Source organism: Lithobates pipiens, unplaced genomic scaffold (genome assembly GCF_037356315.1).
Source record: "Lithobates pipiens isolate NorthernLeopardFrog02 unplaced genomic scaffold, aLitPip1_a1.2 Scaffold_10, whole genome shotgun sequence".
NCBI lineage: Eukaryota > Metazoa > Chordata > Amphibia > Anura > Ranidae > Lithobates > Lithobates pipiens.
In genome coordinates, this window is record NW_027507686.1 from 107,573,742 (window position 1) to 107,700,104 (window position 126,363).

General features: G+C 47.8%; 1 non-coding gene and 24 pseudogenes across 1 annotated transcript; 11 read left to right on the forward strand and 14 right to left on the reverse strand.

Annotated features, from left to right (window-relative positions):
- Positions 1 to 4,986: 4,986 nt before the first annotated feature.
- Positions 4,987 to 5,105, reverse strand: LOC143944105 (5S ribosomal RNA; annotated as a pseudogene).
- A 686-nt stretch (positions 5,106 to 5,791) lies between these two features.
- Positions 5,792 to 5,910, reverse strand: LOC143948542 (5S ribosomal RNA; annotated as a pseudogene).
- Positions 5,911 to 20,277: 14,367 nt separating this feature from the next.
- Positions 20,278 to 20,396, forward strand: LOC143942793 (5S ribosomal RNA; annotated as a pseudogene).
- Positions 20,397 to 35,283: 14,887 nt separating this feature from the next.
- LOC143953141 (5S ribosomal RNA) lies at positions 35,284 to 35,402 on the reverse strand (annotated as a pseudogene).
- A 1,917-nt stretch (positions 35,403 to 37,319) lies between these two features.
- LOC143950786 (5S ribosomal RNA) lies at positions 37,320 to 37,438 on the reverse strand (annotated as a pseudogene).
- A 101-nt stretch (positions 37,439 to 37,539) lies between these two features.
- LOC143947204 (5S ribosomal RNA) lies at positions 37,540 to 37,658 on the reverse strand (annotated as a pseudogene).
- A 7,091-nt stretch (positions 37,659 to 44,749) lies between these two features.
- Positions 44,750 to 44,868, reverse strand: LOC143944369 (5S ribosomal RNA; annotated as a pseudogene).
- Positions 44,869 to 45,189: 321 nt separating this feature from the next.
- Positions 45,190 to 45,308, reverse strand: LOC143944897 (5S ribosomal RNA; annotated as a pseudogene).
- Positions 45,309 to 48,887: 3,579 nt separating this feature from the next.
- On the reverse strand, positions 48,888 to 49,006 carry LOC143944116 (5S ribosomal RNA; annotated as a pseudogene).
- Positions 49,007 to 49,697: 691 nt separating this feature from the next.
- Positions 49,698 to 49,816, reverse strand: LOC143948553 (5S ribosomal RNA; annotated as a pseudogene).
- Positions 49,817 to 60,205: 10,389 nt separating this feature from the next.
- LOC143943463 (5S ribosomal RNA) lies at positions 60,206 to 60,324 on the forward strand (annotated as a pseudogene).
- Positions 60,325 to 60,646: 322 nt separating this feature from the next.
- LOC143957577 (5S ribosomal RNA) lies at positions 60,647 to 60,765 on the forward strand (annotated as a pseudogene).
- An 8,707-nt stretch (positions 60,766 to 69,472) lies between these two features.
- Positions 69,473 to 69,591, forward strand: LOC143955561 (5S ribosomal RNA; annotated as a pseudogene).
- A 100-nt stretch (positions 69,592 to 69,691) lies between these two features.
- On the forward strand, positions 69,692 to 69,810 carry LOC143949448 (5S ribosomal RNA; annotated as a pseudogene).
- Positions 69,811 to 81,812: 12,002 nt separating this feature from the next.
- Positions 81,813 to 81,931, reverse strand: LOC143942784 (5S ribosomal RNA). Its single transcript, XR_013264837.1, has one exon. It is a non-coding gene; the product is annotated as a 5S ribosomal RNA (ribosomal RNA).
- Positions 81,932 to 82,485: 554 nt separating this feature from the next.
- Positions 82,486 to 82,604, reverse strand: LOC143952500 (5S ribosomal RNA; annotated as a pseudogene).
- Positions 82,605 to 94,024: 11,420 nt separating this feature from the next.
- Positions 94,025 to 94,143, forward strand: LOC143948564 (5S ribosomal RNA; annotated as a pseudogene).
- An 8,256-nt stretch (positions 94,144 to 102,399) lies between these two features.
- On the forward strand, positions 102,400 to 102,518 carry LOC143952953 (5S ribosomal RNA; annotated as a pseudogene).
- Positions 102,519 to 102,618: 100 nt separating this feature from the next.
- LOC143953957 (5S ribosomal RNA) lies at positions 102,619 to 102,737 on the forward strand (annotated as a pseudogene).
- A 322-nt stretch (positions 102,738 to 103,059) lies between these two features.
- Positions 103,060 to 103,178, forward strand: LOC143942624 (5S ribosomal RNA; annotated as a pseudogene).
- Positions 103,179 to 103,279: 101 nt separating this feature from the next.
- Positions 103,280 to 103,398, forward strand: LOC143957588 (5S ribosomal RNA; annotated as a pseudogene).
- A 2,512-nt stretch (positions 103,399 to 105,910) lies between these two features.
- Positions 105,911 to 106,029, forward strand: LOC143956990 (5S ribosomal RNA; annotated as a pseudogene).
- A 9,776-nt stretch (positions 106,030 to 115,805) lies between these two features.
- LOC143949846 (5S ribosomal RNA) lies at positions 115,806 to 115,924 on the reverse strand (annotated as a pseudogene).
- Positions 115,925 to 116,237: 313 nt separating this feature from the next.
- LOC143949702 (5S ribosomal RNA) lies at positions 116,238 to 116,356 on the reverse strand (annotated as a pseudogene).
- A 101-nt stretch (positions 116,357 to 116,457) lies between these two features.
- Positions 116,458 to 116,576, reverse strand: LOC143950852 (5S ribosomal RNA; annotated as a pseudogene).
- Positions 116,577 to 126,363: the final 9,787 nt, after the last annotated feature.

The window sequence follows — 126,363 nt, forward strand, 5'->3', positions numbered from 1 at the left end:
TGTCCCGGTGGGCGGCACTTGTTGTTTGGGGGGGTGGGGGGGCGGGGGGACTCGGGGGGGGTGATGGTTGTACGTGCCCAGGGGGGCCTCTGGTTGCCCTGCCCGGATACGTTATGACCTGTTACCCATCTTATCAGGGTTGTTGCTCATTAATATGGCTCTCTACATGATTTGTCTGATTTACTTAAACTGTTAACTTGTGGTTTGGTTATTTATTTTCTATATTTATGTGGAATGGTTTTGAGGGGTTGCACATGGTGCATCTATGACCTATAAGAGGCGGGGGGCGGGCCTGTGGAGCTGGTTATCTGGTTTCCTGTCAGTCTCGTCCCCACCAATAGGCCGGCATATTGCCCTGGGGGTCACGGTTAGTTCCCCCTGGGACATTATATGCTTTCACTTGATTTATAGGGAGACGAGGGCAATAGGCCCACTCCCGTGCTACAGTTTTCTGTGTTTTTCTTTTCCCCCTTCTCCGCTCTATTTCTTCCCTCTTCTATTCGCTCTTTCTCCTCAATAACTTCTGTCTCCGGATTTTCTTGTCTTTTCTCTCTTGTCTCTCTCTCTGCACCCCGCTTTCTAGATTCTCTCCCCCTCCCTCCCTTTCTCGTCCCGTCCCCCCCCCTTCTCCCCGCTCTGACCCTTTCTGCACCCTCCCTTCCTCCCCTCTTACCGACCCCATCTACCCTCCCCGGTGTACCCTCCCCCTCTCTCTCTTCCCCATCCCCCCCTTCTCTCCGGTTCGGAGGTTCTCCCGATTGTTCTATGGCGGTGCCACGTGTGAACGTCTTGTCACTTAACGCGAAGGGCCTTAATACGCCTGAAAAGCGCCGCATGCTTCTAGCTGATTTGAAAAGATTACATGCTGATATTGCCTTTATACAAGAGACCCATTTTAAGCCGACTGCACTGCCATACCTACGCAATCGACACTTCCAATGGACGTATCACTCCACTAACCCGCTAGCTAAATCCAAAGGGGTCTCCATACTCCTCTCTAGTAGACTTCCGTGGTGTTGCCAGGGATCCCTGTTAGATCCTTCAGGCAGATATGTGTTCCTTAAGGGGCTTATTGGTCAAGTGCAGGTGACTTTGGCGGCCGTGTACGCTCCTAACGAACTCCAAGCCACTTTTCTAGAGAGGACCATGGAAAAACTGCAGGAATTTAAGGTTGGGCAATTACTGCTCGGAGGGGATTTTAATGCCCCGCTGATCCCCTCTGTAGACACGTCGTCCGGCCGGACATCCATGCCGATTGCTCAGCTTAAACGCATTGCGAGGACATTGCATGACTCACAACTTATAGATGTCTGGAGGTTACAACATTCGGGAGAAAAAGATTACACGTTTTACTCCCCCATGCACAAACTTTATACACGAATCGACTACTTTCTAATTCCCCACTCCCAATTGCACGCGGTTGAATGCTCTTCCATAGGCGACAGGACTTGGTCAGATCATGCGCCGATCTCCCTTACATACAGGCTGACTGACGCTTCCTCCCTGACGAATAGATTTTGGCGACTAAACAAAAGTCTCCTACAGACCCCGGAAGTCCTAGATGATGTCACCAACATGTTGCGATGTTATTTACAGGAAAATGACCTCCCAGACTGTCCCCCAGGTGTTCTATGGGAGGCCCACAAAACGGTAGTGCGGGGGGTCCTGATACGACACGGTGCACAGATAAAACGGGAACGCGCCGAGCGGCTGAACCAGCTTCTGGAACGGCTGCGCGTCGTGGAGGCCAGACACAAACATGCTCCCTCACAACCCTCTGAAAATGACCTACTGATGATTAGAAAGCAGATTACGGACCTGCTACATTATAGAGCTAAAGCTGCAATTCAATCTTGCCGCAGGATGACTTACGAGTCAGGTGACAAATGCGGGAAGCTTCTGGCAAGACTGGTCAGGGAACGTAGGCTTCTGACGTATGTTCCACATGTAGTGGCGCCAGGAGGACGGAAGGTCCACTTACCCATGCACATAACCCGTGAGTTTAGAAACTTTTATTCGGACCTGTACAACCTACAGACGGGCCCCACGTCCCCAACCGCCCTGACTGACTACTTGGAAAAATCTCAAATGCCCTCTTTATCCCCAACAGGGAGGGAGGAACTGGAATCCCCCATCACTTTGACGGAAATTCATAAAGCTATAGGGACAATGAAGCCAGGGAAGGCCCCGGGACCGGACGGATATACGCTGCAATACTACAAACGCCTGTTAGATCTGCTAGGGCAGCCCATGCTTGCTCTATTCAACGCAATAGGGGAAGGCGGGGAGTTCACTAGAGATTCCTTAGCCACTCACATCTCGGTGATTCATAAAGAGGGGAAGGACCCGGCATGCTGCGGTAGTTTCCGGCCGATCTCTCTCCTAAATTTGGATCTCAAAATTTACACCAAGATCTTGGCTACTAGGCTAGCAGGCCATCTCCAGCGACTGATTCATTTGGATCAGGTTGGATTTATTCCTTCCCGTGAGGCCAGAGATGGTACCACGAAGGTGCTGAATCTGATTCATGTGGTGAGAAAAGCGGGATTACCATGCGTACTGTTAAACACGGATGCTGAAAAGGCTTTTGACCGTGTAAATTGGCCATTTATGTTTGCGGTACTTCGGCATGTGGGGCTGGGAGACACAATGATTGCACGTATATCTGGGGTGTACTCCAAGCCGACTGCCCAAGTTAAGGTTAATGGGGCGTTGTCAACTCCTTTACCAATAACTAATAGGACACGTCAGGGTTGTCCACTGTCTCCTCTCCTGTTCGCATTGACTCTAGAGCCTTTTTTGGCCACGGTAAGGCTGAACCCGGATATACAGGGAGTAGCCGTGGGGGGTGTGCAACACAAATTATCGGCATACGCCGACGATATGCTTTTCACATTAACTAACCCAGGCATTTCCTTACCCAACCTGCTCAAAGAGTTCGAGGTATACGGGAAGTTGTCTAACCTGAAGATCAACTTTACCAAATCGGAAGCCATGGGGATATTGCTCCCGCCACGGTTGCTCACTGCTCTGCAGTCCAGCTTTCAATTCAAGTGGACAATGACCGCCCTGACCTACCTAGGCACTGCTATTCCTCCAGACCTTGCAGACCTATATACATGCAATTTCCCCCCTTTATTGACGCGGCTGCTCTTGGACTCATGGCACAAAGGGACACATTCCTGGTTCGGTAGATGTAATCTACTAAAAATGTGCATCTTGCCAAAATTTCTGTATTTATTTCAGACTCTGCCGATCAAAATCCCCCCTGTTTATTTTAAACAGGTACAGGCATTGTTTACCCGCTTTGTCTGGGCACAGAAGCAGCCTCGGATACCATGTTCCCAACTGTCCCTTCCAAAACGATACGGAGGTGTGGCGTTACCAGACGTCAAGCAGTATTATAGTGCCTCCCACCTGAGTAGGGTGATTGATTGGGTTCGCAACCTTCCCACCAAATTGTGGGCCCAGATAGAACAACACCAGTGCCCAGTCCCGTTGAAGTCTGCCCTATGGTGCAGGGCCGCGTTGCCGAAGGAAGTGAAAGCCCACCCGCTTATAGGCAACACCCGATACCAGAGTGAGAAGGCGGCATTCCAACACTCCCTGACGACCGTGTCGTCCCCGCAGACACCGATTCTCGGTAACCCTAGATTCCCGCCGGGTCTACCGACTACGCAGTTTTGACGATTACGTGACTCCGACCTTACTAGGGCATCTCAGCCGAGCCCCTCGGCTCATTCTAGACCGCTGACTGTGTTTGAGGAGCACTTCTCTGACACGGAACCTATCTCCCGACTTCTCTCTAAAATGTATGTTTTACTGAATACACCGCCGCCGACGCACCGGATCTCTAGTCTTGCGAAATGGTCAATATGCACCAAAACACAGGAGTTGAATTATAAAATCCTCACAAGATGGTACATGACTCCTAGCCGCCTCCACCTTATCTTCCCGGACACGTCTGCACATTGCTGGCGTTGCGGGGAAGATGGAGGTACGCTCATACATGTTTTTTGGTCCTGCCCCAAGCTTATGGACTTTTGGACTGCAGTCCGAAATATTGCCCAAAAATTTACGGAGTGGCAAATCCCGAATGACCCGGCCTTCTTCCTCTTCCTCTTACATATATCGGACCTGCCCCCTAGGAGATATGCACGGTCAATCTTGCGCCATCTCACCAACGCGGCCAAATCTTGTAACCCTCTGCTCTGGAAGCAACAAACTCCCCCTTCCGTGGCCATGTGGCTACGGAGGGTGGAAGAAATTAACAAAATGGAAGATCTGATAATGACTGCCCAGGATAGGCAGGAAATTTATCGAAAGACCTGGTCCCTCTGGAATGTGTTTGTGTACTCGACAGAAGGCAGAGCCCTTCTCGGGCACTAGGGGGAGTTAGGTGGGCTGACAGGCGTTCGTGCGGGGTACTCTGAATCTCCTCCGCTCCCCTTCCCTAATCTCTTCCTTACCCCTCCTTCCTTTATCCTCCTTTTCCCTCAATCCTCCCCCTCTCTTTTCACTATTTCTCTCTTCTATCCCATCCCCCCTTTCTGCATTTTTCATACTCCAAACGAGATTGGGCGCTTTCAGGGCGTTGTGCCCATAGGCAATATCTTTGTGCACTCTCAACCCTCATGACAAATGCCAAGATGGTCACCTTGGGAAACAAGGGAAAAAAAACAGGTCAAAGCCAACAACATAAAAAGAATCCTACGGCATCCGGTATTCCCAGGCGATCTCCCAATCAAGACACTAACCAGGCCAGATCCTTCTATGTCACCTGGTCTTCCCAGGCAGTCTCCCATCCAGGTACTAACCAGGCCTGACGCTGCTAAGCCTCTGAAATCAGACGAGATCGGGTGCTTTCAGGGTGATGTGGCCGTAAGCGTTCTCTTCAAGACACGCCCAACCCTCTTGACAAACGCCAAGATGGTCGCCTGGAGAAACAAGCGAAAAAAACAGTTCAAAGCCAACAACATAAAAAGAAGCCTATGGCACCTGGTATTTCCAGGCGGTCTCCCATCCAGGTACTAACCAGGCCCGACACTGTTTAGCCTCTGAGATCAGATGAGATTGGGCGCTTTCAGGGTGATGGGGCCGTAGGTGATCTCTTTGGGCACTCTCAACCCTCTTGTTAAACGCCAAGATGGTCACCTTGGGAAACAAGCGAAAATAAACAGGTAAACGCCAACAACATAAAAAGAAGCCTACGGCATCTGGTATTCACAGATGGTCTCCCATACAGGTATTAACCAGGCCGTACACTGCTAGGCCTCCGAGATCAGATGAGATTGTGCGCTTTCAGGGTGATGTGTCCATAGGTGTTCTATTTAGACACTCTCAACCCTCTTGACAAATACCAAGATGATTATCTTGGGAAACAAGTGAAAACAAAACAGGTCGACGCCAACAACATAGACCCTGGCGGTCTCCCATCTGACCCAGAACCTGCTTAGCCTCTGAGATCGGGGGCTTTCAGGGTGATGTGACCTCAGGCGAACGCTTTGGGACATACTCAAAACTCTTGACTGATGCTAAAATGGTCACCTTGGGAAACAAGCGAAAGAAAAACAGGTCAAAGCCAACAATATAAAAAGATTCCTACGGCACCTTTAATTAGGTACTATCCAGGCCGGACCCTGCTTAGCCTCTGAGATCAGATGAGATTGGGCGCTTTCAGGGGGATGTGGCCGTAGGAGATTTCTTTGGGCTCTCTCAGCCCTCTTGACAAATGCCAAGATGATCACAAGTGGAAAAAAAAAACCATGTCAACGCCAACAACATAAAAAGAATCCTACGGCACCTGGTATTCCCAGTTGGTCTCCCATCCAGTTACTAATCAGGCCCGACAATGCTTAGCCTCCGAGATCAGACAAGATCAGGCACTTTCAAGGTGATGGGGCCATAGGCGATCTCTTCGGGCACTCTCAACCATCTTGACAAACGCCAACATGGGCATCTTGGGAAACAAGCGAAAAAAACCAAGTCATTGCCAACATTGGAGGCTAAGCAGGGTTGGGCAATCAGTTTCCTTGCCTGAAATAGGCATCTCAGAACTGCCATCTGGCTACTTCCCGGGTTTCCAACTCCTTCAACTAATCCCAGGAGACAATACTTCGCCTCCATCCTGGTGGAGGTTCCAAACACCCGATCAATGGTTCCTGTCACCTCTGTCCAGTAGCGGATCAACTTCGGGCATCTCCAAAACATGTGCATCATGTCTCCCCCCATGTTCCCGCACCGGGGGCAACTTGCGTCCGGCCGTTCGGCCAAACTGAAAAAGTTTACGAGGAGCATAATAGGTTCTATATAATAAGAACAGATGTGACATCCTCTGTGAGGAGAGCCACAATTCACCACAGGCAGGATTCCTGTGGCCAATTATAGCTCAGGGGGGTTTAGTACACACCCCACACTATATAAGGACGCCAGCGCGGCGGCCTTGTATAGGGTGTTGCGGTGGTCAGGGAAAGAGGACGATAGGCAGGGACAGTGTCTTTACTGCTTGGGAACCTGGCACTGTTACAGTGGGTGATATGTGCCTCCTGCACAGTACACACCTGAAGCTACCCTTTATTACTGGTGTTTAATTTCTGCAATACATGCATCTGCAGTGCAGAAGTTAGAGTGGGTGTTGTGTGCCTCCTGCACAGTATACACCTTATTGCTGGTGTTCTGTTTCTGTAATACAGGAACCTAGCACTGTTACAGTGCTAGGGTGTACAGAGAAGCTGGTATATATAGAAGACTACAGCATACAGAAGAAAGGCTAGTGAATACAGAATACAGACTCGTGTATGTAGATAGGCTTGAGTATACAGAGATGCTAGAGTAAACAGTGAGGCTGGGGTACACAGAGAGGCTAGTTTAAAGAGAGGCTAGTATATACAAAGATGTTAGTGTATATAGAGAGGTTAGTGTATAGAGAGAGTCGAGTGTATACAGAAAGGACAGTGCATATAGAGAGACTAGTGTCTACAGAAGACAGGCTTGGGTATACATCCAAGCTGACAGTGTATACAGAAGACTGGGTAGTGTATACAGAGATTCTAGTGGGTACAGAAGACGGCTGGTGTATTCTAGCTAGTTTTTACAGTCTAGCATATACAGAAGACAGGCTGTGGTATACAGAGGGTTTAGTGTATTACAGAGATGCAAGGGTGTACAGAGAAGCTAGTATATATAGAAGACTACAGCATACAGAAGAAAGGCTAGTGAATACAGAATAAAGGCTGGCTTCTACGGAGAGGCTAGTGTATGCAGAACACTATCTAGGGTATATAGAGAGGCTAGATTATACAGAGAGGCTAGTGCATAGAGTGAAGCTATTGTATATAGAAGCCTGGTTAGTGTATACAGAGAAGCTAGTGTGTACAGAAGAAAGTCTAGACAGGTTATAAAGAGAGACAAGTTTTTACAGAAGACAGTTTGGGGTATACAGAGATGCTAGTTTATACAGAGAGACTAATGTATACAGAAGACAGGCTAGGGCATACAGAAGACAGAAGACGGGCTAGTGTATTCAGAACATAGGCTAGTGTATATCGAAGACAGGCTGTTGTATGCAGAAGATCGGTGTATCGGTGTATATAGAGAGGCTAGTGAATTTAGAGGGTAGGCTAAGTGATAACAGAAGACAATCTGGGCTATACAGAGACATTTCATCATTTCATCTAGCTCACATCTCTAATGGAGTTTGTCTCATTGCCATGAGACAATTGCCTTTTCATTCTTATGCTAAATATAGATCACTACACGATTTTAATCATCCACATCAAGCATGCAATAAAACTATCATACATATAAATAAACCATGTACTCTTGCTCTATTTTGCATATTTGTAATTCTCCACATCAACTGTCACATTGAGTATGTGACAGTCCTGACACACCATCCTGACTTATTTTTCTTTATTTCTTATTAGAAACAGAGAGTACTATCTCAAAATCCGGTTACATCTATTCACTTCGATGAGTTCTACCGCTAATTGTACGGTAATGCAAAATGTTCACAAAACCATCCATTTGCTACGAGACATGCTGCACATACTAAGAGTAATGTAACTATCGCTCGCTAGCGATATAAACAGTTTTATTGCTTTTTTGACATTATCCGAGTATCTCTGACATTAACTGAGTATCTCTCTGCACTATGATCTTAATAATAAAACATTTCTTTTTACCGCAGCAAAATGTGAGGAAAGCAGTGTAAGCCGTCTTTCTGCCATATGCTTCAGAAAATTAATGTACCGCTTTTAAATCCATATCAATTCCACATAACCGTGAACCGTCTTACAATTTTAATATTTACTGTTTGTAATTACTGATATTAAATTATGACTATACCAGTGAAAAAGGACCGCGTAATGGAACTGTGAAATTAATCATAATCTCAGCGTTAATTTAGCTGATAAATTTACGATTTACTCAACGATTTACTCAACGATTTAAACTTAGATTTTTTTCATTCTAAGTCTATTTAATCTTAAATAATTTATACTATATTCTACTGTCCTCTTAAATTATGTACTGTTGTTTTGTATTTTAGCCGTTCTCATATTTCGTTTTATGTTGCAACCATCGAATCTCATTGCTATTCCGATATTCTGCCTTAATGAGGATATTACTTTGCAACTATCCCTTGATCCCTTTTGTGTATTCACTTTATCTCGACCTATATATACTGCCTCAATATTTTCCTAATTTGTTTTGCTATACTTATTATTATTATATTATAGAGATTACTAACTCTAAATCATTGTAAACCTAACCATAGTTATAATGTCTACAGCAAATTTTACGTTAAAGCAAAATTCACAAAAAAACATCTTTTTAAAACCTTAATAGTAACATTAAGAGTAATGCAGCCATCTCTCGCTACCTCTATGCAATAGGATTCTCTTTCCAGTGGAAACGGAAAACAGTCAGTGTAAGCCGTCTTCGTGCGCTACAAAATTAATGGAACGATTTACACTCTGGAATTTGCAAGCTACGTCAATTTACTCTTAAATAATGTACCTTTGACTTTGCAACTATCCCTTGATCCCTTTTGTGTAGTCACTATATCTCGACCTATACATACTGCCTCAAAATGTTCCTATTTTGTTTTGCTATACGTATTATTATTATTTTATAGAGATTACTATCTCTAAATAATTGTAACAAGTTATAATGTCTACAGCTAATTTTACGTTAAAGCAAAAGTAACACAAAACCATCTTTTTAAAACCTTTTACACACTGCACATTAAGAGTAATGCAACCATCTCTCGCTACCTCTATGCAATAGGATTCTCTTTCTGACTCTATTTTGTGTATTACTTCTTCTCCACATTAACTGTCACACTTATAACCATTTGTAACACATAACACTTGCAACACATTTTTTAACAGCAGCAAAATGTGAGAAAAGCAGTGGGACGGTTTACTTGATTGAGAAGTGGTTGCAGTAGCAAAGCTTAGCAATACAGTTTTATTACATTAATAACACATAATGCAACTACATTCACATCATGCATACATCCTAATGTAAGCTGTCTATCACTATTAATGTTCATGGTTACTGATACATTATGCCGATAACAAGTGGAAACGGAAAACAGTCAGTGTAAGCCGTCTTCGTGCGTAACAAAACTAATGGAACGATTTACACGTTGGAATTTTCAAGCTACGTCAATTTACTCTTAAATACCCTTTAGCTGCTTAGCTCACACTTTGCTGTATGTAGCCGCGTTTACATGTAAGTAACCAATGGGGATTGACATTTCATGTCCATCTCACATCTCTAATGCATTTCCGATCTCTTTTAAACTGCAATACTTAATCTGTGCAATATTAAGTAATATTTAGCTGCTTAGCTCACACTTTGCTGTATGTAGCCGCGTTAACTGTATTAATGGTTGCATGTCTATCTCACATCTCTAATGCAATTTGTCTCTTTGCCATGTCATACTTTGCCAGTTATTATACTTTCTCATCCGATAGAAACCTAGTCGTTGCTGATATTTCATGATTACAGCAATCATCTCGTCTAATTGATATTCCGACATTCTGCTTTGGTATTACTTTGCAACGCTCTATTGAACAATGTAAAGGTAAGCTAGATATTTTGTGTATTTCCACTTAAACTCGACTTTTATATACTGTCTCAATATTATCCTTTCTAATTTTGCTAAATTAGATTGTAGAGTTTGCTATGTCTAAATCCAGGTTACCTACTGACCTTTATTACGTATACTGCTAATTTTAGGGTAATACAAAACCATCTTATTGCTTCTTGGCACGCTGCACATATTAAGAGTAATGCAATGCTACCGTGAACAGTTTAATTGCTCGTCTCATATTTAGCTGGTATCTCTCTGCTATAGGAAACTGAATTTGTACTACAACGATCACTCATCTAATATCTCAGTCCACTCAGTGCTACCGGAATAACTTTTACATTTAGAGTAATGAAATGATTTCTCAGTCATTTTGGAGCTACTGCAACTAACGCTTCCGATCTCATTTCGACTGCAATACTTAATCTCTGCTATTGCAGAATATTTAGCTGCTAACGTACAGCTAATCACACTTTGCTGTACGTAGCCGTGGGGATTGGAATTTCATCTCTAATTCACATTTCTAATGCAGTTTGTCTTTTTGCCATGTCATCCTCTGTTAGTTATTATGCTTTCTCATCCTTGTGCTATATTTGGGGTATATTCACTAATGAACCTGATTGATAAAAACCTACACACGTCGTTGCTGTTATTTCGTGTATTTCCACTTAAACCCGACCTGTATATACTGTCTCAATATTAATTTTAGAGTTATTTTGCTATATTTATTATTAGTATAAACAGATTACTATCTCTAAATCCCGGTAAACCAGCTCACACTAAACCATCTAATTTCTACCTTTAGCCGGTATCTCTCTGCAATAGTAAACGAAATGTGTAGATCACTCATCTAATATCGTCTTTTCAGTGCTACCGGAACAACTTTTAAATTCAGAGTAATGCAACGATTTCTCAGTTTACGCTTTGGATCTCTTTCCTGATAAATTACGCGCTGCAATATTAAGCCATGTAAATTGTCCTATTGGTCTGCTAACAATGCGATGTATAATAATACAAATCTTTCAAAAGCAATATCGTTTCACTGCAATACTTACACTCTGCATAATATATATGAATAATGCGAATAATGATAATAATGCTAATAATAAAGTCGTCTAAAACTCGGCTATAAGTAGAGAATAAAACTATCTTACATCAAAATAAACCATGTACCGCCAAACCAATAACGGCCAATTACTTAACGTCTATCAGTCAATGACTTAACAAAATAAACTTAGCACTCTTTTGCTCTATTTTGTATAGTTGTAGTTCTCCACATTAACTGTCACATTGATATCACCACTGACAACACACCACTTTTTAACAGCACCAAAATATGAAAAAAGCACTTTACATGTTTCAGAAGTATTAGCAAAAAATAAAGTCCTGTCTTCTTTACACGCTAGCTTTTCTGTATACATTAATCTCTCTGTGTACAGTGTAAGCCTATCTGTAAAAAAAAAAAATAGCCTGTCTTCTGCATACTCTAGCCTCTCTGTGTAACACAGTCTCTCTCTGGATTCCCTAGCCTCCATCTCTGCCTACCCAGGACCTTCCTCTGTATAATCTAGCCTATCTGTATACACTAGCCTGTCTTTTGTACAAATTAGCTTCTCTGTAGCCGGTCTTCTGTATACACGAGCCTCACTTTCTACTCTTGGTTGTCTTTTGTATACACTAGCATCTCTTTATACATTAGCTCTCTGTATACCCAAGCCTCTCTGTATACACTAGTCCACCGGTATACACTAGCAAGTCTGCATACACTAGCCTCTCTTTGTAACCCAATTTCTCTCTCTGTATACCTTAGCCTCCATCTCTGCATACCCAGGACTTTCTTCTCTATAATCTAGTCTATGTGTATACACTAGCCGGTCTTCTGTAGACATTAGCCTCCCTGTATAAACTAGCTTGTCTACTGTATACACTAGTCCGTCTGTATACACTAGCCTCTCTGTGTAACCCAGCCTCCATCTCTGCATACCCAGGATGTTCTTCTCTATAATCTAGCCTATTTGTATACACTAGCCTGTCTTTTGTAGACATTAGCCTCTCTGTATAAACTAGCCGGTCCTCTGTACACACTAGTCCATCTGCATACACTAGCAAGTATGCGTACTCTAGCCTCCCTCTCTGTATACCTTAGCCTCCATCTCTGCATACCCAGGACGTTCTTCTGTATAATCTAGCCTATCTGTATAATCTAGCCTATCTGTATACACTAGCCTGTCTTTTGTACACATTTGCCTCTCTGTATAAACTAACCGGTCTTCTGTATACACTAGTCCGCCTGTATACACTAGCAAGTATGCATACCCTAGCCTCCATCTCTGCATACCCAGGACGTTCTTCTGTATAATCTATCCTATCTGTATACACTAGTGACCATCTTGGCATGTGTCAAGAGGGTTGAGAGTGCACAAAGAAATTGCCTACGAGCACAACACCCTGAAAGCACCCAATCTCGTTTGGTCTCAGAGGCTAAGCAGGGTTGGGCCTGGTTTATACCTGGATGGAAGACCGCCTGGGTTTTCCAGATGCCGCAGGCTTATTTTTATGTTGTTGGTGTTGACCTGTTTTTTTCGCTTGTTTCCCAAGGTGATCATCTTGGCATTTGTCAAGAGGGTTGAGAGTGCCTAAAGAGATTGCTTACAGCCGCATCACCCTGAAAGCACCCTATCTCTTCTGATCTCAGAGGCTAAGAAGGGTTGGGCCTAGTTAGTACTTGAATGGGAGACGGCCTTGGAATACCAGGTGCCATATTCTTCTTTTTATGTTGTAGGCGTTGACCTGTTTTTTTTCGCTTGTTTCCCAGGGTGACTATCTTGGCATTTTTCAAGAGGGATGAGAGTGCCCAAAGAGATTGCCTATGGGCACATCACCCTGAAAGCGCCCAATCTCCGCTGATCTCAGAGGCTAGAAAGGGTCGCGCCTTGTTAATACCTGGATGGGAGACCGCCTGGAAATACTAGGTGTGGTAGGCTTCTTTTTATGTTGTTGGCGTCGACTTGTTTTTTTTGTTTGTTTCCCAAGGTGACCATCTTGGCGTTTGTCAAGAGGGTTGAGCGTGCCTGAAAAAATCTACTATGGCTGCATCACCCTGAAAGAGCCAAATCTCATTTGATCTCAAAGGCTAAGCAGGGTTGGGACCTGGTTAGTACCTGGATGGGAGACCGCCTGGGATTTCTCGATGCCATAGGCTTTTTTTTTAAGTTGTTGGCATTGACTTATTTTTTTTTTTGTTTTATTCTTTTATTAAGTATAAGTAGAACAACATAAATATAACAGTCAACCATATAGCATGACCCAGGGTCACAATTACATGGTAACAAAAAATAGGCAGCCAAATAACTCTGGGTTCTCAGAGGGGAGTCCTAGAGTTTCATGCAGAAAAGAGAGAAACCCCACCTCGGACATGTAGTACAGTATAACTAATGCAGCTCCGTTTGGACTTTAGCCAAAATTTTTATATCTGCTTGAAGCAGCGAGATGGGGCGATAGGAATCCGGGGAGTGGGGATCCTTTCCTGGCTTGGGTATCACTATAATAACTGCCTGCCGTAGAGTATCAGGTAGGGACCCGGAGTCAAATATGTGTGTATATAATCTCAACAATTCTGGCACTAGTGTCTCAGAGTAGTGGGCATAGAAATCCAGGGGAATACCATCCAGTCCAGGGGCCTTAGCCGTTGCAAGGGATGCCACCGCTAGCCTAATCTCATCTGCCGATATCGGGGCCTCAAGAGACTCAACCTGAGCCTCAGACAGGTAGGGAAGAGAGATATCTCGGAGGTACGCCCCCGTCTCAGTTCTCGGCCTATGCACCTGCGACTCATAAAGAGCAGCATAGTAAGCACGAAACATGGTGGCCACTGTTGGCGGATCAGTCACCTCCTCACCCCCATTGTCAGTCAACGAAACCTCCACCGGGGGCTTGGAGTCCCGATGCGCCAATTAGGCCAGCAACTTTCCCGCCCTCTCTCCTTGTTCAAACACCCGTTGCTTAACAAAAAACAACTTTTGCTTAGCCTGTTCAATGTGGAGGTGATCTACTAGCCTTGTGTGGTGACGTAATACCTGGGCCTTAGCAGGTGTGGGGTCAGTAGTGAAGTCAGTGGTCACCGAGTCCAGCTCCCGTAGGGCATTAGATAGCAACGTCTTGGAGGTACGCTTCAACCGGTTAATCCGGTGTGTTAAATTGGAGCGTACGTGCAGTTTAAATGCCTCCCAGGTACAGTCAACCGGAGCCGTCCCCTGATTAGTAGTAAAGAAAAACCCCCATTCGTCCCCTAAGTCTTCGCTGGCCGGGTACAACATGGCGTACGGGTAAGGCGCCTCTTGACTTCCACGAATCGGGAACGACGTTTTTGAACTTCTGCGGAGAAGTCAGGAAACACTGAGATATGTCCGTTCTGAAACAGGATGTTGTCTTTTTCACGAGTAAGGCGAAGGATGGCATCCCTATCCCGGTAATTTAACAGCTTAGCAATGCACGTGCGAGGAGGTGCCCCCTCCGGCGGCGGGCGGGCAGGCATTCTGTGGGCCCTTTCAATATTAAATGAGGTAGAGAACGCTTCCCTACCGTAGGCCTTAATCAGGAGAGATTCCAAAAATGTCGCCGGGTCAGCCCCCCCTCGGAGCCCTCCGGCAGGCTGATAAAGCGGAGGTTCGATCTGCGGGTCCTATTCTCAAGGTCGTCCTGTTTCTGGGCCAGCTGCTGGAGCTGCCTTTGCACATCCTCTTGGGCATGCTGCAGAGGGAACAGGACATCTTCGGCCTGACTGATCCGGGTTTCAGTTTCCTTCACTCTGTCACGCAGTTTAGCCATGTCCTGTCCGATAAGTGAGACATCCACCCTAACCTCCTCAAGTTTAGTTGTCAGTGTGGTCTGGCAGGTAGAAATTGCCTCAAGCACCTTCGCCGTGTCTGAGGTAGCAGGTTCTGCAGCCGGAGTGGACTGTCCACCATGTTGGCCCTCATAGTCCCGCCGGAACTTTTCTAGAGATGCCGCCGCTGCAGACTGCTTCTTCGTCTGAGACATCGTCCCTATGTATACACAAGAAGGTAGCGGGCACCCAGGATCACTACAGGAGATCGCGGTAGGAGCGGAGCTCAGGTCACAAGCGTCCTACTCCATTGCTGTCCAGGCCACGCCCCGTGCCATAGGCTTCTTTTTATGTTGTTGGCTTTGAACTGTTTTTTTCGCTTGTTTCTCAAGGCGACCATCTTGGCGTTTGTCAAGAGGGTTTGGCGTGTCTTGAAGAGAACGCTTACGGCCACATCACCCTGAAAGCACCTGATCTCATCTGATTTCAGTGGCTTAGCAGCGTCAGGCCTGGTTAGTACCTGGATGGGAGACTGCCTGGGAAGACCAGGTGACATAGAAGGATCTGGCCTGGTTAGTGTCTTGATTGGGAGATCGCCTTGGAATACCGGATGCCGTAGGATTCTTTTTATGTGGTTGGCTTTGACCTGTTTTTTTTCCCTTGTTTCCCAAGGTGATCATCTTGGCATTTGTCAAGAGGGTTGAGAGTGCACAAAGAAATTGCCTACGGGCACAACACCCTGAAAGTGCCCAATCTCGTTTGGTCTCAGAGGCTAAGCAGGGTTGGGCCTGGTTTGTACCTGGATGGGAGACCGCCTGGGTTTTCCAGATGCCGCAGGCTTATTTTTATGTTGTTGGTGTTGACCTGTTTTTTTCGCTTGTTTCCCAAAGTGATCATCTTGGCATTTGTCAAGAGGGTTGAGAGTGCCTAAAGAGATCGCTTACAGCCGCATCACCCTGAAAGCACCCTTTCTCTTCTGATCTCAGAGGCTAAGAAGGGTTGGGCCTAGTTAGTACTTGAATGGGAGACGGCCTTGGAATACCAGGTGCCGTATTCTTCTTTTTATGTTGTTGGCGTTGACCTGTTTTTTTTCGCTTGTTTCCCAGGGTGACTATCTTGGCATTTTTCAAGAGGGATGAGAGTGCCCAAAGAGATTGCCTATGGGCACATCACCCTGAAAGCGCCCAATCTCCGCTGATCTCAGAGGCTAGAAAGGGTCGCGCCTTGTTAATACCTGGATGGGAGACCGCCTGGAAATACTAGGTGCAGTAGGCTTCTTTTTATGTTGTTGGCGTTGACTTGTTTTTTTTGTTTGTTTCCCAAGGTGACCATCTTGGCGTTTGTCAAGAGGGTTGAGCGTTCCTGAAAAAATCTACTATGGCTGCATCACCCTAAAAGAGCCAAATCTCATTTGATCTCAGAGGCTAAGCAGGGTTGGGAGCTGGTTAGGACCTGGATGGGAGACCGCCTGGGATTTCTCGATGCCATAGGCTTTTTTTTTAAGTTGTTGGCATTGACTTATTTTTTTTTTTTGTTTTATTCTTTTATTCAGTATAAGTAGAACAACATAAATATAACAGTCAACCATACAGCATGACCCAGGGTCACAATTACATGGTAACAAAAAATAGGCAGCCAAATAACTCTGGGTTCTCAGAGGGGAGTCCTACAGTTTCATGCAGAAAAGAGAGAAACCCCACCTCGGACATGTAGTACAGTATAACTAATGCAGCTCAGTTCGGACAAATGTAATCATGGAGAACAACTGGGACCACAGCGAGCCAGCTTATCATGACCTATGTGAACCAGAGTAAAATATGAGCCGGTCGTGTCCAGAACCATGGGGTTCTTCTGGGTCCCAAAGGCTAGTAAGGAGACAAGGCATAGTCAAAAGGGAGGGGGGAAGAAGAGAGTGCAAAGACGGATTGAGAGGAGGGGGGGGGTGGCGGCGGGGAAAAATAGAAAAATAAAGACAAAAAGGGAGGGGGGGGGGGAATGCCACCCAGGGCAGACATGGCCTACGTAGGTAAACGTTAGATGTTCAGTCTTTTTCTGGGACAGGGGCGCTGCTCATCTCCCGAATGTAGTCTCAAGTATCTGTAAAATACCTCCAGGGCCTCCATGTTACACTAAATGCCTCTTCAGTGTTGTGAAGGGTGGCGGTCAATTCTTCCATCCGGAGAATATGATTGACTTTGGAATACCACAGCACCTTGGATGGGGGCTGAGGCTCCCTCCACAGTGTGGGAATGCAGGCCCGGACGGTGTTCAGGAGTTGCATCGTGAGGGTGTTTTTGTATTTTCGAACAGGCTGTTCGGTCAAGTGTAGAAGGCACGCTGCTGGGTTGTCTGCGATATCTACATTTCTGAGAGTTTTTATCGTCCCGGTCACCTCCACCCAAAAGTTCCTCAAGGCCGGGCATGCCCAGAAAATGTGTCCCATGGTCCCCGTATCTGAATTGCACCTCCAACAAACATCCGGGATCGATCTATTCATTTTATTCAGAAGGTATGGAACTCTATACCAGCGTGAGACTATCTTGTATCCTGATTCTTGATATTGGTTTGCGATGGAAGCTTTATGTACTAATGTCAGGATCTTCCCTATCTGTTGTGGGGTAAATGTGATGCCAAAGTCCCTCTCCCATTTGTGGATAAATGGTGGGGTCGACTCCTCCTCCTGACTACTTAATAGGTTGTACAGGAGGGAGAGGGTGTGTCGCACAGGTTCCTTTTTGTGACAGATGGATTCATAGGGCGTCAGGTCTCTAGGAGTGTAGGGGGCCCTTTGTATGGCCAGAAGAAAGTGACGAAGTTGATAAGCACTAAACAAGTCAAGCGGAGGGTCAGAAAGCTCGGCGACAGTTTGCGTGGTCGGGAGCCCTCCCGAGGGCCACACCTCTCCCAGACGCTGTTTCCCCACCACTGTCAACTGTCGCAGTTTCTTGTTGGTAAATCCCAGTGGGAAGTCTGGATTACCTATAACCGGAGTCATTAGTGACGGCAGGGGAGCAATGTTTGTGCAGCGGAACAACCTCCGCACAACAGCCAACGTAGCTCCCACTACGGGGTGATCTCTGATGTCTTTTGGTAGGGAGGACAGGAGCCACGGGGAGGTCAATAGGGGAATGGATCCATCCTCAATCTCCATCTCCACCCACTGCTTGTGTGGGCCATTACAATGCCAATCAACGACTCTTGCTAGCAGAGTCGCTCTGTAGTATTGTCTCAGTTCTGGGAGACCCAGACCCCCCTTGTCCTTTGGTCTGGCAAGCAATTGCAAACGGGCTCTGGGCGGTTTGCGTGCCCAAATAAAGTCCCGGAGCAGCACCTGCAGTTGTCTGAAAAAAATTGGGGGTAACCGGATCGGTAATGTCTGGAACAAGTATAAGATCCGCGGGAGGGCCGTCATTTTGAATGCATTACAGCGCCCGAACCAGGTCAGTGTTAAAGCATGCCAGTTTCCCAAATCAGATTTCAGTCTATTCAGGAGAGGGACAAAATTAAGCGGGTACAATTGCGCCAAATCCGCTGCGATGTCAACCCCCAGGTAACGTATAGATTTTTCAGCTCAGTAGAATGGAAAAGCGGAGCGTAGCCTCTTGGCCTCACCATCCGGGACCGATATATTCAATACAGCCGATGGTGCAATTGATTTTATAGTTTGATAGGCTGCCGTATCGCCGGAGAGCCGCGAGTATATTGGGAAGCGAAATGTGTGGATTGGAGACGAAAAAAATTAGATCGTCAGTGTACGCCGCAATTTTGTGGTGTGCCGAGGGTTTGGATATGCCAGTAATATTCGGGTCATTCCGAACGTGACACATAAGTGGTTCCAGTGTCAGAATAAAAATTAGGGGAGACAGAGGGCACCCCTGCTCGTCCCATTAGTGATGGGGAAAGAGTCCGAGCACTCTGAAAGCACCCAATCTCGTCTGATCTTGGAGGCTAAGAAGAGTCAGGCCTGGTTAGTACCTGGATGGGAGACCACCTGGGAATATCAGTTATTGTAGGCTTCTTTTTATGTTGTTGGCGTTGATTCGTTTTTTGTTTTTTTTTCGCTTGTTTCCCAAAGGTGACCATCTTGGCATTTGTCAAGAGGGTTGAGAGTGCCACTTTGGGGGGTCTGAGTGATACCTAGTGCGCTGTACTGGAAGGCCTTGACATTCCCGCATATGTGTCCCCTCCCCCTGGTTGCGCCCCTCGTCCCCCCCTCTGGCTCCCACCTACTCTTTGCCGACATTGCCTTCTGCAGCTTTCGGGGACCCTGGATGACTTATTTATTGAGCCTATTGGTACGAGACACTGCTTCCCTCCAAGGTGACTCTGGACCCCCCTGGAGGATTTACCCCTTACTGTTTGGGTGGGCCCAGCCTACTTCTGGATGCTCTACACAGCCCCCGATGGCGATGCAGGAGAGACACTAATTGGCGGGCCCCAGGACTGCTGCTCGGGTGAAGTCTCCCGTTGGATGGAGGGATGGTGGCCCCAGCCCCTTGCCTGCCGGATTTTCCATGCACCGACCAAGGCTGCTCCTCTTTCATCTTGATGTGGTGACCATGGAGGGGAGGAGTTGAAATTTATGGGGTTCGGGTGTTTGCTGGTGGGAGTGCGCTAAAGGCGCGGACACTATATCATGGCCGGACAGTATATGGCAGAACACCGGCACCAGTCAACCACCGGTGTCATGTGCGTCGCTGTATAATATAGAGCAGGGTCCGGGAAGCCAATACCTCCCCACAATTTCGGTCGCAATAGCATTGCCCTACCAATACGCATATGTTTTCTGCGCCAGAGGAACTTGATAAAGATTGAGCGAACCGCATGAAAGAAATTCTGGGGTATTTTGATAGGTAAGGCTTGTAGTAGATACAGAAGTCGTGGCATCGCGTTCATCTTCAACACATTACAGCGTCCGAACCATGACAGAGCTAGTGGGTCCCATCTTTTAGGGTCCGCTGTAAGCCCATAGGCTTCTTTTTATGTTGTTGGCTTTGACCTGTTTTTTTTGCTTGTTTCTCAAGGCGACCATCTTGGCGTTTGTCAAGAGGGTTGGGCGTGTCTTGAAGAGAACGCTTACGGCCACATCAACCTGAAAGCACCCGATCTCGTCTGATTTCAAAGGCTAAGCAGCGTCAGGCCTGGTTAGTACCTGGATGGGAGACTGCCTGGGAAGACCAGGTGCCATAGAAGGATCTGGTCTGGTTAGTGTCTTGATTGGGAGATCGCCTGGGAATACTGGATGCCGTAGGCTTCTTTTTATGTTGTTGGCTTTGACCTGTTTTTTTTAGCTTGTTTCCCAAGGTGACCATTTTGGCCTTTGTCAAGAGGCTTCAGAGTGCCCAAAGAGAGTGCCTACGGCCAAATCACCCTGAAAGAGCCCAATCTCATCTGATCTCGGAGGCTACGCAGCGATGGGCCTGGTTAGTACCTGGATGGGAGACAGCTTGGGAATACCAGGTGCCGTAGGCTTCTCATTATGTTGTCGGCGTTGACCTGTTTTATTTTCCCTTGTTTCCCAAGGTGACCATCTTGGCATGTGTCAAGAGGGTTGAGAGTGCACAAAGAAATTGCCTATGAGCACAACACCCTGAAAGCGCCCAATCTCGTTTGGTCTCAGAGGCTAAGCAGGGTTGGGCCTGGTTTGTACCTGGATGGGAGACCGCCTGGGTTTTCCAGATGTCGCAGGCTTATTTTTATGTTGTTGGTGTTGACCTGTTTTTTTCGCTTGTTTCCCAAAGTGATCATCTTGGCATTTGATCGCTTATAGCCGCATCACCCTGAAAGCACCCTATCTCTTCTGATCTCAGAGGCTAAGAAGGGTTGGGCCTAGTTAGTACTTGAATGGGAGACGGCCTTGGAATACCAGGTGCCGTATTCTTCTTTTTATGTTGTTGGCGTTGACCTGTTTTTTTTCGCTTGTTTGGGCACATCACCCTGAAAGCGCCCAATCTCCGCTGATCTCAGAGGCTAGAAAGGGTCACGCCTTGTTAATACCTGGATGGGAGACCGCCTGGAAATACTAGGTGCGTTAGGCTTCTTTTTAGGTTGTTGGCGTTGACTTGTTTTTTTTGTTTGTTTCCCAAGGTGACCATCTTGGCGTTTGTCAAGAGGGTTGAGCGTGCCTGAAAAAATCTACTATGGCTGCATCACCCTGAAAGAGCCAGATCTCATTTGATCTCAGAGGCTAAGCAGGGTTGGGACCTGGTTAGGACCTGGATGGGAGACCGCCTGGGATTTCTCGATGCCATAGGCTTTTTTTTTAAGTTGTTGGCATTGACTTATTTTTTTTTTTTTGTTTTATTCTTTTATTAAGTATAAGTAGAACAACATAAATATAACAGTCAACCATACAGCATGACCCAGGGTCACAATTACATGGTAACAAAAAATAGGCAGCCAAATAACTCTGGGTTCTCAGAGGGGAGTCCTACAGTTTCATGCAGAAAAGAGAGAAACCCCACCTCGGACATGTAGTACAGTATAACTAATGCAGCTCCGTTCGGACAAATGTAATCATGGAGAACAACTGGGACCACCGCGAGCCAGCTTATCGTGACCTATGTGAACCAGAGTAAAATATGAGCCGGTCGTGTCCAGAACCCTGGGGTTCTTCTGGGTCCCAAAGGCTAGTAAGGAGACAAGGCATAGTCAAAAGGGAGGACGGGGGAAGAAGAGAGTGCAAAGACGGATTGAGAGGAGGGGGGGGGGGTGGCGGCGGGGAAAAATAGAAAAATAAAGACAAAAAGGGAGGGGGGGGGGAATGCCACCCAGGGCAGACATGGCCTACGTAGGTAAACGTTAGATGTTCAGTCTCTTTCTGGGACAGGGGCGCTGCTCATCTCCCGAATGTAGTCTCAAGTATCAGTAAAATACCTCCAGGGCCTCCATGTTACACTAAATGCCTCTTCATTGTTGTGAAGGGTGGCGGTCAATTCTTCCATCCGGAGAATATGATTGACTTTGGAATACCACAGCACCTTGGATGGGGGCTGAGGCTGCCTCCACGGTGTGGGAATGCAGGCCCGGGCGGTGTTCAGGAGTTGCATCGTGAGGGTTTTTTAGTATTTTCGAACAGGCTGTTCGGTCAAGTGTAGAAGGCACGCTGCTGGGTTGTCTGCGATATCTAAATTTTTGAGAGTTTTTATCGTCCCGGTCACCTCCACCCAAAAGTTCCTCAAGGCCGGGCATGCCCAGAAAATGTGTCCCATGGTCCCCGTATCTGAATTGCACCTCCAACAAACATCCGGGATCGATCTATTCATTTTATTCAGAAGGTATGGAACTCTATACCAGCGTGAGACTATCTTGTATCCTGATTCTTGATATTGGTTTGCGATGGAAGCTTTATGTACTAATGTCAGGATCTTCCCTATCTGTTGTGGGGTAAATGTGATGCCAAAGTCCCTCTCCCATTTGTGGATAAATGGTGGGGTCGACTCCTCCTCCTGACTACTTAATAGGTTGTACAGGAGGGAGAGGGTGTGTCGCACAGGTTCCTTTTTGTGACAGATGGATTCATAGGGCGTCAGGTCTCTAGGAGTGTAGGGGGCCCTTTGTATGGCCAGAAGAAAGTGACGAAGTTGATAAGCACTAAACAAGTCAAGCGGAGGGTCAGAAAGCTCGGCGACAGTTTGCGTGGTCGGGAGCCCTCCCGAGGGCCACACCTCTCCCAGACGCTGTTTCCCCACCACTGTCAACTGTCGCAGTTTCTTGTTGGTAAATCCCAGTGGGAAGTCTGGATTACCTATAACCGGAGTCATTGGTGACGGCAGGGGAGCAATGTGTGTGCAGCGGAATAACCTCCGCACAACAGCCAACATAGCTCCCACTACGGGGTGATCTCTGAGGTCTTTTGGTAGGGAGGACAGGAGCCACGGGGAGGTCAATAGGGGAATGGATCCATCCTCAATCTCCATCTCCACCCACTGCTTGTGTGGGCCATTACAATGCCAATCAACGACTCTCGCTAGCAGAGTCGCTCTGTAGTATTGTCTCAGATCTGGGAGACCCAGACCCCCCTTGTCCTTTGGTCTGGCAAGCAATTGCAAACGGGCTCTGGGCGGTTTGCGCACCCAAATAAAGTCCCGGAGCAGCACCTGCAGTTGTCTGAAAAAAATTGGGGGTAACCGGATCGGTAATGTCTGGAACAAGTATAAGATCCGCGGGAGGGCCGTCATTTTGAATGCATTACAGCGCCCGAACCAGGTCAGTGTTAAAGCATGCCAGTTTCCCAAATCAGATTTCAGTCTATTCAGGAGAGGGACAAAATTAAGCGGGTACAATTGCGCCAAATCCGCTGCGATGTCAACGCCCAGGTAACGTATAGATTTTTCAGCTCAGTAGAATGGAAAAGCGGAGCGTAGCCTCTTGGCCTCACCATCCGGGACCGATATATTCAATACAGCCGACGGTGCAATTGATTTTATAGTTTGATAGGCTGCCGTATCGCCGGAGAGCCACGAGTATATTGGGAAGCGAAATGTGTGGATTGGAGACGTAAAAAATTAGATCGTCAGTGTACGCCGCAATTTTGTGGTGTGCCGAGGGTTTGGATATGCCAGTAATATTCGGGTCATTCCGAACGTGACACATAAGTGGTTCCAGTGTCAGAATAAAAATTAGGGGAGACAGAGGGCACCCCTGCCTCGTCCCATTAGTGATGGGGAAAGAGTCCGAGCACTCTGAAAGCACCCAATCTCGTCTGATCTTGGAGGCTAAGAAGAGTCAGGCCTGGTTAGTACCTGGATGGGAGACCACCTGGGAATACAAGTTATTGTAGGCTTCTTTTTATATTGTTGGCGTTGATTCGTTTTTTTTTTTGCCGCTTGTTTCCCAAGGTGACCATCTTGGCATTTGTCAAGAGGGTTGAGAGTGCCACTTTGGGGGGTCTGAGTGATACCTAGTGCGCTGTACTGGAAGGGCTTGACATTCCCGCATATGTGTCCCCTCCCCCTGGTTGCGCCCCTCGTCCCCCCCTCTGGCTCCCACCTACTCTTTGCCGACATTGCCTTCTGCAGCTTTCGGGGACCCTGGATGACTTATTTATTGAGCCTATTGGTACGAGACACTGCTTCCCTCCAGGGTGACTCTGGACCCCCCTGGAGGATTTACCCCTTACTGTTTGGGCGGTCCCAGCCTCCCTCTGGATGCTCTACACAGCCCCCGATGGTGATGCAGGAGAGACACTAATTGGCGGGCCCAAGGACTGCTGCTCGGGTGAAGTCTCCCGTTGGATGGAGGGATGGTGGCCCCAGCCCCTTGCCTGCCGGATTTTCCATGCACCGACCAGGGCTTCTCCTCTTTCATCTTTTTTTTTTTTCGACTTTAAGTTTTTTATTGAGTATTATATAGAGTTACAGGTACAATTAACACAGTACGTCGAACATCGACGTCAATACATAACATATACAATGGTTTCAATGTTTAGCACTGTTACACGTATACTTCAGTAAGTAATGTACCGGTAATTCAAAAATGTATATAAAGAAATAAAAAGGAAGAAAGGGAAAAAAAAGAAAAACAAGGTAAGTAGTATGTCCCAAGAGAGCGTAACCAGAATTCCCACCGGTGTAGCACCCCGTAGGGGATCATTAGTGTCACACCGATGGGAGACCCACCCTAGAGGTCATTAGATTTAAGTGTCATTTCATTGGAGAGATATTAGAAAGGGGGGTAATCCAAGGATCAAGTAAAGGATAGTATCTAGTATTGCTCGGTCAAGAATTCAGGACTAGGTCTAAAAGTTTACATCATGGAGTACTAGTCACAGCTGAGTTCCACTTTACCCAAGGTTGCCAATTTAGCAGATCGACCACTGCCCATTGTCAACCCGGACTCGTAGCTATAATGTAGAGTCACTATATCTGACACTTGCGCTAAAGTGAGAGGAGTGTCCATTCTCCAGTGTCTGGTGATATTGAGCCTGGCAGCAAGAAGGATATGTGTGGTGACACATCTCATGTTGTGAGGAAGATGATCAATGGTCAAATTGAGTATAGCCAATGCAGGGGACAGGGGTACAGTGCAATTAGTAATTGAGTAAATGAGCTTGAAAACATCCTCCCAATATTGTTTTAGATGAGGGCAAGCCCATAGGATGTGGAATAAGTTTCCGGTTTCTGATTTGCACCGCCAGCAGATATTGGTGGATTGGGGATCGAAAGATGCTAATCTAGTTGGGGTAAGGTAATACCTTAATGACATTTTTTGCATGAGTTCCCACAATGCTGCACACTTTGTATACTTATAGGTAGCATTTATTGCCAGTTGCCACTGGTCATCCGTATACGAGTGTGCTAATTCTGTCTCCCATTTATGATGGGGAGCCAATTTAAGGAAGGTGAGTTTGTGTTGTAGTAGATTGTAAAAGTGAGTTATGCCTTTAATATTTGAAGTCGTATTATTGAGAAACTTCCAAGTCTTAGGGGGAATTGTATACAGTGGGGAAGGTGTATTAGATAAACAATGACCGATGCGGAAGTAAGTAAAGTATTCTGAGCTGGGAAGATTATATTCAGATTGTAGTCGGGAGAAGGGTTTGAGATGGTGGTTGTGATATAAGTGTTGGAGGGTATGAATACCTTTGACTGACCAGAGTGAGGTCGGTAAGTCAGGTGTTAAATGATTAAGTGTTTCTAAAGGAATACTAAAGTTGGGGGAAGGAGTTTCGGGAAGTCTGTTAACAAGTCTACGCCATGCCAGGGCCGACGCTTTCATAGTCGGGGATAAGTAGGTCGGAATGTTAGTACCTAGAGGTATACTAAGCAGCCAGTGTTTTAAATCAGTGTTAGTGATCATTTGTCGTTCTATCTGGGCCCAAGGAGTGAGTGGTTGTGGGCAAAGCCAATGAGGAAGTTGGGCTAATATGGCTGCTGAGTGGTAGTCTTTAACCAGTTGCCGACCGCCGCACGCCGATGTACGTCGGCAGAATGGCACGGGCAGGCATAAGGGCTTACATGTACGTCCCTTGCCTCCCGCGGGTCGGGGGCCCGATCGGGCCCCCGCCCGGTGCCTGCGGCGGTCGGTTTTCGTCCGGGAGCGATCCGGGACGAGGGGGCGGCCATTCATTCATGGCCACCCCCTCGCGATCGCTCCCGACGAATAGAAATCCCCCGTGACATCACTTCCTCTCCTGTAATGTAAACACAGGAGAGGAAGTGATGTATTCTCTCCTCCGTGTCGGTATTTTTCGTTCCGACACGGAGGAGAGCGGATCGGTGAGTTGCACCAACACTCTACACACACAGTAGAAAATGCCAGGCACACTCACACCCCCCCTTTACCCCCCGATCACCCCCCCAATTACCCCTGCCCCCCAGTCACAGTGACACCAATGTCATTTTTTTTTTTTTTTTTTGCATTGGTGTCATTTGTGACTGTAATAACTGTTAGGGCAGTTAGAGTTAGCCCCCTTTAGTTCTAATGTACCCCCCTAACCCCCCCAATAAAGGTTTAACCCCGTGATCACCCCCCGTCGCCAGTGTCACTAAGGCTGGGTTCACATTGCAGCGGTTTATGAGAACGAATGTGATTCGCACCGCACTGCAGTGCAAATCACATCCGATCTCTGTGCGATTAGAGTTCAGCCATTCGCCGCACCCGCCACACCCGCTGCACCCGCCGCACCCGCCGCAAATTCGCACGGGACCCTTTTTTTGGCCCGCAGCAGAATCGGATCGCATGGGTGTTCACACCATGCGATCCGAGTTTGCAGATCGCACTGCGATATGCGAACTGATCTGGGGGTGTCAGTAACATTTCACTGACACTCCCAGCAGTTCGCATAGGGCAGTGTGAACTGCCGCCGGGAGGCATGCGATGCGGGAACCCGCCGCGGATTCGCGGCGTTTCCGCATCGCTCCAGTGTGAACCCAGCCTAATAAGCGATCATTTTTCTGATCGCCGTATTAGTGTCACAGGTGACGCTAGTTAGGCAGGTAGGTATTTAGGTTCGCCGCAGCTTTTTATAGCCCCAGGGACCCCCATATACTACCGCATAAAGCCCCCTGATTGCCCCCTAGTTAACCCTTTCACCTGTGATCACCATATAACTGTTACAGGTGACGCTGGTTGGTTAGTTATTTTTTTATAGTTTCAGGGCACCCGCCATTTATTACCTAATAAAGGTTTAACCCCCTGATCACCCGGCGGGTGTCATTTGTGACTAATAACTGTTAGGGCAGTTAGGGTTAGCCCCCTTTAGTTCTAAGGTACCCCCCTAACCCCCCCAATAAAGGTTTAACCCCGTGATCACCCCCCGTCACCAGTGTCACTAAGGCTGGGTTCACATTGCAGCGGTTTATGAGAACGGATGTGATTCGCACCGCACTGCAGTGCAAATCACATCCGATCTCTGTGCGATTCGAGTTCAGCCATTCGCCGCACCCGCCGCACCCGCCACACCCGCCGCACCCGCCGCAAATTCGCACGGGACCCTTTTTTTGGCCCGCAGCAGAATCGGATCGCATGGGTGTTCACACCATGCGATCCGAGTTTGCAGATCGCACTGCGATATGCGAACTGATCTGGGGGTGTCAGTAACATTTCACTGACACTCCCAGCAGTTCGCATAGGGCAGTGTGAACTGCCGCCGGGAGGCATGCGATGCGGGAACCCGCCGCGCATTCGTGGCGTTCCCGCATCGCTCCAGTGTGAACCCAGCCTAATAAGCGATCGTTTTTCTGATCGCTGTATTAGTGTCACAGGTGACGCTAGTTAGGCAGGTAGGTATTTAGCTTTTTATAGCGCCAGGGACCCCCATATACTACCGCATAAAGCCCCCTGATTGCCCCCTAGTTAACCCTTTCACCAGTGATCACCATATAACTGTTACAGGTGACGCTGGTTGGTTAGTTATTTTTTTATAGTTTCAGGGCACCCGCCATTTATTACCTAGTCTCACTAGTGTACCCCTAAATTTAGGGGTGTCTACTTTCCAAAATGGGGTCATTTGGGGGGGGTTTGTGCCATCTTGGCATTTTATGGCCTTCAAAACTGTAACGCCCTTAGAAAGCCTGAAGGCGGTGCTTGGTTTTCGGGGCCCCGTACGCGGCTAGGCTCCCAAAAAGTCCCACATATGTGGTATCCCCGTACTCAGGAGAAGCAGCAGAATTTATTTTGGGGTATCATTTCACATATGCCCATGGCATGCATGAGCAATATATCATTTAGTGACAACTTTGTGAAAAATAAAAAAATAAAAAAAAAGTTTGTAATTTTCCCGCAACTTGTGGCAAAATATAAAATATTCCATGAACTCAACATGCCTCTCAGCAAATAGCTTGGGTGTCTACTTTCTAAAATGGGGTCATTTGTGGGGGTTTTGTGCCATCTTGGCATTTTATGGCCTTCAAAACTGTAATAGGTAGTGAGAAGTGAACTCAAAAATTTACGCCCTTAGAAAGCCTGAAGGCGGTGCTTGGTTTTCGGGGCCCCGTACGCGGCTAGGCTCCCAAAAAGTCCCACATATGTGGTATCCCCGTACTCAGGAGAAGCAGCAGAATTTATTTTGGGGTGTCATTTCACATACGCCCATAGCATGTGTGAGCAATATATCATTTAGTGACAACTTTGTGTAAAAAAAAAAAAAATTTTTTTTTTTGTCATTATTCAATCGCTTGAGGCAAAAAAATAAAATATTCAATGGGCTCAACATGCCTCTTATCAATTTCCTTAGGGGGTCTACTTTCCAAAATGGGGTCATTTGGGGGGGTTTTGTACTGCCCTGCCATTTTAGCACCTCAAGAAATGAGATAGGCAGTCGTAAACTAAAAGCTGCGTAAATTCCAGAAAACGTACCTTAGTTTGTAGATGTGACAACTTTTGCGCAAACCAATAAATATACAATTATTGACTTTTTTTTTACCAAAGACATGTGGCTGAATACATTTTGGCCTAAATGTATGACTAAAATTGAGTTTATTGGATTTTTCTAATAACAAAAAGTAGAAAATATCATTTTTTTTCAAAATTTGCGGTCTTTTTACGTTTATATCGCAAAAAATAAAAATCGCAGAGGCAATCAAATACCATCAAAAGAAAGCTCTATTTGTGGGAAGAAAAGGACGCAAATTTTGTTTGGGTACAACATTGCATGACCGCGCAATTACCAGTTAAAGCAGCGCAGTGCCAAAGTGTAAAAAGACCTCTGGTCATTTACCAGCAAAATGGTCCGGTCTGAAAGTGGTTAAAGTCTATGGAGCCTATTCCGCCCACTGTTTTGTGTTTGATGAGATGAGAGTGCGCACACCGGGGTTTCTTCCCCTTCCAGAGATATTTATTGTATATTGTTTGTAAGGAACGGAAGAAAGTAGCAGGGAGAGGGATGGGAAGTGTGCGGAAGAAATAGAGGACTTGGGGGTGGCAGATCATTTTGAAGGCGGCGAGTTTACCAGTCCATGAAAGTTCATGAGTTGCTAATTTCTGTGATGTTTGTTGTATGTTGTGTAAGAGTGTAGGGAAATTGACCGAGTAAAGATGTTTTAGGGATCTTGGTAATTGGATGCCAAGATATGGGATGTGAGTAGATGCCCATTGAAATGGATATTGTATTTGCAGGAGATTTTTCGTGGTGGCGTCAATATTAATATCAAGTATGAGGGATTTGGATTTGTTTACTTTGTAAAGTGAGACCGAACTGAACCATTTAAGTATTCTATGAACCTCAGCCAGGGAGGAAGTTGGGTTTGTAAGACTCAGGATGACATCATCCGCGAACAAGCAAATTTTATGGGAGATTGGGCCAATTGTTATTCCAGTGATAGTAGAGAGAGACCTTATATGTTCAGCCAGGGGTTCCATAACTAAGTTGAAAATAAGGGGTGATAGGGGGCAGCCCTGGCGGGTACCATTGGTGATGGAAAATGGGCGGGATAGCATTCCTTCCGTGAAGACTTGTGCTTCCGGATTAGTATATAGTACCATGATGGCGTTTAATATATGACCTGTAAAACCAAATTTTTTCAAGATTGAGGTGAGGTAGGGCCAGTGAACTCTATCGAACACCTTCTCTGCATCCAAAGAGAGAAGCAGAGAAGGCGTTCCTGTTGATTGTGCTTGGTGGATTAAGTTGAGCATTCTTTTGGTGGCATCGGGGGCTTGCCTCCCTTTGGTGAAACCTGCCTGATCCTGGTGAATGAGGTGGGGCATGATGTTAATTAGTCTACGGGCAATAGTTTTGGCGTATATTTTCAGATCCTGATTTAGTAGTGAAATTGGGCGGAAGTTTTGGGGGACATTCGGTTCTTTCCCCGGCTTAGGTATAGTTATCACAAATGCTTTTAAGTATTCTTTATTAAAAGTAGAAGAGGAGGCAACGTTGTTAAAAAGCTCAGTCAAATGGGGGGCTAGAATTGGAGCAAATTGTTTAAAGTATTCTCCAGTGAGTCCGTCTCCTCTTTCATCTTGATGTGGTGACCATGGAGGGGAGGAGTTGAAATTTATGGGGTCCGGGTGTTTGCTGGTGGGAGTGCGCTAAAGGACTTGACATTTCCGCACTTTTGTCCCCTCTCCCCTGTTTCCCCCCTCCCTTCCCCCCCTTCCCACTCTTCCCTTCCCTCCTTTTCCTCCCCCTTTCCCCCCTTCCACTCCCCCTTTCCCCCCTTCCCTGCCCCTTTTCCCCCCGGGCGTGGATGGGAGAGAGGGGGTAAGGAGAGGACAATCTGCCAAAGGGAGAAATGCATTTGTTCGGGGACTGCATGTACTTTAGGGGTATGGGACGGGGGGTGGTGGACCTCATTCTGTGATGCCTTTTCTGTTGTGACGGGCTCCCTCGTGCATGCCTATGTTTAGGGCGAGCCGAGGAGACCCCTCAGTGCTGACAGTTATATGCTCTACCTCTGTTTTGGTTATACTATTGTTTTTTGGTTCTATGATGTTACTGATTGTCTTTTATTTGCATACCGGTATCAGACGTGACATTTACCACTGCCGGGACTGGGGGGACTAGGATTCGGGGGCTCCCTCTCCGACCTGTCTACCCACCAACCCAAGTAGGACAGCGCTTTAAACCCAGTGTACATCTGGTAAGCGCTATAGCATAATTGTGCTGTTTTAGTATACCCTTCCTGTACTGTTGAGTGCGGACAACCCTTAATTTCCCTCTCCCCCTGGGGTTGAGGTGCCCGGCCTCTTTTTCCCTTTACCTTTCCTTCCATTTGCCCTTCCTTTCTCCCCCTTAGTTCCCGCCATGCATTACCTACCCAAAACCTACCTTGGTTCAACTTTCTTTGCTTTTCTCTGACGTCCCCCTCCCCGAGGAGCGATGGCAGACTCAGTCAAGCTCACCTCTCTAAACGTTAAGGGACTGAACTCCCCTGAAAAACGGTGGATCCTCCTGTGAGAACTGAAGACTTCCTGTACTGATGTGGCCTTTATACAAGAAACACATTTTAAAAATACTAGCCTCCCCTTTCTATGGTCGAGATCCTTCCCTAAGGTCTACCACTCTACTAACCCCTCTGCTAAGACCAAGGGAGTCTCCATTCTGATCTCTAGCAGGCTCCCCTGGGTTCTCCAAGATTCTCTTGTGGACCCTGGGGGCCGATATCTTTTTCTTAGGGGCCACATTGGAGAGCGCCTTTTTACATTTGCCACTGTGTACGCTCCCAATGATCACCAAGACACGTTCCTTTAGAACTACCCTGCACAGATTATGTGACTTTCGGGAGGGCCAGTTGATATTAGGTGGGGACTTTAATGTTCCCTTTCGCCATCGGTTGACACTTCTGCCTCTTGCTCCTCGCTCCTCATTTCCTCTAGAAAGCGGATTACTAAGTGTTTACTGAATGACCAGTTAGTTGATGTCTGGCGTCTGCAACACTCTAGGGAAAGGGACTACTCTTTTTGCTCTTCCCCTCACAAATCATACTTGAGGATAGACTTCTTCTTGATTCCACATGACCAACTGCACTTGGTGAGCTCTTCCTCCATCGGCCATATTACTTGGTCCGACCACGCTCCTGTAGCCCTTACCTACACCCTCTCTAGGAACCCCTCACCTAGGTCTCTATTCTGGCACCTTAATGAGAGCCTCCTCCAGATACCGGAAGTTTTAGCAGATGTGACCAGGGAATTGGACCTTTATTTCCAAGAAAACTAAACGCAGGACTGTGACCCGGGGATAATTTTGGAGGCTCACAAGTCAGTACTCCGCAGGGTACTTATCAGGCACGGGGCGCGCATCAAACGAACACGGAAGGAACAGCATGCTAATCTGTTTTGTGAACTTGCCTCTGTGGAAGCGAAACATAAATATACCCCCTCACGGACCTTAGAGATTGAATTGGGGACACTCCTTACCCATATTGCTGACCTACTCCATTATAAAGCGAAAGCGGCACTCCAGTTTTGTCGTAACCTGACGTAGGAGTCAGGGGACAAATGCGGAAAAATCTTAGCCAGGTCGGTAAAGGAGTTGAAATCTGGCTCTTACATACCACAGTTGATAGATGAGAATGGCCAGAGGGCCTCTACCCCAACCCAAATAGCCGAAGTCTTTGAAAAATTTTACTCTAATCTCTACAACCTGCCTGATTCAGGGTCTGGACAGGACAATATAGACAGATATGTAACCGGTTCTGGTCTACCAACCCTCTCATCAGAATCACGGGAGTACTTGGAGGACCCGATCACACTGGAAGAAGTCCAGACGGCCGTGGGACCTCCGAAGGTGGGTAAGGCTCCGGGCCCTGACGGATATACCGCACAATACTTTAAGACCTTCCTCCCTATTCTCGGCCCGCGCTTGGTGAATTTATTTAATACTCTGAGCTCGAATGGGGATTTTACTGAGGATACCCTTAGAGCCTATATCTCGTTGATACCTAAGGAGGGCAAAGACCTGGGCCTATGTGGGAGCTACAGACCCATTTCCCTCCTAAATTCGGTCCTAAAACTATTCTCTAAAATCCTCGCCACGTGATTGGCACATCACTTGCAGTCCCTTATACATATTGACCAGTTAGGTTTTATTCCCACCAGGGAAGATAGGGACAACACCATTAAGGTGCTTACCCTGATCCATAAAGCAAAGTCATCTGGGCCCCCTTGTCTTTTCATGAGTACTGATGCCGAGAAGGCTTTTGATCGGGTCAAATGGACATTAATGTTCTCGGTCCTTCGCCATATAGGTCTGAGTGAACGGATGCTGGCATGGATAAGTAAGATATACTCACGCCCTTCAACTCAAGTCAAAGCGAATGGGGTTCTCTCATCTCCCCTTGACATTGGGAATGGGACCAGACAGGGTTGCCCCCTGTCGCCCCTATTATTCGCACTGTCATTGGAACCCTTTCTCTCCACAATTCGACAAAACTCAGACATAACGGGACTCCAAATGGGTACTATTGAGTGCAAGATATCTGCCTACGCGGATGACATGCTGTTCTCGCTTCGGGAATTCCAGATATACGGGATACTTCTTGAGATCAAAGGCCATGGGGGTTGCAGTCCCCCCGCAAACGTTAATAGACTTGCAGTCCAATTTTCGATTTAAATGGACCCATACAGCCCTTAAGTACTTAGGTACTTACATTCCACCGGACATCGTGCGTACGTTTATGTTGAACTTCCCCCCACCCCTTGTCACTAAGATCCGCAGTTTGCTTCACGGGTGGCATTCTGGCCTCCATTCCTGATTCAGGAGATGCAATCTCATTAAATGAACATACTCCCTAAATTTACTTATCTTTTCCAAGCTCTCCCGATCCAGATTCCAGTCCTGTTTTTTAAGCAAGCTCAATCCTTGCTCACTCAATTTAACTGGGCCCACAAAAATCCCAGACTTAAGCGGTAACAGCTGACATTGTCTAAACAACAGGGAGGGTTGGTTCTCCCTGACTTGCGACGCTACTACCTGGCCTCCCATCTGGGGCGTGTATTGGACTGGAATCGAAACAAACTTTCTAAGCTCACTCCCGAATTCCGCTAAGAAGCGCCATGTGGTGCTATAAGTATTTACCCACAGAATTTATGTCACATCCCACTATAGGGGCTTAGCTGAAAGTCAGTCACCTGATCGCTACCCAAAACACACTCACGTCTTTGACTTCCCTATACGTGGCCATCCAACCTTTGAACTGGGGACCCACTTAGAAATTCCAACCTAGACAATGCGTCTAAATTTGTCATTGATGGAAAATGGCCTTCTTTCTCAACCCTAACAGATCCGACAGGGCTTTTCCAACTGCCTTTTTGGAGAGCATCGCAACGACATAATTTTCTCCATTCCATCCCCAATCCTCAAACGTTCGCCCGCCCTCAGACGGAGTTTGAGACTCTATGCAGGAGCGAAGGCCCTTTGGCCCACATTCCCTCTCAAACAGATTACCCACACTTAACCTGTCTGTCCAACTGGGAAAAGGACCTTAATTGCTCATTTTCTCCAGCACAGAGACAACGCATTATCACTTTGGCTCTCAAAATGTCGCTGTGCACGAAGATACAGGAGACAAATTTTAAACTTCTCACCAGGTGGTATTTGACACCATCAAAGCTGCAGAAATGTTTCCCCTCTTCCTCGAACATATGCTGGAGGTGTGGAGAAGAAGAGGGCACGTTGATGCACATTTTTTGGTCCTGCCCCAGCTTGGTGGACTTCTGGACAGAGATCCGATGCATAACACAAAAATTCACAGACTTCTCCATCCAGGAAGAGGCTGCATTCTTTCTCTTGCACCATTCACAGATTCCCATTAAGAAGTACAAAAAAAATCAATTTTACAGCATGTGATAAATGCGGCGAAATCCTGCATCCCTCTCTATTGGAAAAAATGTTCCCCCCCTTTCATTACTCACTGGCTTAGGAAAATAGAGGATATTAAAAAAAATGGAGGAATTGATCCTCACATCACAAGGTAAACAAGAATTTTTTAAACAAACCTGAGACATCTGGAATACCTTTATATTCTCGCTGGAAGGATGTCGCCTGCTATCGCCTTAGTGCTCTGAGCTTTCCTTGACTGGCCCCTTGGACAGTGGCTGCCATCGTGTCTCGTCCCCTCTTCTCCTTTTCTGATCTTTCAACCCTTCTCTTTTCTGCCTTCCTCCCCTATCTCTCACCCCCTCCACCCCCTCTCTCTTTTGGAAAGAGTGGAAAATTGGGAATGACGGCCCCACACCCCCCTCTGGATGCATTATGCCGGAGGGACCTGGGGTTTGTGTGACCCTGGATCTTGGTACAGTACTTTATCCGTGCCTTGAATCATTGTGATTGATGGAAGGCAGACTCACAGTTGCGAATATACCTGTATCAAGTATTGTTCAGCTGCTTTTTGCTCTGTATTTCTCTGTTGCATTATGTACTCGGGGGACCGTCTTCCCCTATTTGGAGAAAAAATTATATTTGAAAAAAAAAAGAAGCCTACGACACCTGGTATTCCCAGGCAGTCTCCCATCCAGGCATTAACCAGGCCCAACCCTGCTTAGCCTCCAAGATCAGATGAGATGGAACAGATTCAGGGTGATGTAGCCGTAGCCAATATCTTCAGGCACTCTTAACTCTCTTGACAAACACCAAGATGGTCACCTTGGAAACAAGCGGAAAAAAATAGGTAGAGCAGACGAAGCTTCGGAAAATCTCCGAAGCTGAACGGCGCCTGCGCGGTGAGTGGAGGTGGTAGCCCCACCATCCAAGCGGACATAGGGTTGTGAATATTAGAGGGCCCCTCGCAGGCGAGCTTTGCTCACCACGCTTCGGGCTCGGCCTTGCTGCGCTCGGCTCTTTTATATTCTTACTCTATGTCCACTTGGATAGTGGGGATAGAACCTGGACTCAGTGCGCAGGCGCCGTTCATGCTCGGCAATTTTCGGAATCTGTGTTGCTGTGTACTGCGCATGCGCAGTACACAGCGGACACTATCCGATGGGGGACCATATGTGATAAGACACCGGCATGGGGAACTGAAGCTATGGGTCAAGCTATCGCAGGAGATGGCGTGGGTTCCACTGGCTGGTCTGCCTTGGGTGGGGAGGCCATTGGAGCCCTGTGTGACTACTCACCCGTTAATTGGCCCCTCGCTCGCCGAGATGGATAGTTTTTTTCACCTTTCCCACCTGACTAACTTCCCTTCTCCTATGACCCCAAATATTGGACATCCTAGATTCCCTCCGGGCCTGTCTGACAAGACCTTTACCAGGCAAGCCCCGAAAGGGCTTCTGAGAGCAGCCCTATTTCTTGGACCCACAGGCTTGATTCCCATACTGCTAGAGCAAGTACCTGTTGCATTGGATAGCTGGAGAGCTAGACAGCTAATCCATTTCCTCGGATCACTACCTAACCATTCTCCAAACCACAGAAGGACAGAATACTCTTTTTTGCCCATAAGTCGTCACTCTGCAGTAAATATCAGGAGATCTCATATAAGCTGATCACACGCTGGTATCGTACACCGGTGGTGTTGGCCAAAATATTCCTCGGTCAATCTTACCGCTGCTGTCGCTGTGGGCAACAGGCTGGCACCATTCTCCACATTTTCTGGGAATGCCCTAAATTACAAACATTCTGGCAGCCTGTCCTGAGGCTCATCCACACGTTCACAGACATTTCCTTAGCCAATGATCCCGCAGCAGTTCTTCTCAATCTAACTCCTATGTCGAGAAAGTGTTATCATAAGTCCTTACTTAAACATCTCCTCAATGCAGCTAGGGCCTGCATCCCAAGTCAGTGGAAAGAGCAATCTGCTCCAATGGTGACCCAGTGGTTCGCAAGGGTAAATGATATTGAACGAATGGAAGACCTGACTGCCACAATGAGGGATAAAATGGAGGAGCATGGGAACAGATGGTTCTACTGGACCCAGTTTCGCTTTTCGGAAGAATACCTCCACGAGACATAGTAAGCTCATGGTGATCGTTGGAGATCGCTGTTCCAAACGGTGGACAGCTGATGAGCTGGTGAGCCGACGACGTCTCTTGCTCCCTGGGAGGGGACCGACCCCACCCTATCCACTCTACCCACGACACCCCCTTACCCCTTCTTTTCCTTTTCTGCCATTTCCTTCCCCAATCTTCTCTTTCCCCTTCTCCCTCCTTTCAGTTCTACTATTTCCCTTCTTAACTCAAAAAAGGGAAAAGAAAATGGTATGTTCCGACCCCATTTGACTACTACACAATACTCTTCCCCTATCTATGGATATCTAAACTCTTCGAGGGTAGCAGAGCTAGTATCAATAATATTTTAAGTGGTAGAGGATCCCAACGAGATGGAGCTTTAATCTCATCTTGATATGACCGCAAAGCTGTACACGTGCTATTCTCCTCGGACTTCTTACCATTGGCTCTGATATCCATGCAATATGATCGTTTGTTTGTAACTATTTGTATAACACATTCTGTGAAGTTGCCGTTGCATTGTATGTCGCATACTACTAAATAAAAAAAGAAATAAAAAAAAGAAGCCTATGGCACCTGGTATTCCCAGGCGGTCTCCCATCCAGGTACTAACCAGGCCCGACACTGTTTAGCATCCGAGGTCAGATGAGATTGGGTGCTTTCAGGGTGATGGGGCCGTAGGTGATCTCTTCGGGCACTCTCAACCCTCTTGACAAACGCCAAGATGGTCACCTTGGGAAACAAGTGAAAAAAAAAACAGGTCAAGGCCAACAACATAAAAAGAAGCCTACAGCATCTAGTATTCCCAGGTGGTCTCCAATCCAGGTACTAGCAAGGCCCAACCCTGTTTAGCTTCTGAGATCAGAGGAGATCGGGTGCTTTCAGGGTTATGTGCCCATAGGCAATCTCTTTGGGCATTCTCAACCCTCTTAGCAAATGCCAAGATAGTCACCTTGAGATACAAGCGAAAAAAAACAGGTCAATGTCAACAACATAAAAAGAAGAATACGGGATGCGCGAGGCGCCGAGATCGGACATGAACTGATCGGGCTCCGCTAGCCTCCGGCCAAAAACAAGCTAGAAGAAGCAGAGGGAGCCGATCGGAGCGACACCTGACCAGCAGGCAGTGTACCGGGAGCGGAGGATGCCGTGGAGGGCGGCGGGGAGCGGATCGAACCACAAGCAGCATCTCCAGCAGTCCCGTAAGTTCCGCTCCATGCAGGCCTCACAGCGAGCCAAGATGGCGCCCGGGAGGGGAGACACGCAGCGTGGCAGCCCAGGACCTATCCAGCTACACACAGCCCCTCTAGACGAGCGACAACAGGGGGTAGAGGACACAGACCTTGGCGGTTTACTTGCCCAGAGATCCCACTCCCCACCTCAGCATACAGAGACTGGTGATCGTTCGCAGGAGTACAATTCCCCACAAGTTGTTCAGGGGAAGGAGAGGGGAGACATGGTAAGCAGAGGGGAACTGTACCAGCAGAAATCATTATCTTACTCTAGCATTGTCACCCAAGCTGAGGTACATAGAGACCCCTTTTCATCCCAGTCTCAAGATGAGCTCTTTTCTCCACAAAGACAACTATCCCCTGGGTCGGGCTCCCCTGAGTGTGTTATGTTTGCTGACTCTCCAGCCTCCTCCACAGATAGGCAGATGGCTGAGCTGGCTGAAGTGGCGTTGAGTCAAAATAGCAGCGGACCTGGCCAGAACCCCATCCCAGCGGCTACTTATTCAGGGGACACGGTCCTCCTGGCTAGATTTTCTGCTCTACTACAACAAGAACTGTCCAAAGCATGTACTATAATCACCACGGGAATGAGGAACGACTTTCAAAATATAGGAGAGAGGTTGGACACCATTGAGTCAAAAATGGACGGTACTGTGAAAAGAGTGAACCAAAACTCTAGAATGATCACATCTCTCCAGGACCAGCTGGATCAGGCAAACGCAAAGATAGAAGACCTGGAGAATAGGTCTCGCAGGTACAATTTTAGGGTACGCGGACTCCCTGAAACCGAGGTGAACTTGGAGGATTCTATACACGCTCTGATGAAACAATTGTTACCAGACATCTCCCCCCATCAACTTGAATTGGATAGGGTTCACCGGGCCTTGACGGCCCCCAGACCAGATGGACTTCCGCGAGACGTGATAGTCAAACCCCACTATTACCGGATTAAAGAGAAAATTATGATGGAGGCGAGACAAAGGGGTGACATATCTCTAGCGGGGCACCCGATCCAGATTTTTGCGGACCTAGCCCAGTCGACAATCCAAAAGAGGAGATCGCTGAAACCGCTTCTGAATCATCTGATTGATCACCGTATAAAGTATCGATGGTCATTCCCATTCCGATTGACATTTGCCTACAAGAACAAATCCCACTTCTTCTCAGATTTCCACTCTGGTGAGCTGTTACTCCAGAATCTGGGTCTGCTTCCTTTGGAGCCCGTGGCTGCCAACGCCTCCATGGAAGCGAGTCGACCGGTATCCCCCTTGTGGTCCCAACAGGGCAGATCCAGAGCTAGGAAGACTCCATCGGTTACTTGACTGGACTGAACTTGATAAACCCCATACTCTTCTTTAGTCCCAAGAGGGATTTCTTTGCAAGAAAGAACTTGGTTTGCTTTGAGGCCTTGGAGGTCCGGGTCCCTCCCCCCCCCTTTTTTTTTTTTTTTTTCTTTGTGGTTAATTAGCCTACTACTGGAGCCCGGGGGGAGGGCTTGCCCGTAAGGGCTAGTTTGAGTTTATACCTCTTAGAGGTTTTGCCATTTAATTGCTGCCTACTATTATTTTCAGATGCCTTGACCCTGGTGTTGTCCTGGTTGGACCCTTTCCATAGTTAATGTAGATACAGGGCCGGAGGAGGGCGCACGCCACTTGTGGTGAACTTGTCTTTACACTGTTGGTGGAGACAACTTCACAACGAACAAGGGGGACTTAGCGCCCCAGTCGGTGTACTGCTCGGCAGTGCACGGGTTATCTTAGGTTACCATTTTGATACCTTGTCGTCCTAGAGGCGACAATGAATATGCAGTTCTATTTTGGTTGTTATACCTTTAACTTACACTGTTCCTTTTTTTCTCTCTCCTTTCATACTTCTCTTACATTGGATGCGCTCCGGCTCCGGCTGGGAATATGTATGAATACTTTCGACGGAGGTCGAGATGAATTCTTTCAGTTGATGCACAGTGAGTACAACCTGCCAAATTACCATGACAAATGATACCCAATTGACCTACTCGGTGGGGACACATAATGTACAAGGCTTGAATTCCCCAACTAAAAGAGCAAAGGCGTTCCATCAATATCATAAATTGGGGGTGGATATCTTAATGTTGCAGGAGACGCACTTTTCACGGACCTCAGCCCCCAGGTATCTGAATGCCAGATACCCCACAGTTTACCTATCTAGTGGACCTGACAAGAAAAGGGGAGTGGCCATATGTTTTGAAAAACGAGTCCCTTTTACCCCCACTAATGTTGTGAAAGATAGGGAAGGTAGATACATCATGGTGGTTGGGAAGATTGATGACAGAGCTGTCACCTTCCTCTCTTATTATGCCCCTAATGTGGGTCAACTTCCCTTCTTTCGCGAAATGTTGAGGACGGTAATGACCCATGTGGAGGGACATGTGGTGTTTGGGGGCGATAGTAATACCTCACTAGATCGGATATTGGATAGATCTAATCTGGAGAAACCCATCCTGAAACACGCCCCAAAACAAAGTTGCGAATTAGCACGCTTATTGCATAGCTACGACCTTATTGACCTATGGAGGAACATCCACCCCTCTATTAGGGAATATACCTTTTATTCTTCGGTGCACAAAACTTACTCCCGTATCGACCACTTGTTTACTCTGTCCCCTCTATTACCGCAGGTATTGGGGTCAAAAATTATCCCTGTAGCATGGTCTGACCATTCTATGGTTCAAGCAACTTTTACAGGTTTATGGGCCAAGCCACGTTCATCGTCATGGAGATTAAATGAGTCCCTTTTGAATGATCCACTCCTTGTCGTTGAAATAGAAAACACATTGCGTCAATACTTTCAAGACAATCCCTATTCGGATACCTCCCCATCCATGGTGTGGGCGGCCCACAAGGCCATGATTAGGGGGACTTTGATACAGTTGTCGGCTAGAAGCAAAAGGGAACGGGATAAGGTGATACAGCAGCAGGAGAGGGAGTTACTAGACTTGACCCGGGCACAAAAACTAAAACCACAAACCGACCTTAGAACACAGATAGACACGGCGCGATTGGCTCTGAATATGAGCCTCACGACTAAAGCGGAAAAGTACGTCCGCTGGAATAGGCACCGGTTTTACTCCCTTGGGGATAAACCTAACACTCTACTAGCTAGGAAACTTAATCCTAGACCTTTTAACCCAGCACCTCCTAAACTGAGATTGCGGAATGGCCAAACTTCCCAAAACCCGCAGCTTATAATGGAAGAATTTCATGCATTCTATTCTAAGCTGTACGAATCTCCCAAGGACTTTGAGGCGCAGGAAGCGGGAACATTCTTGCGGGATTTACAACTCCCCACATTGTCTAAAGAACATGCAGAACTGTTGGAGGCAGAGTTTACTGAGGGAGAAATTGTGGCGGCCATCAAATCCATGAACCCGTCAAAATCTCCAGGCCCTGATGGCCTTTCGGGCCACTATTACCGCAAGTTTAGAGAGATTCTGACCCCACATCTCTGTTCTTTTTACAATGACCTGCGAAGGGGATCCCCTCTACCTCCACATGAGAACCGGGCTTATATACATGTTATACCGAAACCGAACAAAGACCATGGTGACTGCGCGAACTATCGTCCCATATCTTTGTTCAATGTAGATCTCAAATTGCTGACGAAGATAATGGCCACACGGCTGAATGGATTTTTGGCGGAGTACATTCATCCGGACCAGTCGGGGTTTGTCCCCACTAGACAGGCCCCAGACCAGACTAGACGTATCATTGATATTATCACCGCTTTGAACTCGGGATGGGACGGGGGGGGACGGAGGGGTGCATTACTGGTCTCCCTCGACCTGCATAAGGCGTTCGATTCTTTGTCATGGGATTACTTATTCTTTATTTTGAGCAAATACGGTTTTGGACCCAGCTTCTTGACGACACTTAAAATGATTTATGAAGGCCCCACGGCATCACTAGTAATTAAAGGCCATCACTCACCAAACATTTGTATTCACAGAGGGACCCGCCAGGGGTGTCCTCTGTCTCCCCTTTTATTTATCCTGGCCCTAGAGCCACTGGCCATCAAGATCCGTGAACATCCGGACATATTGGGAGTCACGAGTGGGGGTCGGGAACACAAATGCGCAATGTTTGCGGATGATATACTATTGCTCCTCTCCTCTCCAGTTACTTCCCTGCCCAATCTCCATTGGGTATTACAGCAGTTCACATCATTTACAGGTTTACGGGTGAATCACTCTAAATCCCAAGCTCTTGACGTGTCCTTACAACCCCATATAGCCCGAGCAGTACGGAGCTCCTTCCCCTTTCAATGGCAAGATAAGTCCTTGCCCTATTTGGGTATTGTGCTGACCCCATCTCTGACCACGCTCTACAAACATAATTTCCCTCCACTGTTCAACAAAATAACTGCAGATCTTAAACGTTGGTCGAATAGCCCCCCGTCATGGTTTGGCAGGTTGTACTCCGTTAAGATGACAGTTCTTCCAAAGGTGCTTTACCTATTCAGGACTCTCCCGATTTCTATTGATAGGCGGGAGCTCCAGAAGTTTCAAGCTAAATTATTAGATTATGTATGGGGACATGGTAGACCTAGGGTGAACAGACAAACAATGTACACACCCAAAGCGAGGGGCGGCCTGGGCATGCCGGATCTGTTTAAATACCATCAGGCAGCAGTGTTATCACAATTAATTCGGTTCCATACACGCCATGACAAACCACTCTGGATGATGTTGGAATCCTCCCAATTCCCTAGAAGAGAGATTAGTCATTTAATCTGGATGAAAGCAAAAGATAGACCCAAGGTGATGAGTCCGACCCTGTCCTACTCTCTAAATTTGTGGGATAGATTGTCGACCACCCACACCTTCAGATCTAGGCATGCTCCGTTAGCCCCTCTGCTTAATAATCCTCTGTTCGCCCCGGGTTTACGGCCTCAAGATTTTTTATGGTGGACTAATAAAGGTTTGCTGCGTATAGCTGATCTATGCGACCATAAAGGGGCCTTGTCACAAGTATCCTTACAGGATAGATATCAGCTCCCGAGGTCGGAGTTCTTTCGCTTTACTCAGATAGCGCACTTTCTGGCAACATTAAGTCGCACTTCTGATCTCACTACATATACCCCAATGGAAACCGTTTGCAGGACGTACGACAACCACAAGAGTCATATTTCCATGATATATAATATCTTATTCCCGACCTCTCAGAAGTTGCCTTATATGGAGAGATGGGAAAGAGATATGCAGTGCACCTTGCGAATGGAGGAATGGAATAAGGTAGTACAAAATGCATCTAGAGCTCTTATTAATACTTCTTTGATTGAAGCAAACTATAAGGTGTTATTGAGGTGGTATATGGTTCCAGCTCGAGTGGCTGCTTTTGCTCCGGGGGCGTCCCCGCGGTGCTTTAGAGGTTGCACTGCGGAGGGGACCATGTATCACATATGGTGGTCATGCCCCAAGGTGCGAAGGTTCTGGATACGCACGTACAATTTTATTTATTCTTTGACCCGAGTGAACCTTCGGAAGTCACCGTTGCATGCGCTGCTGGGGCGCCCCGTGGAAGGGGCATCGAGGCCAATGAGCACGCTTATAGCTTTCATATTTGTGGCGGCAAGGGTTTCTATAGCTAAATCGTGGAGGTCACCAGCAATACCCTTTTATTTGCTCAAATCAAAACTGTCTTGGATTATGGTGAATGAACGCCTATCGGCAATACTAACTGATAGACTGGCTTGGTTCAACAGAATGTGGGGTCCGTGGATCAGGGATTTGGTTACAGTCTAATGGGTTTACCTAGCCCGCTAGGGTTGGGGGCCCTCCTGGAGCTGGGGTGCATCCTCTCTTCTATCTCTTCTATCTTTTCTATCCTTCTTCTTCTCTTTCCTCTCTTTACTCTTTTTCACTTATCTCAGTCTATGATAGCGATCTTATTTCATCTTTCCCTCTCTACTGAGGGAGCTCTTTATTTTGGGCCGCATATGTGCCATTGAGTACGGTACGGTTATTAGGATATACTGATTAGAGTACCGGAATGGGAATTGAGGGCTGGGGGGGCGGGGCTCTAGTACTTGCCATGCCGCTCTCATATAGAGCAAGATAAATACATGATGTTGGTATGTGTTGATTTAATTATTCTTTGGGCTACCTTTTAAGCCATGCATATGCGGACCGACTCCCTTTTTTTTGTCATCTTATGGGTACTGTTATGCAATTGGAGTTATATTGTTATTAGACTTCTGTTTCTCTGTGTCTTAATGATGTCAATTACTGAGATTGTAACTTCTAAGTTGAAAACTTGAATAAAAATATTGAAAGATAAAAAGAAGAATACGGCACCTGGTATTCCAACGCCATCTCCCATCCAGGTACTAACTAGGCCCAAGCCTTCTTAGCCTCAGAGAAGAGAAGAGATAGGGCTCTTTCAGGGTGATGCTGCTGTAAGCGATCTCTTTGGGCACTCTCAACCCTCTTGACAAATGCCAAGATGGTCACCTTGGGAAACAAGCAAAAAAAAAAAAAAACTAATCAACGCCAACAACATAAAAAGAAGTCTACGACACCTGGTATTCCCAGGCGGTCTCCCATCCAGGTACTAACAAGGCCCGACTCTTCTTAGCCTCCAACATCAAACGAGCTCGGGTGCTTTCAGGGTGATGTGCCCGTAGGCAATCTCTTCAGGCACTTTCAACCCTCTTGACAAACGCCAAGATGGTCACCTTGGGAAACAAGTGAAAAAAAAACAGGTCAAGGCCAACAACATAAAAGGAAGCCTACAGCACCTAGTATTCCCAGGTGGTCTCCAATCCAGGTACTAGCAAGGCCCAACCCTGTTTAGCTTCTGAGATCAGAGGAGATCGGGCGCATTCAGGGTTATGTGCCCATAGGCAATCTCTTTGGGCATTCTCAACCCTCTTGACAAATGCCAAGATAGTCACCTTGAGATACAAGCGGAAAAAAAAAGGTCAATGTCAACAACATAAAAAGAAGAATACGGCACCTGGAATTCCAACGCCATCTCCCATCCAGGTACCCACTAGGCCCAACCCTTCTTAGCCTCAGAGAAGAGAAGAGATAGGGCTCTTTCAGGGTGATGCTGCTGTAAGCGATCTCTTTGGGCACTCTCAACCCTCTTGACAAATGCCAAGATGGTCACCTTGGGAAACAAGCAAAAAAAAAAAAACGAATCAACGCCAACAACATAAAAAGAAGCCTACAATAACTGGTATTCCCAGGTGGTCTCCCATCCAGGTACTAACCAGGCCCGACTCTTCTTAGCCTCCAAGATCAGACGAGATTGGGTGCTTTCAGAGTGATGTGGCCATAGGCAATCTCTTCAGGCACTCTCAAACCCTCTTGACAAACACCAAGATGGTCACTTTGGGAAACAAGCGAACAAAAAAAACAGGTCAACGCCAACAACATAAAAAGAAGTCTATGACACCTGGTATTCCCAGGCAGTCTCCCATCCAGGTACTAACAAGGCCCGACTCTTCTTAGCCTCCAACATCAAACGAGATCGGGTGCTTTCAGGGTGATGTGCCCGTAGGCAATCTCTTCAGGCACTTTCAACCCTCTTCACAAACGCCAAGATTGTCACCCTGGGAAACAAGCAAAAAAAATAAAAATAAGTCGGAAGCTAGAGACAATACGGCCCGAGTCCTCAATTTAATCCATGCGGCGCATGTACAGGGAAGGCCCTTGCTTATGTTGTCAATGGACGCAGAAAAGGCCTTTGACAGGGTGGCCTGGCACTTTATGCAGGCCACCCTGGAACATATAGGTCTTGGCCCCAACATGATGAGCTGGGTAATGTCGCTTTACTCCGCGCTGTCGGCAGCGGTACGGGTGACCGAGTGGTGCTCGGACTCTTTCCCCATTACTATTGGGACGAGGCAGGGGTGCCCTCTGTCTCCCCTAATTTTTATTCTGACACTGGAACCACTTATGTGTCACGTTTGGAATGACCCGAATATTACTGGCATATCCAAACCCTCGGCACACCACAAAATTGCGGCGTACGCTGACAATCTAATTTTTTCCGTCTCCAATCCACACATTTTGCTTCCCAATATACTTGCGTCTCTACAGCGATACGGCAGCCTATCAAACTATAAAATCAATTGCGCCAAGTCAGCTGTATTGAATATATCTGTCCCGGATGGTAAGGCCAAGAGGCTCCGCTCCGCTTTTCCATTCTACTGGGCTGAAAAATCTATACGTTACCTGGGCGTTGACATCGCAGCGGATTTAGCGCAATTGTACCCGCTTAATTTTGTCCCTCTCCTGGATAGACTGAAATCTGATTTGGGAAACTGGCATGCTTTAACACTGACCTGGTTCGGGCACTGTAATGCATTCAAAATGACGGCCCTCCCGCGGATCTTATACATGTTCCAGACATTACCGATCCGGTTACCCCCAATTTTTTTCAGACAACTGCAGGTGCTTCTCCGGGACTTTATTTGGGGGCGCAAACCGCCCAGAGCCCGTTTGCAATTGGCTGCCAGACCAAAGGACAAGGGGGGTCTGGGTCTCCCAGATCTCAGACAATACTACAGAGTGACTCTGCTAGCGAGAGTCGTTGATTGGCATTGTAATGGCCCACACAAGCAGTGGGTGGAGATGGAGATTGAGGATGGATCCATTCCCCTATTGACCTCCCCGTGGCTCCTGTCCTCCCTACCAAAAGACCTCAGAGGTCACCCCGTAGTGGGAGCTACGTTGGCTGTTGTGCGGAGGTTGTTCCGCTGCACACACATTGATCCCCTGCCATCACCAATGACTCCGGTTATAGCTAATCCAGACTTCCCACCGGGATTTACCAACAAGAAACTGCGACAGTTGACAGTGGTGGGGAAACAGCGTCTGGGAGAGGTGTGGCCCTCGGGAGGGCTCCCGACCACGCAAACTGTCGCCGAGCTTTCTGACCCTCCGCTTGACTTGTTTAGTGCTTATCAACTTCATCACTTTCTTCTGGCCATACAAAGGGCCCCCTACACTCCTAGAGACCTGACACCCTATGAATCCATCTGTCACAAAAGGGAACCTGTGCGACACACCCTGTCCCTCCTGTACAACCTATTGAGTAGTCAGGAGGAGGAGTCAACCCCCACCATTTATCCACAAATGGGAGAGGGACTTAGGCATCACATTTACCCCACAACAGATAGGGAAGATCCTGACCTTAGTACATAAAGCTTCCATCGCAAACCAATATCAAGAATCAGGATACAAGATAGTATCACGCTGGTATAGAGTCCCATACCTTCTGAATAAAATGGATAGATCGATCCCGGATGTTTGTTGGAGGTGAAATTCAGATACGGGGACCATGGGACACCTTTTCTCGGCATGCCCGGCCTTGAGGAACTTTTGGGTTCCCAGCAGCGTGCCTTCTACACTTGACCGAACAGCCTGTTCGAAAATACAAAAAAACCCTCACGATGCAACTCCTGAATGCCGCCCGGGCCTCCATTCCCGCACTGTGGAGGCAGCCTCAGCCCCCATCCAAGGTGCTGTGGTATTCCAAAGTCAATCATATTCTCCGGATGGAAGAATCGACCGCCACCCTTCACAACACTGAAGAGGCATTTAGTGTAACATGGAGGCCCTGGAGGTATTTTACTGGTACTCGAGACTACATTCGGGAGGTGAGCAGTGTCTCTGTCCCAGAAAACGACTAAACATCTAACGTTTACCTACATAGGCCATCTCTGCCCTGGGCGGCATTCCCCTCCTCCCTTTTTGTCTTTATTTTTCTTTTTTTCCCCGCCGCCATCCCCCCACCTCCTCTCTCTCCGTCTTTGCACTCTCTTCTTCCCCCGTCCTCCCTTTTGACTATGCCTTGTCTCCTTACTAGCCTTCGGGACCCAGAAGAACCCCAGGGTTTTGGGCATGACCGGCTCATATTTTACTCTGGTTCACGTAGGTCATGATAAGCTGGCTCGCTGTGGTCCCAGTTGTTCTCCATGATTACATTTGTCTGAACGGAGCTGCACTACTCCGTTACTCAGTACTACTGTACTACATGTCGGAGGTGGGGTTTCTCTCTTTTCTGCATGAAACTGTAGGACTCCCCTCTGAGAACCCAGAGTTATTTGGCTGCCTATTTTTTGTTACCATGTAATTGTGACCCTGGGTCATGCTGTATGGTTGACTGTTATATTTATGTTGTTCTACTTAATAAAAGAATAATAAAAATAAAAAAAATAAGTCAATGCCAACAACTTAAAACTAAAGCCTATGGCATCAAGAAATCCCAGGCGGTCTCCCATCCAGGTACTAACCAGGTCCCAACCCTGCTTAGCCTCTGAGATCAAATGCACGCTCAACCCTCTTGACAAACGCCAAGATGGTCACCTTGGGAAATAAACAAAAAAAACAAGTCAACGCCAACAACATAAAAAGAAGCCTGCGCCATTTGGAAAACCCAGGCGGTCTCCCATCCAGGTACAAACCAGGCCCAACCCTGCTTAGCCTCTGAGACCAAACGAGATTGGGCGCTTTCAGGGTGTAGTGCCCATAGGCAATTTCTTTGTGCACTCTCAACCCTCTTGACAAATGCCAAGATGGTCACCTTGGGAAACAAGGGAAAAAAAACAGGTCAAAGCCAACAACATAAAAAGAATCCTACGGCATCCGGTATTCCCAGGCGATCTCCCAATCAAGACACTAACCAGGCCAAATCCTTCTATGTCACCTGGTCTTCCCAGGCAGTCTCCCATCCAGGTACTAACCAGGCCTGACGCTGCTAAGCCTCTGAAATCAGACGAGATCGGGTGCTTTCAGGGTGATGTGGCCGTAAGCGTTCTCTTCAAGACCCGCCCAACCCTCTTGACAAACGCCAAGATGGTCGCCTTCAGAAACAAGCGAAAAAAACAGTTCAAAGCCAACAACATAAAAAGAAGCCTATGGCACCTGGTATTTCCAGGCGGTCTCCCATCCAGGTACTAACCAGGCCCGACACTGTTTAGCCTCTGAGATCAGATGAGATTGGGCGCTTTCAGGGTGATGGGGCCGTAGGTGACCTCTTTGGGCACTCTCAACCCTCTTGTTAAAGATGGTCACCTTGGGAAACAAGCGAAAATAAACAGGTAAACGCCAACAACATAAAAAGAAGCCTACGGCACCTGATATTCACAGATGGTCTCCCATACAGGTATTAAACAGGCCGTACACTGCTAGGCCTCCGAGATCAGATGAGATTGTGCGCTTTCAGGGTGATGTGGCCATAGGTGTGGCCATAGGTGTTCTATTTAGACACTCTCAACCCTCTTGACAAATACCAAGATGGGAAACAAGTGAAAAAAAACAGGTCAACGCCAACAACATAGACCCTGGCGGTCTCCCATCTGACCCAGAACCTGCTTAGCCTCTGAGATCGGGCGCTTTCAGGGTGATGTGACCTCAGGCGAACACTTTGGGACATACTCAAAACTCTTGACTGATGCTAAAATGGTCACCTTGGGAAACAAGCGAAAGAAAAACAGGTCAAAGCCAGCAATATAAAAAGATTCCTACGGCACCTTTAATTAGGTACTATCCAGGCCGGACCCTGCTTAGCCTCTGAGATCAGATGAGATCGGGCGCTTTCAGGGGGATGTGGCCGTAGGAGATTTCTTAGGGCTCTCTCAGCCCTCTTGACAAATGCCAAAATGACCACCTTGGGAAACAAGCGGAAAAAAAAACCATGTCAACGCCAACAACATAAAAAGAATCCTACGGCACCTGGTATTCCCAGTTGGTCTCCCATCCAGTTACTAATCAGGCCCGACAATGCTTAGCCTCCGAGATCAGACAAGATCAGGCACTTTCAAGGTGATGGGGCCATAGGCGATCTCTTCAGGCACTCTCAACCATCTTGACAAACGCCAACATGGTTATCTTGGGAAACAAGCAAAAAAAAAAAAGTCATTGCCAACATTGGAGGCTAAGCAGGGTTGGGCAATCAGTTTCCTTGCCTGAAATAGGCATCTCAGAACTGCCATCTGGCTACTTCCCGGGTTTCCAACTCCTTCAACTAATCCCAGGAGACAATACTTCGCCTCCATCCTGGTGGAGGTTCCAAACACCCGATCAATGGTTCCTGTCACCTCTGTCCAGTAGCGGATCAACTTCGGGCATCTCCAAAACATGTGCATCATGTCTCCCCCCATGTTCCCGCACCGGGGGCAATATTTTGCATATTTGTAATTCTCCACATCAACTGTCACATTGAGTATGTGACAGTCCTGACACACCATCCTGACTTATTTTTCTTTATTTCTTATTAGAAATAGAGAGTACTATCTCAGAATCCGGTTACATCTATTCACTTCGATGAGTTCTACCGCTAATTGTACGGTAATGCAAAATGTTCACAAAACCATCCATTTGCTACCAGATATGCTGCACATACTAAGAGTAATGTAACTATCGCTCGCTAACGATATAAACAGTTTTATTGCTTTTCTGACATTAACCGAGTATCTCTGACATTAACTGAGTGTCTCTCTGCACTATGATCTTAATAATAATAATAGGATTGTGTAATGCAAAGATCAACTAGTCTAATATAAGCTTTTCTCATTGGTACCGGCATATCGTTTAAATTTAGACTAACGTAACTATTTCTCGGCCATTTTCAAGCTAAGCTTTCAATCTCTTACCTTTGAACAGCCATACTTCCTCCCTACAATATTAAGCCATTTAAATGTCCTATTTGTCGCCTATATTATACAACTCTATGCAATAGGATTCTCTTTCTGACTCTATTTTGTGTATTACTTCTTCTCCACATTAACTGTCACACTGATAACACATAACACTTGCAACCCATTTTTTAACAGCAGCAAAATGTGAGAAAAGCAGTGGGACGGTTTACTTGATTGAGAAGTGGTTGCAGTAGCAAAGCATAGCAATACAGTTTGATTATATTAATAACACATAATGCAACTATTTTACATTCACATCATGCATACATCCTAATGTAAGCTGTCTATCACTATTAATGTTCATGGTTACTGATACATTATGCCGATAACCAGTGGAAACGGAAAACAGTCAGTGTAAGCCGTCTTCGTGCGTAACAAAATTAATGGAACGATTTACACGTTGGAATTTTCAAGCTACGTCAATTTACTCTTAAATACCCTTTAGCTGCTTAGCTCACACTTTGCTGTATGTAGCCGCGTTTACATGTAAGTAACCAATGGGGATGGACATTTCATGTCTATCTCACATCTCTAATGCAATTTGTCTCTTTGCCATTGTCATACTTTGCCAGTTATTATACTTTCTCATCCGATAGAAACCTAGTCGTTGCTGATATTTCATGATTACAGCAATCATCTCATCTAATTGATATTCCGACATTCTGCTTTGGTATTACTTTGCAACGCTCTATTGAACAATGTAAAGGTAAGCTAGATATTTTGTGTATTTCCACTTAAACTCGACTTTTATATACTGTCTCAATATTATCCGTTCTAATTTTGCTAAATTAGATTGTAGAGTTTGCTATGTCTAAATCCAGGTTACCTACTGACCTTTATTACGTATACTGCTAATTTTAGGGTAATACAAAACCATCTTATTGCTTCTTGGCACGCTGCACATATTAAGAGTAATGCAATGCTACCGTGAACAGTTTAATTGCTCGTCTCATATTTAGCTGGTATCTCTCTGCTATAGGAAACTGAATTTGTACTACAACTTATCTAATATCAGTCCACTCAGTGCTACCGGGATAACTTTTACATTTAGAGTAATGAAATTATTTCTCAGTCACTTTGGAGCTACTGCAACTAACGCTTCCGATCTCATTTCGACTGCAATACTTAATCTCTGCTATTGCAGAATATTTACCTGCTAACGTACAGCTAATCACACTTTGCTGTACGTAGCCGTGGGGATTGGCATTTCATCTCTAATTCATATTCACATTTCTAATGCAGTTTGTCTTTTTGCCATGTCATCCTCTGTTAGTTATTATGCTTTCTCATCCTTGTGCTATATTTGGGGTATATTCACTACATGATTAAAGACACGTAATGAACCTGATTGATAAAAACCTACACACGTCGTTGCTGTTATTTCGTGTATTTCCACTTAAACCCGACCTGTATATACTGTCTCAATATTAATTTTAGAGTTATTTTGCTATATTTATTATTAGTATAAACAGATTACTATCTCTAAATCCTGGTAAACCAGCTCACACTAAACCATCTAATTTCTACCTTACACGCAGAACATATTAACATTTAGCCGGTATCTCTCTGCAATAGTAAACGAAATGTGTAGATCACTCATCTAATATTGCCTTTTCAGTGCTACCGGAACAACTTTTAAATTTAGAGTAATGCAACGATTTCTCAGTTTTATGAAGCTACTGCAACTAACGCTTTGGATCTCTTTCCTGATAGATTACGCTCTGCAATATTAAACCATGTAAATTGTCCAATTGGTCTGCTAACAATGCTATGTATAATAATACAAATCTTTCAAAAGCAATATCGTCTCACTGCAATACTTACACTCTGCATAATATATATGAATAATGCGAATAATGATAATAATGCTAATAATAAAGTCGTCTAAAACTCGGCTATAAGTAGAGAATAAAACTATCTTACATCAAAATAAACCATGTACTGCCAAACCAATAACGGCCAATTACTTAACGTCTATCAGTCAATGACTTAACAAAATAAACTTAGCACTCTTTTGCTCTATTTTGTATAGTTGTAGTTCTCCACATTAACTGTCACATTGATATCACCACTGACAACACACCACTTTTTAACAGCACCAAAATATGAAAAAAGCACTTTACATGTTTCAGAAGTAGTTGCATTAGCAAAAAATAAAGTCCTGTCTTCTTTACACGCTAGCTTTTCTGTATACATTAATCTCTCTGTGTACAGTGTAAGCCTATCTGTAAAAAAAAATAGCCTGTCTTCTGCATACTCTAGCCTCTCTGTATAACACAGTCTCTCTCTGGATTCCCTAGCCTCCATCTCTGCATACCCAGGACCTTCCTCTGTATAATCTAGCCTATCTGTATACACTAGCCTGTCTTTTGTACAAATTAGCTTCTCTGTAGCCGGTCTTCTGTATACACGAGCCTCACTGTCTACTCTTGGTTGTCTTTTGTATACACTAGCATCTCTTTATACATTAGCTCTCTGTATACCCAAGCCTCTCTGTATACACTAGTCCACCGGTATACACTAGCAAGTCTGCATACACTAGCCTCTCTTTGTAACCCAACTTCTCTCTCTGTATACCTTAGCCTCCATCTCTGCATACCCAGGACGTTCTTCTCTATAATCTAGCCTATGTGTATACACTAGCCGGTCTTCTGTAGACATTAGCCTCCCTGTATAAACTAGCTGGTCTACTGTATACACTAGTCCGTCTGTATACACTAGCAAGCCTGCATACACTAGCCTCTCTGTGTAACCCAGCCTCCATCTCTGCATACCCAGGACGTTCTTCTCTATAATCTAGCCTATTTGTATACACTAGCCTGTCTTTTGTACACATAAGCCTCTCTGTATAAACTAGCCGGTCCTCTGTATACACTAGTCCATCTGTATACACTAGCAAGTATGCGTACTCTAGCCCCTCTCTCTGTATACCTTAGCCTCCATCTCTGCATACCCAGGACGTTCTTCTGTATAATCTAGCCTATCTGTATAATCTAGCCTATCTGTATACACTAGCCTGTCTTTTGTACACATTTTTGCCTTTCTGTATAAACTAACCGGTCTTCTGTATACACTAGTCCGCCTGTATACACTAGCAAGTATGCATACTCTAGCCTCTCTCTCTGTATACCCTAGCCTCCATCTCTGCATACCCAGGACGTTATTCTGTATAATCTAGCCTATCTGTATACACTAGTGACCATCTTGGCATGTGTCAAGAGGGTTGAGAGTGCACAAAGAAATTGCCTACGAGCACAACACCCTGAAAGCGCCCAATCTCGTTTGGTCTCAGAGGCTTAGCAGGGTTGGGCCTGGTTTGTACCTGGATGGGAGACCGCCTGGGTTTTCCAGATGCCGCAGGCTTATTTTTATGTTGTTGGTGTTGACCTGTTTTTTTCGCTTGTTTCCCAAAGTGATCATCTTGGCATTTGTCAAGAGGGTTGAGAGTGCCTAAAGGGATCGCTTACAGCCGCATCACCCTGAAAGCACCCTTTCTCTTCTGATCTCAGAGGCTAAGAAGGGTTGGGCCTAGTTAGTACTTGAATGGGAGACGGCCTTGGAATACCAGGTGCCGTATTCTTCTTTTTATGTTGTTGGCGTTGACCTGTTTTTTTTCGCTTGTTTCCCAGGGTGACTATCTTGGCATTTTTCAAGAGGGATGAGAGTGCCCAAAGAGATTGCCTATGGGCACTTCACCCTGAAAGCGCCCAATCTCCGCTGATCTCAGAGGCTAGAAAGGGTCGCGCCTTGTTAATACCTGGATGGGAGACCGCCTGGAAATACTAGGTGCGGTAGGCTTCTTTTTATGTTGTTGGTGTTGACTTGTTTTTTTTGTTTGTTTCCAGAGGTGACCATCTTGGCGTTTGTCAAGAGGGTTGAGCGTGCCTGAAAAAATCTACTATGGCTGCATCACTCTGAAAGAGCCAAATCTCATTTGATCTCAGAGGCTAAGAAGGGTTGGGACCTGGTTAGTACCTGGATGGGAGACCGCCTGGGATGTCTCGATGCCATAGGCTTTTTTTTTAAGTTGTTGGCATTGACTTATTTTTTTTTTTTGTTTTATTCTTTTATTAAGTAGAACAACATAAATATAACAGTCAACCATACAGCATGACCCAGGGTCACAATTACATGGTAACAAAAAATAGGCAGCCAAATAACTCTGGGTTCTCAGAGGGGAGTCCTACAGTTTCATGCAGAAAAGAGAGAAACCCCACCTCCGACATGTAGTACAGTATAACTAATGCAGCTCCGTTCGGACTTTAGCCAGAATTTTTATATCTGCTTGGAGCAGCGAGATGGGGCGATAGGAATCCGGGGAGTGGGTATCCTTTCCTGGCTTGGGTATCACTATAATAATTGCTTGCCGTAGAGTATCAGGTAGGGACCCGGAGTCAAATATGTGTGTATATAATCTCAACAATTCTGGCACTAGTGTCTCAGAGTAGTGGGCATAGAAATCCAGGGGAATACTATCCAGTCCAGGGGCCTTAGCCGTTGCAAGGGATGCCACTGCTAGCCTAATCTCATCTGCCGATATCGGGGCCTCAAGAGACTCAACCTGAGCCTCAGACAGGTAGGGAATAGAGATATCTCGGAGGTACGCCCCGTCTCAGTTCTCGGCCTATGCACCTGCGACTCATAAAAGGCAGCATAGTAAGCAAGAAACATGGTGGCCACTGTTGGCGGATCAGTCACCTCCTCACCCCCATTGTCAGTCAATGAAACCACCACCGGGGGCTTGGAGTCCAATGCGCCAAGTAGGCCAGCAACTTTCCCGCCCTCTCTCCTTGTTCAAACACCCGTTGCTTAACAAAAAACAACTTTTGCTTAGCCTGTTCAATGTGGAGGTGATCTACTAGCCTTGTGTGGTGACGTAATACCTGGGCCTTAGCAGGTGTGGGGTCAGTAGTGAAGTCAGTGGTCACCGAGTCCAGCTCCCGTAGGGCATTAGATAGCAAAGTCTTGGAGGTACGCTTCAACCGGTTAATCCGGTGTGTTAAATTGGAGCGTACGTGCAGTTTAAAAGTCTCCCAGGTACAGTCAACCGGAGCCGTCCCCTGATTAGTAGTAAAGAAAAACCTGAAAGTACTTGAGGTGAGGTGCCCTAAGGCGCCTCTTGACTTCCACGAATCGGGAACAACGTTTTTGAACTTCTGCGGAGAAGTCAGGAAACACTGAGATATGTCCGTTCTGAAACGGGATGTTCCCTATTTCACGAGTAAGGCGAAGGATGGCATCCCTATCCCGGTAATTTAACAGCTTAGCAATGCACGTGCGAGGAGGTGCCCCCTCCGGCAGCGGGCGGGCAGGCATTCTGTGGGCCCTTTCAATAATAAATGAGGTAGAGAACGCTTCCCTACCGTAGGCCTTAATCAGGAGAGATTCCAAAAATGTCACTGGGTCAGCCCCCTCGGAGCCCTCCGGCAGGCCGATAAAGCAGAGGTTAGATCTGCGGGCCCTATTCTCAAGGTCGTCCTGTTTCTGGGCCAGCTGCTGGAGCTGCCTTTGCACATCCTCTTGGGCATGCTGCAGAGGGAACAGGACATTTTCGGCCTGACTGATCCGGTTTTCATTTTCCTTCACTCTGTCACGCAGTTTAGCCATGTCCTGTCGGATAAGTGAGACATCCACCCTAACCTCCTCAAGTTTAGTTGTCAGTGTGGTCTGGCAGGTAGAAATTGCCTCAAGCACCTTCGCCGTGTCTGAGGTAGCAGGTTCTGCAGCCGGAGTGGACTGTCCACCATGTTGGCCCTCATAGTCCCGCCGGAACATTTCTAGAGATGCCGCCGCTGCAGACTGCTTCTTCGTCAGAGACATCGTCCCAATGTATACACAAGAAGGTAGCGGGTATTACACCGGTAAAATCGTAGGTAAAACAGTTAGTGGGCACCCAGGATCACTACAGGAGATCGCGGTAGGAGCGGAGCTCAGGTCACAAGCGTCCTACTCCATTGCTGTCCAGGCCACGCCCCGTGCCATAGGCTTCTTTTTATGTTGTTGGCTTTGAACTGTTTTTTTCGCTTGTTTCTCAAGGCGACCATCTTGGCGTTTGTCAAGAGGGTTGGGCGTGTCTTGAAGAGAACGCTTACGGCCACATCACCCTGAAAGCACCCGATCTCGTCTGATTTCAGAGGCTTAGCAGCGTCAGGCCTGGTTAGTACCTGGATGGGAGACTGCCTGGGAAGACCAGGTGACATAGAAGGATCTGGCCTGGTTAGTGTCTTGATTGGGAGATCGCCTGGGAATACCGGATGCCGTAGGATTCTTTTTATGTTGTTGGCTTTGACCTGTTTTTTTTCCCTTGTTTCCCAAGGTGACCATCTTGGCATTTGTCAAGAGGGTTGAGAGTGCACAAAGAAATTGCCTATGGGCACAACGCCCTGAAAGCGCCCAAACTCGTTTGGTCTCAGAGGCTAAGCAGGGTTGGGCCTGGTTTGTACGTGGATGGGAGACCGCCTGGGTTTTCCAAATGCCGCAGGCTTCTTTTTATGTTGTTGGCGTTGACTTGTTTTTTTTGGTTTGTTTCCCAAGGTGACCATCTTGGCGTTTGTCAAGAGGGTTGAGCGTGCATTTTATCTCAGAGGCTAAGCAGGGTTGGGACCTGGTTAGTACCTGGATGGGAGACCGCCTGGGATTTCTCGATGCCATAGGCTTTAGTTTTAAGTTGTTGGCATTGACTTATTTTTTTTAATTTTTATTATTCTTTTATTAAGTAGAACATAAATATAACAGTCAACCATACAGCATGACCCAGGGTCACAATTACATGGTAACAAAAAATAGGCAGCCAAATAACTCTGGGTTCTAAGAGGGGAGTCCTACAGTTTCATGCAGAAAAGAGAGAAACCCCACCTCCGACATGTAGTACAGTATAACTAGTGCAGCTCCGTTCGGACAAATGTAATCATGGAGAACAACTGGGACCACAGCGAGCCAGCTTATCATGACCTACGTGAACCAGAGTAAAATATGAGCCGGTCGTGTCCAGAACCCTGGGGTTCTTCTGGGTCCCGAAGGCTAGTAAGGAGACAAGGCATAGTCAAAAGGGAGGACGGGGGAAGAAGAGAGTGCAAAGACAGAGAGAGAGGAGGTGGGGGGATGGCGGCGGGGAAAAAAAGAAAAATAAAGACAAAAAGGGAGGGGGGGAATGCCACCCAGGGCAGACATGGCCTACGTAGGTAAACGTTAGATGTTCAGTAGTTTTCTGGGACAGAGGCACTGCTCACCTCCCGAATGTAGTCTCGAGTACCAGTAAAATACTTCCAGGGCCTCCATGTAACACTAAATGCCTCTTCAGTGTTGTGAAGGGTGGCGGTCAATTCTTCCCTCCGGAGAATATGATTGACTTTGGAATACCACAGCACCTTGGATGGGGGCTGAGGCTGCCTCCACAGTGCGGGAATGCAGGCCCGGGCGGCATTCAGGAGTTGCATCATGAGGGTTTTTTTGTATTTTCGAACAGGCTGTTCGGTCAAGTATAGAAGGCATGCTGCTGGGAACCCAAAAGTTCCTCAAGGCCGGGCATGCCCAGAAAAGGTGTCCCATGGTCCCCGTATCCGAATTTCACCTCCAACAAACATCCGGGATCGATCTATCCATTTTATTCAGAAGGTATGGGACTCTATACCAGCGTGAGACTATCTTGTATCCTGATTCTTGATATTGGTCTGCTTTATGTACTAAGGTCAGGATCTTCCCTATCTGTTGTGGGGTAAATGTGATGCCTAAGTCCCTCTCCTATTTGTGGATAAATGGTGGGGGTCGACTCCTCTTCCTGACTACTCAATAGGTTGTACAGGAGGGAGAGGGTGTGTCGCCCAGGTTCCCTTTTGTGACAGATGGATTCATAGGGTGTCAGGTCTCTAGGAGTGTAGGGGGCCCTTTGTATGGCCAGAAGAAAGTGACGAAGTTGATAAGCACTAAACAAGTCAAGCGGAGGGTCAGAAAGCTCGGCGACAGTTTGCGTGGTCGGGAGCCCTCCTGAGGGCCACACCTCTCCCAGACGCTGTTTCCCCACCACTGTCAACTGTCGCAGTTTCTTGTTGGTAAATCCCGGTGGGAAGTCTGGATTACCTATAACCGGAGTCATTGGTGATGGCAGGGGAGCAATGTGTGTGCAGCTGAACAACCTCCGCACAACAGCCAATGTAGCTCTCACTACGGGGTGACCTCTGAGGTCTTTTGGTAGGGAGGACAGGAGCCACGGGGAGGTCAATAGGGGAATGGATCCATCCTCAATCTCCATCTCCACCCACTGCTTGTGTGGGCCATTACAATGCCAATCAACGACTCTCGCTAGCAGAGTCACTCTGTAGTATTGTATGAGATCTGGGAGACCCAGACCCCCCTTGTCCTTTGGTCTGGCAAGCAATTGCAAACGGGCTCTGGGCGGTTTGCACGCCCAAATAAAGTCCCGGAGCAGCACCTGCAGTTGTCTGAAAAAAATTGGGGGTAACCGGATCGGTAATGTCTGGAACATGTATAAGATCCGAGGGAGGGCCGTCATTTTGAATGCATTACAGCGCCCGAACCAGGTCAGTGTTAAAGCATGCCAGTTTCCCAAATCAGATTTCAGTCTATCCAGGAGAGAGACAAAATTAAGCGGGTACAATTGCGCTAAATCCGCTGCGATGTCAACGCCCAGGTAACGTATAGATTTTTCAGCCCAGTAGAATGGAAAAGCGGAGCGGAGCCTCTTGGCCTCACCATCCGGGACCGATATATTCAATACAGCCGACTTGGCGCAATTGTTTTTATAGTTTGATAGGCTGCCGTGTCGCTGTAGAGATGCAAGTATTTTGGGAAGCAAAATGTGTGGATTGGAGACGGAAAAAATTAGATCGTCAGCGCACGCCGCAATTTTGTGGTGTGCCGAGGGTTTGGATATGCCAGTAATATTCGGGTCATTCCGAACGTGACACATAAGTGGTTCCAGTGTCAGAATTAAAATTAGGGGAGACAGAGGGCACCCCTGCCTCGTCCCATTAGTGACGGGGAAAGAGTCCGAGCACCACTCGGTCACCCGTACCGCTGCCGACGGCGTGGAGTAAAGCGACATTACCCAGCTCATCATGTTGGGGCCAAGACCCATATGTTCCAGGGTGGCCTGCATAAAGTGCCAGGCCACCCTGTCAAAGGCCTTCTCCGCGTCCGTTGACAACATAAGCAAGGGCCTTCCCTGTACATGGATTAAATTGAGGACTCGGGCCGTATTGTCTCTAGCTTCCGACTTATTTTTATTTTTTTGCTTGTTTGCCAAGGTGACAATCTTGGCGTTTGTCAAGAGGGTTGAAAGTGCCTGAAGAGATTGCCTACGGGCACATCACCCTGAAAGCACCCGATCTCGTTTGATGTTGAAGGCTAAGAAGAGTCGGGCCTTGTTAGTACCTGGATGGGAGACTGCCTGGGAATACCAGGTGTCGTAGACTTCTTTTTATGTTGTTGGCGTTGACCTGTTTTTTTTTCGCTTATTTCCCAAAGTGACCATCTTGGTGTTTGTCAAGAGGGTTGAGAGTGCCTGAAGAGATTGCCTATGGCCACATCACTCTGAAAGCACCCAATCTCGTCTGATCTTGGAGGCTAAGAAGAGTCGGGCCTGGTTAGTACCTGGATGCTAGACCACCTGGGAATACCAGTTATTGTAGGCTTCTTTTTATGTTGTTGGCGTTGATTCGTTTTTTTTTTTTTTGCTTGTTTCCCAAAGTGACCATCTTGGCATTTGTCAAGAGGGTTGAGAGTGCCCAAAGAGATCGCTTACAGCAGCATCACCCTGAAAGAGCCCTATCTCTTCTCTTCTCTGAGGCTAAGAAGGGTTGGGCCTAGTTAGTACCTGGATGGGAGATGGCGTTGGAATACCAGGTGCCGTATTCTTCTTTTTACGTTGTTGACATTGACCTGTTTTTTTTCGCTTGTATCTCAAGGTGACCATCTTGGCATTTGTCAAGAGGGTTGAGAGTGCCCGAAGAGATCACCTACGGCCCCATCACCCTGAAAGCGCCCAATCTCGTCTGATCTCGGATGCTAAACAGTGTCAGGCCTGGTTAGTACCTGGATGGGAGACCGCCTGGGAATACCAGGTGCCATAGGCTTCTTTCTTTTTTTTTTTTTTTTTTATTTAGTAGTATGCGACATACAATGCAAAGGCAACTTCACAGAATGTGTGATACAAATAGTTACAAACAAACGATCATATTGCATGGATATCAGAGCCAATGGTAAGAAGTCAGAGGAGAATAGCACGTGTACAGCTTTGCGGTCATATCAAGATGAGATTAAAGCTCCATCTCGTTGGGATCCTCTACCACTTAAAATATTATTGATACTAGCCCTGCTACCCTCGAAGAGTTTAGATATCCATAGATAGGGGAAGAGTATTGTGTAGTAGTCAAATGGGGTCGGAACATACCATTTTCTTTTCCCTTTTTTGAGTTAAGAAGGGAAATAGTAGAACTGAAAGGAGGGAGAAGGGGAAAGAGAAGATTGGGGAAGGAAATGGCAGAAAAGGAAAAGAAGGGGTAAGGGGGTGTCGTGGGTAGAGTGGATAGGGTGGGGTCCCCTCCCAGGGAGCAAGAGACGCCCTCGGCTCACCAGCTCATCAGCTGTCCAACGTTTGGAGCAGCGATCTCCAACGATCACCATGAGCTTACTATGTCTCGCGGAGGTATTCTTCCGAAAAGCGAAACTGGGTCCAGTAGAACCATCTGTTCCCATGCTCCTCCGTTTTATCCCTCATTGTGGCAGTCAGGTCTTCCATTCGTTCAATATCATTTACCCTTGCGAACCACTGGGTCACCATTGGAGCAGATTGCTCTTTCCACTGACTTGGGATGCAGGCCCTAGCTGCATTGAGGAGATGTTTAAGTAAGGACTTATGATAACGCTTTCTCGACATAGGAGTTAGATTGAGAAGAACTGCTGCAGGATCATTGGCTAAGGAAATGTCTGTGAACTTGTGGATGAGTCTCAGGACAGGCTTCCAGAATGTTTGTAATTTAGGGCATTCCCAGAAAATGTGGAGAATGGTGCCAGCCTGTTGCCCACAGCGACAGCAGCGGTCAGATTGACCGGGGAATATTTTGGACAACACCACCGGTGTATGATACCAGCGTGTGATCAGCTTATATGAGATCTCCTGATATTTACTGCAGAGTGACGACTTATGGGCGAAAAAGAGTATTCTGTCCTTCTGTGGTTTGGAGAATGTAGGTTGTAAGTCCCTTTTCCATTTTTTTTTCAATCAAAACGGATTTTATTGGTACAAAGATACACACACAAGTCATCACAGTATCAGCGTAATATACACATACAAGCGTCGTACACATAAAGGCACATTGCACATATCAAAGCCATACACCACAAGCGTTATAATACATCTCCTTATTCTAACCGCACACCACACAGACAGAGCAAGATTGACCAGTTGGGCCACAGCCCCAATGCCCGCTCGCCCCCCCTCTAAGCCTCCCTTACCCATCCTAAATAAACAACCGCCCCATAACCAGCTCCAAGGGTGACAGCCCGGGGGTATCAAGCCAGGGTCCCCACAGTCGTTCAAATCGTCCCGCCCGGCCCCTGTGTTGGTAAATATACTTTTCCAGGCTTAACATGCTCCCCATTTGAGTTATCCATTCCTTCAACCTCGGGGGGTCACTCGCTCTCCAGTGTTGAAGGACAAGTTTGCGTGCTTGAAAGAGAGCCCTCCCCAAGGCCTCCTTAACTGGCGCTTCCCACGGGAGATCATCCATCACACCCAAAAGGCACACCTTTGGATCCTGTGGAATCCGTACCCAGAAGGCCCCATTGAGAGTATCAATGACCCCTGACCAATATAAATGCAATTTGGGGCAGCGCCAGAGTAAGTGTATAAGGTCGCCCCTATCCCTGGCACACCTGGTACATAGGTCCCCCTCCCCAATCCCCATCTTATACAGTCTAGCCGGCGTGAGGTGCACCCTCATGACAATATAGAGTTGTGATTAGCGCTGTGCCGTATTCAATGAGCAACCCTGTATGGCCTGTAAGGCCTCCGCCCATTGGTCCTCCTCAAATACTCCCACATCCCTTTCCGATGAGGCAATTACCCTTGCGGGAGAACCCGGCATAGATGCATTTAGTAACATACTATAGGAACTGGATATAAAACCTTTGAGACTAGTAACTTCGGTCACAAACCGAAAGATTGGGGTGGGAGACTGCCTCCAGGGATTATTTCCAGCCTGAGCCATAACAGCGTGACTCAGCTGCAAATAATAGAAATACATACCCTGAGGGACGCCATATCTTTCCCTCAGTTCTGTAAAAGAAAGCAGCGCTCCCCCGGAAAAAATTTGAGACATGAGAGTCACTCCGCATCGCCTCCACCGTTCAGCACAAGTCAAACCAAACATTTCCCCGTAATACCTGTTATGCCATATCGGGCTATACTCCGTAAAGCCCTCCACATTCTGCAATTGGCGCGTTTTATTCCATATTTTTTGAAGTAGGGCATACGTTGGAAAGAGCCTGTTAGACTTGGCGAACGACAGGGCTTCCAGTCCAGCCACCACCCCGTCCGAGCCCGCACCATGTGTCAGGAGAGCCGTGGCGGGATTACCCACCCCTCCCCCAATGTCCCAGCCGTTTGCTATGGCTCGGGCAATATGTTGTAACTGTGCCGCTATATAATATAGCCACGGGTTGGGAAGGGCCAGCCCCCCCATCTCCTTGGGTTTCTGAAGCTGTTCCAGTCGTATCCTAGGAGGTTTATTAAGCCAAATAAATGCTCTAAACAAGGAGTTAATGATTCTAAACATTTTAAGCGGAATCACCATGGGCGTGTTATGTAAAATATACAGTAATTGTGGCATACAGATCATTTTAATAAGGTTCACTCTGCCTATCAGTGTCATTTTCAATTTAGCCCAAACTTTCGTTTTATCTCTGATCCTACTTAATAACGGGGAGAGATTCAGTGATAAGTAGTCACATGGGCGCGGGGTAACCCAGATCCCCAGGTATTTAAATTTGTCAGTAACCGGGATATCCTGTAGCGCAGGATCCCGAGGGGAGGAAGAATCTAGCAACATAAGATGTGATTTGGTCCAATTAATCACCAGACCCGAGAACGACCCAAAGTGCCGAACCACTTTCATGGCCTCAACCAGAGACCCGGATGTATCCCCCAGCAACAGCATAGCATCGTCCGCGTATAACATTAATTTTTCATGCAGCTGCCCATATTTAAAACCCGTTATCAAAGGGTTGCATCTCACCAGGGCTGCCAAAGGCTCAATGGCAAGAGCAAAAAGTAAAGGGGACAGAGGGCATCCCTGCCTAGTCCCTCTAAACAAGGGAAAAGGAGCTGACACCCTTCCCGCCTCCCTTATTACCGCAGAAGGCGAATTATACAATAGTTGTACCCATGATAGAAAGCCGGGCCCAAACCCAAATCTCTCGAGAGTCGCCCACAAGTAGCCCCATTCAATGCTATCAAAAGCCTTATGGGCGTCGAGCGACAACAGCGCTCTGTCATCCACATTATCTGCGCGGGACTGCATATTGAGAAACAAGCGGCGGATATTAATTGCTGTGGACCGCTCAGGTATAAAACCCGATTGATCCGGATGGACAAGGGAGGCGACCACCGAATTCAATCTCCGGGCTAGCACTTTAGCAAGGATCTTGATATCAGTCTGTAGCAACGAAATCGGCCTATACGAACCGGGGTCCAACGGATCCTTCCCTGGCTTAAGAAGCAGCACAATGCTGGCTCTTCTCATCGACTCTGGAAGGCAGTGCGATTCCCTGGCCAAATTTAGGGTGCGGAGCAATTGAGGCAGTAATACATCACCAAACTGTTTATACACCTCCATCGGGATGCCATCATCCCCCGGGGCTTTAGAGTTGGGGAACGAGTTGGTAGCCAGCAACATCTCCTCCATCGTAATGGGCGCCTCCAGAGACTCCACCTGGGATGCCGCCAAACACGGTAGCTCTATCCCCTGTAGAAACTCCCGAACCTCATCCATAGTACGTGTCAACTTGGACTCATAGAGTGCAGAGTAGAAGTCCACCAACTCGCGCATCACCAAATCAGGGGTATTAACCAGTCTGCCCGACCCGGCGCGCAAAGCCCCAATAGATGGGGAAGACCGCTGAGAATGCACCAACGTCGCCAACAGCTTACCCGTCTGCTCACCCTCCTCATAAAAAGCCAGCTTATTAAAAAATCTCTTTTGATTTGCTTTGGAGGCATCCATTCTATTAATGGCATCCTGAGCAGCTATCCAAGCTTCCCGAGTGGTCCCACCCGAACCGGCAATATATTCCGCCTCCAGCCGTCTGACCAGCTGGTCAGCTTGATCCCTCTGGTCAGACGTATTATGCTTAATGGCATTGACCTCAGTTATGAACAGCCCCCGGAGAAAGGCTTTAAAAGCGTCCCAGGCGGCATTTGAATCAGGGTATTCAGCATGTCTCTGCCAGTAGGCCACCACGTCCACTTCAATCGTGTTAGTGGGAGGGAGAAGGTGCAACCAAAAAGCATTAAGTTTCCATGGGGCCCTCTGTAAAGTGGAAGCCGGGTTAACCGTTACATGAACTAACAAGGGAGAATGATCAGATATACTTCTAGTTAAATACTGCACCCCTTTCACATGTTGAAGCGCTGCAGTCGAGCACAGGCACATGTCAATCCTAGACAATGAAAAGTGCGTCTTAGAGAAGCATGAAAATTGTCGTTCGGTCGGGTTCCTGTGTCTCCACGGGTCTGTCCAGCCCACCTCTCCCAGAAACCTTGCCAAGGCCGTAGTATGTGTACCCCCACCCCCTAGAGGAGGAGGGTGTCTATCCAGGCTAGGGTCTATAACACCATTTAAATCACCCACCAACACCAAAGGGGTCCCCGGGTTAGCTAATTGAAATGTCAACAGGGCACGTAAAACCGGAGGACTAAATGGAGGGGGTATATACACCGCTGCAAGAATAAATTGCAATCGCGAAACTCTACACATCAAAAATACATATCTCCCCTCCTGATCAACCTCCAAATCAAGCATCTGAAAGTCAAGGGTACGATGCACCATCACACTCACCCCCCTTGAATAGGAAGTGTGAGTGGAGTGGTACGCCCACCCTGCCCATGCAAACCCCAGGCACGACACCGCCCCCGGGGTCAGATGGGTCTCCTGCAGCACACAAATGCCCGGCAGATGTTTTCTAATGGCCGTGGAGACCATAGTACGTTTGAGGGGGTCCCCAAGGCCCCTCACATTCCATGACAGTATAGGAATACACGTCATCCTGGCATATCAACTAGATGAGCTATACAGAATATTTCCTCCATAAACATATCACACTGTAGTCCACATCCCCGGTTCTTACACATCCCCAACCCTCCCCCAACCCCGGTGTGGGGATACCATAATATACAGTCCCGGAGAAGTTCAAAAATCAAATAGTATCCCCATTGATAGATAATAGCTGACCCCAAACTCTCCCACCCAAATACCATACGACAGTCTCTCTGCTGGGCTTGACCCGGTGTACTCAGCTGTGTGATTCTTCCATAGTGCTGCTGTGATGACCCCCCACGCCCCGTAGGGGTGAGGATAATGTTATAAAAGAAAAAAACAAACTTCAAAAACTGAACACAAATAAACCTGAGGGTATAAACAAAACCCCTCACCAGTCCATGTTGCAACAAGCATACCATGGCCAGTGGCTCAGCACATAAGATGTGCTCCATCTGTAAGGGCACCTTCATCAAAAACATGGATAGTGCTTCCATTTTGCCAATCCTGTATAAACGGCTCCCGACCGAACTTGTTGCCAACCGCAGAACAGTTAATAGTTCCAAAAGCCCTCAAGCAGGAGCGTCACTGAATTGTAATCCACAAGGTTCCATCATGGGCCACAAACAAACATGTAACAGGATCAATCCGCCCCCTCCTCGTTGCCTCCATCCTGGCGGAGGAGATGCTCATTCGCCTCCAGCCACGCAGAAGCCTCTGCAGCAGATTCGAAAAATTGTGCCCGTCCCCCCGCTATCACGCGGAGCTTAGCGAGGTACAGCATAGCGTATTTAGCTCCCAAACGTTGCAGCCTTCTTTTCACATCCCCAAATTTCGCTCTGCGCCTCTGAACTTCCGCAGAGAAGTCGGGGTAAAAGGAGACTCTCGCCCCATTATATTGAACGCCCCTCTTTTCCCTGGCCAGACGCAGTATAATCTCCTTGTCCTTATAATTAAGCAACTTAGCCAGCATGGTGCGGGGCGGATTGCCCGGTGGTAAGGGCCTAGGGGGGACCCGATGAGCCCGCTCAATTGAGTAGAAAGGGGAAAATGCCTCACGGCCGAAAACTTCCACCAGCCAGTTCTCTACAAAGTCAGTAGGATCTCTACCTTCCGTTTTTTCTGGCAATCCAACAATGCGAATGTTGCTCCTTCTCAAGCGATTCTCAATGTCCTCATATTTGAGCTCATTAGCGTTTGCGATTCTGGCCGTGATCTGCAATTCCCTGACCATGGGCACCATTCTATCCTCCACTTCACTGATCCGACCCTCCACCGCCGTCGTACGCTCTCTGACTTTCTGCATATCATGCCTGATCAGTCCAACCTCCTCCTTCAAGCTTCCAAATTGCTCCTGCAGAGTCTGCACCGAGGCGGTGCATTTCTGCACCGCTCGCAGTATGTCAGCCAAAGTGGGTTGCTCCACAGTGTCCCCCTCCTCCAGCTCATCCATCTCAGGGACATGGTGCTCCTCCACAGCCTGCTGCGCCCGGCCAGAGGGTTCCCCCGTCCGCTGTGTGTGAAAAATAGCGGGGGTAGCGTCCAGCGCTGCGTCCTCCCGGGGTCCCTCCACCCCTTTCAACTTCTGCGCATAATACAGTATGTCTTTCCCCTGGGCTTTAGGTGTCTTAGGGAGCACCTTACCCTTCTCTCTGCTGTCCCCTCGTGCGTGCTGAGATGACGCGGCGCCATCTTGGGAGTCAAGCACCGGGCCTTCATCTCCCCGTGGTGGTTTGCGGGCCGGCATGGCGACTCCGCAACAGACGAACAGTCCGGATGATGCCCGTAGGGTTCCCGGAGGCGGCGGAACGGTTCAGCGCCCGGCACAAGCCCCGGTTCGGTCGGGAAAAGGATCGATTCCAGGATGGTCACAGGGAGCTCTGTGAGACATGTCCGCTCACATGCCGCTCTTGGCCACGCCCCTCGTCCCTTTTCCATTTAGCTAGAAAGGGTGGATCCGTGGAGGATTGTGCGTCTGTCAGGATTTGGTAGGACCTAGAGAGGGAACCACTAATTGGGCCATCATCCAGGCAAAGTTCCTCGAAGGGGTAGAATTGTCTAGAGAAGAACGAATGGTTAGGTAGTGATCCGAGGAAATGGATTAGCTGTCTAGCTCTCCAGCTATCCAATGCAACAGGTACTTGCTCTAGCAGTATGGTCCCCATGGGAATCAAGCCCGTGGGTCCAAGAAATAGGGCTGCTCTCAGAAGCCCTTTTGGGGCTTGCCTGGTAAAGGCCTGGTCAGACAGGCCCGGAGGGAATCTAGGAAGTCCAATAATTGGGGTCATAGGAGAAGGGAAGTTAGTCAGGTGGGAAAGGTGAAAAAAACTATCCATCTCAGTGAGCGAGGGGCCAATTAACGGGTGAGTAGTCACACAGGGCTCCAATGGCCTCCCCGCCCAAGGCAGACCAGCCAGTGGAACCCGCGCCATCTCCTGCTCTAGCTTGACCCATAGCTTCAGTTCCCCATGCCGGTGTCTTATCACATATGGTCCCCCATCGGATAGTGTCCGCTGTGTACTGCGCATGCGCAGTACACAGCAACACAGATTCTGAAAATTGCCGAGCATGAACGGCGCCTGCGCACTGAGTCCAGGTTCTATCCCCACTATCCAAGTGGACATACAGTAAGAATATAAAAGAGCCGAGCTCAGCGAGGGGCCCTCTAATATTCACAACCCTATGTCCACTTGGATGGTGGGGCTACCACCTCCACTTACCGCGCAGGCGCCGTTCAGCTTCGGAGATTTTCCGAAGCTTCGTCTGCTCCATACTGCGCATGCGCAGTACGGCGCGGACACTATATCATGGCCGGACAGTATATGGTAGAACACCGGCACCAGTCAACCACCGGTGTCATGTGCGTCGCTGTGTAATATAGAGCAGGGTCCGGGAAGCCAATACCTCCCCGCAATTTCGGTCGCAATAACATTGCCCTACCAATACGCATATGTTTTCCGCGCCAGAGGAACTTGATAAAGATTGAGCGAACCGCATGAAAGAAAGTCTGGGGTATTTTGATAGGTAAGGCTTGTAGTAGATACAGAAGTCGTGGCATCGCGTTCATCTTCAACACATTACAGCGTCCGAACCATGACAGAGCTAGTGGGTCCCATCTTTTAAGGTCCGCTGTAAGCCCATAGGCTTCTTTTTATGTTGTTGGCTTTGACCTGTTTTTTTTTGCTTGTTTCTCAAGGCGACCATCTTGGCGTTTGTCAAGAGGGTTGGGCGTGTCTTGAGGAGAACGCTTACGGGCCACATCAACCTGAAAGCACCCGATCTCATCTGATTTCAGAGGCTAAGCAGCATCAGGCCTGGTTAGTACCTGGATGGGAGACTGCCTGGGAAGACCAGGTGCTATAGAAGGATCTGGTCTGGTTAGTGTCTTGATTGGGAGATCGCCTGGGAATACTGGATGCCGTAGGCTTCTTTTTATGTTGTTGGCTTTGACCTGTTTTTTTTAGCTTGTTTCCCAAGGTGACCATCTTGGCCTTTGTCAAGAGGCTTCAGAGTGCCCAAAGAGAGTGTCTACGGCCAAATCACCCTGAAAGAGCCCAATCTCATCTGATCTCGGAGGCTAAGCAGCGATGGGCCTGGTTAGTACCTGGATGGGAGACAGCTTGGGAATACCAGGTGCCGTAGGCTTCTCATTATGTTGTCGGCGTTGACCTGTTTTATTTTCCCTTGTTTCCCAAGGTGACCATCTTGGCGTTTAACAAGAGGGTTGAGAGTGCCCAAAGAGATCACCTACGGCCCCATCACCCTGAAAGCACCCAATCTCATATGATCTCAGAGGCTAAACAGTGTCGGGCCTGGTTATTACCTGGATGGGAGACTGCCTGGGAATACCAGGTGCCATAGGCTTCTTTTTATGTTGTTGGCTTTGAACTGTTTATTTCGCTTGTTTCTCAAGGCGACCATCTTGGCGTTTGTCAAGAGGGTTGGGCGGGTCTTGAAGAGAACGCTTACGGCCACATCACCCTGAAAGCACCCAATCTCGTCTGATTTCAGAGGCTTAGCAGCGTCAGGCCTGGTTAGTACCTGGATGGGAGACTTCCTGGGAAGACCAGGTGACATAGAAGGATCTGGCCTGGTTAGTGTCTTGATTGGGAGATCGCCTGGGAATACCAGATGCCGTAGGATTCTTTTTATGTTGTTGGCTTTGACCTGTTTTTTTTCCCTTGTTCCCCAAGGTGACCATCTTGGCATTTGTCAAGAGGGTTGAGAGTGCACAAAGAAATTGCCTATGGGCACAACACCCTGAAAGCGCCCAATCTCGTTTGGTCTCAGAGGCTAAGCAGGGTTGGGCCTGGTTTGTACCTGGATGGGAGACCGCCTGGGTTTTCCAAATGCCGCAGGCTTCTTTTTATGTTGTTGGCGTTGACTTGTTTTTTTGTTTGTTTCCCAAGGTGACCATCTTGGCGTTTGTCAAGAGGGTTGAGCGTGCATTTGATCTCAGAGGCTAAGCAGGGTTGGGACCTGGTTAGTACCTGGATGGGAGACCGCCTGGGATTTCTCGATGCCATAGGCTATAGTTTTAAGTTGTTGGCATTGACTTATTTTTTTTATTTTTATTTTTCTTTTATTAAGTAGAACAACATAAATATAACAGTCAACCATACAGCATGACCCAGGGTCACAATTACATGGTAACAAAAAATAGGCAGCCAAATAACTCTGGGTTCTCAGAGGGGAGTCCTACAGTTTCATGCAGAAAAGAGAGAAACCCCACCTCCGACATGTAGTACAGTATAACTAGTGCAGCTCCGTTCCGACAAATGTAATCATGGAGAACAACTGGGACCACAGCGAGCCAGCTTATCATGACCTACGTGAACCAGAGTAAAATATGAGCCGGTCATGTCCAGAACCCTGGGGTTCTTCTGGGTCCCGAAGGCTAGTAAGGAGACAAGGCATAGTCAAAAGGGAGGACGGGGGAAGAAGAGGAGAGGTGGGGGGATGGCGGCGGGGAAAAAAAGAAAAATAAAGACAAAAAGGGAGGGGGGGAATGCCACCCAGGGCAGACATGGCCTACGTAGGTAAACGTTAGATGTTCAGTCGTTTTCTGGGACAGAGGCACTGCTCACCTCCCGAATGTAGTCTCGAGTACCAGTAAAATACCTCCAGGGCCTCCATGTAACACTAAATGCCTCTTCAGTGTTGTGAAGGGTGGCGGTCAATTCTTCCATCCAGAGAATATGATTGACTTTGGAATACCACAGAACCTTGGATGGGGGCTGAGGCTGCCTCCACAGTGCGGGAATGCATGCCCGGGCGGCATTCAGGAGTTGCATCGTGAGGTTTTTTTTGTACTTTCGAACAGGCTGTTCGGTCAAGTGTAGAAGGCACGCTGCTGGGAACCCAAAAGTTCCTCAAGGCCGGGCATGCCCAGAAAAGGTGTCCCATGGTCCCCGTATCTGAATTTCACCTCCAACAAACATCCGGGATTGATCTATCCATTTTATTCAGAAGGTATGGGACTCTATACCAGCGTGAGACTATCTTGTATCCTGATTCTTTTTTTTTTTTTTTTTCAAATAACATATTTATTTATTTTCAAAGAGTGCATTACACGTCATGCATTACTACATCAGAATAAAACAGCTAGAACAGAAAAGAGTAGGCCGCAGGGACCACCCACCTCTTGGCCCATCCCAGTAGGCCCCCCAGGGCCGGCAAATGCCAGCCCGGGGGGGCCCCCCGCGAACAACCGGGCCGACTCTGAGAAATAAAGAATGGCTTTACCCACCATAGGGTCCAGTGGAGTATCCCCGCATCAAGTCATGGACCTCTTCTTACAGTATCAACCTCTCATGACAAACAGCATCCACAAAGTAGTGTGCTAAAAGAACAACAAAGCACGTACATGCACCAGCCATGATGGAAAAGGAGAGAGAGGCTGGCAAAAAGAAATAGGGGTACTAAGCAACAGAGAGAGAAGAAGAACGAGAGCAGAGGTGAGAAGTATAGGAGATAAGAGGGATAAGAAGAAAGAAAGAGAGTTTAGCAAAGGATAAAAAGTAAAGAGAAAGGGGGGAGGAGAGTGTGGGGGAGGAGGGGTAGGGAAAGGCAGGGGGTATAGTCACCGTGCGTGGTCTCTGCTTCTTTTTCACAGCTGGATCTCCCGGGAGTTCCATGGACTCCAGACCACATCGTGGGCCTCGAGCCTGTCCTGTATCCTGGCGGTCATCCTCTCCATCAACTCCACATCCTGAACTCTAGCATGGAGTGCTCCCAGAGCGGGGGGCAGCACCTTTTTCCAGTGTAGGGCTATTAGACATCTCGCCGCAGTCAGGGTATGCCGTGATAATTTCTTGCGGGACTTCGTCAATGTAGGGAGAGGGATGCCCAACAAGAAGGTCTTAGGATCCAGGTCCACCCGCCGATCCAAGAGATCAGCCAAGAGGCGCCGGACCCCTTCCCAGAAGGGGACCACTAGGGGACACTGCCAGAAAATGTGGAACAGCGTGCCTTTGTGGGTCAAGCACCGCCAGCATCTGTCAGAGGTGGTAGGGTAAATGGCGTGAAGGACGTCCGGGGTCATGTACCAGAAAAATAACATTTTGTACGCGTTCTCCCTATAGAGCGTGCATAGAGAGCTTTTCGAGGCCTGGGACCATATCGTCTGCCATTGCCCATCCGTGATCTCCTCCCCCAGCTGTTCCTCCCACTTGAGCATGTAGGCATGTTTACCTACCGGAGCTAGCGGGGGTGCATTAAGGATTTTATATATAGCCGACATCAATCCCCTTTGGGCCGTGCCCTCAAGGATTATGGTCTCAAAAGCGGAGGGAGGGGAGAAGCGCAAATCAGAGGATATGGTCTGGGCAAAGTGTCGTATCTGCAGATAGCTGTAGAAGCTCTGTCTCGGGAGGTCAAATTTGGACTGAAGGTCTGCATAAGACAACATTCTCCGCGATCTGGGGTCCACTAAGGTCCCCAGGTGTGGGACATCGCATACGTCAGGCTGTCTGGCATCTTAGGGTGGTACAGGAAGGACGTCAGGAGCGATTTATCCGAAGCCAGGACATATATCTTAGAAAGCTTGCGCCATAGGCCCTGTAGGTAGGACATAGATCCTAGCAGTTGGGTCCGGGGGGTTAGTGCTGGGGCGCTCCATAGCATACTATTAGGGTGCACTGGAGCCAACCAGAGCTTCTCAATTTCCGTCCATCTGTTGTACGACCTCTGGGTGAACCAGGAGGTCACTGCCCGGAGCTGAGCCGCTTGGAAATACTTTACCAGGTCCGGAAACGCCAGTCCCCCGGCTGAGCGAGAGGCTGTCATTACCGAGCAGGGGATTCTATGACGTTTGTAGTTCCATGTAAAATCTAGCAGGTCCGCCTGTAATTTTCTCAGGTGGTGATATGGTACTGGGATAGGAAGGGTCTGGAAAAGGTAGAGGAGTTTCGGGAGAATCGTCATTTTCACCGAAGCTATCCTACCAAAGAGGGAGATCTGGTGCTTCCGCCATTGGGAAAGTAATTGCCTAATGACGCCATATAGGGGCGGGAAGTTTGCCTGATACAGAGAGTCGAAGGTCGGGGTGATATGAATCCCCAAGTATTTCAGGGAATCAGTTTTCCAGTGGTATGGAAAAGTGGCTCGGAGATGTTCGACCTCCGGGGACGGCATGTTTACCGGGAGGGCTTCTGATTTGGAAGCATTAATTTTATAGCCCGATAGGGCGCTGTAGCGGTCCAACTCCTTATGTAAGTTAGGCAGGGATATCCTGGGCTGGGTCAGGGTGAGGATGACATCATCCGCAAACAACGACACCTTAAATTCCCTGCCCCGAACCGGGACGCCCCTGATATTCGGGTTCCGCCGGATGGACGCCGCCAGGGGTTCCACGCAGATAGCAAATAATAAAGGCGACAGGGGACAGCCCTGGCGCGTGCCATTGGAGACCGAAAACGCCGAGGAGGTAGCGAAGGGGGTCTTAACCTGGGAGGACGGGTTGGAATAAAGGTGGCGTATTGCCCGCAGGAACGGTCCCTTCATCCCCATGTGCTGCAACGTGGCGAACAGGAAGGGCCACCCCAGTCTATCAAATGCCTTTTCCGCATCCAAACTCAGAAGCAAAGACGGGATGCCCCCCCTATTCGCCACGTCGACTAAATCTATGACCTTTCTAGTGTTGTCGCCGGCTTGGCGAAGAGGGACAAATCCCACCTGATCTTTATGGATGAGGGAGGGTAGGACCCTATTGAGCCGGAGGGAAAGGAGTTTCGTAAAGATCTTCAGATCTGCATTCAGGAGTGCAATGGGCCTATAATTGGCACAGAGAATGGGGTCCTTATCGGGCTTCGGTATCAGGGTGAGGAAGGAGCGTTGCATATCGGAAGGGACCGGGGTATGTAACAGAAACGCATTGAACAATCTGCCCAAGTAAGGGAGCAGAAGGGGCAGAAACGTTTTATAGTATTCGTAGGGTAAACCGTCCGGACCCGGGGATTTATGAGCCGGTAGTGACTTGACGGTCAGTTCTATTTCCTCCTCCGTAATGAGCATATTCAGAGAGGCCATATCCAGATCTCGAATGCGGGGGATCCCACTGTCTGTCAAATATTGGTGCATACGCTGGGAAAGCTCCGCCGACAGGGGAGCACTGGGTATGTCGTCGCTGTTGTACAGCTCCTCATAAAATTTCGCAAATGTGTCTGCTATCTCCTTAGGGTGAGAAACTACTGTGTTGTTTTTAGTTTTAATCTGATGTGGGGTAGAGAGGAGGGTTTTATCTTTAAGTTTCCTCGCCAAGAGTGAGTGCGCCTTGTTGCCCCTGTCGTAGTACGTCTGCCTAACCCGCAGCATAGTCTTTTCTACCCGGCGGAGCGCCAGATCCTTAAGCACCGTGCGAAGCTTAGTGATCTTCCGGAGGAGTCGCAGTGACGGAGAAGCCTGCATATCCCTTTCCAGCTGCCCCAGCTCCTTTTCCGTTCGCAATCTAGCGGCCTCTGCGTCCTTCTTTAAGGCAGAAGACAGAGCCATGCACTTTCCACGGATGACCGCCTTGTGGGCCTCCCACAAAGTGGGGAGAGCAATGTCCGGGGTCGCATTTTCAGCCAAGTAGAGTTTCAAGGTTGAGACCAGTTCCGCCTGTGATGGGGAATGTTGCAGGAGAGAGGTGTTGAGTTTCCAATTGTAGGGTCTACTTACTGGAGCCGCTAGATCCAGTGTTAATAGGATCGGCGCGTGGTCCGACCATGAAATTGGTAGGATATGGGCCCGTCGGGCCACTCTCAGCGTGGAATTGTTGGTAAAAAAGTAGTCTATGCGGGAGTGCAGCTGGTGCGGGGCCGAGTAGAACGTATACTGCCGGTCCGCCGGGTGAAGGGCCCGCCAGACGTCAAAAAGAGCGTGTCTGCGGGTCAGCTGGCGAAACAGTTTCGAATCCCTAAGTACTTTAGCGGAGGGGGGCCGGGTCGACGTCGCCAAACGGTCCGCAATAGCGGAGTGAGCCATGTTAAAGTCACCCCCCACCACTAAGTAACCATGATCTGTCTTGAACAAGCGGGACAGGAGTCTGGAGAGAAAGCTATGTTGACGGACATTTGGGGCGTACAGGGTACATAGGGTAATTGGCTGGGATCCCCACTTGCCCTTAAGTATCAAGAAGCCTCCCCCAGGATCCCCATAGTGATCAAGGTAGGTGAAAGGGGCTCCATGACGTATCAGGATGGCCACGCCGGCCTTCCTGTGAGGTCCCGAGGATAGGTAAGCTAAAGGAAAGTATCGAGAGGCGAAAGCGAAGGACCCCCCCTTATCAAAGTGCGTCTCCTGGACAAGGACGATATCCGCTCCCGACTGCCTGAATTCCCTAAGTGCCAGATGCCGTTTCCCGTTAGAATTCAGTCCATGGACATTTAGGGATAAAATCTTAGCCATCAGTCATGTCAGGGGGATGAGAACGTAAGCTGGGTCTTACCCATAATCTACCATGCAGGACGACCGCCAGGAGCCAGGAGGTAGCTTGTTCCGGAGAAAGGGCTCTAAGAGGAGTTCCACGATGCCCACCAACCACGACACGGTGAGAGTACAGGGAGGGGAGAGGGAGAGGAAAAAGCAGAGAAGGGGAGAGAAAGAAGAGGTTAGTATCGCAAACATAGGTGCACACATTAAATAAACAACTATTGTACATTACAAAATTGAACCATAGGAGACCATGAACAGGCAGATCGCTCAAGTCTGATCGGATTCCCAGGGGGCCACCAGAACCCGAACCCGAGGGCCGGGCCTGGCGGCCGCATGGGAGTCCAGCCCCCCCGTCAATCGGCGTAGGTAAAGCCGGGGGCAAGAGGTGGGGGGGAGCTGAAGGAACGCCCCTGCGACGGCAGCCGCCAGACAGTTCCCAAGATCCCGGATGCAACACCAATGCATCCGGGTAGAAGGGGGGTGACACAGAGACAGTGACAAACCCATGGTCTCAGTCTCACATTTACATCAGCCTTAAGAAAAACATAATTCAACATCAGCACGAAGGCACTTGGTAGGAGGAGAAAAAATAAGTAAAAAACGGGAGCTCTTGAGGCAGAAAAAGAGGGCAAGTTCGGAGAGTCCGGACATCAGTCCACCGGCCAACCAACAAACAAAACGGGCCGCGATCCCTTACGCCCCGCGGGCCTACGGGATCAAAAAAGGAGAAAAAGATACACAAAAATTGCCGCCATGCAGAACTTCAGCCCTTTCCTTGGCGGGCCGTCTTCTTAGGGGCCTCCCGGTTGCGAGGGCGTTGGCGGGAGGGGACCTTCTGCCACAGGGTTGGGGTGGGGGGCTGCGCAGCCACAAGATCCCAGTCAGGCAGCTGGGGAGGTTGAAGCCCCAGGTCCTCACAAAAGGTTCGTAGATCTTCCAGGTACCGCAAGGTTGCCGTCTTGCCTTGATGTTTAGCTGTAAGAGCGAACGGATATCCCCAGCGGTATGGAATATGAGCATCCTGCAATGTACGAAGCAATGGTTGAAGAATTCTACGCTTCTGCAGTGTGAGCCAAGATAGGTCTGGGAAGAGCTGCACTTGGATGTCACGAAAGGTCACCACCCGGGCCAGGCGGGCTTGTCTCATTATGTCCTCTTTTATGTGGAACGAAGTGATTCTACAGATGACATCCCTGGGGGTAGAAGTCGCGCCTTTGGAGCGCAAGGCCCTGTGAGCTCTGTCCATTTCAATAAACTTGGAGGGGGGTTCCCCCAGAAGGTTGTTAAATATTTCTTGCAGGATAATTTGGAGATCTTCCGGCCCATCCGCTTCTGGAATCCCCCGCACTCTTATGTTATGCCGACGCCCCCTGTTATCCAGGTCCTCCACATGACGCTGCATGTCTCTCAGGAGCATACGATGGTCGGCACCTTGTGCTTGGGTCCTGTGGATCGCCACTTTAGTCTCCTGTATCTCCTCCTCGGCCATCTCCACCCGATCCGCTAAGTGCTTGAGACCGGAGTGCAACATTTGTATTTCTGAGCGACAGGTTGATTTAACATCCTCTATCAATTGCCTAAAGTCCTCCTTAGTGGGGATTGCTTGTAGGTATTGCTGCCATTGCGGGAGCAGGGGCGGGGGGGGCCCCCCGGGGTCGCCCCCAGTCGGATACAGAAGGGACGGCAGTGGAGGTCCGTGGGGCCCATCGTCTGTCTCCCGTGAGTCTGGGGGGGGCCCGGTATGGGAATCCCACACCCCGTGCCGAGGAGGTGGTTGCGCCAGGGGAGTCATGCGGGTCCGTCCCACTTCTCGAAACGGGTCTAAGCCCGATCTATGCGCAACAGGGGCCGGGGAGCCACTCCGGTGTCGCTGCGGGTTAGGGGCCCACGAGGAGGACTGTCTCTGGGGCTTGGGTGATGGGGACCGGACTCCTTGGTCCATTCGGGGCTCCTCCACACCCCCTTGTCCCCGCTGAGGCCAGGGTAGCGGGTTTCCCGGGGGGGGGAGGGCTGGAAAGTCAGTGTCCTCCATGGAAGGAGGGGACCCCAGGGAACTAGTGGGGAGGAGGGGGTCCGATGCCGCCCGCAGCAGCCTAGGGAGGGCCCCCGTGCATTGTGTGTCCGTTGGGGGGGGAGGGGATCCGCGCCCCAAGTACCCTGGGTACTGACCCGGCATGGTGCGGCCACTTGCCTCCCCCCAGGCCTCCCCACTGACCTGCTCCCAGTCGGGCGTCTTGTGCGGAGGGGATCTCTGGCCCCACTGCAGTGGGCTCAGGTCCCTCATGGCCGCGTATTGCTCAGAGTGCCGTGGGGGGTTGGGTGCGCCAGCGTCCGGAGAGAGGGGCCTCGTTGTAGGCCTCGGGCCTGATCTGGTGGCCTGGTGTGCGGGCGGGGGCTGCCTAGCACTCACCGCTGCGGGAATCCGGTCGGCTGCCCTGGATGGAGGAGGCGTCCCGTCCGCCGCGGTGCCCGACCGGCAGCCGCCCCTCTTACTCGAGGCCGGGGATGAGGCCTGTAACGGCGCCTCCAGCGCGGCCGGCGCCATCTTGGGAGGCCCGCCGGCCGGAGCGTCCGACGGAGAAAAATAGGTCCGGAGGTCGGCTGCGGGCCCCGGAGGAACGGCAGAGGGTCCCCTAGTAGCCGTGGAGTGGGTGGCCCTCGATCTCCCCATCGGATGGGTGCAGATTGTCTCCCTACGTGCTGCTGTGGCTGGGCTGAGGAGAGAGCTGCCTCAGTGAGCGTCCATACAGGTCCGCTTCCGGTCATGCCCCCCCTGTATCCTGATTCTTGATATTGGTTTGCGATGGAAGCTTTATGTACTAAGGTCAGGATCTTCCCTATCTGTTGTGGGGTAAATGTGATGCCTAAGTCCCTCTCCCATTTGTGGATAAATGGTGGGGGTCGACTCCTCCTCCTGACTACTCAATAGGTTGTACAGGAGGGAGAGGGTGTGTCGCACAGGTTCCCTTTTGTGACAGATGGATTCATAGGGTGTCAGGTCTCTAGGAGTGTAGGGGGCCCTTTGTATGGCCAGAAGAAAGTGACGAAGTTGATAAGCACTAAACAAGTCAAGCGGAGGGTCAGAAAGCTCGGCGACAGTTTGCGTGGTCGGGAGCCCTCCTGAGGGCCACACCTCTCCCAGACGCTGTTTCCCCACCACTGTCAACTGTCGCAGTTTCTTGTTGGTAAATCCCGGTGGGAAGTCTGGATTAGCTATAACTGGAGTCATTGGTGATGGCAGGGGAGCAATGTGTGTGCAGCGGAACAACCTCCGCACAACAGCCAACGTAGCTCCCACTACGGGGTGACCTCTGAGATCTTTTGGTAGGGAGGACAGGAGCCACGGGGAGGTCAATAGGGGAATGGATCCATCCTCAATCCCCATCTCCACCCACTGCTTGTGTGGGGCATTACAATGCCAATCAACGACTCTCGCTAGCAGAGTCACTCTGTAGTATTGTCTGAGATCTGGGAGACCCAGACCCCCCTTGTCCTTTGGTCTGGCAAGCAATTGCAAATGGTATCTGGGCGGTTGTCTGAAAAAAATTGGGGGTAACCGGATCGGTAATGTCTGGAACATGTATAAGATCCGCGGGAGGGCCGTCATTTTGAATGCATTACAGCGCCCGAACCAGGTCAGTGTTAAAGCATGCCAGTTTCCCAAATCAGATTTCAGTCTATCCAGGAGAGGGACAAAATTAAGCGGGTACAATTGCGCTAAATCCGCTGCGATGTCAACGCCCAGGTAACGTATAGATTTTTCAGCCCAGTAGAATGGAAAAGCGGAGCGGAGCCTCTTGGCCTCACCATCCGGGACCGATATATTCAATACAGCCGACTTGGCGCAATTGATTTTATAGTTTGATAGGCTGCCATATCGCTGTAGAGACGCAAGTATATTGGGAAGCAAAATGTGTGGATTGGAGAAGGAAAAAATTAGATCGTCAGCGTACGCCGCAATTTTGTGATGTGCCGAGGGTTTGGCTATGCCAGTAATATTCGGGTCATTCCGAACGTGACATATAAGTGGTTCCAGTGTCAGATTAAAAATTAGGGGAGACAGAGGGCACCCCTGCCTCGTCCCATTAGTGATGGGGAAAGAGTCCGCGCATCACTCGTTCACCCGTACCGCTGCCGACGGCGTGGAGTAAAGCATGGTCTAGTTATTAAAAGATGGGACCCACTAGCTCTGTCATGGTTCGGACGCTGTAACGTGTTGAAGATGAACGCGATGCCACGACTTCTGTATCTACTACAAGCCTTACCTATCAAAATACCCCAGACTTTCTTTCATGCGGTTCGCTCAATCTTTATCAAGTTCCTCTGGCGCGGAAAACATATGCGTATTGGTAGGGCAATGCTATTGCGACCGAAATTGCGGGGAGGTATTGGCTTCCCGGACCCTGCTCTATATTACACAGCGACGCACATGACACCGGTGGTTGACTGGTGCCGGTGTTCTGCCATATACTGTCCGGCCATGATATAGTGTCCGCGCCGTACTGCGCATGCGCAGTACGGAGCAGACGAAGCTTCAGAAAATCTCCGAAGCTGAACGGCGCCTGCGCGGCGCCTGGACCCACGGGCTTGATTCCCATGGGGACCATACTGCTAGAGCAAGTACCTGTTGCATTGGATAGCTGGAGAGCTAGACAGCTAATCCATTTCCTCGGATCACTACCTAACCATTCGTTCTTCTCTAGACAATTCCACCCCTTCGAGGAACTTTGCCTGGATGATGGCCCAATTCGTGGTTCCCTCTCTAGGTCCTACCAAATCCTGACAGACGCACAATCCTCCACGGATCCACCCTTCCTAGCTAAATGGAAAAGGGACTTACAAACTACATTCTCCAAACCACAGAAGGACAGAATACTCTTTTTCGCCCATAAGTCGTCACTCTGCCGTAAATATCAGGAGATCTCATATAAGCTGATCACACGCTGGTATCGTACACCGGTGGTGTTGGCCAAAATATTCCCCGGTCAATCTGACCGCTGCTGTCGCTGTGGGCAACAGGCTGGCACCATTCTCCACATTTTCTGGGAATGCCCTAAATTACAAACATTCTGGCAGCCTGTCCTGAGACTCATCCACAAGTTCACAGACATTTCCTTAGCCAATGATCCCGCAGCAGTTCTTCTCAATCTAACTCCTATGTCGAGAAAGCGTTATCATAAGTCCTTACTTAAACATCTCCTCAATGCAGCTAGGGCCTGCATCCCAAGTCAGTGGAAAGAGCAATCTGCTCCAATGGTGACCCAGTGGTTCGCAAGGGTAAATGATATTGAACGAATGGAAGACCTGACTGCCACAATAAGGGATAAAATGGAGGAGCATGGGAACAGATGGTTCTACTGGACCCAGTTTAGCTTTTCGGAAGAATACCTCCGCGAGACACAGTAAGCTCATGGTGATCGTTGGAGATCGCTGTTCCAAACGTTGGACAGCTGATGAGCTAGTGAGCCGAGGGCGTCTCTTGCTCCCTGGGAGGGGACCCCATTCTATCCACTCTACCCACGACACCCCCTTACCCCTTCTTTTCCTTTTCTGCCATTTCCTTCCCCAATCTTCTCTTTCCCCTTCTCCCTCCTTTCAGTTCTACTATTTCCCTTCTTAACTCAAAAAAGGGAAAAGAAAATGGTATGTTCCGACCCCATTTGACTACTACACAATACTCTTCCCCTATCTATGGATATCTAAACTCTTCGAGGGTAGCGGGGCTAGTATCAATAATATTTTAAGTGGTAGAGGATCCCAACGAGATGGAGCTTTAATCTCATCTTGATATGACCGCAAAGCTGTACACGTGCTATTCTCCTCGGACTTCTTACCATTGGCTCTGATATCCATGCAATATGATCGTTTGTTTGTAACTATTTGTATCACACATTCTGTGTAGTTGCCTTTGCATTGTATGTCGCATACTACTAAATAGAAAAAAAAAAATAAGCCTATGGCTCCTGGTATTCCCAGGCGGTCTCCCATCCAGGTACTAACCAGGCCCGACTCTTCTTAGCCTCCAAGATCAGACGAGATTGGGTGCTTTCAGAGTGATGTGGCCATAGGCAATCTCTTCAGGCAATCTCTTCAGGCACTCTCAACCCTCTTGACAAACGCCAAGATGGTCACCTTGGGAAACAAGTGAAAAAAAAAACAGGTCAAGGCCAACAACATAAAAGGAAGCCTACAGCACCTAGTATTCCCGGGTGGTCTCCAATCCAGGTACTAGCAAGGCCCAACCCTGTTTAGCTTCTGAGATCAGAGAAGATTGGGCGCTTTCAGGGTTATGTGCCCATAGGCAATCTCTTTGGGTATTCTCAACCCTCTTGACAAATGCCAAGATAGTCACCTTGAGATACAAGCGAAAAAAAACAGGTCAATGTCAACAACATAAAAAGAAGAATACGGCACCTGGTATTCCAACGCCATCTCCCATCCAGGTACTAACTAGGCCCAACCCTTCTTAGCCTCAGAGAAGAGAAGAGATAGGGCTCTTTCAGGGTGATGCTGCTGTAAGCGATCTCTTTGGGCACTCTCAACCCTCTTGACAAATGCCAAGATGGTCACCTTGGGAAACAAGCAAAAAAAAAAAACCGAATCAACGCCAACAACATAAAAAGAAGCCTACAATAACTGGTATTCCCAGGTGGTCTCCCATCCAGGTACTAACCAGGCCCGACTCTTTTTAGCCTCCAAGATCAGACGAGATTGGGTGCTTTCAGAGTGATGTGGCCATAGGCAATCTCTTCAGGCACTCTCAACCCTCTTGACAAACACCAAGATGGTCACTTTGGGAAACAAGCGAAAAAAAAACAGGTCAACGCCAACAACATAAAAAGAAGTCTATGACACCTGGTATTCCCAGGCGGTCTCCCATCCAGCTACTAACAAGGCCCGACTCTTCTTAGCCTCCAACATCAAACGAGATCGGGTGCTTTCAGGGTGATGTGCCCGTAGGCAATCTCTTCAGGCACTTTTAACCCTCTTGACAAACACCAAGATGGTCACCTTGGGAAACAAGCAAAAAAATAAAAAATAAGTCGGAAGCTAGAGACAATACGGCCCGAGTCCTCAATTAAATCCATGCGGCGCATGTACAGGGAAGGCCCTTGCTTATGTTGTCAACGGACGCGGAGAAGGTCTTTGACAGGGTGGCCTGGCACTTTATGCAGGCCACCCTGGAACATATAGGTCTTGGCCCCAACATGATGAGCTGGGTAATGTCGCTTTACTCCACGCCGTCGGCAGCGGTACGGGTGAACGAGTGGTGCTCGGACTCTTTCCCCATCACTAATGGGACGAGGCAGGGGTGCCTTCTGTCTCCCCTAATTTTTATTCTGACACTGGAACCACTTATATGTCACGTTCGGAATGACGCGAATATTACTGGCATATCTAAACCCTCGGCACACCACAAAATTGCGGCGTACACTGACGATCTAATTTTTTCCGTCTCCAATCCACACATTTTGCTTCCCAATATACTTGCGTCTCTACAGTGATACGGCAGCCTATCAAACTATAAAATCAATTGCGCCAAGTCGGCTGTATTGACTATATCGGTCCCGGATGGTGAGGCCAAGAGGCTCCGCTCCGCTTTTCCTTTCTACTGGGCTGAAAAATCTATACGTTACCTGGGCGTTGACATCGCAGCGGATTTAGCGCAATTGTTCCCGCTTAATTTTGTCCCTCTGCTGGATAGACTGAAATCTGATTTGGGAAACTGGCATGCTTTAACACTGACCTGGTTCGGGCGCTGTAATGCATTCAAAATGACGGCCCTCCCGCGGATCTTATACATGTTCCAGACATTACCGATCCGGTTACCCCCAATTTTTTTCAGACAACTGCAGGTGCTGGTCCGGGACTTTATTTGGGCGCGCAAACCACCCAGAGCCCGTTTGCAATTGCTTGCCAGACCAAAGGACAAGGGGGGTCTGGGTCTCCCAGATCTCAGACAATACTACAGAGTGACTCTGCTAGCGAGAGTCGTTGATTGGCATTGTAATGGCCCACACAAGCAGTGGGTGGAGATGGAGATTGAGGATGGATCCATTCCCCTATTGACCTCCCCGTGTAGCTCCTGTCCTCCCTACCAAAAGACCTCAGAGGTCACCCCGTAGTGGGAGCTACGTAGGCTGTTGTGCGGAGGTTGTTCCGCTGCACACACATTGCTCCCCTGCCATCACCAATGACTCCAGTTATAGGTAATCCAGACTTCCCACCGGGATTTACCAACAATAAACTGCGACAGTTGACAGTGGTGGGGAAACAGCGTCTGGGAGAGGTGTGGCCCTCGGGAGGGCTCCCGACCACGCAAACTGTCGCCGAGCTTTCTGACCCTCCGCTTGACTTGTTTAGTGCTTATCAACTTCGTCACTTTCTTCTGGCCATACAAAGGGCCCCCTACACTCCTAGAGACCTGACACCCTATGAATCCATCTGTCACAAAAGGGAACCTGGGCGACACACCCTCACCCTCCTGTACAACCTATTGAGTAGTCAGGAGGAGGAGTCGACCCCCACCATTTATCCACAAATGGGAGAGGGACTTAGGCATCACATTTACCCCACAACAGATAGGGAAGATCCTGACCTTAGTACATAAAGCAGACCAATATCAAGAATCAGAATACAAGATAGTCTCACGCTGGTATAGAGTCCGATACCTTCTGAATAAAATGGATAGATCGATCCCGGATGTTTGTTGGAGGTGAAATTCAGATACGGGGACCATGGGACACCTTTTCTCGGCATGCCCGGCCTTGAGGAACTTTTGGGTTCCCAGCAGCGTGCCTTCTACACTTGACCGAACAGCCTGTTCGAAAATACAAAAAAACCCTCACGATGCAACTCCTGAATGCCGCCCGGGCCTGCATTCCCGCACTGTGGAGGCAGCCTCAGCCCCCATCCAAGGTGCTGTGGTATTCCAAAGTCAATCATATTCTCCGGATGGAAGAATTGACCGCCACCCTTCACAACACTGAAGAGGCATTTAGTGTTACATGGAGGCCCTGGAGGTATTTTACTGGTACTCGAGACTACATTCGGGAGGTGAGCAGTGCCTCTGTCCCAGAAAACGACTGAACATCTAACGTTTACCTACGTAGGCCATGTCTGCCCTGGGTGGCATTCCCCCCCTCCCTTTTTGTCTTTATTTTTCTTTTTTTCCCCACCGCCATCCCCCCACCTCCTCTCTCTCCGTCTTTGCACTCTCTTCTTCCCACGTCCTCCCTTTTGACTATGCTTTGTCTCCTTACTAGCCTTCGGGACCCAGAAGAATCCCAGGGTTCTGGACATGACCGGCTCATATTTTACTCTGGTTCACGTAGGTCATGATAAGCTGGCTCGCTGTGGTCCCAGTTGTTCTCCATGATTACATTTGTCCGAACGGAGCTGCACTAGTTATACTGTACTACATGTCGGAGGTGGGGGTTTCTCTCTTTTCTGCATGAAACTGTAGGACTCCCCTCTGAGAACCCAGAGTTATTTGGCTGCCTATTTTTTGTTACCATGTAATTGTGACCCTGGGTCATGCTGTATGGTTGACTGTTATATTTATGTTGTTCTACTTAATAAAAGAATAATAAAAATAAAAAAAATAAGTCAATGCCAACAACTTAAAACTAAAGCCTATGGCATTGAGAGGTCCCAACCCTGCTTAGCCTCTGAGATCAAATGCACGCTCAACCCTCTTGACAAACGCCAAGATGGTCACCTTGGGAAACAAACAAAAAAAACAAGTCAACGCCAACAACATAAAAAGAAGCCTGCGGCATTTGGAAAACCCAGGCGGTCTCCCATCCAGGTACAAACCAGGCCCAACCCTGCTTAGCCTCTGAGACCAAACGAGATTGGGCGCTTTCAGGGTGTTGTGCCCGTAGGCAATTTCTTTGTGCACTCTCAACCCTCTTGACAAATGCCAAGATGGTCACCTTGGGAAACAAGGGAAAAAAAACAGGTCAAAGCCAACAACATAAAAAGAATCCTACGGCATCCGGTATTCCCAGGCGATCTCCCAATCAAGACACTAACCAGGCCAGATCTTTCTATGTCACCTGGTCTTCCCAGGCAGTCTCCCATCCAGGTACTAACCAGGCCTGACGCTGCTAAGCCTCTGAAATCAGACGAGATCGTTTCAGGGTGATGTGGCCGTAAGCGTTCTCTTCAAGACACGCCAAACCCTCTTGACAAACGCCAAGATGGTCGCCTTGAGAAACAAGCGAAAAAAACAGTTCAAAGCCAGCAACATAAAAAGAAGCCTGTGGCACGGGGCGTGGCCTGGACAGCAATGGAGTAGGACGCTTGTGACCTGAGCTCCGCTCCTACCGCGATCTCCTGTAGTGATCCTGGGTGCCCTCTAACTGTTTTACCTACGATTTTACCGGTGTAATACCCGCTACCTTCTTGTGTATACATTGGGACGATGTCTCCGACGAAGAAGCAGTCTGCAGCGGCGGCATCTCTTGAAAAGTTCCGGCGGGACTATGAGGGCCAACATGGCGGACAGTCCACTCCGGCTGCAGAACCTGCTACCTCAGACACGGCGAAGGTGCTTGAGGCAATTTCTACCTGCCAGACCACACTGACAACTAAACTTGAGGAGGTTAGGGTGGATGTCTCACTTATCCGACAGGACATGGCTAAACTGCATGACAGAGTGAAGGAAACTGAAACCCGGATCAGTCAGGCCGAAGATGACCTGTTCCCTCTGCAGCATGCCCAACAGGATGTGCAAAGGCAGCTCCAGCAGCTGGCCCAGAAACAGGACGACCTTGAGAATAGGGCCCGCAGATCTAACCTCCGCTTTATCGGCCTGCCGGAGGGCTCCGAGGGGGCTGACCCGGCGACATTTTTGGAATCTCTCCTGATTAAGGCCTACGGTAGGGAAGCGTTCTCTACCTCATTTATTATTGAAAGGGCCCACAGAATGCCCGCCCGCCCGCCGCCGGAGGGGGCACCTCCTCGCACGTGCATTGCTAAGCTGTTAAATTACCGGGATAGGGATGCCATACGTCGCCTTACTCATGAAAAGGCAACATCCCGTTTCAGAACGGACATATCTCAGTGTTTCCTGACTTCTCCGCAGAAGTTCAAAAACGTCGTTCCCGATTCGTGGAAGTCAAGAGGCGCCTTAGGGCACCTCACCTCAAGTACGCCATGTTGTACCCAGCCAGCGAAGACTTAGGGGACGAATGGGGGTTTTTCTTTACTACTAATCAGGGGACGGCTCCGGTTGACTGTACCTGGGAGGCTTTTAAACTGCACGTACGCTCCAATTTAACACACCGGATTAACCGGTTGAAGCGTACCTCCAAGACTTTGCTATCTAATGCCCTATGGGAGCTGGACTCGGTGACCACTGACTTCACTACTGAACCCACAACTGCTAAGGCCCAGGTATTACGTCACCACACAAGGCTAGTAGATCACCTCCACATTGAACAGGCTAAGCAAAAGTTGTTTTTTGTTAAGCAACGGGTGTTTGAACAAGGAGAGAGGGCGGGAAAGTTGCTGGCCTACTTGGCGCATCGGGACTCCAAGCCCCCGGTGGTGGTTTCGTTGACTGACAATGGGGGTGAGGAGTTGACTGGTCCACCAACAGTGGCCACCATGTTTCGTGCTTACTATGCTGCCCTTTATGAGTCGCAGGTGCATAGGCCGAGAACTGAGACGGGGGCGTACCTCCGAGATATCTCTCTTCCCTACCTGTCTGAGGCTCAGGTTGAGTCTCTTGAGGCCCCGATATCGGCAGATGAGATTAGGCTAGCAGTGGCATCCCTTGCAACGGCTAAGGCCCCTGGACTGGATGGTATTCCCCTGGATTTTTATGCCCACTACTCTGAGACACTAGTGCCAGAATTGTTGAGATTATATACACACATATTTGACTCCGGGTCCCTACCTGATACTCTACGGCAGGCAGTTATTATAGTGATACCCAAGCCAGGAAAGGATACCCACTCCCCGGATTCCTATCGCCCCATCTCGCTGCTCCAAGCAGATATAAAAATTTTGGCTAAAGTCCAAACGGAGCTGCATTAGTTATACTGTACTACATGTCCGAGGTGGGGTTTCTCTCTTTTCTGCATGAAACTCTAGGACTCCCCTCTGAGAACCCAGAGTTATTTGGCTGCCTATTTTTTGTTACCATGTAATTGTGACCCTGGGTCATGCTGTATGGTTGACTGTTATATTTATGTTGTTCTACTTATACTTAATAAAAGAATAAAACAAAAAAAAAAAAATAAGTCAATGCCAACAACTTAAAAAACAAGCCTATGGCATCAAGAAATCCCAGGCAGTCTCCCATCCAGGTACTAACCAGGTCCCAACCCTGCTTAGCCTCTGAGATCAAATGAGATTTGGCTCTTTCAGGGTGATGCAGCCATAGTAGATTTTTTCAGGCACGCTCAACCCTCTTGACAAACGCCAAGATGGTCACCTTGGGAAACAAACAAAAAAAACAAGTCAACGCCAACAACATAAAAAGAAGCCTACCGCACCTAGTATTTCCAGGCGGTCTCCCATCCAGGTATTAACAAGGCGCGACCCTTTCTAGCCTCTGAGATCAGCGGAGATTGGGCGCAATCTCTTTGGGCACTCTCATCCCTCTTGAAAAATGCCAAGATAGTCACCCTGGGAAACAAGCGAAAAAAAAACAGGTCAACGCCAACAACATAAAAAGAAGAATACGGCACCTGGTATTCCAAGGCCGTCTCCCATTCAAGTACTAACTAGGCCCAACCCTTCTTAGCCTCTGAGATCAGAAGAGATAGGGTGCTTTCAGGGTGATGCGGCTGTAAGCGATCTCTTTAGGCACTCTAAACCCTCTTGACAAATGCCAAGATGATCACTTTGGGAAACAAGCGAAAAAAACAGGTCAACACCAACAACATAAAAATAAGCCTGCGGCATCTGAAAAACCCAGGTGGTCTCCCATCCAGGTACAAACCAGGCCCAACCCTGCTTAGCCTCTGAGACCAAACGAGATTGGGCGCTTTCAGGGTGTTGTGCTCATAGGCAATTTCTTTGTGCACTCTCAGCCCTCTTGACACATGCCAAGATGGTCACTAGTGTATACAGATAGGCTAGATTATACAGAAGAACGTCCTGGGTATGCAGAGATGGAGGCTAGGGTATACAGAGAGAGAGGCTAGAGTATGCATACTTGCTAGTGTATACAGGCGGACTAGTGTATACAGAAGACCGGTTAGTTTATACAGAGAGGCAAATGTGTACAAAAGACAGGCTAGTGTATACAGATAGGCTAGATTATACAGATAGGCTAGATTATACAGAAGAACGTCCTGGGTATGCAGAGATGGAGGCTAAGGTATACAGAGAGAGAGGCTAGAGTACGCATACTTGCTAGTGTATACAGATGGACTAGTGTATACAGAGGACCGGCTAGTTTATACAGAGAGGCTAATGTGTACAGAAGACCGGCTAGTGTATACACATAGGCTAGATTATAGAGAAGAACGTCCTGGGTATGCAGAGATGGAGGCTAAGGTATACAGAGAGAGAAGTTGGGTTACAAAGAGAGGCTAGTGTATGCAGACTTGCTAGTGTATACCGGTGGACTAGTGTATACAGAGAGGCTTGGGTATACAGAGAGCTAATGTATAAAGAGATGCTAGTGTATACAAAAGACAACCAAGAGTAAACAGTGAGGCTCGTGTATACAGAAGACCGGCTACACAGAAGCTAATTTGTACAAAAGACAGGCTAGTGTATACAGATAGGCTTGATTATACAGAGGAAGGTCCTGGGTATGCAGAGATGGAGGCTAGGGAATCCAGAGAGAGACTGTGTTACACAGAGAGGCTAGAGTATGCAGAAGACCGGCTATTTTTTTTTACAGATAGGCTTACACTGTACACAGAGAGATTAATGTATACAGAAAAGCTAGCGTGTAAAGAAGACAGGACTTTATGTTTTGCTAATGCAACTACTTCTGAAACATGTAAAGTGCTTTTTTCATATTTTGGTGATGTTAAAAAGTGGTGTGTTGTCAGTGGTGATATCAATGGGACAGTTAATGTGGAGAACTACAACTATACAAAATAGAGCAAAAGAGTGCTAAGTTTATTTTGTTAAGTCATTGACTGATAGACGTTAAGTAATTGGCCGTTATTGGTTTGGCAGTACATGGTTTATTTTGATGTAAGATAGTTTTATTCTCTACTTATAGCCGAGTTTTAGACGACTTTATTATTAGCATTATTATCATTATTCGCATTATTCATATATATTATGCAGAGTGTAAGTATTGCAGTGAGACGATATTGCTTTTAAAAGATTTGTATTATTATACATAGCATTGTTAGCAGACCAATAGGACAATTTACATGGCTTAATATTGCAGAGCGTAATTTATCAGGAAAGAGATCCAAAGCGTTAGTTGCAGTAGCTTCATAAAACCTTCATAAAAACTTCATAAGAAATCGTTGCATTACTCTAAATTTAAAAGTTGTTCCGGTAGCACTGAAAAGACGATATTAGATGAGTGATCTACACATTTCGTTTTACTATTGCAGAGAGATACCGGCTAAATGTTAATATGTGCTGCGGGTAAGGTAGAAATTAGACGGTTTAGTGTGAGTTGGTTTACCAGGATTTAGAGATAGTAATCTGTTTATACTAATAATAAATATAGCAAAATAACTCTAAAATTAATATTGAGACAGTATATACAGGTCGGGTTTAAGTGGAAATACACGAAATAACAGCAACGACGTGTGTAGGTTTTATCAATCAGGTTCATTACATGTCTTTAATCATGTAGTGAATATACCCCAAATATAGCACAAGGATGAGAAAGCATAAAAACTAACAGAGGATGACATGGCAAAAAGACAAACTGCATTAGAAATGTGAATATGAATTAGAGATGAAATGCCAATCCCCAAGGCTACGTACAGCAAAGTGTGAGCTAAGCAGCTAAATATTCTGCAAAAGCAGAGCTTAAGTATTGCAGTTTAAAAGAGATCGGAAGCGTTAGTTGCAAGTAGCTCCAAAATGACTGAGAAATCATTTCATTACTCTAAATGTAAACGTTATCCCGGTAGCACTGAGTGGACTGATATTAGATGAGTGATCGTTGTGGTAAAAATTCAGTTTCCTATAGCAGAGAGATACCAGCTAAATGTGAGAAGAGCAATTAAACTGTTCACATCGGTAGCATTGTATTACTCTTAATATGTGCAGCGTGTAAAGAAGCAATAAGATGGTTTTGTATTATCCTAAAATTAGCAGTATACGTAAAAAAGGTGAGTAGGTAACCTGGATTTAGACATAGCAAACTCTATAATCGAATTTAGCAAAATTAGAAAGGATAATATTGAGACAGTATATATTGGTCGAGTTTAAGTGGAAATACACAAAATATCTAGCTTACCTTTACATTGTTCAATAGAGCGTTGCAAAGTAATACCAAGGCAGAATGTCGGAATAGCAATTAGATGAGAAAATTGCTGTAATCATGAAATATCAGCAACGACTAGGTTTCTATCGAATGAGAAAGTATAATAACTGGCAAAGTATGACATGGCAAAGAGAAAAATTGCATTAGAGATGTGAGATAGACATGAAATGTCATTCCCCATTGGTTATTTACATGTAACCATTAATACAGTTAACGCGGCTACATACAGCAAAGTGTGAGCTAAGCAGCTAAATATTACTTAATATTGCACAGATTAAGTATTGCAGTTTAAAAGAGATCGGAAATGCATTAGAGATGTGAGATGGACATGAAATGTCAATCCCCATTGGTTACTTACATGTAAACGCGGCTACTTACAGCAAAGTGTGAGCTAAGCAGCTAAAGGGTATTTACGAGTAAATTGACGTAGCTTGAAAATTCCAACGTGTAAATCGTTCCATTAATTTTGTTACGCACGAAGACGGCTTACACTGACTGTTTTCCGTTTACAGTGGTTATCGGCATAATGTATCAGTAACCATGAACATTAATAGTGATAGACAGCTTACATTAGGATGTATGCATGATGTGAATGTAATTGCATGTATTAATGTATTATTGATAAAGTAAACCGTCCCACTTGCATTAAGGTACAATAAGCGGTAGAACTCATGGAAGTGAATAGATTTAAGCGGATTTTGAGATAGTACTCTCCATTTCTAATAAGAAATAAAGAAAAATAAGTCAGGATGGTGTGTCAGGACTGTCACATACTCACAGTTCCGGTACAAATATGCAAAATAGAGCAAAAGAGTACATGGTTTATTTTGATGTATGATAGTTTTATTGCATGCTTGATGTGGATGATTAAAATCGTGTAGTGATCTATATTTAGCATAAGAATGAAAAGGCATAACATGGCAATGAGACAAACTCCATTAGAGATGTGAGCTAGATGAAATGATGAAATGTCTCTGTATAGCCCAGATTGTCTTCTGTTATCACTTGGCCTACCCTCTAAATTCACTAGCCTCTCTATATACACCAGCATGTTTACACTAGCCGATCTTCTGCATACAATAGCCTGTCTTCGATATACACTAGCCTATGTTCTGAATACACTAGCCCGTCTTCTGTCTTCTGTATGCCCTAGCCTGTCTTCTGTATACATTAGTCTCTCTGTATAAACTAGCATCTCTGTATACCCCAAACTGTCTTCTGTAAAAACTTGTCTCTCTTTATAGCCTGTCTAGCCTTTCTTCTGTACACACTAGATTCTCTGTATACACTAACCAGGCTTCTAATATACAATAGCTTCACTCTATGCACTAGCCTCTCTGTATAATCTAGCCTCTCTTTATACCCTAGATAGTGTTCTGCATACACTAGCCTCTCCGTAGAAGCCAGCCTTTATTCTGTATTCACTAGCCTTTCTTCTGTATGCTGTAGTCTTCTATATATACTAGCTTCTCTGTACACCCTTGCATCTCTGTAATACACTAAACCCTCTGTATACCAGTGCCTGTCTTCTGTATATGCTAGACTGTAAAAACTAGCTAGAATACACCAGCCTGTCTTCTGTACCCACTAGAATCTCTGTATACACTACCCAGTCTTCTGTATACACTGTCAGCTTGGATGTATACCCAAGCCTGTCTTCTGTATACACTAGTCTCTCTATACGCACTGTCCTTTCTGTATACACTCGACTCTCTCTATACACTAACCTCTCTATATACACTAACATCTTTGTATATACTAGCCTCTCTTTAAACTAGCCTCTCTGTGTACCCCAGCCTCACTGTTTACTCTAGCATCTCTGTATACTCAAGCCTATCTACATACACGAGTCTGTATTCTGTATTCACTAGCCTTTCTTCTGTATGCTGTAGTCTTCTATATATACCAGCTTCTCTGTACACCCTAGCACTGTAACAGTGCTAGGTTCCTGTATTACAGAAACAGAACACCAGCAATAAGGTGTATACTGTGCAGGAGGCACACAACACCCACTCTAACTTCTGCACTGCAGATGCATGTATTGCAGAAATTGAACACCAGTAATAAAGGGTAGCTTCAGGTGTGTACTGTGCAGGAGGCACATAACACCCACTGTAACAGTGCCAGGTTCCCAAGCAGTAAAGACACTGTCCCTGCCTATCTTCCTCTTTCCCTGACCACCGCAACACACTATACAAGGCCGCCGCGCTGGCGTCCTTATATAGCGTGGGGTGTGTACTAAACCCCCCTGAGCTATAATTGGCCACAGGAATCCTGCCTGTGGTGAATTGTGGCTCTCCTCACAGAGGATGTCACATCTGTTCTTATTATATAGAACCTATTATGCTCCTCGTAAACTTTTTCAGTTTGGCCGAACGGCCGGACGCAAGTTGCCCCCGGTGCGGGAACATGGGGGGAGACATGATGCACATGTTTTGGAGATGCCCGAAGTTGATCCGCTACTGGACAGAGGTGACAGGAACCATTGATCGGGTGTTTGGAACCTCCACCAGGATGGAGGCGAAGTATTGTCTCCTGGGATTAGTTGAAGGAGTTGGAAACCCGGGAAGTAGCCAGATGGCAGTTCTGAGATGCCTATTTCAGGCAAGGAAACTGATTGCCCAACCCTGCTTAGCCTCCAATGTTGGCAATGACTTGTTTTTTTTCGCTTGTTTCCCAAGATGACCATGTTGGCGTTTGTCAAGATGGTTGAGAGTGCCCGAAGAGATCGCCTATGGCCCCATCACCTTGAAAGTGCCTGATCTTGTCTGATCTCGGAGGCTAAGCATTGTCGGGCCTGATTAGTAACTGGATGGGAGACCAACTGGGAATACCAGGTGCCGTAGGATTCTTTTTATGTTGTTGGCGTTGACATGTTTTTTTTTTTTTCCGCTTGTTTCCCAAGGTGATCATCTTGGCATTTGTCAAGAGGGCTGAGAGTGCCCAAAGAAATCTCCTACGCCCACATCCCCCTGAAAGCGTCCGATCTCATCTGATCTCAGAGGCTAAGCAGGGTCCGGCCTGGATAGTACCTAATTAAAGGTGCCGTAGGAATCTTTTTATATTGTTAGCTTTGACCTGTTTTTCTTTCGCTTGTTTCCCAAGGTGACCATTTTAGCATCAGTCAAGAGTTTTGAGTATGTCGCAAAGCGTTCGCCTGAGGTCACATCACCCTGAAAGCGCCGATCTCAGAGGCTAAGCAGGTTCTGGGTCAGATGGGAGACCGCCAGGGTCTATGTTGTTGGCGTTGACCTGTTTTTTTTCACTTGTTTCCCAAGATAACCATCTTGGTATTTGTCAAGAGGATTGAGAGTGTCTAAATAGAACACCTATGGCCACATCACCCTGAAAGCGCACAATCTCATCTGATCTCGGAGGCCTAGCAGTGTACGGCCTGGTTAATACCTGTATGGGAGACCATCTGTGAATACCAGATGCCGTAGGCTTCTTTTTATGTTGTTGGCGTTTACCTGTTTATTTTCGCTTGTTTCCCAAGGTGACCATCTTCGCGTTTAACAAGAGGGTTGAGAGTGCCCAAAGAGATCACCTACGGCCACATCACCCTGAAAGCACCCGATCTCGTCTGATTTCAGAGGCTTAGCAGCGTCAGGCCTGGTTAGTACCTGGATGGGAGACTGCCTGGGAAGACCAGGTGACATAGAAGGATCTGGCCTGGTTAGTGTCTTGATTGGGAGATCGCCTGGGAATACCGGATGCCGTAGGATTCTTTTTATGTTGTTGGCTTTGACCTGTTTTTTTTCCCTTGTTTCCCAAGGTGACCATCTTGGCATTTGTCAAGAGGGTTGAGAGTGCACAAAGAAATTGCCTACGGGCACAACACTCTGAAAGCACCCAATCTCGTTTGGTCTCAGAGGCTAAGCAGGGTTGGGCCTGGTTTGTACCTGGATGGGAGACCGCCTGGGTTTTCCAAATGCCGCAGGCTTCTTTTTATGTTGTTGGCGTTGACTTGTTTTTTTTGGTTTGTTTCCCAAGGTGACCATCTTGCCGTTTGTCAAGAGGGTTGAGCGTGCATTTGATCTCAGAGGCTAAGCAGGGTTGGGACCTGGTTAGTACCTGGATGGGAGACCGCCTGGGATTTCTCGATGCCATAGGCTTTAGTTTTAAGTTGTTGGCACTGACTTTTTTTTTTTTTTTTTTATTGTTCTTTTATTAAGTAGAACATAAATATAACAGTCAACCATACAGCATGACCCAGGGTCACAATTACATGGTAACAAAAAATAGGCAGCCAAATAACTCTGGGTTCTCAGAGGGGAGTCCTACAGTTTCATGCAGAAAAGAGAGAAACCCCACCTCCGACATGTAGTACAGTAGTACTGAGTAACGGAGTAGTGCAGCTCCGTTCAGACAAATGTAATCATGGAGAACAACTGGGACCACAGCGAGCCAGCTTATCATGACCTACGTGAAGCAGAGTAAAATATGAGCCGGTCATGTCCAGAACCCTGGGGTTCTTCTGGGTCCCGAAGGCTAGTAAGGAGACAAGGCATAGTCAAAAGGGAGGACGGGGGAAGAAGAGAGTGCAAAGACGGAGAGAGAGGAGGTGGGGGGATGGCGGCGGGGAAAAAAAGAAAAATAAAGACAAAAAGGGAGGGGTGGAATGTCACCCAGGGCAGACATGGCCTACGTAGGTAAACGTTAGATGTTCAGTCGTTTTCTGGGACAGAGGCACTGCTCACCTCCCGAATGTAGTCTCGAGTACCAGTAAAATACCTCCAGGGCCTCCATGTAACACTAAATGCCTCTTCAGTGTTGTGAAGGGTGGCGGTCAATTCTTCCATCCGGAGAATATGATTGACTTTGGAATACCACAGCACCTTGGATGGGGGCTGAGGCTGCCTCCACAGTGCGGGAATGCAGGCCCAGGCGGCATTCAGGAGTTGCATCGTGAAGGTTTTTTTGTATTTTCGAACAGGCTGTTGGGTCAAGTGTAGAAGGCATGCTGCTGGGAACCCAAAAGTTCCTCAAGGCAGGGCATGCCCAGAAAAGGTGTCCCATGGTCCCCGTATCTGAATTTCACCTCCAACAAACATCCAGGATCGATCAAATCATTTTGTTCAGAAGGTATGGGACTCTATACCAGCGTGAGACTATCTTGTGTCCTGATTCTTGATATTGGTTTGCGATGGAAGCTTTATGTACTAAGGTCAGGATCTTCCCTATCTGTTGTGGGGTAAATATGATGCCTAAGTCCCTCTCCCATTTGTGGATAAATGGTGGGGGTCGACTCCTCCTCCTGACTACTCAATAGGTTGTACAGGAGGGAGAGGGTGTGTCTCACAGGTTCCGTTTTGTGACAGATGGATTCATAGGGTGTCAGGTCTCTAGGAGTGTAGGGGGCCAGAAGAAAGTGACGAAGTTGATAGGCACTAAACAAGTCAAGCGGAGGGTCAGAAAGCTCGGCGACAGTTTGCGTGGTCGGGAGCCCTCCCGAGGGCCACACCTCTCCCAGACGCTGTTTCCCCACCACTGTCAACTATCGCAGTTTCTTGTTGGTAAATCCCGGTGGGAAGTCTGGATTACCTATAACCGGAGTCATTGGTGATGGCAGGGGAGCAATGTGTGTGCAGCGGAACAACCTCCGCACAACAGCCAACATAGCTCCCTCTATGGGGTGACCTCTGAGGTCTTTTGGTAGGGAGGACAGGAGCCACGGGGAGGTCAATAGGGGAATGGATCCATCCTCAATCTCCATCTCCACCCACTGCTTGTGTGGGCCATTACAATGCCAATCAACGACTCTCGCTAGCAGAGTCACTCTGTAGTATTGTCTGAGATCTGGGAGACCCAGACCCCCCTTGTCCTTTGGTCTGGCAAGCAATTGCAAACAGGCTCTGGGCGGTTTGCGTGCCCAAATAAAGTCCCGGAGCAGCACCTGCAGTTGTCTGAAAAAAATTGGGGGTAACCGGATCGGTAATGTCTGGAACATGTATAAGATCCGCGGGAGGGCCGTCATTTTGAATGCATTACAGCGCCCAAACCAGGTCAGTGTTAAAGCATGCCAGTTTCCCAAATCAGATTTCAGTCTATCCAGGAGAGGGACAAAATTAAGTGGGTACAATTGCGCTAAATCCGCTGCGATGTCAACGCCCAGGTAACGTATAGATTTTTCAGCCCAGTAGAATGGAAAAGTGGAGCAGAGCCTCTTGGCCTCACCATCCGGGACCGATATATTCAATAAAGCTGACTTGGCGCAATTGATTTTATAGTTTGATAGGCTGCCGTATCGCTGTAGAGACGCAAGTATATTGGGAAGCAAAATGTGTGGATTGGAGACGGAAAAAATTAGATTGTCAGCGTACGCCGCAAATTTGTTTTGAGGGTTTGGATATGCCAGTAATATTCGGGTCTTTCCGAACGTGACACATAAGTGGTTCCAGTGTCAGAATAAAAATTAGGGGAGACAGAGGGCACCCCTGCCTCGTCCCATTAGTAATGGGGAAAGAGTCCGAGCACCACTCATTCACCCGTACCGCTGCCGACGGCGTGGAGTAAAAAGACATTACCCAGTTCATCATGTTGGGGCCAAACAGTGTCGGGCCTGGTTAGTACCTGGATGGGAGACCGCCTGGGAATACCAGGTGCCATAGGCTTCTTTTTTTATTTATTTATTTTATTTAGTAGTATGCGACATACAATGCAAAGGCAACTTCACAGAATGTGTTATACAAATAGTTACAAACAAACGATCATATTGCATGGATATCAGAGCCAATGGTAAGAAGTCCGAGGAGAATAGCACGTGTACAGCTTTGCGGTCATATCAAGATGAGATCAAAGCTCCATCTCGTTGGGATCCTCTACCACTTAAAATATTATTGATACTAGCCCTGCTACCCTCGAAGAGTTTAGATATCCATAGATAGGGGAAGAGTATTGTGTAGTAGTCAAATGGGGTCGGAACATACCATTTTCTTTTCCCTTTTTTGAGTTAAGAAGGGAAATAGTAGAACTGAAAGGAGGGAGAAGGGGAAAGAGAAGATTGGGGAAGGAAATGGCAGAAAAGGAAAAGAAGGGGTAAGGGGGTGTCGTGGGTAGAGTGGATAGGATGGGGTCCCCTCCCAGGGAGCAAGAGACGCCCTCGGCTCACTAGCTCATCAGCTGTCCAACGTTTGGAACAGCGATCTCCAACGATCACCATGAGCTTACTGTGTCTCTAGGAGGTATTCTTCCGAAAAGCTAAACTGGGTCCAGTAGAACCATCTGTTCCCATGCTCAACCATTTTATCCCTCATTGTGGCAGTCAGGTCTTCCATTCGTTCAATATCATTTACCCTTGCGAACCACTGGGTCACCATTGGAGCAGATTACTCTTTCCACTGACTTGGGATGCAGGCCCTAGCTGCATTGAGGAGATGTTTAAGTAAGGACTTATGATAACGCTTTCTCGACATAGGAGTTAGATTGAGAAGAACTGCTGCGGGATCATTGGCTAAGGAAATGTCTGTGAACTTGTGGATGAGTCTCAGGACAGGCTGCCAGAATGTTTGTAATTTAGGGCATTCCCAGAAAATGTGGAGAATGGTGCCAGCCTGTTGCCCACAGCGACAGCAGCGGTCAGATTGACCGGGGAATATTTTTGCCAACACCACTGGTGTATGATACCAGCGTGTGATCAGCTTATATGAGATCTCCTGATATTTACTGCTTGGGTTCCCAGCAGCATGCCTTCTACACTTGACCCAACAGCCTGTTCGAAAATACAAAAAAACCCTCACGATGCAACTCCTGAATGCCGCCTGGGCCTGCATTGCCGCACTGTGGAGGCAGCCTCAGCCCCCATCCAAGGTGCTGTGGTATTCCAAAGTCAATCATATTCTCCGGATGGAAGAATTGACCGCCACCCTTCACAACACTGAAGAGGCATTTAGTGTTACATGGAGGCCGTGGAGGTATTTTACTGGTACTCGAGACTACATTCGGGAGGTGAGCAGTGCCTCTGTCCCAGAAAACAACTGAACATCTAATGTTTACCTACGTAGGCCATGTCTGCCCTGGGTGGCATTCCCCCCTCCCTTTTTGTCTTTATTTTTCTTTTTTTCCCCACCGCCATCCCCTCACCACCTCTCTCTCCGTCTTTGCACTCTCTTCTTCCCCCGTCCTCCCTTTTGACTATGCCTTGTCTCCTTACTAGCCTTCAGGACCCAGAAGAACCCCAGGGTTCTGGACATGACTGGCTCTGGAAAACCCAGGCAGTCTCCCATCCAGGTACAAACCAGGCGAAACCCTGCTTAGCCTCTGAGACCAAACGAGATTGGGCGCTTTCAGGGTGTTGTGCCCCTGGAAATTTCTTTGTGCACTCTCAACCCTCTTGACAAATGCCAAGATGGTCACCTTGGGAAACAAGGGAAAAAAAACAGGTGTAACACAGTCTCTCTTTTTGTATACCCTAGCCTCCATCTCTGCATACCCAGGACGGTCTTCTGTATAATCTAGCCTATCTATATACACTAGCCTGTGTTTTGTACACTTTAGCCTCTCTGTATAAACTAGCCGATCTTCTGCATACACGAGTCTCTCTGTATACCCTTGGATATCTTTTGTATACACTAGCTGCTCTTTATACATTAGCTCTCTGTATACCCAAGCCTCTCTGTATACACTTGTCCGTCTGTATACACTAGCAAGTCTGCATACACCAGCCTCTCTGTGTAACCCAGCCTCTCTCTCTGCATACCCAAGATGTTCTTCTCTATAATCTAGCCTATTTGTATACACTAGCCTGTCTTTTGCACACATTAGCCTCCCTATATACACTAGCTGGTCTTCTGTATACACTAGTCCGTCTGTATACACTAGCAAGTATGCATACTTTAGCCTCTCTCTCTGTATACCCTAGCCTTAATCTCTGCATACCCAGGACGTTCTTCTGTATAATCTAGCCTATCTGTATACACTAGTGTATACAGACAGACTAGTGTATACAGAGGACCGGCTAATGTGTACAAAAGGCTAATGTATACAGATAGGCTAGATTATACAGAAGAACGTTCTGGGTATGCAGAGCGCTCAGCTTCAAGGTATGGCCAACGTGAGTAATATAAGGGACACTCCTCACCCCCGCCCCCACCTACCAGATCTGACTTTCATCCCCTTGCCCTCTCTGCCCCGGTCATCTGGTGGCAGTTTTATGCACTCCCTGGCCCCCACCCATTCACAATCCTTACCGACCTTTCCTTCCGATGCTCACAGGAACACACTGGATGACTTGTCTAATTAACCAACTTGTACAAGACACCGCTATCCTCCTGTCTGACACCGGTCCCCCTTGGAGGCTTTACCCCTCACTGTTTGGGTGGTCCCTGCCTCTCCCTGGATGCTCCACATATACCACAACGACATTGTCAGAGGGGCACCACTTGACAGGACACGGGGCTGTCATGCCGGTGGCATCTCCCATTGGAGGAAGGGATGATGGCCCCAACCCCTTGGCAGCAGGTTCTTTCATGTACAGACCAGGGCGGCTCATCTTCCCTTCTGGAGTCTTGACCTTAGATGGGGGAGTTGCACTTTGGGGGGTCTGAGTGATACCTAGTGGGCTGTACTGGAAGGGCTTGACATTCCCGCATATGTGTCCCCTCCCCCTGGTTGCGCCCCTCGTCCCCCCCTCTGGCTCCCACCTACTCTTTGCCGACATTGCCTTCTGCAGCTTTCGGGGACCCTGGATGACTTATTTATTGAGCCTATTGGTACGAGACACTGCTTCCCTCCAGGGTGACTCTGGACCCCCCTGGAGGATTTACCCCTTACTGTTTGGGCGGTCCCAGCCTCCCTCTGGATGCTCTACACAGCCCCCGATGGCGATGCAGGAGAGACACTAATTGGCGGGCCCCAGGACTGCTGCTCGGGTGAAGTCTCCCGTTGGATGGAGGGATGGTGGCCCCAGCCCCTTGCCTGCCGGATTTTCCATGCACCGACCAGGGCTGCTCCTCTTTTATCTTGATGTGGTGACCATGGAGGGGAGGAGTTGAAATTTATGGGGTCTGGGTGTTTGCTGGTGGGAGTGCGCTAAAGGACTTGACATTTCCGCATTTTTGTCCCCTCTCCCCTGTTTCCCCCCTCCCTTCCCCCCCTTCCCACCCTTCCCTTCCATCCTTTACCTCCCCCTTTCCCCCCTTCCACTCCCCCTTTCCCCCCTTCCCTGCCCCTTTTCCCCCCAGGGCGTGGATGGGGGAGAGGGGGTAAGGAGAGGACAATCTGCCAAAGGGAGAAATGCATTTGTTCGGGGACTGCATGTACTTTAGGGGTATGGGAGGGGGGGTGGTGGATCACATTCTGTGATGCCTTTTCTGTTGTGACGGGCTCCCTCTTGCATGCCTACGTTTTGTGCCCACAGGCACAACACCATGAAAGCGCCCAATCTCGTTTGGTCTCAGAGGCTAAGCAGGGTTGGGCCTGGTTTGTACCTGGATGGGAGACCGCCTGGGTTTTCCAAATGCCGCAGGCTTCTTTTTATGTTGTTGGCGTTGACTTGTTTTTTTTGTTTGTTTCCCAAGGTGACCATCTTGGCGTTTGTCAAGAGTGTTGAGCGTGCATTTGATCTCAGAAGCTAAGCAGGGTTGGGACCTGGTTAGTACCTGGATGGGAGACCACCTGGGATTTCTCGATGCCATAGGCTTTAGTTTTAAGTTTAGTTTGTGGTGTGCCGAGGGTTTGGCTATGCCAGTAATATTCGGGTCATTTTGAACGTGACACATAAGTGGTTCCAGTGTCAGAATAAAAATTAGGGGAGACAGAGGGCACCCCTGCCTCGTCCCATTAGTGATGGGGAAAGAGTCCGAGCATCACTCGTTCACCCGTACCGCTGCCGACGGCGTGGAGTAAAGCGACATTACCCAGCTCATCATGTTGGGGCCAAGACCTATATGTTCCAGGCTGCATAAAGTGCCAAGCCACCCTGTCAAAGGCCTTCTCCGCGTCCGTTGACAACATAAGCAAGGGCCTTCCCTGTACATGCGCCGCATGGATTAAATTGAGGACTCGGGCCGTATTGTCTCTAGCTTCCGACTTTTATTTTTTTTGCTTGTTTCCCAAGGTGACCATCTTGGCGTTTGTCAAGAGGGTTGAAAGTGCCTGAAGAGATTGCCTACGGGCACATCACCCTGAAAGCACCCGATCTCGTTTGATGTTGGAGGCTAAGAAGAGTCGGGCCTTGTTAGTACCTGGATGGGAGACCGCCTGGGAATACCAGGTGTCATAGACTTCTTTTTATGTTGTTGGCGTTGACCTGTTTTTTTTTCGCTTGTTTCCCAAAGTGACCATCTTGGTGTTTGTCAAGAGGGTTGAGAGTGCCTGAAGAGATTGCCTATGGCCACATCACTCTGAAAGCACCCAATCTCGTCTGATCTTGGAGGCTAAGAAGAGTCGGGCCTGGTTAGTACCTGGATGGGAGACCACCAGGGAATACCAGTTATTGTAGGCTTCTTTTTATGTTGTTGGCGTTGATTCGTTTTTTTTTTTTTTGCTTGTTTCCCAAGGTGACCATCTTGGCATTTGTCAAGAGGGTTGAGAGTGCCCAAAGAGATCGCTTACAGCAGCATCACCCTGAAAGAGCCCTATCTCTTCTCTTCTCTGAGGCTAAGAAGGGATGGGCCTAGTTAGTACCTGGATGGGAGATGGCGTTGGAATACCAGGTGCCGTATTCTTCTTTTTATGTTGTTGACATTGACCTGTTTTTTTTCGCTTGTATCTCAAGGTGACTATCTTGGCATTTGTCAAGAGGGTTGAGAATGCCCAAAGAGATTGCCTATGGGCACATAACCCTGAAAGCACCCGATCTCCTCTGATCTCAGAAGCTAAACAGGGTTGGGCCTTGCTAGTACCTGGATTGGAGACCACCTGGGAATACTAGGTGCTGTAGGCTTCTTTTTATGTTGTTGGCCTTGACCTGTTTTTTTTTTCACTTGTTTCCCAAGGTGACCATCTTGGCGTTTGTCAAGAGGGTTGAGAGTGCCCAAAGAGATCACCTACGGCCCCATCACCCTGAAAGCGCCCAATCTCGTCTGATCTCGGATGCTAAACAGTGTCAGGCCTGGTTAGTACCTGGATGGGAGACCGCCTGGGAATACCAGGTGCCATAGGCTTCTTTTTTTATTTTTTTATTTAGTAGTATGCGACATACAATGCAAAGGCAACTTCACAGAATGTGTGATACAAATAGTTAAAAACAAACGATCATATTGCATGGATATCAGAGCCAATGGTAAGAAGTCCGAGGAGAATAGCACGTGTACAGCTTTGCGGTCATATCAAGATGAGATTAAAGCTCCATCTCGTTGGGATCCTCTACCACTTAAAATATTATTGATACTAGCCCTGCTACCCTCGAAGAGTTTAGATATCCATAGATAGGGGAAGAGTATTGTGTAGTAGTCAAATGGGGTCGGAACATACCATTTTCTTTTCCCTTTTTTGAGTTAAGAAGGGAAATAGTAGAACTGAAAGGAGGGAGAAGGGGAAAGAGAAGATTGGGGAAGGAAATGGCAGAAAAGGAAAAGAAGGGGTAAGGGGGTGTCGTGGGTAGAGTGGATAGGATGGGATCCCCTCCCAGGGAGCAAGAGACGCCCTCGGCTCACTAGCTCATCAGCTGTCCAACGTTTGGAACAGCGATCTCCAACGATCACCATGAGCTTACTATGTCTCGCGGAGGTATTCTTCCGAAAAGCGAAACTGGGTCCATAGAACCATCTGTTCCCATGCTCCTCCGTTTTATCCCTCATTGTGGCAGTCAGGTCTTCCATTCGTTCAATATCATTTACCCTTGCGAACCACTGGGCCACCATTGGAGCAGATTGCTCTTTCCACTGACTTGGGATGCAGGCCCTAGCTGCATTGAGGAGATGTTTAAGTAAGGACTTATGATAACGCTTTCTCGACATAGGAGTTAGATTGAGAAGAACTGCTGCGGGATCATTGGCTAAGGAAATGTCTGTGAACTTGTGGATCAGTCTCAGGACAGGCTGCCAGAATGTTTGTAATTTAGGGCATTCCCAGAAAATGTGGAGAATGGTGCCAGCCTGTTGCCCACAGCGACAGCAGCGGTCAGATTGACCGGGGAATATTTTGGCCAACACCACCGGTGTACGATACCAGCGTGTGATCAGCTTATATGAGATCTCCTGATATTTACTGCAGAGTGACGACTTATGGGCGAAAAAGAGTATTCTGTCCTTCTGTGGTTTGGAGAATGTAGTTTGTAAGTCCCTTTTCCATTTAGCTAGGAAGGGTGGATCCATGGAGGATTGTGCGTCTGTCAGGATTTGGTAGGACCTAGAGAGGGAACCACGAATTGGGCCATCATCCAGGCAAAGTTCCTTGAAGGGGTGGAATTGTCTAGAGAAGAACGAATGGTTAGGTAGTGATCCGAGGAAATGGATTAGCTGTCTAGCTCTCCAGCTATCTAATGCAACAGGTACTTGCTCTAGCAGTATGGTCCCCATGGGAATCAAGCCCGTGGGTCCAAGAAATAGGGCTGCTCTCAGAAGCCCTTTCGGGGCTTGCCTGGTAAAGGCCTGGTCAGACAGGCCCGGAGGGAATCTAGGATGTCCAATAATTGGGGTCATAGGAGAAGGGAAGTTAGTCAGGTGGGAAAGGTGAAAAAAACTATCCATCTCGGCGAGCGAGGGGCCAATTAACGGGTGAGTAGTCACACAGGGCTCCAATGGCCTCCCCGCCCAAGGCAGACCAGCCAGTGGAACCCATGCCATCTCCTGCTCTAGCTTGACCCATAGCTTCAGTTCCCCATGCCGGTGTCTTATCACATATGGTCCCCCATCGGATAGTGTCCACTGTGTACTGCGCATGCGCAGTACACAGCAACACAGATTCCGAAAATTGCCGAGCAATGCGCAGTACGGCGCAGACACTATATCATGGCCGGACAGTATATGGCAGAACACCGGCACCAGTCAACCACTGGTGTCATGTGCGTCGCTGTGTAATATAGAGCAGGGTCCGGGAAGCCAATACCTCCCCGCAATTTCTGTCGCAATAGCATTGCCCTACCAATACGCATATGTTTTCCGCGCCAGAGGAACTTGATAAAGATTGAGCGAACCGCATGAAAGAAAGTCTGGGGTATTTTGATAGGTAAGGCTTGTAGTAGATACAGAAGTCGTGGCATCGCGTTCATCTTCGCGTTCAACACATTACAGCGTCCGAACCATGACAGAGCTAGTGGGTCCCATCTTTTAGGGTCCGCTGTAAGCCCATAGGCTTCTTTTTATGTTGTTGGCTTTGACCTGTTTTTTTTTGCTTGTTTATCAAGGCGACCATCTTGGCGTTTGTCAAGAGGGTTGGGCGTGTCTTGAAGAGAACGCTTACGGCCACATCAACCTGAAAGCACCCGATCTCGTCTGATTTCAGAGGCTAGGCAGCGTCAGACCTGGTTAGTACCTGGATGGGAGACTGCCTGGGAAGACCAGGTGCCATAGAAGGATCTGGTCTGGTTAGTGTCTTGATTGGGAGATCGCCTGGGAATACTGGATGCCGTAGGCTTCTTTTTATGTTGTTGGCTTTGACCTGTTTTTTTTAGCTTGTTTCCCAAGGTGACCATCTTGGCCTTTGTCAAGAGGCTTCAGAGTGCCCAAAGAGAGTGCCTACGGCCAAATCACCCTGAAAGAGCCCAATCTCATCTGATCTCGGAGGCTAAGCAACGATGGGCCTGGTTAGTACCTGGATGGGAGACAGCTTGGGAATACCAGGTGCCGTAGGCTTCTCATTATGTTGTCGGCGTTGACCTGTTTTATTTTCCCTTGTTTCCCAAGGTGACCATCTTGGCATGTGTCAAGAGGGTTGAGAGTGCACAAAGAAATTGCCTACGAGCACAACACCCTGAAAGAGCCCAATCTTGTTTGGTCTCAGAGGCTAAGCAGGGTTGGGCCTGGTTTGTACCTGGATGGGAGACCGCCTGGGTTTTCCAGATGCCGCAGGCTTATTTTTATGTTGTTGGTGTTGACCTGTTTTTTTCGCTTGTTTCCCAAAGTGATCATCTTGGCATTTGTCAAGAGGGTTGAGAGTGCCTAAAGAGATCGCTTACAGCCGCATCACCCTGAAAGCACCCTATCTCTTCTGATCTCAGAGGCTAAGAAGGGTTGGGCCTAGTTAGTACTTGAATGGGAGACGGCCTTGGAATACCAGTTGCCGTATTCTCTTTTTATGTTGTTGGCGTTGACCTGTTTTTTTTCGCTTGTTTTCCAGGGTGACTATCTTGGCATTTTTCAAGAGGGATGAGAGTGCCCAAAGAGATTGCCTATGGGCACATCACCCTGAAAGCGCCCAATCTCCGCTGATCTCAGAGGCTAGAAAGGGTCGCGCCTTGTTAATACCTGGATGGGAGACCGCCTGGAAATACTAGGTGCGGTAGGCTTCTTTTTATGTTGTTGGCGTTGACTTGTTTTTTTTGTTTGTTTCCCAAGGTGACCATCTTGGCGTTTGTCAAGAGGGTTGAGCGTGCCTGAAAAAAATCTACTATGTCTGCATCACCCTGAAAGAGCAAAATCTCATTTGATCTCAGAGGCTAAGCAGGGTTGGGACCTGGTTAGTACCTGGATGGGAAACCGCCTGGGATTTATTGATGCCATAGGCTTTTTTTTTAAGTTGTTGGCATTGACTTATTTTTTTTTTTTGTTTTATTATTTTATTAAGTATAAGTAGAACAACATAAATATAACAGTCAACCATACAGCATGACCCAGGGTCACAATTACATGGTAACAAAAAATAGGCAGCCAAATAACTCTGGGTTCTCAGAGGGGAGTCCTACAGTTTCATGCAGAAAAGAGAGAAACCCCACCTCGGACATGTAGTACAGTATAACTAATGCAGCTCCGTTCAGACAAATGTAATCATGGAGAACAACTGGGACCACAGCGAGCCAGCTTATCATGACCTATGTGAACCAGAGTAAAATATGAGCCGGTCGTGTCCAGAACCCTGGGGTTCTTCTGGGTCCCAAAGGCTAGTAAGGAGACAAGGCATAGTCAAAAGGGAGGACGGGGGAAGAAGAGAGTGCAAAGACGGAGAGAGAGGAGGGGGGGGGATGGCGGCGGGGAAAAATAGAAAAATAAAGACAAAAAGGGGGGGGGGGAAATGCCACCCAGGGCAGACATGGCCTACGTAGGTAAACGTTAGATGTTCAGTCTTTTTCTGGGACAGGGGCGCTGCTCACCTCCCGAATGTAGTCTCAAGTACCAGTAAAATACCTCCAGGGCCTCCATGTAACACCAAATACCTCTTCAGTGTTGTGAAGGGTGGCGGTCAATTCTTCCATCCGGAGAATATGATTGACTTTGGAATACCACAGCACCTTGGATGGGGGCTGAGGCTGCCTCCACAGTGTAGGCCCGGGCGGCGTTCAGGAGTTGCATCGTGAGGGTTTTTTTGTATTTTCGAACAGGCTGTTCGGTCAAGTGTAGAAGGCACGCTGCTGGGTTGTCTGCGATATCTACATTTCTGAGAGTTTTTATCGTCCCGGTCACCTCCACCCAAAAGTTCCTGAAGGCCGGGCATGCCCAGAAAATGTGTCCCATGGTCCCCGTATCTGAATTGCACCTCCAACAAACATCCGGGATCGATCTATTCATTTTATTCAGAAGGTATGGGACTCTATACCAGCGTGAGACTATCTTGTATCCTGATTCTTGATATTGGTTTGCGACGGAAGCTTTATGTACTAATGTCAGGATCTTCCCTATCTGTTGTGGGCTAAATGTGATGCCAAAGTCCCTCTCCCATTTGTCGATAAATGGTGGGGTCGACTCCTCCTTCTGACTACTTAATAGGTTGTACAGGAGGGAGAGGGTGTGTCGCACAGGTTCCTTTTTGTGACAGATGGATTCATAGGGCGTCAGGTCTCTAGGAGTGTAGGGGGCCCTTTGTATGGCCAGAAGAAAGTGACGAAGTTGATAAGCACTAAACAAGTCAAGCGGAGGGTCAGAAAGCTCAGCGTCAGTTTGTGTGGTCGGGAGCCCTCCCGAGGGCCACACCTCTCCCAGACACTGTTTCCCCACCACTGTCAACTGTCGCAGTTTCTTGTTGGTAAATCCCGGTGGGAAGTCTGGATTACCTATAACCGGAGTCATTGGTGACGGCAGGGGAGCAATGGGTGTGCAGCGGAACAACCTCCGCACAACAGCCAACGTAGCTCCCACTACGGGGTGATCTCTGAGGTCTTTTGGTAGGGAGGACAGGAGCCACGGGGAGGTCAATAGGGGAATGGATCCATCCTCAATCTCCATCTCCACCCACTGCTTGTGTGGGCCATTACAATGCCAATCAACGACTCTCGCTAGCAGAGTCATTCTGTAGTATTGTCTCAGATCTGGGAGACCCAGACCCCCCTTGTCCTTTGGTCTGGCAAGCAATTGCAAACGGGCTCTGGGCGGTTTGCGCGCCCAAATAAAGTCCCGGAGCAGCACCTGCAGTTGTCTGAAAATAATTGGGGGTAACCGGATCGGTAATGTCTGGAACAAGTATAAGATCCGCGGGAGGGCCATCATTTTGAATGCATTACAGTGCCCGAACCAGGTCAGTGTTAAAGCATGCCAGTTTCCCAAATCAGATTTCAGTCTATTCAGGAGAGGGACAAAATTAAGCGGGTACAATTGCGCCAAATCCGCTGCGATGTCAACGCCCAGGTAACGTGTAGATTTTTCAGCTCAGTAGAATGGAAAAGCGGAGCGTAGCCTCTTGGCCTCACCATCCGGGACCGATATATTCAATACAGCCGACGGTGCAATTGATTTTATAGTTTGATAGGCTGCCGTATCGCCGGAAAGCCGCGAGTATATTGGGAAGCGAAATGTGTGGATTGGAGAGGAAAAAAATTAGATCGTCAGCGTACGCCGCAATTTTGTGGTGTGCCGAGGGTTTGGATATGCCAGTAATATTCGGGTCATTCCGAACGTGACACATAAGTGGTTCCAGTGTCAGAATAAAAATTAGGGGAGACAGAGGGCACCCCTGCCTCGTCCCATTAGTGATGGGGAAAGAGTCCGAGCACTCTGAAAGCACCCAATCTCGTCTGATCTTGGAGGCTAAGAAGAGTCAGGCCTGGTTAGTACCTGGATGGGAGACCACCTGGGAATACCAGTTATTGTAGGCTTCTTTTTATGTTGTTGGCGTTGATTCGTTTTTTTTTTTTTTTCGCTTGTTTCCCAAGGTGACCATCTTGGCATTTGTCAAGAGGGTTGAGAGTGCCACTTTGGGGCGTCTGAGTGATACCTAGTGTGCTGTACTGGAAGGGCTTGACATTCCCGCATATGTGTCCCCTCCCCCTGGTTGCGCCCCTCGTCCCCCCCTCTGGCTCCCACCTACTCTTTGCCGACATTGCCTTCTGCAGCTTTCGGGGACCCTGGATAAATTATTTATTGAGCCTATTGGTACGAGACACTGCTTCCCTCCAGGGTGACTCTGGACCCCCCTGGAGGATTTATCCCTAATGCCCCGTACACACGAGAGGGATTAAGTCTGACAGACCTCCAAAGGAGTTCCACCGGAGTTCCGCCGGAGTTCCGACGGAGTTCTGGCGGACTTTTCGACCGAACGGACTTGACCACACACCATCACACCAAACTCCGACGGAGTCGAACGTGATGACGTACGACTGGATTCGACGTAGGAAGTTCCTAGACAGTAGCCAATAGCTGCCCTAGCGTCGGTTTTAGTCCGTCGGAGTAGCACACACACGAGCGGATTTTTCAAAGGGGACCGGGTCCGGCGGAGTTCCGTCGGGAAAATTTAAAGCATGCTTCATTTCTAAAGTCCGTCAGACTTTAGCTTCGCTAAAGTCCGTTGCAGCCCACACACGATCAGATAGTCCGCCGGACTCAGTCCGTCGGAGTTTGGATGTCGAAAAGTCCGCTCGTGTGTACGGGGCATTACTGTTTGGGCGGTACAAGCCTCCCTCTGGATGCTCTACACAGCCCCCGATGGCGATGCAGGAGAGACACTAATTGGCGGGCCCCAGGACTGCTGCTCGGGTGAAGTCTCCCGTTGGATGGAGGGATGGTGGCCCCAGCCCCTTGCCTGCCGGATTTTCTATGCATCGACCAGGGCTGCTCCTCTTTCATCTTGATGTGGTGACCATGGAGGGGAGGAGTTGAAATCTATGGGGTCCGGGTGTTTGCTGGTGGGAGTGCGCTAAAGGACTTGACATTTACGCATTTTTGTCCCCTCTCCCCTGTTTCCCCCCTCCCTTCCCCCCTTCCCACCCTTCCCTTCCCTCCTTTCCCTCCCCCTTTCCCCCCTTCCACTCCCCCTTTCCCCCCTTCCCTGCCCCTTTTCCCCCCGGGGCGTGGACGGGAGAGAGGGGGTAAGGAGAGGACAATCTGCCAAAGGGAGAAATGCATTTGTTCGGGGACTGCATGTACTTTAGGGGTATGGGACGGGGGGTGGTGGATCCCATTCTGTAAAGCCTTTTCTGTTGTGACGGGCTCCCTCGTGCATGCCTACGTTTAGGGCGAGCCGAGGAGACCCCTCAGTGCTGACAGTTATATGCCTTACCTCTGTTTTGGTTATACTATTGTTTTTGGGTTCTATGATGTTACTGATTGTCTTTTATTTGCATACCGGTATCAGACGTGACATTTACCACTGCCGAGACTGGGGGGACTAGGATTCGGGGGCTCCCTCTCCGACCTGTCTACCCACCAACCCAAGTAGGACAGCGCTTTAAACCCAGTGTACATCTGGTAAGCGCTATAGCATAATTGTGCTGTTTTAGTATACCCTTCCTGTACTGTTGAGTGCGGACAACCCTTAATTTCCCTCTCCCCCTGGGGTTGAGGTGCCCGGCCTCTTTTTCCCTTTACCTTTCCTTCCATTTGCCCTTCCTTTCTCCCCCTTAGTTCCCGCCATGCATTACCTACCCAAAACCTACCTTGGTTCAACTTTCTTTGCTTTTCTCTGACGTCCCCCTCCCCCTCCCCGAGGAGCGATGGCAGACTCAGTCAAGGTCACCTCTCTAAACGTTAAGGGACTGAACTCCCCTGAAAAACGGTGGATCCTCCTGTGAGAACTGAAGACTTCCTGTACTGATGTGGCCTTTATACAAGAAACACATTTTAAAAATACTAGCCTCCCCTTTCTATGGTCGAGATCCTTCCCTAAGGTCTACCATTCTACTAACCCCTCCTCTAAGACCAAGGGAGTCTCCATTCTGATCTCTAGCAGGCTCCCCTGGGTTCTCCAGGATTCTCTGGTGGACCCTGGGGGCCGATATCTTTTTCTTAGGGGCCACATTGGAGAGCGCCTTTTTACATTTGCCACTGTGTACGCTCCCAATGATCACCAAGACACGTTCCTCAGAACTACCCTGCACAGATTATGTGACTTTCGGGAGGGCCAGTTGATATTAGGTGGGGACTTTAATGTCCCCTTTCGCCATCGGTTGGCACTTCTGCCTCTTGCTCCTCGCTCCTCATTTCCTCTAGAAATCGGATTACTAAGTGTTTACTGAATGACCAATTAGTTGATGTCTGGCGTCTGCAACACTCTGGGGAAAGGGACTACTCTTTTTGCTCTTCCCCTCACAAATCATACTTGAGGATAGACTTCTTCTTGATTCCACATGACCAACTGCACTTGGTGAGCTCTTCCTCCATCGGCCATATTACTTGGTCCGACCACGCTCCTGTAGCCCTTACCTACACCCTCTCTAGGAACCCCTCACCTAGGTCTCTATTCTGGCACCTTAATGAGAGCCTCCTCCAGATACCGGAAGTTTTAGCAGATGTGACCAGGGAATTGGACCTTTATTTCCAAGAAAACTAAACGCAGGACTGTGGCCCAGGGATAATTTGGGAGGCTCACAAGTCAGTACTCCGCAGGGTACTTATCAGGCACGGGGCGCGCATCAAACGAACACGAAAGGAACAGCTTGCTAATCTGTTTCGTGAACTTGCCTCTGTGGAAGCGAAACATAAACATACCCCCTCATGGACCTTAGAGATTGAATTGGGGACACTCCGTACCCATATTGCTGACCTACTCCATTATAAAGCGAAAGCTGCACTCCAGTTTTGTTGTAAACTGACGTAGGAGTCAGGGGACAAATGCGGAAAAATCTTAGCCAGGTCGGTAAAGGAGTTTAAATCTGGCTCTTACATACCACAGTTGATAGATGAGAATGGCCAGAGGGCCTCTACCCCAACCCAAATAGCCGAAGTCTTTGAAAAATGTTACTCTGATCTCTACAACCTGCCCGATTCAGGGTCTGGACAGGACAATATAGACAGATATGTAACCGGTTCTGGTCTACCAACCCTCTCATCGGAATCACGGGAGTACTTGGAGGACCCGATCACACTGGAAGAAGTCCAGACGGCCGTGGGACCTCCGAAGGTGGGTAAGGCTCCGGGCCCTGACGGATATACCGCACAATACTTTAAGACCTTCCTCCCTATTCTCGGCCCGCGCTTGGTGAATTTATTTAATACTCTGAGCTCGAATGGGGATTTTCCTGAGGATACCCTTAGAGCCCACATCTCGTTGATACCTAAGGAGGGCAAAGACCCGGGCCTATGTGGGAGCTACAGACCCATTTCCCTCCTAAATTCGGTCCTAAAACTATTCTCTAAAATCCTCGCCACGTGATTGGCACATCACTTGCAGTCCCTTATACATATTGACCAGTTAGGTTTTATTCCCACCAGGGAAGATAGGGACAACACCATTAAGGTGCTTACCCTGATCCATAAAGCAAAGTCATCTGGGACCCCTTGTCTTTTCATGAGTACTGATGCCGAGAAGGCTTTTGATCGGGTCAAATGGACATTAATGTTCTCGGTCCTTCGCCATATAGGTCTGAGTGAACGGATGCTGGCATGGATAAGTAAGATATACTCACGCCCTTCAGCTCAAGTCAAAGCGAATGGGGTTCTCTCATCTCCCCTTGACATTGGGAATGGGACCAGACAGGGTGGCCCCCGGTCGCCCCTATTATTCGCACTGTCATTGGAACCCTTTCTCTCCACAATTCGACAAAACTCAGACATAACGGGACTCCAAATGGGTACTATTGAGTGCAAGATATCTGCCTACGCGGATGACATGCTGTTCTCGCTGACGAATCCCAGAGTTTCCTTGCCAAATCTCCTTCGGGAATTCCAGATATACGGGATACTTCTTGAAATCAAAGGCCATGGGGTTTGCAGTCCCCCCGCAAACGTTAATAGACTTGCAGTCCAATTTTCGATTTAAATGGACCCATACAGCCCTTAAGTACTTAGGTACTTACATTCCACCGGACATCGCGCGTACGTTTATGTTGAACTTCCCCCCACCCTTTGTCACTAAGATCCGCAGTTTGCTTCACGGGTGGCATTCTGGCCTCCATTCCTGGTTCAGGAGATGCAATCTCATTAAAATGAACATACTCCCTAAATTTACTTATCTTTTCAAAGCTCTCCCGATCCAGATTCAAGTCCTGTTTTTTAAGCAAGCTCAATCCTTGCTCACTCAATTTAACTGGGCCCACAAAAATCCCAGACTTAAGCGGTCACAGCTGACATTGTCTAAACAACAGGGAGGGTTGGTTCTCCCTGACTTGCGATGCTACTACCTGGCCTCCCATCTGGGGCATGTATTGGACTGGAATCGAAACAAACTTTCTAAGCTCACTCCCGAATTCCGCTAAGAAGCACCATGTGGTGCTATAAGTATTTACCCACAGAATTTATGTCACATCCCACTATAGGGGCTTAGTTGAAAGTCAGTCACCTGATCGCTACCCAAAACACACTCACGTCTTTGACTTCCCCCCTATTCCCTATACGTGGCCATCCAACCTTTGAACTGGGGGCCCACTTAGAAATTCCAACCTAGACAATGCGTCTAAATTCGTCATTGATGGAAAATGGCCTTCTTTCTCAACCCTAACAGATCCGACAGGGCTTTTCCAACTGCCTTTTTGGAGAGCATCGCAACGACATAATTTTCTCCATTCCATCCCCAATCCTCAAACGTTCGCCCGCCCTCAGACGGAGTTTGAGACTCTATGCAGGAGCGAAGGCCCTTTGGCCCACATTCTCTCTCAAACAGATTACCCACACTTAACCTGTCTGTCCAACTGGGAAAAGGACCTTAATTGCTCATTTTCTCCAGCACAGAGACAACGCATTATCACTTTGGCTCTCAAAATGTCGCTGTGCACGAAGATACAGGAGACAAATTTTAAACTTCTCACCAGGTGGTATTTGACACCATCAAAGCTGCAGAAATGTTTCCACTCTTCCTCGAACATATGCTGGAGGTGTGGAGAAGAAGAGGGCACGTTGCTGCACATTTTTTGGTCCTGCCCCAGCTTGGTGGACTTCTGGACAGAGATCCGATGCATAACACAAAAATTCACAGACTTTTCCATCCAGGAAGAGGCTGCATTCTTTCTCTTGCACCATTCACAGATTCCCATTAAGAAGTACAAAAAAAAAAATTTTGCGGCATGTGATAAATGCGGCGAAATCCTGCATCCCTCTCTATTGGAAAAAATGTTCCCCCCCTTTCATTACTCACTGGCTTAGGAAAATAGAGGACATTAAAAAAAATGGAGGACTTGATCCTCACATCACAAGGTAAACAAGAATTTTTTAAACAAACCTGAGACATCTGGAATACCTTTATATTCTCGCTGGAAGGATGTCGCCTGCTATCGCCTTAGTGCTCTGAGCTTTCCTTGACTGGCCCCTTGGACAGTGGCTGCCATCGTGTCTCGTCCCCTCTTCTCCTTTTCTGATCTTTCAACCCTTCTCTTTTCTGCCTTCCTCCCCTATCTCTCACCCCCTCCACCCCCTCTCTCTTTTGGAAAGAGTGGAAAATTGGGAATGACGGCCCCACACCCCCCTCTGGATGGATTATGCCGGAGGGACCTGGGGTTTGTGTGACCCTGGATCTTGGTACAGTACTTTATCCGTGCCTCGAATCATTGTGATTGATGGAAGGCGGACTGTTCGCCCAACTTTGTCCGTCCAACAGTTTCGGCAAACAGTCCGCTCAAACTTAGCATGGACGGACATGGCCACACACGACGGACGAACAGTTTGCTGAAACCGTGCGCGATGACGTGAACGGCACGCACGACGGGACGAAAAATACGACGTCCTATACACTGCATTATAGCTTTCGGCGTGAAAATCCTTTCTGAGCATGCGCGCAACTTTGTTTGACGAACAAGCCTACACACGAGGGGACTGTTCGCTGAAACAAGGTTTCAGCGGACAGTTTTACGGAATTTCCGAAAAACCTTGTCCGTCCAACTGTCCGCTGAAACTGTCCGCTGAAAGCCCACACACGAGCGGACTGTCCGCCCAAACACTGTTCAGCGGACAAAGTTGGGCGAACAGTCCGCGCGTGTGTACGCGGCCTCACAGTTGCGAATATACCTGTATCAAGTATTGTTCAGCTGCTTTTTGCTCTGTATTTCTCTGTTGCATTATGTACTCGGGGGACCGTCTTCCCCTATTTGGAGAAAAAATTATATTTGAAAAAAAAAAGAAGCCTACGACACCTGGTATTCCCAGGCGGTCTCCCATCCAGGCATTAACCAGGCCCGACCCTGCTTAGCCTCCAAGATCAGACGAGATGGAACAGATTCAGGGTGATGTGGCCGTAGCCAATATCTTCAGGCACTCTCAACTCTCTTGACAAACACCAAGATGGTCACCTTGGAAACAAGCGGAAAAAACTAGGTCAACGGCAACAACATAAAATGAAGCCTACGGTATCTGTAAAACCCAGGCGGTCTCCCATGCAGGTACTAAACTGGTCCCAACCCTGCTTAGCCTCTGAGATCAGATGAGATTGGGCTCTTTCAGGGTGGTGTGGCCGTAGGAGATTTCTTCAGGCACTCTCAACCTTGACTAACGCCAATATGGTCACCTTGGGAAACAAACAACAAAATCAAGTCAATGCCAACAACATGAGAAGAAGTCTACAGCACCTAGTATTCCCAGGTGGTCTCCCATCCAGGTATTAACAAGGCCCGATCCTGTTTAGTCTCTGAGATCAGACGAGATCTGGTGCTTTCAGGGTTATGTGGCCATAGGCGAGCTCTTCAGGCACTCTCAACCCTCTTGACAAACACCAAGATGGTCACCTTGGTAAACAAACACAAAAAAAAACAAGTCAACGCCAGCAACATAAAAAGAAGCCTTCAACACCTAGAATTCCCAGATGGTCTCCCATCCAGGTATTAACAAGGCCTGACCCTGTTTAGTCTCTGAGATCAGACGAGATCTGGTGCTTTCAGGGTTATGTGGCCATAGGCGAGCTCTTCAGGCACTCTCAACCCTCTTGACAAATGCCAAGATAGTCACCTTGGGAAACAAGCGAAAAAAAAAACAGGTCAATGTCAACAACATAAAAAGAAGACTACGGCACCTGGTATTCCAAAGCCATCTCCCATCCAGGGACTAACTAGGCCCAACCCTTCTTAGCCTCAGAGATGAGAAGAGATAGGGCTCTTTCAGGGTGATGCTGCTGTAAGCGAACTCTTTGGGCACTCTCAACCCTCTTGACAAATGCCAAGATGGTCACCTTGGGAAACAAGCGAAAAAAAAAAAATGAATCAACGTCAACAACATAAAAAGACGCGGAGAAGGCCTTTGACAGGGTGGCCTGGCACTTTATGCAGGCCACCCTGGAACATATAGGTCTTGGCCCCAACATGATGAGCTGGGTAATGTCGCTTTACTCTACGCCGTCGGCAGCGGTACGGGTGAACGAGTGGTGCTCGGACTCTTTCCCCATCACTAATGGGACGAGGCAGGGGTGCCCTCTGTCTCCCCTCATTTTTATTCTGACACTGGAACCACTTATGTGTCACGTTCGGAATGACCCGAATATTACTGGCATATCCAAACCCTCGGCACACCACAAAATTGCGGCGTACGCTGACGATCTAATTTTTTTCGTCTCCAATCCACACATTTCGCTTCCCAATATACTCGCGGCTCTCCGGCGATACGGCAGCCTATCAAACTATAAAATCAATTGCACCGTCGGCTGTATTGAATATATCGGTCCCGGATGGTGAGGCCAAGAGGCTACGCTCCGCTTTTCCATTCTACTGAGCTGAAAAATCTATACGTTACCTGGGCGTTGACATCGCAGCGGATTTGGCGCAATTGTACCCGCTTAATTTTGTCCCTCTCCTGAATAGACTGAAATCTGATTTGGGAAACTGGCATGCTTTAACACTGACCTGGTTCGGGCGCTGTAATGCATTCAAAATGATGGCCCTCCCGCGGATCTTATACTTGTTCCAGACATTACCGATCCGGTTACCCCCAATTTTTTTCAGACAACTGCAGGTGCTACTCCGGGACTTTATTTGGGCGCGCAAACCGCCCAGAGCCCGTTTGCAATTGCTTGCCAGACCAAAGGACAAGGGGGGTCTGGGTCTCCCAGATCTGAGACAATACTACAGAGCGACTCTGCTAGCGAGAGTCGTTGATTGGCATTGTAATGGCCCACACAAGCAGTGGGTGGAGATGGAGATTGAGGATGGATCCATTCCCCTATTGACCTCCCCGTGGCTCCTGTCCTCCCTACCAAAAGACCTCAGAGATCACCCCGTAGTGGGAGCTACGTTGGCTGTTGTGCGGAGGTTGTTCCGCTGCACACACATTGCTCCCCTGCCGTCACCAATGACTCCGGTTATAGGTAATCCAGACTTCCCACCGGGATTTACCAACAAGAAACTGCGAAAGTTGACAGTGATGGGGAAACAGCGTCTGGGAGAGGTGTGGCCCTCGGGAGGGCTCCCGACCACGCAAACTGTCGCCGAGCTTTCTGACCCTCCGCTTGACTTGTTTAGTGCTTATCAACTTCGTCACTTTCTTCTGGCCATACAAAGGGCCCCCTACACTCCTAGAGACCTGACACCCTATGAATCCATCTGTCACAAAAAGGAACCTGTGCGACACACCCTCTCCCTCCTGTACAACCTATTAAGTAGTCAGGAGGTGGAATCGACCCCACCATTTATCCACAAATGGGAGAGGGACTTTGGCATCACATTTACCCCACAACAGATAGGGAAGATCCTGACATTAGTACATAAAGCTTCCATCGCAAACCAATATCAAGAATCAGGATACCAGATAGTCTCACGCTGGTATAGAGTCCCATACCTTCTGAATAAAATGGATAGATCGATCCTGGATGTTTGTTGGAGGTGAAATTCAGATACGGGGACCATGGGACACCTTTTCTGGGCATGCCCGGCCTTGAGGAACTTTTGGGTTCCCAGCAGCGTGCCTTATACACTTGACCAAAACAGCCTGTTCGAAAATACAAAAAAACCCTCACGATGCCACTCCTGAATGCCGCCCGGGCCTGCATTCCCGCACTGTGGAGGCAGCCTCAGCCCCCATCCAAGGTGCTGTGGTATTCCAAAGTCAATCATATTCTCCGGATGGAAGAATTGACTGCCACCCTTCACAACACTGAAGAGGCATTTAGTGTTACATGGAGGCCCTGGAGGTATTTTACTGGTACTCGAGACTACATTCGGGAGGTGAGCAGTGCCTCTGTCCCAGAAAACGACTGAACATCTAACGTTTACCTACGTAGGCCATGTCTGCCCTGGGTGGAATTCCCCCCCCCTCCCTTTTTGTCTTTATTTTTCTTTTTTTCCCCGCCGCCATCCCCCCACCTCCTCTCTCTCAGTCTTTGCACTCTCTTCTTCCCTGTCCTCCCTTTTGACTATGCCTTGTCTCCTTACTAGCCTTCGGGACCCAGAAGAACCCCAGGGTTCTGGACATGACCGGCTCATATTTTACTCTGCTTCACGTAGGTCATGATAAGCTGGCTCGCTGTGGTCCCAGTTGTTCTCCATGATTACATTTGTCCGAACAGAGCTGCACTAGCTATACTGTACTACATGTCGGAGGTGGGGTTTCCCTCTTTTCTGCATGAAACTGTAGGACTCCCCTCTGAGAACCCAGAGTTATTTGGCTGCCTATTTTTTGTTACCATGTAATTGTGACCCTGGGTCATGCTGTATGGTTGACTGTTATATTTATGTTGTTCTACTTAATAAAAGAATAATAAAAATAAAAAAAATAAGTCAATGCCAACAACTTAATACTAAAGCCTATGGCATCGAGAAATCCCAGGCGGTCTCCCATCCAGGTACTAACCAGGTCCCAACCCTGCTTAGCCTCTGAGATCAATGCACGCTCAACCCGCTTGACAAACGCCAAGATGGTCACCTTGGGAAACAAACAAAAAAAACAAGTCAACGCCAACAACATAAAAAGAAGCCTGCGGCGTTTGGAAAACCCAGGCAGTCTCCCATCCAGGTACAAACCAGGCCCAACCCTGCTTAGCCTCTGAGACCAAACGGGATTGGGCGCTTTCAGGGTGTTGTGCCCGTAGGCAATTTCTTTGTGCACTCTCAACCCAAATGCCAAGTTGGTCACCTTGGGAAACAAGGGAAAAAAAACAGGTCAAAGCCAACAACATAAAAAGAATCCTACGGCATCCGGTATTCCAAGGCGATCTCCCAATCAAGACACTAACCAGGCCAGATCCTTCTATGTCACCTGGTCTTCCCAGGCAGTCTCCCATCCAGGTACTAACCAGGCCTGACGCTGCTAAGCCTCTGAAATCAGACGAGATCAGGTGCTTTCAGGGTGATGTGGCCGTAAGCATTCTCTTCAAGACACGCCCAACCCTCTTGACAAACGCCAAGATGGTCGCCTTGAGAAACAAGCGAAAAAAACAGTTCAAAGCCAACAACATAAAAAGAAGCCTATGGCACGGGGCGTGGCCTGGACAGCAATGGAGTAGGACGCTTGTGACCTGAGCTCCGCTCCTACCGCGATCTCCTGTAGTGATCCTGGGTGCCCACTAACTGTTTTACCTACGATTTTACCGGTGTAATACCCGCTACCTTCTTGTGTATACATTGGGATGATGTCTCCGACGAAGAAGCAGTCTGCAGCGGCGGCATCTCTTGAAAAGTTCCGGCGGGACCATGAGGGCCAACATGGCGGACAGTCCACTCCGGCTGCAGAACCTGCTACCTCAGACACGGCGAAGGTGCTTGAGGCAATTTCTACCTGCCAGACCACACTGACAACTAAACTTGAGGAGGTTAGGGTGGATGTCTCACTTATCCGACAGGACATGGCTAAACTGCGTGACAGAGTGAAGGAAACTGAAACCCGGATCCGTCAGGCCGAAGATGTCCTGTTCCCTCTGCAGCATGCCCAAGAGGATGTGCAAAGGCAGCTCCAGCAGCTGGCCCAGAAACAGGACGACCTTGAGAAGAGGGCTCGCAGATCGAACCTCCGCTTTATCGGCCTGCCGGAGGGCTCCGAGGGGGCTGACCCGGCTACATTTTTGGAATCACTCCTGATTAAGGCCTACGGTAGGGAAGCGTTCTCTACCTCATTTAATATTGAATGGGCCCACAGAATGCCTGCCCGCCCGCCGCCGGAGGGGGCACCTCCTCGCACGTGCATTGCTAAGCTGTTAAATTACCGGGATAGGGATGCCATCCTTCGCCTTACTCGTGAAAAAAGCAACATCCTGTTTCAGAACGGACATATCTCAGTGTTTCCTGACTTCTCCGCAGAAGTTCAAAAACGTCGTTCCCAATTCGTGGAAGTCAAGAGGCGCCTTAAGGCACATCACCTCAAGTACGCCATGTTGTACCCAGCCAGCGAAGACTTAGGGGACGAATGGGGGTTTTTCTTTACTACTAATCAGGGGACGGCTCTGGTTGACTGTACCTGGGAGGCTTTTAAACTGCACGTACGCTCCAATTTAACACACCGGATTAACCGGTTGAAGCGTACCTCCAAGACTTTGCTATCTAATGCCCTACGGGAGCTGGACTCGGTGACCACTGACTTCACTACTGACCCCACACCTGCTAAGGCCCAGGTATTACGTCACCACACAAGGCTAGTAGATCACCTACACATTGAACAGGCTAAGCAAAAGTTGTTTTTTGTTAAGCAACGGGTGTTTGAACAAGGAGAGAGGGCGGGAAAGTTGCTGGCCTACTTGGCGCATCGGGACTCCAAGCCCCCGGTGGTGGTTTCGTTGACTGACAATGGGGGTGAGGAGGTGACTGATCCGCCAACAGTGGCCACCATGTTTCGTGCTTACTATGCTGCCCTTTATGAGTCGCAGGTACATAGGCCGAGAACTGAGACGGGGACGTACCTCCGAGATATCTCTCTTCCCTACCTGTCTGAGGCTCAGGTTGAGTCTCTTGAGGCCCCGATATCGGCAGATGAGATTAGGCTAGCGGTGGCATCCCTTGCAACGGCTAAGGCCCCTGGACTGGATGGTATTCCCCTGGATTTCTATGCCCACTACTCTGAGACACTAGTGCCAGAATTGTTGAGATTATATACACACATATTTGACTCCGGGTCCCTACCTGATACTCTACGGCAGGCAGTTATTATAGTGATACCCAAGCCAGGAAAGGATCCCCACTCCCCGGATTCCTATCGCCCCATCTCGCTGCTCCAAGCAGATATAAAAATTTTGGCTAAAGTCCAAACGGAGCTGCATTAGTTATACTGTACTACATGTCCGAGGTGGGGTTTCTCTATTTTCTGCATGAAACTCTAGGACTCCCCTCTGAGAACCCAGAGTTATTTGGCTGCCTATTTTTTGTTACCATGTAATTGTGACCCTGGGTCATGCTATATGGTTGACTGTTATATTTATGTTGTTCTACTTATACTTAATAAAAGAATAAAACAAAAAAAAAAAAAGTCAATGCCAACAACTTAAAAAAAAAGCCTATGGCATCGAGAAATCCCAGGCGGTCTCCCATCCAGGTACTAACCAGGTCCCAACCCTGCTTAGCCTTTGAGATCAAATGAGATTTGGCTCTTTCAGGGTGATGCAGCCATAGTAGATTTTTTCAGGCACGCTCAACCCTCTTGACAAACGCCAAGATGGTCACCTTGGGAAACAAACAAAAAAAACAAGTCAACGCCAACAACATAAAAAGAAGCCTACCACACCTAGTATTTCCAGGCGGTCTCCCATCCAGGTATTAACAAGGCGCGACCCTTTCTAGCCTCTGAGATCAGCGGAGATTGGGCGCTTTCAGGGTGATGTGTCCATAGGCAATCTCTTTGGGCACTCTCATCCCTCTTGAAAAATGCCAAGATAGTCACCCTGGGAAACAAGCGAAAAAAAACAGGTCAACGCCTACAACATAAAAAGAAGAATACGGCACCTGGTATTCCAAGGCCGTCTCCCATTCAAGTACTAACTAGGCCCAACCCTTCTTAGCCTCTGAGAACAGAAGAGATAGGGTGCTTTCAGGGTGATGCGGCTGTAAGTGATCTCTTTAGGCACTCTCAACCCTCTTGACAAATGCCAAGATGATCACCTTGGGAAACAAGCGAAAAAAACAGGTGAACACCAACAACATAAAAATAAGCCTGCGGCATCTGGAAAACCCAGGCGGTCTCCCATCCAGGTACAAACCAGGCCCAACCCTGCTTAGCCTCTGAGACCAAACGAGATTGGGTGCTTTCAGGGTGTTGTGCTCGTAGGCAATTTCTTTCTGCACTCTCAACCCTCTTGACACCTGCCAAGATGGTCACTAGTGTATACAGATAGGCTAGATAATACAGAAGAACGTCCTGGGTATGCAGAGATGGAGGCTAGGGTATGCATACTTGCTAGTGTATACAGGCGGACTAGTGTATACAGAAGACCGGTTAGTTTATACAGAGAGGCAAATGTCTACAAAAGACAGGCTAGTGTATACAGATAGGCTAGATTATACAGAAGAACGTCCTGGGTATGCAGAGATGGAGGCTAAGGTATACAGAGAGGGAGGCTAGAGTACGCATACTTGCTAGTGTATACAGATGGACTAGTGTATACAGAGGACCGGCTAGTTTATACAGAGAGGCTAATGTCTACAAAAGACAGGCTAGTGTATACAAATAGGCTAGATTATAGAGAAGAACGTCCTGGGTATGCAGAGATGGAGGCTGGGTTACACAGAGAGGCTAGTGTATGCAGGCTTGCTAGTGTATACAGACGGACTAGTGTATACAGTAGACAAGCTAGTTTATACAGGGAGGCTAATGTCTACAGAAGACCGGCTAGTGTATACACATAGGCTAGATTATAGAGAAGAACGTCCTGGGTATGCAGAGATGGAGGCTAAGGTATACAGAGAGAGAAATTGGGTTACAAAGAGAGGCTAGTGTTTGCAGACTTGCTAGTGTATACCGGTGGACTAGTGTATACAGAGAGGCTTGGGTATACAGAGAGCTAATGTATAAAGAGATGCTAGTGTATACAAAAGACAACCAAGAGTAGACAGTGAGGCTCGTGTATACAGAAGACCGGCTACAGAGAAGCTAATTTGTACAAAAGACAGGCTAGTGTATACAGATAGGCTAGATTATACAGAGGAAGGTCCTGGGTATGCAGAGATGGAGGCTAGGGAATCCAGAGAGAGACTGTGTTACACAGAGAGGCTAGAGTATGCAGAAGACCGGCTATTTTTTTTTTACAGATAGGCTTACACTGTACACAGAGAGATTAATGTATACAGAAAAGCTAGCGTGTTAGTTTATACAGAGAGGCAAATGTCTACAAAAGACAGGCTAGTGTATACAGATAGGCTAGATTATACAGAAGAACGTCCTGGGTAGAAGACAGGACTTTATTTTTTGCTAATGCAACTACTTCTGAAACATGTAAAGTGCTTTTTTCATATTTTGGTGCTGTTAAAAAGTGGTGTGTTGTCAGTGGTGATATCAATGTGACAGTTAATGTGGAGAACTACAACTATACAAAATAGAGCAAAAGAGTGCTAAGTTTATTTTGTTAAGTCATTGACTGATAGACGTTAAGTAATTGGCCGTTATTGGTTTGGCAGTACATGGTTTATTTTGATGTAAGATAGTTTTATTCTCTACTTATAGCCGAGTTTTAGACGACTTTATTATTAGCATTATTATCATTATTCGCATTATTCATATATATTATGCAGAGTGTAAGTATTGCAGTGAGACGATATTGCTTTTGAAAGATTTGTATTATTATACATAGCATTGTTAGCAGACCAATAGGACAATTTACATGGCTTAATATTGCAGAGCGTAATTTATCAGGAAAGAGATCCAAAGCGTTAGTTGCAGTAGCTTCATAAAACTGAGAAATCGTTGCATTACTCTAAATTTAAAAGTTGTTCCGGTAGCACTGAAAAGACGATATTAGATGAGTGATCTACACATTTCGTTTACTATTGCAGAGAGATACCGGCTAAATGTTAATATGTGCTGCGTGTAAGGTAGAAATTAGATGGTTTAGTGTGAGCTGGTTTACCAGGATTTAGAGATAGTAATCTGTTTATCCTAATAATAAATATAGCAAAATAACTCTAAAATTAATATTGAGACAGTATATACAGGTCGGGTTTAAGTGGAAATACACGAAATAACAGCAACGACGTGTGTAGGTTTTTATCAATCAGGTTCATTACGTGTCTTGAATCATGTAGTGAATATAGCACAAGGATGAGAAAGCATAATAACTAACAGAGGATGACATGGCAAAAAGACAAACTGCATTAGAAATGTGAATATGAATTAGAGATGAAATGCCAATCCTCACGGCTACGTACAGCAAAGTGTGATTAGCTGTACGTTAGCAGCTAAATATTCTGCAATAGCAGAAATTAAGTATTGCAGGCGAAATGAGATCGGAAGCTGCTGTAATAATGAAATATCAGCAACGACTAGGTTTCTATCGGGTGAGGAAGTATAATAAGTGGCAAAGTATGACATGGCAAAGAGACAAATTGCATTAGAGATGTGAGATGGACATGAAATGTCAATCCCCATTGGTTATGTAAACGCGGCTAAATACAGCAAAGTGTGAGCTAAGCAGCTAAAGGGTATTTAAGTGTAAATAGCTTGAAAATTCCAACGTGTAAATCGTTCCATTAATTTTGTTACGCACGAAGACGGCTTACACTGACTGTTTTCCGTTTCCACTGGTTATCGGCATAATGTATTAGTAACCATGAACATTAATAGTGATAGACAGCTTACATTAGGATGTATGCATGATGTGAATGTAGTTGCATTATGTGTTATTAATGTAATCAAACTGTATTGCTAAGCTTTGCTACTGCAACCACTTCTCAATCAAGTAAACCGTCCCACTGCTTTTCTCACATTTTGCTGCTGTTAAAAAATGTGTTGCAAGTGTTATGTGTTACAAATGGTTATAAGTGTGACAGTTAATGTGGAGAAGAAGTAATACACAAAATAGAGTCAGAAAGAGAATCCTATTGCATAGAGGTAGCGAGAGATGGTTGCATTACTCCTAATGTGCAGTGTGTAAAAGGTTTTAAAAAGATGGTATTGTGTGACTTTTGCTTTAACGTAAAATTAGCTGTAGACATTATAACTTGTTACAATATGATTTAGAGATAGTAATCTCTATAAAATAATAATAATAAGTATAGCAACACAAAATAGGAAAATTTTGAGGCAGTATGTATAGGTCGAGATATAGTGACTACACAAAAGGGATCAAGGGATAGTTGCCAAGTCAAAGGTACATTATTTAAGAGTAAATTGACGTAGCTTGCAAATTCCAAAGTGTAAATCGTTCCATTAATTTTGTTGCGCACGAAGACGGCTTACACTGACTGTTTTCCGTTTCCACTGGAAAGAGAATCCTATTGCATACAGGTAGCGAGAGATGGTTGCATTACTCTTAATGTGTAAAGGTTTTAAAAAGATGGTTTTGTGGGAATTTTGCTTTAACGTAAAATTAGCTGTAGACATTATAACTATGGTTAGGTTTACAATGATTTAGAGTTAGTAATCTCTATAATATAATAATAATAAGTATAGCAAAACAAATTAGGAAAATATTGAGGCAGTATATATAGGTCGAGAAAAAGTGAATACACAAAAGGGATCAAGAGATAGTTGCAAAGTAATATCCTCATTAAGGCAGAATGTCGGAATAGCAATGACATTCGATGGTTGCAACATAAAACGAAATATGAGAACGGCTAAAATACAAAA